Here is a 144,179-nt window from a genome sequence, read left to right as displayed (position 1 = left end):
GTTTCTTAGTTCCTGTTAGTACACGTGCTGCTGCTGCTGCTGTCTAATAAGGCACCATAATGCTTGACTGAATGCTGACTTTCTCACTGATTAAAGGTTGTTCAGGCCTCTGAGGTCGTCAAGCAGAGGTCTTTGTCCAACCCAGATTCTGGCTCTAGTAGGGGTGCCTTCAGTTACTGTGGTTCTGCTCTCTGGGACAAACTGCCTGCTGACTCGAGGCCCATTACAACCATGTCAAAATTCATTCAGACTGTGTTGATGTTTTTTCTGTTCTCTTTCGTTTCTCATATTTATATCTACATTTTTATATTTTCTTTCAATGTAAAGCGCTTTGAGTTTCCGTGTAATGAAATGTGCTATATAAATAAATTTGCCTTGCCTCGCCTTCTGTGCGAGAACAGCAGAGCAAATCCAGCATGGAAAATGAGTTCTCCGACAAGGACTTTAACAGCCGTGATATTTCCTTTGTCACTCTCTTTTTTTTTTTGTCTCAGAACAGTCGTTGCAAATTCCCGACAAGTGCCAAACTTCACGGTGACACCCTGATTGTCGCCTGCATTACACACAGCATGTGTTCAGCCAGGTACACTCAGTGACGTGCCAAGTGCGGGGCTCTTATATGGGCTTATGAGGTTTGACAGGAGTTCTGCCGGATTTAAATTGTATTTTACAGTTAATAAGTAAGCTGAGACAGCAGCTCCCAAACTGGGACTCCAAGTGGTCCTTGATGGTGTTTTAGGGGTTTATAGATCTAGTGAGGAATTGTTTATTTCTGTTTTCCACTCTCAGGTTATTATATCACCTCATTGGTGGAAAGGAACAAATGAAGTCACTTAGGTACAATTTAAAGTACCTGAACATGAGCATTTTATTGACGTTATACTTTTACTTGACTGCAGTTCAGACAAAAATCTTAAACCCTTTACTGCTCTAGATTTAATTCACAGCTGTAATTACATACTAGTGCAGTTCTAGGGATGGCAGTATTGGTAAGCTGGCTGTTCTCATGCACCACAATTCGTATTTAACCCCTGTAATCATGAGTCAGTAATTCCTGGATTACCCACGTAACTAGCAAGGCTGCGATCAGGTGACCAATGCGCTGACTGGAGTAAAGAGGGAAGTAGTATACAGAGTGAAAGTCCATGCAAGGCAAGGAAAGGTTGGGAAAAGACACAGGACCATTCCCTATCGGCAACTGGCAATCCAGGCTGTGTGAAAACAAGCAAATTTGAGTTATTTTAAGTTACGTCTTCACTGTTTCTTTACCTCAATCTAACCTATGTAACTTTATGACGCCCATCCAAGTTTCTTTTCCTAAACCTAACCTGTGTAACTTTATGTTGAGTACTTAACTTTACGTGAAGTACTGAACGTGGTGACGTCATTTACGGGGTGCTAATTTGTTAGATACCTTACGAAACATTGTATGTGCATTTTCAGAAGATATCACACAAATTGTTGGATGAGGATACATTGTAGTAACTCAGTCTTTGACCACTTTGGTCCAGACTGAGAATATCTCAGAAGCTACCAGACAGATTGAGATGATATTTCGTCCATGGTCCCAAGAGGATGAATCCTACTAAGTCTCTTGTTTTTTGAAATATCTCAACATGCGCTGAATGGATTGACGTATCATGTTGTACGGACATTCATGTTCCTGAAAGGATGAATCTTGCTGATTTTGGTGACCCCCTTCCGTTTATATATAAGTAAATATGCTGAACCATTGCGATGGATTCAGAGTTTGCAGTTACGCCAATTATGTTCCGCTTCATTAGTTCACCGCACGGAGCGTTTAACCTGGCAACAACTGCAGCAGGCTCAAACGTGTTTGGTCAATGTCACGCGGACTACAAACAGCCTACAACCGTAAACCAGGGCTCTTCTGCTCTTCTTCCGGAGGCAAGATCTCCGGGGTTTACCTACAGACTCTACATTCACTGAATGTAGAGTCTGTATATAGAGACTAGCATGTAGCTGAAAGCACCACTGTACACAAGTACAGCCTCACAGAGTCACTACCATGCTTGAAGACTATCATAGTCCTGTTATAAATTTAACTTCCCAACAATATATGAATGACCTAAAACTATGCATGTACATCTATTCTTAACTTTGGAAACAGTACATGCAAAAAATAGATAAACTTAAAGGGATAGTACACCCAAAAATAAAAATTCAGCCATTATCTACTCACCCATATGCCGATGGAAGCTCAGGTGAAGTATTAGAGTCCTCACAACACTTCCGGAGATCCAAGGGGAGAGGGGGTAGCAACAAAACTAACAATTGAAACTAATAATTGAAACCACAAAATATCTCCATACTGCTCGTCCGTAGTGATCCAAGTGTCCTGAAGCCCCGACATAAAAAGTTGTTTGGAAAAACGTCATTTGAACATTCAGTCATTGTAGCCTGTAGGTCTACCTGCCTCTCTGTGCACCGAGCTCACGTCGGCTAAAAACAGAGTTCAAATGACATTTTTCCAAACAACTTTTTATGTCGGGGCTTCAGGACACTTGGATCACTACAGATGCGCAGTATGGAGATATTTTGTGGTTTCAATTATGCGTTTTTGGATGTTTGAATCTGGGGCGCCGTCAGCCTCCATTAGGTGGAGTTGTGTTGCTACCCACTCTCCCCTGGAATCTCCGGCAGTGATGCGAGGACTGTAAGGCCCCGTTCAGATGTAGCGTCTAAAAGCGCGTGGAAAATGCCAGCTGTGCCGTTTCCAACCTTTTATCCAAGGCGCTTCGGAGGTTGCGCTACTGTCGCGCCTGCCATTACTACGCAACCAAAACTGCCTGTCACTGACCGGGGGGGGTGGGTAAAAAAGTTACAAAGATGAAAAAATAACGTATCATCATGCTCACCAGTTATTCCAGGCTCCAAGCTGATAATTCTCCAGGCATTGTTCCTTCTGTTGAAGTCAAAGTAGTACGACGAAGACAGGTGATATAACTCTGGGTATCCCTGGACAAGAATGATCAGTCGCTCCTCCATTGCTTGCTGCCTTTCACACCACCGAATGTTGTGAAGTCCGTTGGACGGAAAGGAAGAAGCAGGCCCGTGGAGCTGATTGGTTAATTCTTATGACATGACATGCAGTGCGCTTGCTGCATTCGAAAAAGTTGAGATTTTTCCATATCTGTGCGCAGCGGACGCGCACGTAAAAACAGGCGCGTTGCACCGAAGGCGCGCCACTACGACGTCGCTTTGGATTGTGAGTGTGTTTGACGCTCGTCTACATTGAAACTAATGGATTTGTGCGTGCTAAAGATGCTACATCTGAACGGCCCCTAAAACTTCACCTGAGCCTCTCTCAGCATATGTGTGAGTAGATAATGGCTAAATTTTCATTTTTGGGTGCACTATCCCTTTAAACTCCCCTTACTGGCATTTTTCTGGAATTTCAACTGCATTTTAAGGTCTTCCTCTGTATATTAAATTTGCCCAGTTGTGTTTGTGTTGTCTAAATACCTGCTACACAAAGTAAGGAACTAGTCACGTGTTGACAGATAAGCAGTTTCCGTGACAACTGAGAACAACTCCCCTGAAGAAAACTGTTAGACTCAGTTGAAAGGCCCAGAGAAAAACAACTAATTCTCCCACCACACTCAGCATGTTGTATAGACATACAGTTCAGTGCTTAATCAACAACTTCAGTTTTTCCATGTGGGTTAGTGGAAGCAGCCTGTATGCAGTGAGGTTATATGACCCTAATGTTTGAGAAACCCATAGTCAATTATTCATATAAAGTTTGTGGGTGATGCAACTGAATAGTACTGATTACAGTAAAGCAGGGTGCTTGGAAAAGTTCCTGGCACAATCTGCAAAAGTAGGTAAAAAAAAAAAAAAGAAAGAGATGGATTTAATCCAAGATTTTAAATGTAGGCATGTTTATTATGATGGATATTTGAAGAGAGGCAGAGAGAGGAAGCAAAGAACAACATTGCCCTCTACTGGTCACTTACACTAATTACTGGAAAACAACATCAGATTTCAGTTCCTGCAGTGAAAACGGATCTTTGAGGTGTGACATGAGCATAAAAAGCAGCCTTCCTCGATCTCACCTCACAGAATATGTTCATTCGGATGTTGTTGTAGTGTCTGTGTAGAAGTTGTGCCCATCCAAGCTACAAAAGTAGAAACCAAAGCACCAAAAAAATACACTGAATAAACTCAGCAGCAATGCCTCTTTCCACAAATCATGACCTGCTTATCAGGATAATCCGCAGACCTTGTTGTGAGCAGTTTCATGTGGGAACTATTTTCTTCACTTCAGTTCAATAAGCTTTATTGGCATGACATTTCTTATGTGTTGCCAATTATAATTGAAGACAGTGAATCCATTTTAGTCTGGTCAGAGTGAATCAAAATGTTGGAGTTTACATTTAATTTCTGTGAAGAACTTTGTTGTGATGTCTTCATATAAATGTTGCTCTGTCTCCACCTGTCTCTGAGGACACAGCTGACACAGCCTGCCTTCTCTGGGCAGTCAGGTCTGCCTGTGTCTGCCAGTCTCTATGTCCAGGCTGTGATCACTGAGACTGCACATAGTCAGTGTCTTTCTCAGTTTCTGATCTGTCACAGCAGTTTGCCATTGTGTGCTGTGTGTTTAGAGCCAAATAGCATTGAAGTTTGTTTTGGGTTTTTGTGGTAGATGTCCAATAGTTGATTTAGTTTTCTTTTTCTTTAGCTTCTTTCAATCAAATATACCAGCACCATACACCAACTGGTTACTATGCAGAAGGAGGAGTGCATCCACTAATGGATGAGAGGCTTGTACTCAACAGCACGAGATGTAAACATGAACAGCGCCCACCTCTACTTAGCTGAAATGTTAGCTAGCTCAGTGGTACTAGGTGAGCTACTAGTGGATCCACGCTTCCTTTTGAACAGCAACATGGCTGGTGGGTGTAGTGTGGTAGAAAGAAAATGAAAGAAAACCCTGAATAATTGAGTCATGATTTATGGAAATAGACTTTTTTTTTTTTTGCATGGCAGAAGGAAGAGTGCATCTACTCATGGACGAGAGGCTCGTTTATCTTGTAACCTGAAACGTTTAAGGTTTTTAATCCAAATTAAGGCTTTAAGAATAGAGGGTGCTATAAGGTGTACAGATTGTTAAATTCTTCTGACAGGGGGCTTTATAAAACAGACTCCACTTGACATGAAACCTTTCCTGAGGCTTTTACTTTGGTAAATCGAGTCTTGTATGTGTTTTAGTAACTTTTTTTTTTTTTTTTTTTGCTTTTTGCTTGTTTTTACTAAAAGACATGTTACATATATTCATGTATCTTGTCGTATATTGTAGGATAACTTTCCCTTCAATTGCTGCTGTCTCCAAATCCATACCAACTAAATTATGATTAACAAAAACACACATTTACAATACTTAATTTCTCAACATCTGTTGAACTGGACTTGTTTCTGTTTTTTTCAGGTTTGTCCATGTTCTCAAATCTGGTTATCAGGTGAGGCTGGAACATTTACAGAAATGACTCTTAATATTCAAAATTCCAGATTAACTTTATTGTCCCACAAATACAGTACAACATACAACATAGTAAATAAACAAATGTGCATTATACACCAAACATAGCGATTAAAGAAAAGTATGTATGCACTGTCCCTGTACATTTAAACTGTGTTAGTATTCAAATTTTTAAAATTATTTAATTTTTGATTAAAAAAAAAAAAAAAAAAGATTAATTCCATAGTCACCAAACACCTTTGCACACGATTCCCAAATATGGCGTCACGTTTAATATCCACCTTTTAGAGGACCTGTGTGACACCCAGGACTTTAACCCTTTTTATGCCCAAAGACTTGAAGTATGAAGTATGATAAAGAAAAACACCACATTTGTTCTGATTGGTGTAAAGTCTTCAGACAGTACAGACATACTTTTTAAGGGTTAATTGTTGTTAATTGTTGCACTTATGGGATCCAGTTTCAACACAATTCTGTAAATCTATTCATCTATTTGTAGTCAGAAGGTACATTTTTCCATTATGTATATTACATGTGTATCACACTGGGGGGGTCAGAAAGCAGCCAGTGTCTTGTGATCTTACCAGCGGATATCAAAACACTGAATAAGTATTCTTTAAAGTGTCAGGTTAAAAGTCAGCTTTCCCTAAAATAAAGGTATTTAATAGGAAAGTATTTTTATGTAAAAAATGCCTTCCCGTATTTCGTGCATCTCAGACCAGAAAATATATTTCAGTGATTTGCATCCTGGCTCCTGCACATCTCCAACACATGGGAGCCTCTCCTGTAGCGTGTGCTCTCTGCTTTGGGGTAATGAAGAATTTGATCAGACATGTCCGACGAAATTCTCTCCATGTATATTAATTAGTGCACTTCCATTGAAAGCTGCAATAACTATACCATTCCTCACTTCCCATTTATTTTTAAGGTGCTCTGTGGAAAGTGATTTCTTTGACATAAAACCCTTCTGTAGTCTGATTAACTTCGACGTGTAGTATCCTAGAACTACTTTCAGCTCTGGGTCATCCAGATCTGACAGGTGACTTTTAACATGGTGATTGAAATAGTGCCGCAGTTGTAGATACCTTATTAATAAAAATCTTGCTTTTCCAAAGTATATTTTCTTCTTAAAGTCTGAAAATCTTTTAACCGTCCCTTGTCTGTTCATGAGTGCGTTACAGACATACTTGTTGCACAAAATATTAGTTACTTTTACACACTTCTGTCAGTTGTTGAAATCAGGTCTTCCAAATTACATACAGTATGTGTGCATAACTTTGATGTTCATCTTCTTATGAGTTCATAAATTCAAAAAAAATACTCCAATGTTCTTCATAGTTTCTGAGAAGCAGCCTTTTTCTATCATACATGGGACTTAAGGTTTTTCCTGAGATATATTCTTATTTTTTTTATAAGATATAAGAATATATAGGAAAGGAAACAGTAGTCCCATATGCCCAAAGACTCGGTATAGTATGATTTTTCTTTTAAAGCTCAACAGTTTCACTGATTTTGAACATTAGAAGCTCAGGTCAGCCCAGAGAAATTAAAATTTCCATGCTCCCCCCAGCAGAGGGAGACAAAGACTGCAGTTTTGTAGGAAGCTGGACCACAGAATGGGCTGGTTGTGTTATTTTTTTGTGATGTCACTGATACACATCTAGTGTAGTTGTCTCTTTAAAAATGCTGGACTTTGTAGTTCAAATAAGCGTCATCATTAAGTATTAATTCTCTGCATCTGTGATGATCCACTATTTTACTTTTACATTGCAGTTATAGAACATGTGATTATTATTATTAGGAGGGCCAGTCTTTCCATCTTTCCTCCAGCAGAGAGCAATATACATCTGAACATCCTTACATAACTGTCTCTACTGCCGCTAAGTGACACTGTCATGTATAATAATCAATATAGAAGTCACTTTACAGGGCGACATCAGTATCCAGAGAATGGACTTTTTGGTTGTGTTATCAAAGCCCATCAATGATAGAGCTCATGTGCAAACTCATTGTATCTGCATGTTAAAAGACATGAAAATTTACATCTTAATAAATAATGATCTGCTCGTTGACTGCACGTGTTGTTACACAACCTGCCACAGTAGAACTCTCTCGTGGTATGAAACAGTTTCAACAAGCAAAACAGTGTGTTTACATTTTTTTTATTTGTTTTAGTACAACAGTTCAAGTCAACTAGCCACTGTATCTATCGAGATGCCAAAGTGTATTGCTCGTTTGCACTCCATGTGTAGACCCCCTGTTCACTCATGTTCAAGATGGCATCCACCTCCACGTCTGGCATGTTAATTCACAGCTATACAGCAAGAAGTTATGTGCTTTGAAGACAACCTCATATTTTTACAAAAGCGAAGAATCAGCAGTGGCACAAAAACATGATCTGCAGGAGCAAACTAGCAGAATCTAAAGCTGCACTAAACACCATGTATAACAGCCGACGCCTTGATCAAACCTTGTGCTACTTTTTTTTTTCTTTTTTTAATATACAGTAAGTGCAGAGAACAGGTGTGGTTCACAGGGACATTTTTTCAAAATGCACTATGAAATAGGCAGGGATAAAAGACCTATGCATAGAAACATGCGTCCTCAAAAAGGATAAGTACACACTGCTAATTTTCAAAAAGGGCAGAAGCTGCACTGACAAGCTACATATCAAATGGAACAGACTCAACAAGTGGGGGACATGATCCACATGTTATAACCAGCGCAAGTACACTTATAGCAGGAGAGTTGAAAAATTCACAAAGTGGAACTCGGATTCATTTCAAAAAGGTGGGTAGTGAACACAACAAAAATACTGGCCGAACAAAAAATAAATCAATCTTTGGATACGTAAAAAACCCTGTACAATCCCCCAATTGCAACTCTCAGTCTTCAGTGCCCTCTTTGGTTTCCTTGTTCTTTCGCACTTCTTCCAACTTCTTGTCCTGTTGAAGAGCAGTAAAACAAAGGGTTAAGCTCCAACATCCCAGCTGAAGAACATGAGCATGCTCACACATCTAACATGAAATCAAACACTGACCTTCTCCTTGAATTTCTCATTCATCGCTGCCATAAGTGCTGTGCGGTTCTCTTTGTTAGCCTCCATCTTCTGATTGAGCTTCTCCTCTGCCATCTTACTGAAGTTGTTGTTCTCCTCCATAGCTTTCTGTAGCACCTCCTTTTCATGCTCACGCTTCTCAGCTAAGTGCTTCAGAACCTCGGCTTCATGATTCTGAAAAACAATAAAAAAAGATGTTGGCATCACAACATCCAACATATGCACTTAAATGCGAGGAACTGAATGTGTAAGAGGCTTTCTGATTTCAACAGTTCAAGGTTTAAAAGTGAGTATACACAATGAACGTTTGTACCTTGCGTCTCTCCTCTGCAGCGTCCAGCTTCCTCTGAATTTCCTCCAGCGACACATCCTTCTTCTTGGGGGCGGACAGGGGGAAGTCGCCCTTGGCATCTGGGGCGGGAGCAGCCAAGATGACCTCAAACGCCTGGCCAGAGGCCCGCTTGTCGAGCTCCTTGACCTGGATATCTGAGCACACACACACGCAAAAAAAAAAGGAAAAAAAAAAAAAAGGTAAAAACAATGCACTGAGGCACAACGAAACATTATGGAGCAATAATGTACGTTAAAATCTTAAGATAATTCACCTTCAGAGGCTGCCATGTTAAGAGTGCGCTGCAGGTCAATTTACCTAAAGGGGAAATATAAGAGAAGGTCAGATTGATGTGATTGTGATTCACTGTCTCTGATCAATTCATGTCAGCAGATGGCTTTAAACTTAGTGACCTCTAGTGGATGTTTTACACCACTCCCAATGCAACCACCCAACATACAAACAAGGCACAGTGACACCACCCTGTGGCCGTCTTCAGCACTGCAAGCAACCACCGCCCATCAACCACACAAAACGGTAACATGTTACACACCATTGTTTATCTTGTAGCTTGTGGCAGCAGCAGCGACAATCCGATCAAATCTGTGCGCAGTCGACCCGCTCCATCACCCCACAGGAGACAGGAGGGCTTTTCAGACGTCTGCCCACCGCCGCGTTAATTCTTACTGAACGACACAAGTCACATTTTGTTGAAACAAAAGGCTGTGAGCAGGGTGGGTACGGCTGGCAGTGCCAGGTGCAGACAGGCCTGCAGTCGGCCTGCTCAGCAGCAATATGCACCATCTGAAATGAGATTATTGAGCCATGAGCATATCCGGGGGGGAAAATGATCATCAGGGAGCACCTGTTCCTTGCACCATGTGTTTGAGCCGCAGGAGGGGGGGGGGGGGTGCACAACAGCAGACTACACACGCAAGGCGAGCTCCAGTAGATGCATGCTGGTGATATCATTTGAAATATAAAATGTGAAGAATCGTCTGCAGCTGTCATGGCATTTGGTCAAATGGTTAGTGAGACACTGATCACCAAGATCAAATGGTGCTGAGTGGAAAGACCCCTCCCCTGTTTGTTCTACCAACTAGCTAGTGTAGCTTTTGTGTGAGGGTTGCTTTGTTGCATAGTAGAATTGCAGAAATCTCATTTTAGTTTGGATTACGGTGAGGTTTGGTGGGTGCACACTTAACACGGGTGGCGTTTTACATTTTAGTTGACTGCACACTGGCTGTAACAATGTCCTGGCTGACAATAACCCCATCTTCCTCATCTGGACTGCTTTCTGTGAGCTTTGTGCTGTCATTAGCTCAGGCATAACAAGCAGCATCAAACAAAGGCGCGTTTGACGAGCAGCTGCAAACAAAGACCATCTGACGGCAGGTTGTTTCCACACACACACACAAAAAAATGTCGAATAAAAAGCTTTACGCACACACTGGTGCAGCTCACGGGTAAGGTTTGATAAGAGATGACAATGTGACTGCTGCCCACAAATTGACAGACATGAAAGAAGTCCTCAAAGTCCACCCCCGTCTGTGTCTCCGTCGGTGCCAACTGTGCCAGCGTCTCCTGCCATACAATAGGCTAACAGCCCGCCAACCAGCCCACAGAAAGTGAACAAACAACCGCCGCTTCTGTCTCGTTTTTCCGCTGAAATGACCCCAAACTGATAAAAAAAAAAAATACCCCGCGAGGTCGAAAATATCTAAAACATCCACCAGCAGCGTGCCTGTCTGCCACCTTAGAGGCCTCACGTGCAAACAAAAGCGACACACACCATTCACAACAAAAAAATTAACACTGTCCAAAAACACGACCTCCATTAAAATATTAAACTCAGCTGTGTGTCGTTACAACGTTACAAAATGGACGACACCAAATTAATCCCTGTGTAGTTGTGTCGGTTGTAAAGATGCTGTCTGTCACACCCACCTTCAACAAGCTCTGGATGCTGTGCTCCTCTCTCAAGCGGTTACCGCGAGCCCTCTGCTCGAGCGCACCGAGCGCACACATAAATGGACCAAAGCGAGTGCCGTCACGGAGATGGCGGCCGGTGATTGGTTCTCTGCGCGCTCCCAGATGCGTATGGGAGTTGTAGTTTTTGGGTGTTTTTGCGTTTAAACAATAAAATCCCACTATTCCACGAGTCAAAATCGATTAATAGTGTTTATTAATACAACTGACAGCAAACTGGGTGAGGCTGCAATCCGTGGTTGTACACTGAAAAGCAGTTTATAGGGAAAACTCAAAGTACGGCAACATTTAGGGCCACTGTGCCCTCTTTCAGTGGTTTCAGTCACTGCTCCACCCATTGCCCCAAATAGTGGATTTTGGAGGTTTCACCATCATAAATTGTTTTATTTTTAGCATTTAGATAACTAAAAATGATCCTGCCTGACCAGATACTAAAAAAATAAAATGAGGCAACAGTTTGCATCAGATTTTGTAGTTCTTCTAGCTTATATTTGTGCAGATGAAGCAAGATCAGTATTTGGCAATGAACTTTAATGGTGTAGTTGCTTGAGAAGATGGCCTGCATGGAAATCTAATTACACCTCCAGTTTCTGTTTAATGCTTTTTAATAATTGAGCACGCTGTCTTAATACTTTGGAAATCTCATTCTGCATTCAATACAGCATGAACTGTAAGAGCCAGGGCTGATCTGGTTCAGTGTGACCAACATCACCAACAGGTCCCTGTCATATTTTTTGGGGGTGGAGATTTGATGATTTTGGAACATTTACAAGTGACAGCCATAACATAACCCCGTAGTGTTGTGTGTCTATTCAAGAGACTCCTGTGATTCTGTGTTGAGTAATCCTAAATGCTATATCATAGGCAACTGGACTTGCTTGAGTTTCTTGAAGATGCTTCACCTCTCATCAAAGAGGCTCCTTCAGAACCAAAGGATTACCATGACCAGAATTGTACTATGAAGCAGGATTTGGAGCTAGTGAGGTAACTTCAGGGTTAACTCTGGTTTTTCAGTGTTATGAAGCTTGTTCTCTTTTTACTGGGATAAATCACTGTGTAGTATCAGAAGAACACTGAAGAATAAAGTATCCATGAACAAAAGTCTGTAGTCTCAGGTAAAAAAGCGTAGCCAGTATATCATTATAGGTCAGTAGAATCACTCCATTGTTCCAGTGCTCTGTTTCCACTGAGTTTAAAACACAGCTTCTGACAAACAGGTCATTTACACACATTAAACACATGATTTTAGCAGGATTGTAACTCATGCATAGTTTATTTCAGCCCGCAGTGATAGTGCTGCTACTTTTACACTCTGATTCCATCACTGCAGCTCAAAATAAGAAGACACCTGTGTGATGAGACTAAGGATAAAACATTTAATATTTTATTAATAAAAAAAATCCCAATACTGTTAGTTGGCTCCTGTTATTGTAAAGCAACGTGTCAGTCAAATAGACCTCATCAGTCCTTAACTAGGCTACTTTTCCACCCTTTACTTTGATAGCAGAAACAGTCTGGCATCACTTCAGAGTATTTTATGTGACATATTCAGAATAGTTTCATTTTCCAGCTACATATCAGAAAATATTCTATAGTAATGCCAAATACAGCCTAGTGACTCCTACACGTGATCGACGCCTCAACGGGGGGTTATTTTTGGATAGTGTTATCAGTGTTTCTACATTTTCCGTTATAAGATTAGAGTATTTGTGATATGTCACGCCCCTGACATTTTACTGTCTTGCAGTCACACTTCTAGTATCATTTCATCTCATATGATATGAAGCAGCCTACTTCATTCATGGTTCTGATGATGTCACTCGTAATTAACACCCCCGCCTCTTTCACATAACTTTCAGTCTTTCAATAATTGATAACTGGGAACTTAAAACTTAAAATGTTGGAAATGTTGGGGGTGGAGATTTGGGGATTTTGGATATCATATATAATATAAATACATTTAAAGCCGCTCAGATTTTTTTCTCAGTGTAAAACTGATTTTAACAAACAATTTTTTAACCAAATGATTCAATTTTTTTGTGGGAAAAACATCAAATTATCTTCAAAGCTGAGGATTTCTTTGTCTAGAGGAGATCTTAGAAGAAACATGGCAGCAAGAAAAAGTTAATTTCGGGATACAGGAGAAATCATCACTTTGAGACAGACATATTTCACAATGAAATGAAATCAAGTCATAAAAAAATATCCCATGAGCTTTTGAGACCTGAGTAAAATATATAGGCATGGCTTTCCATCTCAAAAAGGTGCTTCAAAAAGATCCCAACTTCCAAATAGACTCATGAAATTTTGTCTCCACCACCCAGTCTTTTAAATCTATTTTCTGACTCTGTAGAATAATTCTGTAAACTGCAACCATAGTCGCTCTGACAACTCAAATATACATATTTTGATATCTGATATTTAACATCTTTCCCCTAGTAAATAATCCAGTGGTTTTAGACGTTCAAGCAGTCACTGACAACTGACAGCAAGTGGAGTTCAAGACTGGACGAGACCACTCTTGAAACAAGCATCCACCATAGTAATGTGTCTCTGATCCCAACCAGTTCAGACAGTGACCTCCGACACTTCTCAGGGGTGGGTAAAGAAGGACAGGGTGTCGATAGTAAAAATATAATCAGATAAATGTTATCTTACAAGGTAAGCGGCAATAAGTGGAGAAAGTAGGAAGGGGACCAGCAACGCTACCTGGGGTAATTACACCCCAGGAAGTACGTTTTCAAAATTAAAATGAAGAATAGGGCACACAGGCTCGTTACTGACCCAACGACAGAGACGTGAGGTCAAAATAAACCAAATTTTTTATTGAATTTATCAAAAATGAGCAAATAAGCAAGAATGAGAGCTACTGGGGAAAAAACATTCATTCAAACACAAAGACCAATCAGGGGGAATTAAAATACGGTTGCTGTTACTGTTAAAAATACTGTTACTATTACAGTTAGCGTAAAAGAGTCTTGATCCAAAATCTACACTGAGGAGTGCCCAGGGTGCCACTACCCATTCACCTCAGGTGCAACACTCACAGCAACATACTGCACCAACACCGGATCACATGTTGTGCGCAGATAATGGATCAGAGCCAAGCTAAAAACAAAAGGCAAGCAACTGAGTACACAGGGTTAAAAGCACTGACATGTCTAAAGGAAATCTACTACATACCTGTTAACAACCAGCCGCACCAGGGAAGAGGACAGGAGCCAACGGTATGTGCGCAGCCACCAAGGGCCTTATATAATCTAGCACTAATGAGGGGTGTGGTTGGGGGAGGAGGCAGGCCTAGCACTAAATGCCTGAAACACACTGCATGAAAGGAGCACCCCACCACGCTTACATTAAAATTCTTGTATGTAAACTGTGACATAATCGTAGGTGACAAATTCAAAACTGGACCATAATTAAGAGCTTTAACAAAATGATAACATGCTGCTGTGTGCCCACTGTTTGAGTCTCCATTCCTGGCTTAATGTCAGACGGAGACATGCAGACAGCAGAAAGCCCTTCTGTGCTGAGGAATCTATTGGGAGAAATCTGCAGCAGCCCACTGTTTCTATTCTGCTGATACATGCCAATGACATCAGCACACGCAGCCTTTACTGTGGAAGTTCACAAAGCTGATTTAGCAATAACAATTGGTGCATGATTTAAGGGCAGTGCTGCTGCATGTGGAGGACCGACACGCTGGACACATCTGTGTTAGAGACGCTGTGCAGCCCAACCTGTCACAGGCATTTCACCTTGAATGCTTAAAGTGAGAAGGTCAGAGTTACAAGACGTCAGGGGGTGAAGGGGCCACATGACAGTCAAAAATTGCATCCTTGGGGGAAAAGGCTGAATGTCATTTCCAAGTGAGATGACAGTCGCCCCTTCAAGGACTGGCAGGATGTGGGAGCAAAGCTAATATTGAATTTGTGACAGTGAGAGAGCAAATTCACCTTTGAATTTCTGCTTCTTCACCTCGACAATCTAAGCATTAACGCCTCAAAATACCAGATAACACAGTATCGGCTGAAAAAAATTGGCTACACCAGTGCTTCAGAGAAGGAGTCATATTTAGGTTAGCTTTTGTTATTCCTGCTATCATCCCTTCCTTTATTTGTCTTTAATCTGACAGATATTGTGTCAGTAGCAGGATCCAACCCTGTATTTGAAGTGTTTTGTTTACAGGAAACCAGATCTTTGTCCCTCTTAGTTAAAATCATAGACTGCATGAAATAATGGATGTAGCCAATGTGGCACTCCAGTTTTGAAGCCTTGAGTTTGTCGTGGTGGCTGTCACTATCTTGGATTTGGGAGCCAGAAGTGACCATATTTGGACAGAAGGGTTGAGCTAACCCTAATGCTAGCTGCTAGCTTGGTAAGCCTGGTGCATTTACAGCTATGGTTCACTGTGATAATCCTAATGGTAATATCCGCTTGCAAAAAAACAGAATTAAAACCATTCAAACAAAGTGTACTTACCGAAAAACTGAACATCTTGATGGTTCAGAGGGTCTTTTAGTACAGCCAAACTCTAAACAAGACTCCTTTTTTAACGTTACAATTAATTTTCATGAGCTGAAAACACCCTAAAGTAGCCACAGCTACAGCTATGAGATAGAGGAGGTAGAATTAGTTGTCCACTAATCGGACGATCTGCAGTTCGATCCCCATCTTCTCCAGTCTGCATGTCAAAGTATCCTTAGGCAAGATACTGAACCCCATATTGCTCTCGATGGCTGTTCCATCAGTGTGCGAGTGTGTTAAAGCTGTGTAGCAGGTGGTACTTTGTACGGTAGCCTTGGCCATCAGTGTGTGAATGTGTCTGTGAATGGGTGAATGTGACTCATAGTGTGAAAAGTGCTTTGAGTGGTCGGAAGACTAGAAAGGTGCTATACAAGCGCAAGTCCATTTACCATCTGTGCTCATAGGCTTCTCTGTGAATCTGGTGTTACGCCATGGTTACAATCCCTAACAAACACTTCTCAATGGACAGCATCCACCTGTCACTCAAAGCAGCCACGCCCTTAATTATGCATGACATTAAGACTTAATAACATTTAACAGGTGAGTTATAGCAAAATTCACCCCCCATACATTTGTCATGGACAGGGAAATGAGCTACAGAGATCAGAACAGTCTTTAAACATGTTTATTTCTACTGTAGAGTTGAGCATTTTAAGACAGAGGTCCATGGGGATTGACCATGAATGTATAAAGAGAAGTGGATACAGCATTGGAGGCATGGTTCCTTTTATCCCTATAAAAGTTGCTGAGGGGTGAGTGAAGCCAAAGAAGTCTGACTTCCCGGGTATAAAGTTACCCAGATTGTCCGCATTATTGGGTCCATAGAGCAAGAGACTTCACAGGCAAAGCAGCTAACTTCCAGTTTAGCCCTCCACTAACCTAGATGGAGATAAAATGAGATAAAACATGCAGCTGTTCCGACTTTTGAAATGTTAAGTTACTGAATGGATCAAATCCAGATTGTGGCAGGAGTCATTTTGCAGGGGCTGTGGTCGTTAAAGAAAAATCTATCAACTGATTAAGACTTGTCTCTTTCCCAGTGTAAGTCTATGAGAAATATCAACACGACGGACCTGTAAATTGTCATCGCATGGTTTGGCCACTATGTCAAACTGGCTTTCAAATCCAGTGCCCTTCCTGAAGGCCTGGAATCAACTCGTTCTTGGAGCTAGCATCAAGTGGCCATTCGAGGAACTGCAGTTTTTGGCACGTCCACTTTAGCTTCATTTTTCAGCCATGCAGGTTGCCACTTGGATAAAATGTTCTGTTTCTTTTAATCTATTTAAATTATCAAATTACCTCATGTACCGCTGCTGTTTTCTTAATGTATTTAGGGTCAGATCTAATCGAATATTAAACAGTGGTTTTAAGTGATATCTCAGCATCTCTTTGGCTCCTGGTCCATGATTTCATGTGGTTCTCCAATGGCCAGGCGTTATGTAAATGGAAATACTTGGACTGAATTCAACTTCAATCGACCCAGCTCAGACTATTTGATTTCAGACTATTTTTAGCTCATCATTATTCTGACAACAGGAGGAGCAGATCGGCGTTTGTTCAGTGACAGAGATGCTGAGCTGAAAATATTTGTAACCACAGGGCTGGTTAGATCTATTTTTACTGTTGCCATGTGGATGTCATTTCATCTTGTGATTTAGGCCACCGATTTATATTTTTGTTGAAGGCAGAGTTTCAGCGCAGAGAGTTAGAGAGAGATCAGTCCATGCTGCACACTGGAGGCATGTATAGCATCCTCTCTTCCATCAGGTCACTGAGGTTAGCTCTGGCTGGACTGATCAGATGGTTACAGACAGACTGATTCAGTCTCACTTTACAGTAGCAGAGTCACCAACAGGGTCGCATGGTTTCACAGTCTGAAAGGAAACATAATTACTCACATCAACACTCAGATGTGATACTTCATTCCCCAAAGGTCACTGGCACAAATCCCCAGGGTCTGGGCTAGAAAATTGAAAGAATAACACACTCTCACAGATAAGAGGCAAGGTGCCTTTGAGCACAGACACCACTGTTAATGCAGTGGCTACTGCTGCAGTGGTCAACGATATCAGAGTGCAGTTGTTTACCAGGCAAATTCTTGTGAGACTGTATTGACTTTATAAATGTAATGCACATATTTCTGAAAAGAAAGTAGAAAGAAATTAGTTCCTAGATGTCACTGCTCACAATAAGGTCAGTGGATTATTTTGAGTAATGATATCTGGAAAGCAGAAAAGCAGATATCTCCAGCACTCAGCAACTTACATCAAAAAAATCTTCAATAATAAATAGCACTTTAGTTAAGAGGGAAAATATATATTTTGATTTTTGGGGTAAACTGACTGATTTTAAGTATACAAATTTTCATGTAAGCTCCCATCGGATGATCTTCATCAGCATAATGTGAATGTTTTAACTAAGAGGGACTAAGACCATGATGCAAAAACCAGTTGCTCTTAAAGGGCCAGTGTGTAAAATGGGTTGAAAACAGTGACATCAGTGGTCAAATTCTAGATTGCAGGGCTTCACTCGCTCACCCCTCCCGTCGGGTAAATGACGGTGGCCTCGTAAGGACAAAAAGCCTTGCACAGACACGAGTTTTTCAGGAGTAGGTCTATGTAGCGACGAGGTGAATATTTATTTAGAAATCTAGACCATGTTACAATATTGTAATGAATCCCTCTCGAGCAGGAGACCAGAGGAGCGTTCGGGAAAAAGGCCAGTTTATTTGAGCACTTCAAAAACTCCAGTAACACTCCAGAGGGTAAAAGACTCCGTCCCAAACTCTGACTCTTCTGGCGTAACACACACACTTCATACACACATACTCGTTTACCATACCGACTGGGGACCCCCCCTCCCCCCTCTGCTCCACCAATCTCCAGCCCGCACACTGACTGACAGCGTAGCCGGTAAACAGAGCTCAGCTGTTTATTTAGCCTAGCGATATCTCCGGACTATAGTAGCTGCAATGGACGACTTTGAACGTGATTTTGAAGAGTTTCTTGTAGCGGAAACAGACCCAGAGCCATATCTGTTTGAGCCGGAGGACACAGATGAGGAATTCCATGTGTTTGATGCTGAGCGGGTGAGAGGAGAGGCTGAATCCTCCGCTCCCATTTTGCTGCACAGAATGGGATTCGGTGCTACCATCGTTGGGGAGATATATCATCAGGAGGAAAAGCGCCGCAGAGAGTGCATCACAAGGAGTGAAGTTGCGTCTTCTTTTCCTCGCAGATGACGGTTCGGGTTCATTCTCTCCTGTTGCGTGGTAAGTGAGGTCCATTCGCAAACTTTATAACTAAAAAAACTTTTCACTACTCTCTATCGACAAACTACTGACACTCTCTGCTGTTTCCTCCTCCTTCTTCCTTCCTTCCGCTGTCTTCGTTGGTTTATTTATACACACGAAACGCATTCTCTGACTGGCTGGATTGTCTGCTCGGTCTGCCTTACATACATGGCAGCGCAAGATGGCAACCTCTCTAAAGCAAGGCCCTTGCTATATATATATATATATATATATATATATATAAGCATAATTATAAGGCTACGAAAACCAAACGAATTTTATTTTATAGCGATTATACACTTGTATAAACATATTAATGGGTAGAATATTCAGATTCAGATTCAGATTTGACAATAAACCATGCCAAATATTACACACTGGCCCTTTAATATTTAGGAAATTGTAACCAGCTAATTTTTTGGTATCGTTGCTCAATAAATGCCCTGAATAACTGACAGGTACGTTTAATCAAATAACACTCTCACTCACCCCTGTGTTGCCATGCCAACCTGTCACTAGTTGACTATTTTAAGAAGTCAATTTGAGCTTGAACAATGAGTCAGTTAATCGATTAATTGCACAAAAGACAACAATTTTAAAAAAACGAGTTATAGTTTTAGGTCATGTTTTATGTCCTTATATGCCTTAATTAGACAGCCAGTATGAATGAATGCATTTTGGGTCTTTAAAGCAGCAGAAGATTCAGGTTTTAGGGTGACCCACATTTATTATCTCTTCTCTTTTTTAAATGGCATACTTGGATGTTGATATAATTATGATTTTACATGACAGCATGCAGGACATTGAGATATCATCATGATCTGTTGGTGTGATTATTGCCAGTGGCGTAGTTGTAGTTGATGAGGTGGTTGTACTAGATGTGTAGGATACCGACAAGGAAGTAGGTAAATCCTTCTATATATTCCAATGGTGTTTTGACTGATTAGGTGTACTGTCAACAAACAGAAAAAGAGGTGGGTATACCCTGTATACCTGCGTTTACCCTCCACTACACCACTGATTATTACAGTTTAATTTTCATAATGAAGAGTAACATACTTATACATAATAAGATACAACAAAATAAAAGTTTTGCACAAAAAAACTTAGCTAGCTTAGCTACCTCTGGGTTCTATAGCTAACTTCCCCGTTCAAGACAACTGTACGGGGTTGAATTTTTATATAACTCACCTGTTAACAAGACTTAAAGTTAGGCATAATTAAGGGTGTGGCCACTTTAAACGTGCTGTACGTAAGAATGTGGCCAAAACGGTTACTGCACTCAAATTCAAAATACTGCCGTGAGTCGTGTCCGCCTAACAGTGCTGCCGGGATACAGCTGAGGAGGTACTATGTACCAGGACACTGCTAACGCTGCTTGCCGTGCTGCTAACATTTGTTTCTCAAAAAAATCAGTCAGGTCAATGACCCACCTGCACATGGGCTACAATGTATGATCGAAAATGAATAACAGTTGAAAGAATTCCAAATGTCCATCCCCGTCTAGCCATGATGCTAGTTAGCCAACTTTGGCAAAAGCTTACCTGTTGAGGAGAAGAGTAGCCACTTCGACATCTGATTTCAAATACTTCTCCGCTTTCAACCGTCTCCACCTTTCACAATCATCTCCTATATAGACCCTCGCTTTACCTCGAGTTTTGTCTTGGCGTTTTTGGGAATCATAACGAGGTCGTTTGGGTTTAGTTGCACCGTCAGCCATTGTAGCTCAGTCGTAACTGTAACCGATGCTGAGACTCTACTGACTGCGTGACTGGTAAATGGCGGTGGGTGGCGCAACAGGCCAAAACACAAATTCAAAACATAAACATGATTTGTAGATCATATAAAAAAAATTTTAAATGCGAATATTCTGGCTGTACTGTTGTTGTCGGTGAGATCAGTATGTTATATTAACATTATTCCTTATTCTTTGTGACATATTAGGATGATTTTACGACTATTTGCTTTAGATTTCTTACATATAGCTCCTTTAAGTAACAAGTGGTACAGTCCGTTGACAAGTTGCTACCACAGTGACAACGTTGGTTAGGTTACGTAACTATAGCTCAACCCCAGATTCACAGAATCAAGGCTTTGCTGTCACTATTTTGGTGTGTTTTCATGTAATAAATCTCAACTGTAATGTTTTGGTTGTTTAAAGAATCTTGTTCAGTGTTTGTTTGTACTAAAAGACCCTCTAAGGAGTTTTTTTTTTTTTTTTTTTGTAATGGCAAGTACATTTTGTTTTAATGGTTTTTAGCCCGTTTTATTGTTTTAACATGGGCACTGTTAAAGTTAACCATAGCTGTAAATGCACCATGCTAACCATGCTAGCATATAGCGTTATGGTTAGCTTCACCCTCTCTTCCAAATATGGTCACTTCTTGCTCCAAAAATCCAAGATGGAAATTGGCAAAATGCCAGACTCAAGGCCAGCAGTTGACATCACAGTAGCTACGTTCATTATTTCATTCAGTCGAAATGTTTCCTCTTGTTTCAAATCTTTATGCTAAGCTACGCTAACTGTCTCCTGGCTGTAGCCTTATATTAACTGTACATGAGGCACTTTGCAAAAAAGCAAATAAGACTGATATGTGAAAACGTCATTCCTGTTCCATTCTTACAGTACCTTGCTCCACTCAGCCATGTCTGACACTGCTGTCATGCACAATTATTCACAACAGCGTGCTAGGTGTCGTGTAGCATTTTACACCTATCATTAGAAGTGTGCAGCATCCTGTGGGTTCAGTCCCAGTCGGCTCAGTGTGGCTGAGCTGCTCTGGCCTGGTGAAGAGGAGCAGATGGTGTTCACGGCCTGCCAGCATCAGTCCTCCCCACTAACTGGATCTGTGGTGCTTCACAGGACAAAGACGGGCGAATGAGAGCCCGAGACGGAGAGCCGGGGAGGACAGGGGGAGGCACCGGGGGGCTGTCTGTCAGCATGGTCCAGTGGCAGCACCAGCCAAAATTTGCAGATGTGCGTATTTGTGTGTGTGGAGGAGGATTTGGGTCTCAGTAAAGAATCATCTGTGTCTGGGGGAGTGAGGTTCGAGACGTTGTGTGTGTGTGTGTGTGTGTGTGTGTGTGTGTGTGTGTGTGTGTGTGTGTGTGTGTTTGTGCTGCTGATTATCTTTTCATACATTCAGCCTTGTGGCGAAGATTGAAGAAGTCACTTTTAGTATTCAGGTCATTGCTTTGATTTAGCAAATTTGTTTACCCATTAGCATTTTCAATGAGTTTCCAACAAAACATCTTCTGTCCCTCACTTTTACAAAAACAGCCTGTCAGAAATGATTCATGGTCCAGTGTGATCACTGGGGAGTAAAATCTGCTTGCTCATAGGTTGTGATTTTTCCTTCAAATATTTAGATCTAGTTTATTTGTTTGTAAGAAATTTGGGTTCGATTTATTCCTGCTGTCCCCTCTGGTAATTAGTCTCCTGCATTGTGAAAGTATTGGACAGCATTTCCACGCCAAAGATGGATGCAGTTCGATGAACAGTGCACGGGGTTAACCGCATGGTGATTTCAAAGCTTTGTGATGAAAGAGAGGACAAGTGGTTGCATGATGGGAAACACGGGGGGTTATTACTAATCTATGCATCTCCTACAGGGCTGCCACTGTGTCTCACACACACACCGGCAGCTGATCCGCAGGAAGCATTCCTCCTTAGACGGCAGAGGAGTGGGACCCTCCTTTCAGAGGCACTCAGCCATGCTGGTGTGTGCTGTGGCTGTGACTGGAAGCCTGACCCATTTTTAGTCCACACAAACACAGTACGGCCCACCTCCCTGCATCCCTGTCCACAGAGGCAATGGGATCTAATAGTGTGCAGATCAGGGATTGGTGGGGGGGGCGGGTGTCGGCCGTGTTTCCAGGCTGCGCCTCGTTCACTTTGTGCTGTAATTGTCCCGATCGAAAGCTTGGCAGGCGTAGTGTTTCATGCGCAAGTAGCCACAACACAACAACAACACGCATCCCATTGAGGTTTAAGCGTGGATCAAGAAAAACAGTGACATGAACCCTCTGAGTAATCGAACGCAGACTCACAAGAAACGCAGAAGCCCTTCTTGTAAATATTACATGCAAGACGACGCCATATGTCCCCTGTTACCATGACGCTAAATCTATGGGGCAGGCATGTTTAAGTGTAGTGATAACTTTTATGTAACTGCGGGTTACATAATCACCAACTCAGCTGCTCTCCTCTCTGGGAGGCTGCAGGCTGTCTAGAAGTGGTTTCAGCATCCCTGCCCCCACCCCCCATTTGTTCTGCGTGTTTGTGTGTGCATAAATGTGTGTGTATGTTGGAGTAATGTCTCCTCACGTACAGAATGTGCAGTAGATATGTGTTGTTGATTCTAAACAATTGTGAGCTTTGTCTGAAATAGGAATGCAAAACTCACTGAAAGCATAATACTGGGGAACATCTGGGATCTTTTTCTTAAATATAGCCAAACAAGGCTGCATGATAAGGACAGTGAACACATGGCAATGCTACTATACATTTAAGGAAGTAATTAGTGATAATATGAGTGGGATCAGGCGTGCAGTCGGGTTGTGGTCTTCCCTAATAACCATCGATTGGATATTAGACCGCAAGGCATCCCGTGGAACTCTTTTCCCTTTCAGAGGATCTGGACTATGCGTTGCTCTTGGCTAAACATGACCATCTCTGAGAAAAACAGACTGTAGTTGTGACAGGATAAAGATAAACGCCTCTCATGTGGCTTCTCATGCTGGGTATGTTGGATATCAGTCCAACAGATGAGCTGTCAACATCTGTATTGGTGAGGTCATGTTCTCACAGCGCACTGGAGTCATTAAGATGGACTCCACTTGGGAAATGTCAAACTGAGGCAGGAGGACAATAACAAGTGATGAATCTTTTCTGAGGTAAAGCCCAGTTGCCCAGAGCAGGAACACATGTGAGTCAAGTGATAATCATACTTATTACTGTTGACGTATGACGTCCGTAGATGTCTAGTGTTGTCTGTGTTGTGTTGATATGTAGAGGCCTAGATGGTGGATATCTTTGGAGGCCATCTCCCAATTTATTCCCAACAACTCTGACAGCAAGAGGTAAAAACAAAATCCTCTGTCAATTCTGACCTTATAACTTGAGCCCCTCTCCCATTGAGTACAACAGCAAATTTTGCAGAACCTTTAAAGCAGGACAGCCCTCATGCTGGTATAAGATGTATGTTGCTTGGCTGTAGTATCTTGAATGCATGCTGTGCTTTATCGCTGCGTCGCTCTAAGTCCTTATCTGCTCCTCCATTCCTGCTGATGTTGCTCCCTAAGAATGTGAAATGTTCTGTGTCCTCTTTGGCCTCTGTATATTCCTGCTTAATATCGGGGAAAGGCGAGCCAGGTTTTCCTGAATCCTGCCACCTGCCACATTCTGGCATCATCCAGCATATCAACAGCTGGCCACGAGTGTCAGTGGCATACAGCCTGACCCTCTCCTCTGCACTCTGGGGGTGGGGAATGTAATGGTAAGAACGTGCTGAAATATTGAGTGGAATTTGATTTGAGATTTGGATTATACATTTTTCATTTAAAATGTTCTTATAGAATAGTTATTGCTCACTAATATAGGCAAAAATATAGGTCCGAGTTTTGGTGCATGTGCGTACATTCTCCCATCAATTTAGTTTTTGTAGATTACAACTCTTGCGCACGGCTCTTTCAGGCCACATACAAATGAAGCCCCAGATCTCCAACCTCAGCTTCCACTCATTCTTCAGTGGCTGCAGTAAAGCTGCCCCATTAGCTAATACATTGGTCTCTGCATCACTCCTCTTGCAATGCCCGCCCAGCCCCGCCCACCCCTCCACCTCGGTGTCGACCCCCCGCTGTCCTATCGCCTTAGTCCGCACACAATAGCCCTGTTTTGGGTTTTCACCCTAATGAAGCCCAACAGATGGGACTCACACCCGCTTAAAGAGCCGACACGGACAGAATTTAGAGTGATAACCGCTTCTATTGCACCAGCCTACAGAGAAGTGCATGTCACTGTACAGTGGTGTGTGCAGCTATGGTGAGACACCAGGAACAAAACATCCAGCAGTGGTTGATATTAGCTTTAAATGACTGGATTAATAATGCATGTACGCAGCATGGAGTACAACGGCTTTGCTATATCAGCAGTTTTTGAAAGCTGGCATTCAAGTCTTAGTATAACAGCCCGGCCTTAAGACGGCTATCGATTGTTACTCCCATGAGTTATTAAGTCTAGTCAAAGTTTTAGTAAATATATACACTTAGTTTCCTGGTATACACCTAGCTAAAAGCAATGCAGTCTCATACAACAGCTCTGCAATAAATTCTACCTTCACACAGGTCATAAAGTTCAGTTTGTGCTCAAACTTTAAGGTTGATTCAACTTTATGATTGTTTTGGAGGCTGCAGTTTATATTGTTGCTGAACTGCACTGCACCCTCCTCTACTCAACTCTGAGAGCTGTTTCTGATATTTAATCTGACTGTCAGAAAACACAACTGACTGTATATCAAGAAAGCACAATATCATACTACGTATTATATTAAATATATTTCAGTCAGGAGAGACTAGATTAGACCCCTTAGAGATGGTATGATTTAAGGAGGGTAATGAATCCGTAGTCAAGTAGGAAACCCCGGTGTTTTAGACGCTGCTGGTGGTAGAGGTGATGAAGATGAGATGAGAGGAAGATGCAGATGATCTGGATAAGTAGGAGAGTGAGCCTTTGTTGAGCTTGTCCTGGACTCTGGATACGATGGCTGGAGGTGAACGTAGTGGAGGAGGGCACTAAGATTCTGCCTGAAATGATGGCTGACAGCAGCAGAAGAGAGAGCAGATTTAAAATTTTGCAGTGGCATCCTGATTGGCTGATAGAGATTGTGGCAAAGTTTGATTGGATAACTAGAAGAGTGAACACCCATAGTCAGCTGATTAGAGGAAGCAGTGGGAGTGGGATGGAGAGAGTTGTGAATGGATGAGCACAAAGAAAGTCTAACTGATTTAACTGCTGAGCTTCATTAAATTGTAAGCCCAACCCTTAACATGGCCGAATTTTATATTACTCAAATGTTTGTGTGTTATATACAGAGCTGGAGCTGGAAGGCGATTAGCCTAGCTTAGCATACAGCCTTGACGCAGGGGGAAACAGTGAGCCTGGCTCTCTCTCCAGAGTTAGGACAAACATGTTGCCTGACCTGCCTTACTGATTAACGATTTAACATTTAAAGCAACACTTACCTTTCTGGAAATTTTACGCTTTTCTTTGTTTAGGTTAAAATGCTATTAATGAGCTGATAGCACACTAAAATGTAAGTGAATTCCACCAGAGATAAAAACTCATAATTATACCATTTTCATATAATTCTAGAAAACTCCGACCAGTCATTGCATTCGGACGGAATACAATGATTGGCCAAGTGTCCTGTTTGTCTTCCCCACGTGGACGTGTCCGACTGACGCAACCGCTCGCGTTACGTTAACCGCTAACATTAACAGCTATAACGTTATATGTGACAACACAGCAGTTGTTAATGGTTAGCCTACTGTAGCCTAACGTAGCCTGAGCCTCTAAATTAACTTCCTTGTTTGTTGCCAGTCACCAGTACTATCTAACGTTAGCGTTTACGTTATATTATAAAACTCATAAGTCATCACTGACTCTGGATAAGTTTCAAAACTCTGGGGTTGCGTTTGACTGCACAGGACAGGTAACGTTATGTTTAGTTTGCTTCTAATGTAACATATAACATTATATGACAACACAGCATCCAGTTGCTAATGGCTAACGTTAGCCTACTGTGGCGTAGCCTCTGAAACATTAACGTTATCTTCCTTGTGCGTTTCCACTTACTAGAAACGTTAATGCTACTATCTAACATTAGCGTTTACGTAATATTATAAAACTCACCAGTCATCACTGACTCCAGATACATTTCAGAACACTGAGGTTGCGTTTGACTGTGCAAGACAGGTAACGTTATGTTTAGTTTGCTTCTAATATAACATAACATTATTTGACAACACAGCATCCAGTTGCTAATGGCTAACGTTAACGCTACTGTAGCGTAGCCTCTAAAATATTAACGTTATCTTCCTTGTGTGTTTCCACTTACTAGAAATGTTAATGCTACTATCTAACGTTAGCGTTTACGTAATATTATAAAATTCATCAGTCATCACTGACTCCGGATAAGTTTCAGAACTCCGAGGTTGCGTTTGACTGTGCAGGACAGGTAACGTTATGTTTAGTTTGCTTCTAATATAACATATAACGTTATATTACAACACAGCATCCGTTATCTTCCTTGTGCATTTCCACTTACTAGTAACGTTAACGCTACTATCTAACGTTACTACTGTAACCTTATTCTAAAACTCATCAGTCATCACTGACTCCGGTTGAGTTTTAAAACTCTGGGGTTGCGTTTGACTGTCTTGGTTGTAACATCACACTCGCTCTCCTCTTCCGTGTATCTAACGTTACCTTGCCAACGCCTACGTCTATCATAGACGTAATGAGGATGCAATGGAGGAGGGGATGGGACTTTGGAGGGAGGCGGGAGTTGTGGATGTTGAAATTTTCAAAGTGCTGTGTGAAATGCAAGAAAGGTAAGAGTAACTTTAATTTAACTTTATTATTTGATTAAAAATTACAGTAATAAAAAAACACAACGCAGTAGTCCGTTCTTCACTTCGTGGCTTACTGTTAATATCGTTATCCTTAATTGTTTTATATTTAAAAACTCACAACACAGAGATGATTAATAATTCATCAGAGCATTAAGATTATTTAGAAATAGTTTAGACTTTGTTTTCAAATATATTGAGTATTTTTACACCCCAATTTAACCACCCAGGTCACAATGAATGAGTACATTATTTAAATATATATATGTATATATTTAAACAATAGAAGTATTAAGGCAGTATTATAGGACATTAGATGATAATGATTGAAGGTTTGGGCTAAAGTGTTCCTCACTTTTCTTTCTTCTATCTTTATTTGTTGTTCTTATTGTTTGCATCGTGTCATGTTAAAGGAATATTTTCGTAGTGCCGCAAAAAGTCTTTCCTGGCCGGTGTGGAGGATCCTTCCTGATGGTGCTTTTAAGCAGCATTTTTAAAAATTCAACTCAAGTCGTCAGACATTTCTTTGCTGCGAGTGAGACCCAAATGCTCTGACTTGAAAATGGGAAGCAATGTAGTCTAAAAAGAAGGTGAAATGTAGAAGGTAATACTTTGATGTCCTCCTCCATATTTATGCTTTAGATAAATATTTCATTTTGGTGTTTCCCATTAATGTGCTGTAGCTGTCCCAGGCACAGCCTATGGTGAAATAAGAGCCCTGCCCACTTGGGAGAGCTTGTTTTCAGCATGGTAAAAGCAGTCTGAGCCCGGGAGCCTGCTTAAGGCTGGAGGGGTGGGGTGATGGGAGGGTTGTGCATGTGGTGGGGAGGAGGGTTAGGAGGACAAAAAGAATGATGGGGAGAGGGATGTAATCGCTGCCTGAGAAGTGATGCAGGGTGGGGGCATAGAGGGGACTACTTGGTGCTGAATCAGGGCTTGTTACCATCACAGGGCTCCTCTGGGACTGTGATGTCAGCCCCGGGACAGGGAGAGGAGAGGAGGCAAACAAAGGGATGAGAAGGACCAGAGGGAGGCGGAGGTAGAGAGGGCAAACCACAGAGGGATTGACAAAGAAGACCTACAGAGATGATCTACAGATGGCTGCTGAAAGCTGCAGGCAAACACTGGATGTCAGTGGAGATGTATTAGGGGCTGCAAATCTGATTTTGTCCCAATGATGAAATTAGTTTCATGGCTGTGATACGTGTTATTGATTTCTCCTGAATGACACTGATTGGCTTAATGACATTTATTGACATCTTACCGATTGGCCCAAACTGGAACTGCCTCAGCCTTGGAAACTTGTGTGTTTAGATTAGTCCTGAAGTTTGGAGGGAATTCTGTTTGTGTCCTGGCGAGTGATAATCATAATCCCAATATGGGCGATTAGTGTTATCCTGATATTATCATACCAACATCCACTCATACAAGCCAGATGTCTGCATGTGAGGCTCAGTATTATCTCAGACTGTCCGAGCCTTTTGGTCACCCGTAGCTCTCAGCTCTGAAACATGACACTGATCTCTTTAGCCATGTTGTGAGATTCCACACAGCCGTCTGTAACTGATGTAAGAAGTGAAATAAAGGTTTGGGAAGAGGAACCATGTTGTTATGTACCTGATCCATTGAAACTTAGGCACAAAAAACACTTGGTTATAGTCAGGAAAAGATCATGTTTTGACTTGAAATAGGCTACCTGCTTTTTGTGGCACTATCCTGGCAGGACACGCAGCAGTGTCTCGGTAAAAGACATCCACTTTTGTGGCAAAACATCAATGAATCGCTATAAAAGATGAACATTTAGGGACCAAACAGCCAACGGAAAAATGGCAGCAGGTCACTAAAACACAACTGGAGTTGTTTGTTGGTCTCTAACAGTGTTCTGCAGCTTGGCAGGTGTCTCTCAGACAACTTGAGAATGAGGTCGTGAGTCCTCGGACCCGAACACTTCAGTCTGCTAGCAGGCAGAACGAGGCCAGGCGAGGCAGTTTAACATGGTGGTCTACAAGGATTCACTCACTTTTGGAGCCAGCCTCAAGTGGCCATTCGAGAAACTTCCACGCTGGCTTGATTTTTCAGCCCTGCAGATTGTCACAGGTCCATACTGAAATATCTCAGCAGCTGTTTGATGTATTACCATGAAATTGACACAGGCATTCATGGTCCCCAGTGGATGAATCCTTTTAACATCTGTGATCCCCTTCATTTCGCACCACCATGAGGTTCACATTAGTGGTTTTGAGTGAATGTTGAGTGAGTATTAGATGAGATGCAAACTTAACAGTGAGCATGTTAGCATGGCTGTTGGAAGAATTGTATCTTTAGGGCTTTCTGCTGGAGAGGGATTTCTTCTCCCATGTGCGTTAAATGCTGATGTTAGCATTTAGCTCGAGCTGCGAGCATGGTTAAAGCCTTTTTACAGTGCCAGTATACTCTGCTAAAACTGCTTGTTGGATGGTTGATAGCATCGAAAACCCCACATCTTACTGACATGAGATTTGCAAGGACTGTGTCTGACCATTTCTGTAACTTCATGCCCACTTCATGTTGTTCTTCACATAAATATTTCTGCCTCTTTGCATGAGAATAACAGTGCAATGCTATGAATGTCCTCAAGGTTAGACTGTCTGAAAGTGTGTGCTGTCACCCCTGTATTTAGTGTGACGAAACACTTCTGCCTTACTGTATGGTTGAAAAACATGTCATACCAGCACAACCCCGCCCTCAGTCTCGTTCTTATTGTGGCAGATAACAAGTCAAAGTGTGGGCAAGACGTATTTCGAATGCTGTTACAATAAAGCTTGATTGCATATCTTCACTTCAGAGGTGGGAGCAGGACGCAGCGACTCATCCAAGTCCCATCTGACATGCTCAGACATGCTCCAGACAACTGTCTGGGCCTTGAAAAGCATTATGGGAAATGTGGGCACTTATTCACTTAAGAAGGTGTAGGGTAGGCAAGTCAAAGGAAAACTGAATTCGAACATCCCAGAATAGCTGCTGGAGTACGTTAGACATCACAGATTTTTGATGCCCTGTGCAGCGTTTGTTGTTGCGTTGAGAGGGCACTGCAGCCACATCTAGAACAGTTAGAGGACATAAAATGCAACAATAAGTGCTGGTGTTTCAAAGTGCCCTACCACTAAAGTCTATAAAAGGCATCTCACAGAGTATAGCTAACAGCGAATCCACTGACCTATTACTGTGCACAGAGAATATTGATGAGATGGAACAAGGACAGGGGCTGTCCTCCCTCAGACGCCGCTGTTGAAGATAACCAATTAAGAGCAGACTTCAGCAGAAAGATAAAGGAGAGGTCGGGATTCGGGGGTGGGGAAAGTCTGCCCCTTTCATCTGAGCGTATTTTTATCAAGAATACCCTGGAGAAGAGGAGGAAGATGGGATATTAGAGGGGACACACGTGCCAGATTGCAGAGATAGCGCCACATAATGTTTGTGCAAAGTGATTTGGTCTCTGTGAGAACGGGGTCAGGCTAATGCTCGTTTCATCTTATTGGGAGAGAGTGATGCCAAGCTGAGCTGTCTGACAGAGAGCTTATGGAGGGAGAGGAGTTGTGCTATCCCACTGTGAGTGTGTGTGTGTGTGTATGATGCCAGGCTTACGCTGCCAGTCTCCGCCCCGTCACTGCTTGGATGATGTCATATGTCTGTGTGTGAGCATGAGCCTTGTGATCCATCACTGGACAAAGAATGAAGCCAGTGCCAAGCTTGGATGCAGTGAAAGGAAGAAAGGAAGGAAGAGAGGAGGCAAATTTAGGAAAAGAGTCTGACGGATGGGGAAATCAACAAATTGACCTAATTTTTAGCATATTAGGTTTGATCAGTTTCAACCCCCCTCGTTTCTTGACTCGTCTTGGTATGCTCCATACAATGAGGCCAGAGGATTATAATGATGTTTTGGTTACACTTACTTAACTTGATTGATGCTTAACTGCTGTTCACAGATTACAAAGCAAGAAAGGTCTAATTAATAACTCTCAGTCTGCTTAATAGGCACCAAATCCTTTGAGTTGATTGTTTGCCACCTTACCGTTAATGTTTGTCATAGAGTCAGTCGGCTGTTATTACCTCCGCCAGGTGTAAATCTGGAGGGGAGCATGTGTTTGGTTGTAAGGGTGTGTGTAAGTTTGTCTGCAAACTACTGGACCAATCAGCCTAATATTTTGTGTGAACATGTAGGACTCTACGCTCAAGGATCTCTTTGGTTGCAGTGATTCATACTTGTTAAAAAACTTTTTTTACTGACTGTTTTAAACCATCACTGACCACTGGCTCCTCACTCCTCTTAACCAGCCGGTAGGGAATCGCAGCTTTAAACAACGATCCTACCGTCTGTTGCAGGACACATATAGGCCTTTGTCGTGGCTCTGACATCCATAGAATGGTTTGGTCTTATATTAAACTGGAGCATCCTCAGATTAATTCCAGACTTGATATGTTATGATCCATCAAAGTCAGGCATGATGATGATATGAGATGAAATAGTCCTTGTTTTTATTATCTGTACTGAAAATAATCCTGGTCTGTTGCAGGCTACGTTCTGCCCTTCGTCGTGGCTCGAAAATTGACAGCCATAGAAAAGTTGGGTCTCATTTTGAACTGTCACATCTGCAGATTAATTCCATGTCCAATATGTTATGATCCACGGAAGTCAGGCACAATAAGAACAGTCACCCATTTTTGTTATCCTTGCTGCCATCTTGACTGTCAGGGGGCCGGAAAAGGGACAATACCTCTAGTTCTGGCTGGGACACTGTTTTATTCAATCCTCAACATGGCGTCATACCAAACCGGGAGCATTTAAGAAGTGTTCATTGTTGTTATTTCCTTCTTTGTCGTGCTGTGGCCTACAGACAAAGTAAATACCATTTAAAGTCCAGTTATGAACAACATGGATCAAAGATTTCTGGCTATAAAAAGATGCATCCATCCTCATAATTATACTGTATCCATACTTCACATACAGTGCCTGTTAGCAGGAAAATTTGCTCTGTGCAACACATGGTAGCTCTGTCAAAAGTAGAAAAGGCGTGTATTTGTATTAGCTTGTGGGATGTTTCAGGAACATACTACGGCCTGTCTGCTGGAATTACAAGAGTTGTTGTTGCTTAGATGGGCTCAGGTTGTCTCGTCTTGTTGTTTTATTGTAGGCTGACCAAACGTCCTCTTTTGCCCGGACATGTTCACTTTTCACGTCCCGTCCGGGCGTCCGAGGAGTTTTTATAAACTGATGATAATGTCTGGTTGTCGTGTGTTTGTGTGTGTGTGTGTTAGAGTGCAGCACGGGCCGCATATTTCTGTCCGAACCTGAACCGAGCCCGACATTATTTAATGACCAAAGCACTGAGTTTGTGTCACACAGTTGTTATGGTTACAGGCTATTTAACAGGCTGGGCATGCGCCGTGGGTGCTCAGCTGCGGAGAGGGAGACCTCCGTGTTTGAGACGGGAGCGGGAGGTGGGAGGTCCAACGCTTCTAAAGATAGGAGAGGGAGAAATAAAACAAAATAAGATAAAATAGGAAAAACCTGTCTCCCTCTTTTATTTTATTTTCAGCGTTTAATCAAGGCGGAGGCGGGCGGCTGGAGGTCCGAGACTTCCAGAGAGGAGAGAGGTAGAAACAAACAGCCAATGTGTGTGTGTGTGTGTGTGTGTGTGTGTTATGTTCAGGTGTTGTCACGTAAATAACAGTGCCCAAGCAATAAACAGGACAGACAATAGGATTTTATTTATTTTTACACTACATTTTCACTGAAAGCTGACCGAATCCAACCCGAGCCAGAAAACAATTTATAGCTACATTTCTGACCAAACCCAGCCCGACCCGTCAGGTACCGTCAGGCTTGGATCACCACACTCTAGTGTGTGTATGTGTCCCCTATTGGGGCCTATCTGAATTTCTGTCTTTGAGAGATATTATTTTGTAATATAACTGAATTTTCTATCCATATATATAAATTTTAAATATATTAAAATTATAAGGCATCTTTGAGTAAACTGCGAGTATCATTTATGTAGGCTATGTCGTGGCCGGCCGAGTGTCCTCTTTTTTGGAAATCAAAATATGGTCACCCTATTTTATTGTCATGAAATCCAGTGAAAAGAAAAACTTCCTTACACTGTCAGTGGCATTCAGTCCAAAGATCATTTCATTTTTTTCAGAAAGGCTCAGTAACTTTTTTAAAACAGCTGGTCACTTTAGCTTTGGCAAACTTCGCACAAATACCGTTCTCACACTAAGAACAACACGGCAACAGGCTACAAGTTATTCCAATGAAAGACGGTGACATGAAGCTACACACGGATGCCTGACACTTGTCGCTGCAGATGAGTGTGACAGGCTACAGATCAAAGCTGAGCTAGCCTCAACTTATTTCAGTCCTCCAATGATGCGGTAAAACATAAGCCAATCATGTTTTTGTTTTGATCTGTTGTACTGGGTTATTTGGCTAAGTTAGTTGATGCAATGCTAGCTTTGTGTGCATTATGGTGGGATGCGATGGGGCAGCGAAATGTGATGTTAAAATGGGGCTCAGACATTGATCAAAAGGATAGATAATTTCATGATCAAATACCAACTTTAGATGACATTCAGTTGACATGCTTTAACACACACAAGCCCATGACAGTGTAACTACTTTGACGAGCACTAAAGCAACACTTCAGTGGCGACTCAGCGATAATGCAGCCGGTCATGCCGTCCCTCAGAGTGTGAACACAGCAACACAGGAGAAAATAGTGCATTTGTCTGGGACTATTTTCTGCAGTAGATCAATGCACAATTGTGAGAGCACAGTGTACTGGCTCCAAATGAACTACAGCGTGTTTGTGTTTATGGTGATGAAGTAACATGTCAGCCAGTGCATCAGCGTGGCTCACTGATGTGTTTTTAATAGCTTTTGGACAACAGTTGAGCTCTATGGCACAGAGGAGTCATATCAGGCTTTGAATAGACAGATAATACTTGCTCGTAGATACACACTCAATTAGTTGAGACACAGAATATCATCAGTCATTTGATCTGAGTATGAGAGGGTGTTCAGCTCCTTAGTCTCTGAGCTGTTCCCCGTGACTTTAACAGAAACAAACATTCACTCGTCATGATGAATCGAATACATCCACAGAAATCCATTTGTTTTGCATCACTTTATGCATATTGTACCTGTCTTTTGTTTCCCTCTGCATCATTTATGGGGCCGGTATACTTCATCAGAACTGCTTGTGAGGTTTGGAAGCTTTTGGCCTTTAGGGGGCAGCCTTACCAGTAGGTTAATGAAAATGTTATACAGTTTTTACGTACAAGTAAAAAAAAGCCACGTTTGCCTATGTACAGCTTGTAGAGCCATTTTATAGCCTTAAAGGGATAGTGCACCCAAAAATGAAAATGCAGCCATTATCTACTCACCCATATACCGATGGAGGCTCAGGTGAAGTTTTACAGTCCTCACAACACTTGCGGAGATCCAAGGGGAGAATTGAAACCACAAAATATCTCCATACTGCTCGTCCGTAGTGATCCAAGTGTCCTAAAGCCCCAACATAAAAAGTTGTTTGGAAAAATGTCAGTTGAACTCTGTTTTTAGCCTCATTGTAGCCTGCAGTTCTAACTGCTATTTTGTGGTTTCAATTATGTGTTTTTGGACGTTTGAATCTGGGGCGCCTTCAGCCTCCATTAGGTGGAGTTGTGTTGCTACCTCTTCTCCCCTTGGATCTCTGCAAGTGTTGAGAGGACTCTAAAACTTCACCTGAGCCATCGGCATATGGGTGAGTAGATAATGGCTGATTTTTTATTTTTTTTATTTTTATTTTTTTTTGGGTGCACTATCCCTTTAATAGCTACTGTCTGTGCAGCCAAAGCTTGAACAATGTCTCACTCCTCTGTGCCATAGACCTCAATTGTTGTTTAAACCAAGAGGCAACTTCCAGGACTGAAAAATGAAGTGAATACAGAGGTGCAGTTCCCTGAATGACCACTTGAGACTGGCTCTTAGAGCAAGCGGCCTTCATGTTAAAAAGTCCCACTTCCCAGCAGAAATAAACCAGTTTACAGCCTGGTACAAAAACAGTTTTGGTCTCTATAGCTAATTTCCTCATTCATGACAACTGGACAGGGGTGAATTTTTACACTACTCACCCATTTCTATTTTATCAAGGCTTAAATGATGCATATTTAAGGGCGGGGCCGTTTAGAGTGAGGGTAGTCTGTGTCATCACAGTCTATGAGTCAGATCCACCCCTGACTCCTCCACAGCTCCACCCTCTCATCCAGAGTTGGTGAATGCTGGCTTCAAAATTCCAAGATGGTGACGGCCAAAATGATGACTTTAAGGCTTCAAAACTGGAGGTGACATCATGGTAGTTTCATCCAATATTTTATATGTTACAAACCCATAAAACACATAAACCGACCATGATAAACACGTACACTTGTACACACAGAAAAACACACTAGTGCACCAAATGTGTATTAATCCACAGATGAAAGTAGTCCCTGACAAATGCACCATTTATTCCTACTTTAGAAACGTTTGCTAAAAACTACAGTGCCCAGCTGTTTTAAAGGTAATTAATGAGCCTTTTAAAAATAGAACTTATATGTTTTTGACCTGTGGGCTTTAGGCTCAGTGCACCAGACAGGATAAGTAAATCAAAACTTATTAAGCTTCTTATGTTTCCCTTTTTCCCTCTGTCTTTCTTTGTCTCTTGCTCTCGTGCATCTTTTTCTCTTCTCTCCATGTTTCCTCCTGAGGCTGCTGTGTGTCGGAAATGGCACGTTGACTTCCACGTGAAGGCTTTTCTCTTCGCTGGGCTGCCTGCCTGCCTGGCATCCTCTCTGTGACCCACGTCTGCACGGACTCAGTGGCAGTCTTATCATCCACCCTCCCTCCCGTCCTCTGTCTCTATCGCCTCTCTGCCACTGGTTGTCTCCTCCACAACAGCTGGATCACACACTCTCTGGCCCGGTCATGAGGGGTGAAAGACAGAAGAAGACTGAAAAGGAGCGGGTGGTGGAGTACCTAAAGGCTGCTGCTGCTGCTTATTCACTTAGCTTCGATTGATAACAGAGCGTTTGGCTATAACCTGTCTGTGAGAGGAACCACAGTGCATTTTCTGTGAGGCAATTACACGTCAATTTCCTTGAGGAGAGCCAATAGCTAACCGCTTGTACCATGCTATTCAATTATGTAAGAAGACAGAGAGCTTTCTTCTCCGCTGCTTGTCTTCTGTGGAATTAGAAACTCGCAGTCCTGTTATTTTAGATCTGTTAAAATGTGCACAGTCAGCTTCACAGTTTAAGACAGAGCTATTTGCTACACCCAAAGCTATTATTAGATACTGCTTCCATATTGACTTCTTCTCATTTTGGTTTCTTTTTCTATATTTTATGACAATAATTAAAAACTTGAGGCTAACAGGGCCGCACACCTTGCCATACCCAGCTGACATCATGCATATGCCCCCTGTCCTCATTGCAGCCAAAGCCATCAAATCAATTCTTCACCTTCGCTCGTGCTGTAAAAAAGCATGACTGCATACAATGCAACAAGGCCCATGCTTCTCCCAAGGATAGGTTACCCTAGCAACAAGTTACGTAGAAGCAGTCTGGGCGAAGGCGCTACCTCAGAGGACAAGAGGCTGCCTGAGAATGGAGGTGGAGACTACCAGGGATACTTTAGCTAAAACAATAATTCGTAAATGGATTACACATTTCTGTTTCACTTGAATAACAAGCACACAAATGCAGCACATGCAGCGGAGCCACTGTATTTAATAAATAATGTTTCTGTTACATAATGTACGGATGGCAGCATCAGCTAACGAACATAATGCCTCACACGCACAAGTGCTTTACTGTGGTTGTGTCTGCAGAGAGACAAAGAGCCGTTGGGTGCATGCATGGTCTCATCTCCTGTCAGCAGGGATGCTGGGATGCAGCCAGACAGCCAGCCTGCATGATCACAAAGGTTTGCTTCCAAACACACTCTGTACACACACGCTCGTCATTATCAACCTCCTCCTCCACAGGTAAGGCGCAGTATTTCAGGGGATTAAAACCAAACTCATTCAAAGACGATCCATTTTTTCAAATCACTCCCTCCTGCCACACGAGCATTGAGACACTGGGTGTGTCCAAGTCGATCTCCTTACTGGGTTTAAAACTGAAAGATGTGTGCAGGAATGTGAACCCAAAACCTCAAAACCACAATAACAACCTTTACATTTGTGTAAATTATGATATTTATATAAATATTGTAGGAAAAAATTGTGTTTCAGCCATTTTCTTTGTACCAGACATAACAAAGAAATTCCCCATCGGCTTGGGAGCGTGATGTGGGGTGAATGATAATTTAGTGAATGTCTCCATCTGCTGCACACCACCAGGAACTGCTGCGTTATGTAACAGGAGCGCACGGCTGTTCTGGAAGCAGCAAGCATGCATGTCTCTCTTCATGCTCCCTTCAAGTGCTGCTTATACACTCTCACTCTACACCTCAGAAGATGTGGAAAATGATTGCTGCCATATCAAGTGCCTTTCAAGAGAGATGGTGCAATCAAATGGAATAGATTATGTAGCACAGCACCTGGCAGAGGGAGGATATGTAGAAAAGTGTACATTTAGTTATTCAATTTGATGAAAGCTCTACACAGCACTGCACAACCACCACTATTGTATAGCTATATAAGCTACAACTTGAGAAAATCTCCTCTTGTATGCACTGATTTATTTGCCGGAGTTATTCCTGTGTCGTCAAACTGTAATTATGTTAACTGTTAACTAGCTCTGACTTGATACAGGTCTGAAACTCTTAACGCTTCACGCTGCTGCAGCTCTTTCAAAACTTAATTTTATGATTTATAGTTTTACAATTGACCTAGTCTGGGGCCGTTAGTGGCCGTTTTGGTAAGGAACTGGAACCAGGGCGAGTGAGACAGGATCCGGAATTAGATGGATGCGCCTTTTCATCAAAATAAAAGCACCAAGCTCATAAAAATGCGGTGAAACTTTTTAATTTAAAGAATATAATTTACGAGAAAAGCCCCAAGCCATTAAGTTAATCGATTTTCTTACACCCCTCATCACCCCAAATCGATGGTGCGCCAGAATTTAAAGTTTTACTTTGGTGAACACTTTTAGTTTGGTGAATTTGGTGAATTCCGGATCCGCTCTCTAGACCGGAACCAGAATCCAGACAAAATTCAGAGTGAATAGAAACCGAGGTGATGCGAGGTACAGTTGACCCTTCGCTAAGTCCCACCCCCGGATGCAGACTAGCCAATCATAACGTAGCATCGGCCGGCTCAGACCAGGGTCCAACACCAACAATTGACTCTAATGCAGTCGTTTCAGATTTCCTTCATTTTCAGGCTGGTTTTGTGGATTTGGAGCTAAATGTTGTGCCTGGGGCACGTCGTGTATTAATGATACTCGTTACCTGGAGAGGTTGGAAAAAGATATACGTTTCTTCCCTGTTCCAAAACCAAAGTCAAACCCTGAAAAGTGTAGGGTTAGCTAGCTAGCTACTGAAGATATAGCCTACTGAATGTATACACATGCTGCTTTTACAACGTTGTTTGACTTCCTCTGGAGATGCCTGTCCTGTTCAACACTGTTCATCTGCACACACTGTGATGCCACACAGCTGGTTCAATATCAGCAAAGTTTCCCTTTATATTCATTGTCTTGTGTGGCGATCAGCAGTGATGTGGTGGTTCACTTTTACACTGTGATCTGTAGCCTATAGTTCGGCTTTAGCTTCTAACTATCTTTGTCTTTTTAACCTGTTGTTGCTGCTGAGTCAGTTTGACATCCTGGATATATCCTTCAAACACAGACTGTAGACCCCTCTGTCTGCTTCTCTCTGGAATTATTATGAGACAGACCACTGATGAACTGAAAGCCCGCGTAGACCTGGTATTGCCATGCTTGCTGGAGATCCGAACACAAGTGGACAGCTGAAACACATCACTGTTCACACCTGTGTTTATCATGCGTCTCCAGCTGACCACGTCTTTTCAGATTCCATTACTGCCCACGTCACTTATCTTAGAAGGTCAGAGGGCCAAGCGCACAGTTATTACGTCCACACTCTCAACAGCAAGCTCACTAGTCACGTGAGCAGTTGTGTCGGCCAATACTCACACTGCAATTAACACACGCAGGCTTTTAGTTTTGAATGATGCGTCTAACGTAGAGAAGTGTGTTTGGTGCGTATAGTGTGGGCTGTTTTGATCCTTGTGTGTGGTGTGTGTGTGTTTCCTAACACAGTACACAGTAAATTTGTACAGAAAACATTAGCAACAGTTACAACAACAATATAACAATATAAAAGTGATAACTGATTTCTAGTTCTTGGCCTTCTTTAAGATTTTTTCCAGCCATCTTCTTTCGTTTTCTGGAACAATCTTAGTCTCGCCACAGTCTTTGTGGCGGGCCAGTTCCAAGAGGACTATTTGTCCATGGTGCCTGTGGAGGAATATGTTTCTCATTTAGTTCAGTGTTCAGAAAAATTGAATTACAACAAACACTCAACGAAGAAACAAGACTTGCAAGATCACAAGACTGTGCAAAATGTTACTCTAAATCTACAGCACCTGATTACCCACCTCACTTCTGGTGCACCGCCCACACACATCTTTGAGACAGCAAGTGGACGTCCTTCCTGCTGTCAAAATACGAGCCGCTGCCAGGCTGTCAGCCAGCTGGTGCAGATGTTGCTGCCTCTGACTGGAGGGACAAAGACAGGGGAGTATGAGACACCATGTTTCATTATCAACTCTTCAGTTGATAAAATGAATGCAACGTCTTCTCTTCTCCTACCTCAGCCCTGCGTTCAACACGGCGCTCGCAATGTGTCCATGGCTACAGTTTTCTACCAGGGCGTCCAGAGTGAGATTAGCCTGCTGGTGAATTAAGGCACTTGTTGTCTGAGCCAGTTTCAGCAACAAGGCTCAGCCCGTTCCTTCTCCCTCTGCGTCCACAGCCTTCTCAAGGTGGAGATAAAGCTCCTGTAAGGTGTTCATTGCTTCACAGGCAACTGCTGAGTGTAAGTTGTTCACCTGTATCGTGAGAATAAACATCGCCAGTTGAAACTGTAGTGTGCACGCTCAGAGACACAGCGTGAAAAAGAGGGAGATACAAAGAGGAAAGTGTGTACAATCCTTCCTCAGTGAGACCCAGAATTGATGTGCACTTCCGTACTGGTTTTTATTGTTTTAATGTTCAGAAGTAGCTTTGAAATAAGAAAACTGTCGCCATCATCAACCATAGCATCCTTTCACACTGTTCAGGACACCTATGTTGTAAAGTTTCAAGGACTCTTATGAAAAGCAAGGTCATGCATCCTTGGAATTGTTCCAGTAAACTTTAAACTATGCAAGGCAGATAAGAAAATGACTCTATTGCTTATTACAAGCAAAAGTGTTTCTAATGGAGAAGTGCTTTCTCCATTGGTCAAAGGATGACCCGATGTTTCCTCTGCTTTGAGCCCTCAATTTGTCGCATTTCCTCTTCGTTTCTGCCTTTTCAGAGGCAGACTTACGCCTACTGTGAATGTTCTGTTTTGTACCTTACTTGTTTTTTGTTGTTTGTTTTCGATGTTCCTTAACGTCTTTGATCATTCACAAATCGACCTCCTGAAGATGAAACAAAAGCAGCACTGTATGGATCCAGCGCCGGCCGGAGGTCAGGCTAACTCGCAGCAGATCAGAGTGATGTTGGTCACATCGGAGGAAACCATCATTGTATATGATTCTGGTTGTGAGGAGGCCATTGTGTAGACTGTGGCCTGTGTAACAAAGAAAGATAGATGAAGTAGCACAATGTTAACTTTTTATTCTCTCAAGACGGAGACATCACCGTGGCAACTGTACACTGAACACGAGGGGTCAAAGTCTGTAATTGCACCACGAGTACACACTGTAGAGTCTGTGAGCTTCAGGTTTGATGTTGAGTTCAATAAGCTGGTGGTTTCATTTACTATTAACCATAGAAGTCCTTTTTGTACTAATATTTCTGAACTGAGTGAAACAGGCGTCTTATGTGAAAATCAAATTCAACAGAAAGAGAAAGAGAAAAAAAACGCATACAAAACAAAACAAAAAAAAAAACACCTTGTGGTCTAATGAGCATCACTGTCAAGACGCAAGACGCTGATTTTAAAGATGTTGTTTACAGAGTTAATGCACAATAATATATTGTATATTGTTGCATCTTTAGCGCCTTCATTGGAAACATCTGCCTCCAGCTTCAACTGTTCTGCCCTCTGGCTTTAATTCGATCTTGAGTCTACTCGTCTTTACCTCAGACTGTGGTGCTATTTTGTTTTCTGTAGTTACCACTCGCCTGTTTAAACCTTTTAGTTTGGCAGTTTGAGAATCTGTGTTACCTGTACTATCAATAAAAAAGAGGAAATGCCCCAAATTTTTTTTGGTGTGTATCATCACTAGAATGTCCGAGAAAACAGTCTGAAGCTCCGGCCCCTGACTTACAAATAAGAGAATTAGAATAAAGACATGACAGCACGTATAAGAAGATGTTAAAGTACTTTTTAAAATGAAAATCATCAATATCTGAAAAGAAAAGTTGTTAACTCACCTTTCCAGATCAACAGTGCTCAGCTGCTCCATCCCATCCACCTCAACATAAACAGGTTTAGATTTTAGATGTGAATTAAGACTCTCCTCACAAAGTGTAAAGGCGGCATCATATTTAAGGGCAGCATGTCTATCACCTTATTTTGGAGTTCATCTGCCCCCTAGTGGCCAGAACATCAGAGATGATGAGGTTTGCCTCTTGACAAACAGACCTACCAAGTAAAGAGAATCTGTTAAAAGAAAGGATTCAGAACGGGACCTTGAGACCAGAGATGACATCTCCTCTCTTGTAGAAGTCTGTGCTTGCTGAAGCTTGCTCCACTAGTGTACCTGTAGCAAACCTGCTCTCACAGACAAAAAAGGCAGGCATCTTCCAAAGTGCTGCCACGTTAAATCTGACCCTGTAGATGCTGGCATAGTCCATTTTTTATTATTTATTTAAGATTAAACAGAAGCAGCTCTGTGTCTCTCTGAGTGTTGATGGAGAAACTGTGAGTGAGTGAGTGAGTGAGTGAGTGAGAGGAGAGATGAACACTGGGATGCATCATGTGGCGCAACTTGACCCTGTATTGATATAAACGGTATTGTTTAAATCTATATCTTGCTTGAAAATATATCGATATCTTGTAAAAAATCGATATAGTTTTCCATACATATTGGGCCCTATTGATCCCAAATAGCTAGGAGAAATTAAAAATGAAGGATATGTCCGTCTGTTGCTGCTTGTTGGGCTTGAGTTTGCCATGGGATGCTTCCAGCATTTTTTTAAATTTTTTTTTTGAGCATGCAATACCTTTGAGGTTATTCTCGAGAATCTCCTGGACAGTATTTGTCACTGTTTTGGATTGTTGCAATAATAATAAACATACATTTGCATAAAGCAAGCATATTTGTCCACTCCCATGTTGATAGGAACCTGAAAAATATCCCTACATGTACATTACAGGTACATTTAGAGCAGATAATGTTCTAAATGTTATGCAATTAGTTGCGATTGAATATTTTAATCAATGGACAGCCCTAATATCTGTACAAATATTCATGGAAATCCATTCAATAGCTGTTGAGCTTCCGCCTGGACCAAAGTGGTGCACTGACCAGCTGACCTTGCCCTCCACTGAGCTCTGCTGCTAAATACACTGAAATTATATCATAATCATTTAAATATTACCCATAGCCTATTTCATATAGCATAACTTATGCGTGACAAAATGTAAAGGTCAAGCACTGGGATAGAGGGCCTTGCATACTACATAGAAATGACACTATGCAACACACAGTTGTATATGTAAAGCTTGTGGGTTTAATATGGCAATTTTCACCACTAGATAGAATCAACACATGGGATTCAATCCAGCTAAGTCAAATATATGCACCACTTAGAGATCAGGACACTACAAAATACACCTCTGATTCATCAACCCCCATTAAAAGTGCTGATCGTACAGTTTGTGTAGACCACAAACACTTTCTCATCAGCATCAGTAGAAGTACAGCATCAGAGACAGAGGCTGGGCAGCGGCACACCAGGCTTTCCTTGTTGCATTGGTGAAACACATCCACATAAAGACACAGCCACCGGCAAAACATCTTCAAATAGAGACAATTACAAAACACCATTTCTTTGTGGGTACAGTATGTGAATAAAGTCTGGTAATCATACAGGCAGCATGTATGACACATGGGTTATACTACAATACAGTATATATACAGTCGCAGTGAGTGGAGAGATGACAAATGTGAACTCGCTTCTTCTCGCTCCCTCTCTTGCATCCTATTCACAGCTCTGCTTATGTGTTGATGAGTGTGAACAGACTTTTCTCCGTGCGGAGAGGCAGAAGGCGAGTGTGCAGCCGTTTTCGGCACTGGAAACACATTGTGGTGGTAGTGTTGCTTGATGCCTGCTCCCGTGCCCAGTCAGCGGGCATATGCTGCTGTCGCTGTAAGAAGCACATGCGAGGAGCCCGAGAAGCCCTGCTGAAGTTGACGCAAAACTCAACGCTCTTCCTGACAGAGTGTAGGATCTGCAGACGTGTTCCTGCAGAATGTTACAAAAGTGTTTTGTCTTTCGTTTTACAGTTCAAGCAGTAAAGATGTGTTAAGATACCTCCTATTAAAACTGAGGAAATATCAGTAGCCCAAAAGAGTGGATAACAGTACTTCACAGAGAAAGAACACAACACACAATTTGGGTTGTGAACTGCCACTAGGCACATTTTAAAGAGGTTTGGAAAGTGACTTTTAAAAGCAGCCTTGAGCAAAAACCAAAAAGAAATCTCCAACTTTTCTCAGTGTTATAATGAAGCAGTGTATACATTGCTGGCAGTGGGTCACTATTCTCTAAAGGAATGTCTCAAGATATGGACGGTTCTTCTATGTTATCATCTTGCACCATATGGACACCTTAAAAAAAAATTGGATCAAATCCCTGGTCGTTGTTGCTAGGATCAAAACAGTCTGCGATGAGGGGTAAAAACTGTACATTTACAATGTAGATATACTGTACAACAGCCTCACATCTGAAAACATACAGTACACATTTAGTGTAAAAGCAGAAGACGACACAAAAAGCTCCCAGTACTCTTAAATCTACTGTTTTCTTATGTCACGTACCATTTTGCATCCAGCTGGATTAAAAAGCTTCGATTGACTACAGGCTGCTATCAGAGTCCCTCCCACTATTGTTCATGTAAAATAACACACATCACTAAAAAACAAAAATCAGCAGGAAATGCAAGGGAATGGTTCATTTTACAGTTATGGGTTCCTGTTTTTCTTTAAATAAATCATACAAAAATAGTAGTGTACAGTATACAATCTGTCATGGTCCTTTTGATTCTCAGTGTCCGCGGTGAGTGTATAACTCACCTACACACACACACTCACTGGTTCATGACTAATAAGTGATGTCTGATGCTTCTCAGATAGTGCCAGTGCCTGGCTCCAGTCTTTGGGGAGTCGGTCCGTCACTCGTCCTCCGTGGCTCAGCTGCTTCACAAACAGACTGACTCTCCAGTCTGATAATCATTCCTCCCACAGGTCGCCCTCCAACTCGCTCCTCATCCCGTCTCTCAGGTTATCTTTGCAGGTCTCCAGGGAGGTAAATAAACGAGCCCCTATGATCCCTCTTTCCCCTCTGAGCTCTCCGGCGGCGCTGGAGGCCCCTCCGCCGTGGGGGACTGGGCTCCTCCAGGACCATCTGCACACAAACCCCAAAAAGACACAATAACAAATGTGTTGCCGGGCCCATTGCTGTGGGTAACAGTATGACGTCACATGTCAGCAAGTCAAAATATTGCTAGTTTCACAATATGAATTTTTCATATATTAAAAATTATACTGGTATTATTGTAAAGGAGATAAAATGGCACACCCTTAATACATTCCCACAGTTTCAAGGTGTATACCCAAGATTAGAGTCACCAATCTGACCAAATGTCTCTCCTTCTGTTCCTGAGTTATGACATTACCTAATAGCCAGAAAACTGATTTTGCAGAACATTATAATGTTACAATGTGAAACTGACCTTTGACCTTTGGGATCTAAAATGTAATCACTTCAACACCATTTATCCTGTTAGATATTTGTGTTAAATTTTATCGTAATTAGCGCACTGAATTCTCGAGATCACGAGTACAAGCGGCCGAAATGAGTTTCCTACGCAGAGTGGCTGGGCTCAGCCTTAGAGATAGGGTGAGGAGCTCAGACATCTGGGAGGGACTTGGAGTAGAGCCGCTGCTCCTCCACATCGAGAGGAGCTAGTTGAGGTCGTTCGGGCGTCTGGTAAGGATGCCTTCCGGGCGCCTCCCTTGGGAGGTGTTCCAGGCATGTCCAACCGGGAAGAGACACGCTGGAGGGCACGCTGGAGGGATTACATCGCCCGGCTGGCCTGGGAACGCCTCAGGGGTTCCCTCGGAAGTGCTGACGTTAGTGGCTGGGGAGAGGACTGTCTGGGCTTCTTTGCTGAGGCTGCTGTCCCCGTGACACGGACCCGGATAAGATTAGGACGACGACTACGAGTACGAGGACAAATTCTGAATTACAGCCAAAAACGTGTCTTGTGAGGTCACAGAGACCTTGACCTTTGAATTAGTTCATCGTTGAGTCCGAGTGGATGTTTCTGCCAAATTTGAGGAAATTCCCTCAAGGCGTTGATGGGGCTCGTTTATGCTCAACTTGAGAGACTGAGACGGAGATGGTTGGAGCCTTCTGTCTGTGCTCTGTGTTCATTTCATTAGTATTTGTGCATGTTTTCTGAAAGCTCATGAAACGGAGCAGATCAGGGGGGCGGTGTAGCCTAGTCCAAGTGAGAAACGACAATAGGAGACCACAAATAAAATTTAAATGATGGCGGATTGGAATAAATCGGCAATACAGTGAAAAGAATTCTCCGTCCACATCCGTCAGGATGTAGTTAACGGCCTCACACTGTGAATTTTTGGTGAATGCAAGACAAATTGAGTCATTATATGTGATTTAGCAGCATGCTCATGTCCTTGCTCCCCATGCAGTCAAAAATACTCTGCACAACAGTTATCTAAATTTGGCACGCCTGGTAGTCACACTCATGCCAGAGTCGTGATGAACGATTTAGGATGATTATGGCATGAAATTGGCCTCTTATCGCTAATTCCCAAGTTGCAATCTGCATCCAAAGATGGCCCGAATGCTTCTAACTGGAGCTGATCAATCCAAAGTCTTCAGCCACAAATCTTTGGCATGTCTGGCAGTCGTATATGGACGAGGGCCAGGCCGGAAGGACTGGGTGTCTCAGCAGAACACACTCAGCTACACAGGAAGCTAGCAGTGTCAGGCTTGGACTGAGTTAAATTTGAAGTGATGCGTCATCTGTTTACCAGTGATACCCATCATCTTTTCTTTATCTTAAAGACTTTAAATATAACCTATGCCAACAGTTAGATATGATCCATTAAAGTTAGATATAATTTCATGCCAGGCAACCTTTCAGACTAAATTACTCAGTGCACGATGTCACTACAAAGTCAACTTACAGTTTGACTTAGCCTTGCACTCAATATTATAATGATTATAAAGAAGACATTGTGTACTTTACCTTTGAGGGACAGCTCAGCCAGCTTTAGGGGCAGGTCGCCAGGGTTTACACCTGCTGGTGAGCCCAGGATGTCAGGCAGGGCATTTCTCCTCCCCGAGCGCCCCGAGGAGGCAAAGTCCAACACTGGCTCTACTTCCGTCATCTCAGGACCCCTCTATGATAAAAACAGGGACAGTGTGATGCTTAACTGTTGCGTACCCTTGATCACAACAAGAAAGAACGAGTACTCTGTGGTTATCTTAGTAGGTTTTGACAATGTTTCGATCCTTCTTGGATCTCCTTCGGGTCAAAATGTTTGGAAGGTTGAATCCACGCCTTTAGTTATACATAATGCACAGCGTGGTGTCGTCGTCAAACATCTAAACCACTCAAGATGGTAAAACATCCGACAATTGACAAGTCAATTAATTATATAGAAAATACATGAGGAATTTCTGTAAACTGACATTATCTTTTTAGTTACAGTGTAGAGAATTTGAATATAGGTCACATGGTGTGGGACGGCCATCTTGGACGCCATCTTGTGAGATACATGCTATGTTACCAAAATGTATGCACTCCAATCCCAAAACTAGATAGTGTCCAATGTCCGGGTGTCTGAACATCAGGGTCTGTCATCCAGCCTTGGACGTCCAAGTCGTGTGGATCTTTCGTCTGTTGTCCTACTATCTAACATCGAGTATCTTAGCATTATTTTAGGGCTGACACCTTCTGGTCGGTTGGTTGTTTGCTTAGTTGATATGCTCTTGTCTGACCGAAGTCATATTGGTCGGATAGCCGGTGGAGGAGGATGAGGTTTCCTTTTTTCAGACGAGAGGCTTTGGTAGCTATGATACGTAATATACAAATAAGTAAAAATGTCGGCATGAGGTAGAGTACTGGCTGTGGTTCTTGCTCTGGAGGAAGAGGAGGTTGAAGCACATAGGGAGAGAGGAAGGACCTGTTAGTTTTATCTGATCAGCAGTTTTAATGTCTCCTCCATTGTTGCCGTTGTTGTTCAGCGCCCAGCACCTTGTCACGCTGCTTGCGTTTGTAGTATAGTGTAAATATGTGGCAAAGAATTTGAAGAATGCACCGGCCTTAGGAATAAAAACTCTTGGTGGACACACAATGCTATTTAATTAATCTAGAAATACATGCAGATTATTTTCCCCCATCGATCAATGTGTTGCAGAGTAAAATTTCAGTTGGCTGAGATTTTCTTTGGTTGCTAAAGCTAGCTAACTAGCTAACGAATAGCAAAAGAAGCATTTGTAATGTTGTGTTGTGATGTGCATTTGGGCTGGATTTAAATCAAACCGACATACATGACATAAGGTACACGGTCTCATTTCTAATAAGCCACTGTTCTTTTGCCTTGTTAGCATGTACTGCATATGGAAACCATCTGTGCAGTATAGTAACTGAGTCCGACTCTAAGTACATTTCTTATGATCTAGTTAGCCTGGTATTTCCCCCAAAGCTGACGTTTACTGGTCGTTTTAATGACATTGCCTTTGACTGATATGTTACATTTTGAGTGATACAGAGCAAAGCAGTGACCACTTATCTTGACATATCTCGGGAAACGAAATGCACCCTCTCTGTTTAGTGATTTGAGCATCAAGAGAAAAGATTTATTATTGAAGCGGAGGATGTGTCTGTCTGGTCTCATGGCAACCAGCAGCTGGGGAGTCAGCTCTAGGCTACGCTGGTGACAGGCAGAATTACATCCCTCGTCACACACACACACACAAGCACAGCACTCAGTGAGCACACACACACACACACACACACAAATACAGCGGGCCGCTGTTGCCATGGCAACTATATAGAAAAAGCACCACTGGCAGGTAAACATATGACTCAAATCCATTCTCTCACTATCTCACTTTCTCTTCCCCGTCTCCCTCTTTTGTTGTGTTGCCTCGCTTTAAATAGCCATACCATTCTGTGGAGCAAAATCCCATTTCCCATTCCTCTCTCTCAACAAAGGAATGACATGTGAGTTAATGCGCACTTGCAGCTATAAACTCACACACATACAGACTCGCACACACACACACACACACACACACAAACACACACACACACAATCTAGATCTCCAGGAAAAGGGCCACAGGTTGGCCATCTGTTAGCCTTAAGCACTGTTGTAGCTCCGCCATTGAGCTCATTGGAGCCACAGGAATAAATTGTGGCCTATTTTTAAAATCATTCCATGAGCATAAACATTTTTCCTCCAACACTATCACATCATCACACATTGACCACCACACCTGTGACCCTACACGTCCAGGGAGGAATGTACAAGGTGAACACAATGACATCATAACCTTTGCCTGGCTTTGTTTGATTACAGGTGACACATAGCATTTTTGAACTTCAATATATAATCATCAAATTAACTGTGCTACCTACAATTAGCATACATGATCGATAGCCTTTATTTGACAGGAAAAATAATGTTTTGAAATATATGATTTCATGTCCGCCCTCCCACCATGGCGCCCTTGGTTTTACTGTACTGGATAAACATACAGTAAGATACTATAATTAATGCATTCATGATTCATAGATGTTAAATGCTGTTGCACATTTAATATTGTGCCCTGTCAAACACATTTATAGTAGTCGAATCAGGGCCGCAGCCAGTATTTAAAGGTCAGGTGTCCAGCGCATCCCCTCACCCCCACCACCTTTAGATTCAATGTATGCATTTGTAATAATTGTAATAATGTAAGTACTTTATTAACTGTTATTATACCTTATTCAATATACATATTTCCTGACATAAAGGTCTAATAGTGAATGGAAACCTTTATTAATTTATTATTTTGTTTGATTTTTTTTCATCTACAAGCACCCCCTGGCTAATGACTCAAAAAGCTAATAGGATACTTCAACAATTTTCAACCAGCTTTGTATCATAACAATGTGAGTAGTATGTGAAAATGAACTGTTCTCCATCTAACAAAAAGGTTTCGCCAGGTTTCGCTGGCTCTTGGGCTGTTGCTCGAACTACAGGCTGTACTTTCGCATTTTCATGTTGCCCGCCACCCATACCGCCACGGACACAAAGAGCATCGAAGCAGATCAAGAGACAGACCTGCACCTCGCTCTCCCTCCTTCAATCTCAAACTAAAATCCCATCAAACTGTAAAACTAGGCAGCACTGACTGAATATAAATCAATATTATTTCAAGGCAGTTGAATCGTACGCACCTGGACTTAGTTTTGTCTTAGAAGACGTTTCACCTCTTATCCAAGAGGCTTCATCAGTTCATGCTTGTTTCTGACTAGGCTGGAACTAGGCTTTTTTTCTGTTTTGGATCTTTGTTGTTTTTATCCTCTGTGAGGCACTTTGTGTTACTGTTGTATGAAAAGTGCCATATAAATAAAGTTGATTTGATTTGAACTAGTCTGACAAACTGGTGTGGAAATAACCCAGGTATTTTAACCTCTGAGGAGGTCTTCACAAGGCCAATGATGTCACTGGTCGTTAGAGTCACATGAGGCCATTTGTGAACGACCATTGTTTTTAGAGGTTAAGCTGTTAAATCTCCTGGACAGCATTATAGGTGGGGGATCGAGTTTGTGAACAGGAAGTGGGCATAGTGAAAATGGAAGCTAAGCTACACAGCGCTGCTCAAATATAAGCTACGATCCTGTTACTGTGTTGCTTATGTCTTGTCTCAAATGTTTTTAGAAACATATGTTAGCTTCCTGTTTAACTGTTACAAGAGACTGTTTCCTGCCAGCCAGCCGCCACTGTCTCAAACCATTGTGTTTGCATTATGGTGATGTGCAATCTGGTTGTCGTCCCTTTTCTCTGTTCTCTCTGGTTCTGTAGCACCAGTTTCAGAAGTATTTACGTTTTCTACTGCATAGACATCCTACTTTTAATAAAAGGCTATCTTTCCAGCAGTAAAATAGTCCTTTAATTAAGTATCATAAACTTTTATTTGCCAAGGAGCTTATTTTCTACACCTATCCAAGATCCAGTGGAAAAATCTCAACTTTTTAACGAGGAGAAAAAATAAGTTGTTGTCACATTAAAGCCCTGTTATATTTATCTTTACATTAAAAACTTAACTTGTAGGCGATGCGCTCAATATCAGTTCTTCCCTGTATTGAAAATAGTATTTAATATTGATATTTTTGATGGTATTGTATCAAAATCACAGTATCTTGAAAACACCATTAGCAAAGAGAACATTTGCCCAGCAACTCAGGAGTACAAAGCACAGTCTGTACTTTGAATTCAACAGATGATAACAGATAATATATATATATATATATATATATATATATATACAGTATGTGTATTTATATAATATAAAAGTGACAGCCATAATCCATCATGTTACTTAAGTCCACTCATGAACATAAAAACACTGAGTAAATGTACTCTAATTTCAGGTCTTTCAATTGAAGTGCTGTCTTCTGAGCCGTTCTGGGGCTGCAGCACTAAACTTGACCTTTCAGTTGGATCTTACTGTAGGCGTCCTGGAAGGCCAGAACATTGTTCCAGTTTTCCTTCTGTGGCCTCACGTGTCAAAGCTCGTCTTTGTCCAGGGGTTCAGAGGCCACAGTTAAACTCAAAGTCCAACAGTAGGAGTGTAATCGGGGCCAAGAAGCAGGAAGGACACTTCACACATCTCGTCTTTCCTTCCTGCTTCAGTCTATCTGACAGGCTCGTCAAGCTGAACGACTGATTGTCACTGAAAAGCTCGGATTCATCTGTTAATCTGGATAATTAAGGCTTGGGCTGAAATATTGACTTGCTGTAATGTCACATCTTTACTGACCTTCTGTTTAATACCAGATACTGGCCACAATCTCCCACAGCTAATGTGACAGCTTTTCAGTGCAGTGTGGGAGGATTTTCCTCAGCAGCTGGAGGGGTTTTAATCTTTAAAACCTGGATGCCTCCATCCACCTTCAGAAGCTGTTTGCTCAGCTAATACAGACTGTTGGCTTTGTTTTAGTACGCAGTAATGTAGGACTGGGCTATATATCAATTCTATATTGATATGGTGATATGAGACTAGATATCATCCTCGATTTTGGAGAGTGTAATTCAGTTCAATTCAATAGAGCATTATTTATCCTTGTGACAGAGAATGCTTCAAATTACACTAACACTAAGTACAGTAACCACAATTTAACGTTCACAACCAGTGGGTGTGCTGGGTCAGGTTCACTCACTAGGCCCAGTTTTAGAACAACAGTGTATCAAATATCTGGCAAAATATACAAATAAACAAGAGAGAAGTGTTTTCACGGAGCAGAAGCAAAAACCAGTGCCTAATAGAGTTACAATAGGAGTACGATACGTACAAGGGTTACTAAAAATGAACTAAAATGGTGGAAAAAAAATAAAATGGTGGACAAAAACAGACAGACAATGCTATACTGACTATGATATAACAATGAGAGGCAGTATTGCAAATGACTGACAAGGTGATATCGCATTGACAAGTGAACATGATATTCAAGAATAATTTTGCACATGATGGCACGGCAAGAGGGTTCCTGGTTTGAACCCAGGGTGGGAGAGCCCCTCTGTGTGGATGCATTTTCTCTCCGTGTAAGCACAGGTTTCCTCCAGGTACTCCAGCTTCCTCCCACAGTCCAAAGACATGCAGGTTAATTGGTGACTCTAAATTGTCCGTAGGTGTGAATGTGAGTGTGAATGGTTGTCTGTGTCTATGTGTCAGCCCTGTGATAGTCTGGTGACCTGTCCAGGGTGAACCCCGCCTCTCGTGCAAGATCAGATGTGATAGGCTCCAGCCCTACATGACCCCTAATGGGATAAGCGGTTACGGAAAATGAACGAATGAATGAATTTGGGGGATGGGGGGGGGTTTGTCCTTAAAAATTAAGCAGTTAGTTACACGTTAAGGGGTGATGGGTTTCTGAAAGTTTTCAGTCATGTCATACAGGATGTGTCACATTTGTTGGTACCAAGGGAATATTTACTTGGCAGGTTCTTGAATAGAAATTGGTTTTAACATTTTCTGAACACAGCAGAAGAGACAATATGTAATATATGTCGGTGCTGGTTGCCTGGATGCAGTCTATCAAGCTCTCAGCATCTCTTTCACTTTCTTGCTCTGTCCGTGGTGCTGAAAGCTTCCATTCACCATCTGAGAAAATGTCTGTTGAAACAGGTTTTTTTTTTTGTCAGGGTCCTTGGACTTATATTTCCATTTAAAAAAGCAGGCGCTCTCTCACAAAGCCAGCAAGGCTTCTTCTGAACAGAGCCACTCTCAGCGGCGTTGAGAGCACGGTGAGGTTTGATCGAGACAATAGCCTGTGCTCTTGTGGCCAGAATTACCTTTCAGCATTGAATGTAATGGGCGGTTCAAGTGCAGAGATGCAACAGACCTGCTCTGTTACACACACAGAGGAAGACATTGGGGCTTTTTTTTTTTTTTATTTGCACATGTCAAACTGACAAGATATGAAAGAATAAGTTTGGCAGCATGATTATTTACACACAGCGGCCCTGCGATATGGAGGATGTTTCAAGCAAACACTGTATAATTTGCCGCTAAATTATAGAGGTCAGTGTGTTTAGAAAAAGCCCAGGTAGCAATTTGCAGCATTAATGAGCTCTTATTTAATCGAATAGCTGTTTGCAGTTTTAAAGAAGAAAAGAAAGCCTTTGTGTCCTCTGCATCTTTGTTCCCCTCTGCGTAAACAGCCGTTAACCTCTGACAGTTCTTCAGTCAAAAGGCTTTCACCACTCCACCTTGTTGCATAACATACCTGTGGCTTGTTCCTGTGTCTGACTGTGCCCGGGCTGACATCTTAGTATCTAGGTCAACTTTCCTGACAAGATAATCCCATCTAAACTGTTGTTGGATTATCAGCTAAAATAAACCTGTTCAGTTGATGGGTCACTGCCTGTTCAATGTTTAATCCAACGGCTTAATGAAAGTTACCAAACAGATGTCATTATCAGGACTGGAGGCTGTTATCGACACTGATAGTTTAGCTACTGAAAGCCAATGCTTTGCACCCAAGTTGTTCATATTTATCCATACAATTGCAAAGAGGGAAAAACCTCTATATTTAAATCTTCATTGTAGGGCTGGGCAATATGGAGAAAAATTAAATATCATGATATTTTTGATCAAATATCTCGATATTATGATGATATCATAGATTTGACTATTGGTGCTTCAACAAAATATTCATGCAATTATATTTTTGGTGAACAATCCTCAGCAATATGGATATACGATGACTGACTAAGTGGGTAAAGGCAAATGACAGCTCGAACAGTCTGGTAGGTTCAGAAAATGACATCACTTTATTGTCGTCAGACCATCACAGGGCTGACACAGAAGCCCCTTTTACACTGCCAGATTTTCGACGAATGTTGGGTGTTGCGTTTTGCCGGCAAGCTGCGAGCGTTTAGACACACAGAGCTGGCTGGCGAGTTGATCCGAGGTGCCCAATTTTCCGGGTCCTAGGGGTAGACATATTGGCGGAACCTTTTTGGTTTAAAAAGAACGAGGCGGCCTTCCGCCACGGGAGGGGCTGTTGTTGACTTGTGGGAGGAGCTGCTGATGACGCCGCACGTGCGACCCACTGGCGGTAGATAAACAGGATACAGCTGATAGCAGGAATTAGCGAGCAGCTAGTAGCAAGAGGGAAACGCAAACCTGACAGACACTGTAAAGATTAAAGATGAGTAACTGGGGAGACAAGGAATTGTGCGCCCTCCTTGTCCTCGCAAATGAAGAGGCCATTAACCATCAGATAACAAGGACGGTGAAGAACAGGCCGACTTACGAGAGAATCGCCGAAGGACTGAGCAGCCGCGGCTTCCCTCGGAGTACGTCACTGGTTACGTGACACGCTGAGCTAGACGTTTTGTTACTTGCTCACGCCCCCCATTGCCCCGAAAAAGGCACATTCTGTATAAACAAAAGTAGGTAGGAGGCATTTTGCTGCACTCCCCGATTTTGTTTTTATACTGCCAATGCTGAAAAAAGACTGATTGGGCTTTCCTGCAAATTTGCACCCGGAGGAAACCCACGCTGACACGGGGAGAACATGCAAACTCTGCACAGAAGGGCTCTGTGCAGGGTTCAAACCCGTGACCCCGGGTTTGAATCAGGGACACTCTTGCTGTGAGGCGATAATGCTAACCACTCCACCACCATATCACCCCCAAAATGCTGTGAAATTTAAGGAGCCTTTCCTTTCGGTCCGGCACTCCATTGACTCAAGAAGCTTTAGTGCTGCCATGGTGAAATTTTAATGTTTGGTGATGTAAACGTCTTGCCTTTTATTTTCTGTTAGCTTTGCTGACAGACAGCTGGCTAGCTGTGTTAACATGCGCAAACATAGTGCTCACTGCCCACCGTCCAGTCTCCATTGGCTCAGCCGGGTCAGGTGGGAGCTAGCTGGCGCCGCTGCTCATTCAATTATCACTGGTCACGTCAACCTGGTGGCAGAATGCTACTGAAACATGGTGGCCAACCTCTGGTCTCCCCCAAGGTCACCACAGTGAGTAAGCCCGTTTATCATTGTTAACTACAGTATGTTAGCACCACTAGCTGTGCCGACACTGCTTATGGTGTCAATAGAGCTCACAGTGAACACATGTCTAACAATACTAAAGTGGTTTTACAGCTCAAAACTGAGCCACTTACTTAGCAGTGGGGGTGGAACAATGTTTCCACAACAATGCTGTTGGCTCGGGATGGCGTTAGTAGTTGTAGCAGCTAAATAAGTGGCGCTGCTAGCCTGGCTGGTGCGCAGTGCAGAGTGGCCAAGGCTAGCTAACCAGTGAAGACAAGGTGAGCAGTGGGCGCTATGTTCATGCATGTCAACACGGCTACCTGTCTCCCACCAAATCTGGGTGGTGCTCAGTGCAGTAAACTGAACAGTAATAAAATTAACAAAAAATATAAATCAGTGATTAAAGGTTAACTGTTGACAACCCTATTCAGGATTCCACTAATACCCCAAGATGCTTTTATAACCCTTAAGCCATTTGGTCATCATTCTATTAAACCTCTGCTGCTAAACACACTATGCAGAGCAGCAGCAATGCACTTAAATTTAACAGTCGCTTTCAGTAGTTTCTAAAACACCAAAGTGAGTGCAATTTGTAAAATGTCAAAGAAATTTTAATATGGTGGCCAAAATACAGACAACAATACAATACATGGTGTAAATGCTGTTAGATAAATGCTTTGTTCATGATAACTGATTGATTTCATGCAATAACTAAATAAATAATTATTGATGTAAGGTTAAAAGTAAAATCGGATGTGACACATAGAAAATTTACATCAGTTCATTGTTGATATTTTATGTTCGGGGCTGAGTCACTGCTGATGGTACCACCACGACAGCATTTTTGATGGGCTCGCTCATTCAATCCATTCTCAGCTTCAACATTTATTCGTGGTACAACTCACTCACCACCAAAACAAAAACATAACTCTCCCGTATAACTAATCAGGCAAACAAGATAATCAGCTCACCCCAAACTCCTTGCCATCTCACAGTCCCGGAAAAATATCTACATAAATCCATCATTCCCTCCGCAAGAACCACCTTGAACAATCTAAAATAGACACTTTACTTAATCTATCTATCTGTCTATCTATCTATCTATCTATACAACTTAATCAGACCTTAGTGGTCTCTGCTGTTGTGCATTCAGGATTGTAGTTGTTAAGGCAAGCCAGACAGTAAAGAGACTTTCAAGGACTCTACCTCTTTTCATGATGAGCAGGCAGCGAGGTATTTGTTTTATCTGTATGTCTTTTGTTTCCCATTCACCGTTCATGTATTTTGCCACTCTTGTATTTTCATTTGATTTGTGCTATGTTTATTCACAGTGTCTGTTTTGTTTATTCATATTATTCATACTTCTCACGGCATGGCATGAATGCATCAGAGAAGCAGCGTGGCCAAGCAATAAACACGCATTGAAAAAGGAGCCGACCTGTGTCTGCGCTGTCATGGAAAGGTTTAAGCACAAGTTTTAGTTCCAATACTTCTAATTTTCTTTGGACAAAAGTCACCATGGTTCTCACATGTTAATTAAGGCAGTAACTCTGCCTGATATAAAGCCCTTATTGTAATTATTTGTAACATGATGTTATCTATACTATAATACTTTAAATTCATAGTGAGTCAGTTTTAGGGGCATTTTGTTAAATCTGCATAATTAATTTTTTATTTAGTCACCTGAAGGCAGCACAACAAGCTCTTAGCAAACACTGTATCGTTTACAAATCCAGCTGACACAGAGTAACATAAGTTTTGATATTTATTTATATATATATATATATATATATATATAATTTATATATTTAGAGTGGTGTTTCTGTCCACCTAATCAATATTAGTCCAATATATAATATCTCCTTTTACCTCTGTTTTGGTCTCCACCAGCTAAAATCTCTAGTAGTCGCTAATCGCTAACTGTGTCTGTCTGCTGTTTAAATTCTGAGCAGGTGGTGTTAAGAGGGTTTATAAAGTTAAAGTCCCACTGATTGTCACACACCTGAGCGTGTGAAATTTGTTCTCCACATTTGACCCATCCCCTGAGTGAGTGGTGAGCAGTAGCGGTGCCGCACTCAGGAATCATGTGGTGATCTAACCCCCCAATTCCAACCCCTGATGCAGAGTGCCAAGCAGGGCCATGGGTCCCATTTTTACAGTCTTTGGTATGACCCGGCCGGGGATCGAACCCACGACCTCCCAGTCTCAGGGTGGACACTCTCTACCACTAGGCCACTGAGTTGGTAAAGCTTTCTCTTTAAGCTGTGGCTGAAAACGAAACCAAAGACAACAATAAAGCGAACTAAAAATGTGGAGTAGTTTAAGATGTAAAACAAAACAACGAGCTAAAAGAGGCTAAACTGCTCTGTAAAGCTGAGGGAAACTGCAGTGGGGTGATAATTCTCTGTGGGTTTGTCACTATGAGCAATCACTTTCACAGTGCTCCCAGTCATTTGATCAATTATTAACTGAACAATATTGATGAGAGCAGCTTTAACATTCTGTTATCAGGTGCAGCAGCTGGTTTCACCAGATTATAAAGCTGATTTTAGCCAAATCCATTTTGAGAATTCTGGTTCCGCTTATTGGTTTCAGGCTTGAAAAACACCATCAGCAGTCAGGTACAATATCAAAACCATAATTCAATATGTGGGTCATTTTTGACACGTGGATGGCTGAGTTACATAAAAGAAGCTTTTAAGGATCAGCGTGTTGTGCAACAGATGCATGAAGGTATTTGAAAATGTCACGTCCATTACAGTCAGTGGTTATGCCAGAATAAATGTGTCATATTTTCTGCATTCTCATCTCCTTGAGTGATTTCAGACACTTGGAAACGGTGTTGTTTAGCAATAAACCAGGACGAAGCGCTGAGAAAGCCTTTCTCTAAATGGGTCAGGAAAAATCTGTCTGATTCTCAGCTCTCAAAAATTATATCTTTTATAAGGCTGAATACTGCAATGACTTGAAAATGGCCTTCTTCGTCAAATAGGACTTGTTTAATTTCCCTTGTGAGAACACCTGCAGGCTGAAATTCTGTGCTTTGGTGACTTGATGACAGAAAGTAAAAAAGTAAACCTCTAATATCATTTCACATTTTTGTTCTTTTGGCTGATCTGCTGTGAACGACAGCCTGCCTGATACTGAGCTTTGGAGGCTGATGCAGATATATGGGTGTTAAAAACATTGGATAACAGCGTTTTTTTAACATCAACACATAACATAAAGAATCCTGATACAGATCTCTGAGACTTTTTCTATTTTGTATATGTAACCAAGATGAGGTGGACATTTAACAGTGTAAAAATCAAATTGTAATGTGGACAGTGTTTCTAAATGACCTCAAACATACTGTACATTGGTATTTCTGTGCTGCAATTTCTTCTTATCTTTCAACATAGCTATTATCTACCAATATGTCAGCCTGGCCAGTTTATCGTCGAACCTGACTGAGCGCTGAATAAAAGACTCTCCAGGCTACACTAACGTCATGTTCACACTGATATGTCAATCATCGTGTGAACAGTCGCCTGGTCGTTAACACCAGCAGGACATTTCTCCTGATCTGATCCTCTGCTCTTTTCTAGTCACTCATAGAGCTCTTTCTGTCTGCTTGTGTGTGTCTAGTCTTTTTGGAGAAATGAAAGAGTGATTCCAGAGAGAAGCAGACAGAGGGGTCTACAGTCTGTGTTTGAAGGATATATCCAGGATGTCAAACTGACTCAGCAGCAACAACAGGTTAAAAAGACAAAGATAGTTAGAAGCTAAAGCCAAACTATAGGCTACAGATCACAGTGTAAAAGTGAACCACCACATCACTGCTGATCGCCACACAAGACAATGAATATAAAGGGAAACTTTGCTGATATTGAACCAGCTGTGTGGCATCACAGTGTGTGCAGATGAGCAGTGTTTGGCTTGGCCCTCGTGCCACTGCCAGCACCTGGACCTCGGGGATCTCCGGGGGAAGTCAAACAACGTTCATCTGCGCACAATGTGATGACACACAGCTGGTTGAATATCAGCAAAGTTTCCCAGTTTTATCAAACTGTCTTGGATAAGGGAAAATCACTGCCTCAAACCAGACACCACACTACAAAACCTTAAATAGAAACAATAGAAACACCACAGTAAAGCCATTATTCACTTATCTTCCCCTGTGATTAGGGTCCACTCCATAATTTGATGGGTTCTTGCTTGGCCCATGCTACAACCTTCCACCATGTTTCATAAAAATCAGACCAGTGAATTTTCCAAAATCCTGACAAACAAACAAACTGAATAAAAACGTAACCTCATTGGCAGAAGTAATTAATTCAAAGTGTACCACATGAACATGTCTCTATTAAAAAATTATTCAGATATTACCAGGGCTGCCCCAAACAGTCGACTAAACGTATGTTGACGAGACATTTGTCAGCAAGATTTCATCAGTCACTTAGTCGCAAAAAAACCAACAACCCTACCCTAACCCTTTAATTTTAAAGGACAGACACAGGAAGTGTCCACACTCAGCAGTCAGACAGGAGTCAGGTTAATTTCCAGGGCTGGTACCTGCGGTTATTCCACAGGCTAGTTAACAACATGTCGGGCAGGAAATCCAAAGTGTGGGATCATTTTGAGAAGGTGAAGGACGAACCCAAGGTGATATGTAAACTCATCTTCATTGGTCGACTACAAACATGACGTATCATCTGAAACATGGAAGTAGCTACATGCCCATTAGCCCACAGCGTCATTAACAGGCAGCTCGCTCAGTGTGTGACGTGCACTTGGAGATAAAATATAGGCCTATATTAATGAAGGTTCATTAGTACGGTTTTGTATTTCTCTGTAATGTAGCACAGTGTTAACAATGTTACTGATACTGTTCTTTCTCACACTTTCAACTCAAACCATTGTGTTGCCACGCCCAAAATACATAATTTAATACTTAATAATATCGTAAACATGCAGACGACTAGTCGACTAATGGCTCTAAAAGACTGTCGACTAGGAGAATTCTTAGTCGAGGGCCCTAGAAATTACTGACCCATACATTTTAGTGTTTCAGAGGCTATAAAAATGAAACAGTGTTTTCACTTTTCCAAATTTATTTTAGGCATTAAACTGGTCATAAACTGTTAATACATGTAAAGTAGCAGCACAAAACGTAAGCTATCGGCAGCTTCGGGTGCCGGCCTTTGAAAAGCCATATCAGTCAAAGCTTTCTTCTCTCCAAACAAGAGACAATGATAGATATCAGCTCTGCGAGCCAAGCTGCCTGGCCCTGCCTGCTGCCTGAGGCTGACCTCTATTCTGCTTCTCATCAGTCTAACACACTCACAGTGTGACAGCCACAGTCACTGCACACACTGCAGCTCCACTGTCGCCTATACATTACAAATCAGTGCATGTCACACGTGAACTGGCAGTGATACCATTCACTATGACTGCATTATCATCTGGAGAGGTGTTTAATTACAAATGTCACTGTGGATGTTAGCTTTGTTCTCATGTCACTCTCTATGATGCAGTCTTGTTCTGACGCTTCATCTAATATTCAGGAAGTAGGAATAGTAATAGATAGCTTGCAATAATCCAGACAGCCTCATCACAGCAAATCCAGCTCCTGTATGTCCACCCAGGCTGTGTTGTCTTTGTGTTGCCATGTTTTCTCCTATAGCCATGGCATTAGTCAGTGAGTAAGACTGTGGGGGTTTAGGTCAGAAAACGGCTCGCCTGCCTGACGAGGAACTGCAGAAGAAATGATGTTTACACAGGCGGCGCAGACACGAGACGTTTTAGATGAATAAATAATGCCTGGGATTAAGTCCCTCGCTATTTTTAGTCCCTCATACCCTGTGATTATTCCCTGTCCTTCTCCCCACTTTTTTCACTGTTATCCTAAAGCTTAATATGCTCGAGCTGCCATGGAAACTGCACCATTACTATAAAGGCAGCTATACAGTGGAGGAGGAGAGCCAAGAAAGAAGCAGACTATCTTTATACTGCATTGTTTTTTTTCTGCTCACAGAGATGTCTTTTGTTATAACATCAGATTTTATGCTAACTGGGATTTTTTTCTACAGGTGTAAGCTTTGAAAATATTACATGCCGGAATGCATAAAAATGAACCCATGTGAAAACTGAATAGAAAACGAACAAAAAATGCACCATTCTTGTTGCGAAAATATAATGAGATGCAATACATGCAGTGCAAAAACTATCAGGTTATAAGCCAAATACAGCAACTGTGAAGGACTGTCGAGAAAAGCAATAGGCTTGCATTAACAGGTGCACAGAAGGTCATACATATGCACAAAAGCTAGAAGGTGAAGCGTGCCTCTGATATCTGCAGTTGATTTTCAGAAAAGCTGTGTTTTTCTTTTTCCTGAGCAGCAGTAGCAGCATTAGAGAGAGAGAGGAGCAGAGAGCTGAGACTGATCTAATGAGACAGCGTGATCACAGCCTCCCTTCAGATCTCGCAAACATCCCGGGCAGATCCTCCCGTCTTTTCCGCTGATCCGCGCAGCCCTTTTTCTCACTATGGCTGCCTGCTTTCATGTCTCAGAAGCCAGGGCTCACAGACAAAAAAACACATCCGCGCAGGCTTTTGCTTTGTAGATAATTTGCTTTTGAGAGAGAAAGCATCAAGGTCCTGCGTTACAGGTCTGTGCGTGTACAGTTTGGCGGGCGAAATGTCTCGAAATGAAAGACTTTTCCAGGTCTTTTATCAGAAAACAAACAGTCAATATTGCCCATTTCTGAAATAATCTGATGGATGGATAAATCCTGATCATTATTATTATCAATGATAATGCAGCAGTATTTTTCAGAGGATTTTCCTTAGGAGAAAAAATGGGGGGATCACTTAAAGGGACAGTTCACCCCAAAATCAAAAATACTGTGGCTAAAGAGGTAGAGCGAGTTGTTTACTTATTGGAAGATTAGCAATTTGTAATTTAACCCCAAATTACTCCCGACGGCTGTTCCATCGGTGTGTGAGTGTGTTAAAGCTGTTTAGCTGGTGGCATCTTGCACGGTAGCCTCGGCCACCAGGGTGAGTTGAATGTGTGTGAATGGATGAATGCAAGTCGAAGTGTAAAAATCGCTTTGAGTGGTCCATTTACCCTATCTTTCCTCTTACCTGTAGTGCTACTTATCGTCTAGATTGTTTGGTTTGAGTTGCCGAGTATTGGCGATATTGGCCACAGAGATGTCTGCCGTCTCTCCAGTATAATGGAACTAGATGACGGCTTGGCTTGTGGGGCTCAAAAAATACTTTTGAAAAACTCAACAGTAATGTCTCTTTCCTGAGATCATGACCCGGTTACTCAAGATAATCCACAGACCTTGTTGTGAGCAGTTTCATGTAGGAACTATTTTCTTTCTACCGAACTACATCCGCCAACTGTATCACTGTGCAGAAGGAAGTGTGCATCTTTTCACGGACTGGAGACTCGTGCTCATCCTCGAGCTGTAACATTAGCTAGCACAGTGGTGCTAGGTGAGCTAGCAGGAGATGCACGCTTCCCTCTGCACCGTGATACGGCTGTAGTTCAGAAGAAGAAAATAGTTCCTACATGAAACTGCTCACAGCAAGGTCTGTGGATTATCTTGAGTAACCGGGTCATGATTTCTGGAAAGAAACATTGAAACAGTGCCATCTAGTTCCATTATATTGGAGAGAAAGCAGACATCTCTGCAGCCAATGACACAGCAACCCACACCAAAACAATCCAGACTGATAAACAGCACTACAGGTCCGTTTTCTATGAGTGAGCTAATACAAACACTCAGAAGCTGAAATCAACTTAACCTTCTATAATTAGAACTCCTTCTTTTGCATGGCCAATTTATTGGTATCCCACAGTTGTGGTCTTGAACAGTCTTGAAAAACAATCCAGAGTCCTTTTCGCAAGGACAAGACCAAGTAAAAATAAAGTCGAGTCCGAGACGAGACCTTCAGACTTGAGACCTTGAGACCAAAACCGATCTTGAGCACCACAACATCAGCACACAGATCCAAAGAGGACCTCCTGTCGCAGTCCTTCAAAAAGCATCTAAAAGCAAACGGCTCTCTTTGTAATTAACTGAGTTTAATGTGCAATAACAACAAGCCATTATATGAAATGAGGCCGACAAAGTGCCTTCCACGTTGCCAAATATGAGACAGATTGAGCGGGTTTCATAAGGGTCAATCACAACAACAGAGCACCCGGCTATTTAGAGCAATTAGCACACTTGACAGAGAGCTGTAGAGAATGGAGTGCAGGCAGCGCTGGCAAAGGCCTCAGGGATGATCTGAAGAACAGAACAAGTTGAGCAAGAACAAACTGTTTCGAAGGTTGTACGACTTTTACACTAAATGTTCTGATTCGGCTGCGGTTATCAATTAATCCTGAGCATTCACAAATGGCCCTCTAATTTGCTCTATTATAAAGGTCAAACATGAGAACATCACATCGCTCTGACCCCACAGAGTGGCCTATTTGTGCCCGGTGGTGGCTGCACACGTGACAACACTGTTGCCATTAATGTATCTCTACTTTCATTATAATCTGACTGAGTGAAAGTAAGCGTAGATTGGTGAAGTTCTTGCCCGCATTACTACTCCAACCTCCTCCAACCCCCAGTTTCATGCATCTCTGAACATGCTTTTTCACTGCATGCTGGCACTGAATCTTTTAGGGCGACTGGCCTACTTTCACCACTATCTTTACCTGTTTGGTTCAATCGCAGGACTTTACACGGGAACTCCACTGATTTTACACATCAAAGCCAGGTTACTTGTCAGTAGGAGTATTACTCTGAACTCTGAAGGAGCTGTCTGAGAAAATAACCCTGATAACAGCTCAGCTGCCTACCAGGAAGAGTGGGTCTAACAAAATGACCCTATTGAGCTGCATTATGAGTCCAGTGCTGCTGAAGCTTGATGCACACCAGCAACTAAAAGTCAGGATAACTTTGCCTTCGCTGCTTTTTTTTGCTGCTCCTTTTTTAATCCGTCTTTTGTGGGCTCCCCATCTTAAAACTCTACAGCGCTCTTAATACCAGATTAATGCCAACTATCAGTCATTTAGACTGCAACTTTAATTTCACAATGGATGGTTTATTAGTGAGATGAGACATAGCTGTAAGACTCAAACTACAGGAATTAGTTACGCAATATGATAGTGTTTGTGCGTCACTACATAATCCCTCAGTTATCTATATGGACACACTTAACCTACATCGACTGCACCTTTCTACCACAGTTCACACAAGAATGCATAAAGACCCTGCAACAAAACTATTAGGCATCACAGTACTAAAAGTAGGTGGCATCCCAATTCATTCTCACTCCCAGCTTATGGAATACTGATGCTTTGTCACACCCTGCAGAGTCTTAAAGTGACGCATAGGGCACCCTTTAGTGTCTCTATGTGATGCACAGCTGTTTGCGTGGTTAATGTTGTGAACGATAGTTAGGTTTAGGCAACAAAAGGTGTTGGTTAGGTTTTAAAGAGATCATATTTTGAGTTAACAACCGCACATTAATTGCGTAACGTTACACTGAAACAACACTGACTTTTGTTTACACTCAAGACATGAACTGCCGTCTCCTAAATGAAAGTCCAGTTTTGTTTGATTCATCCAGCTCACCTCCCTCCCCACTCTAAGCAGACTTTTTCACTCTTTATACTGCATCAGCTACTCTTAGCGTCAACCATTGCTGTGGATGGGTTTACACTGACATTAGGTCAGGTCAGGTGGATCTCATAAAGCAGTGGTTCCCAACTGGTTCAGCCATGGGGGCCATCCAGAGTTCTCTTTAGTCCTTAGTTTAGGTCCACACAGTTTAATACATTCAGCGTCATACTTGCGTTTGACCGTGCCGTGCAGTTAGTTTGCTGTCTCTGTCAAGTAGCTGTCTGTTAGTTACTCACTCTATACCAGGAAACGGCACTTCAAAATAAAAGCTCTGCTGGAAATTCACTGTACTTCAAAATTAAGTGTGTTTTCTACAAACTTGACAAATTCATGAGTCAGTTGTGGTCCATTCAGAATGGACCTGCAACCCACTTTTAGGCCCTGACCCACCAGTTGGGAACCATTGTCATAAAGGGGGCCTTCAGCGTCAAGGACCGTGACAAAGCATCAGTATTTGACACCCTGGGTGTCGCATGATTTCTTGGGGAAAAACAGTACTTTTTTTTTTACATTGGTGCCAATTAGATACTGATTGAAATTGATACTTTTTTAAGTTATTATTTTTGGGGACAGCTGTTGAGCGTGACGGGAGAAGAGAGCGGGGCTGCCATTCAGCAAAGGGTAGCAGGTTGGAATTGACCTTGTAGCAGCTGCGGTAAGGATGTTGTCTTTGCACATGAGACGCCTGCTCTACCAAGTGAGCTACTGGGTGCCCAAAATTGGTACCTCTTTAAGATTATATATTTCTTCACTAGTAGCTATACTTAGTCTGAACCAGTACTTTTTTCTATACAACAATTTTTCCATTAAAAAAGGAGTCAAATGTTAACTGTTGTCAAAACACTAGCAGCCGTACAAATCTGACCAGACATTCAGTGCCAAGGTTCGATATTCATCCCTCATACTGAAAGTGCTTTTTAAAATTATGAAAGAGACATCTTCACAGTGTTAGCTGTCAGGCCAACAAAGATCTTCATTTTACCTCGATATAAAACAGAGAAAAGCAGAAATATTCTCGATCAAAAAGCTGCAAGCGGAGAATCTTTGGCATTTGGGAGATGACATTAAAAATGTATATTTCATCAAAGTTCTAACAAACAATCTCCTGTTCATAGACTACTTGTTTTTGCTCGTAGTCCATCCATCACTATAGTGTCAGCTTTCAGGATCCATACATCAGATGCACTCTAGTAGCTGCAGTAAGGCCAGGAGAATAAATCTACACATGTCCGATACGTGTGACACCGGGAGGACAGTGTGTGCTGCCGTCACATCAATATTTCAACACAAAGCCTGTTGTTCGGAGGAATGTAACCGAGGCCGTCCTCCACCCCGGGCGATCTCCGAACTAGACCATCGTGGCAAGAGCGATGCAGCCTGGGTGGCTGCGGCTGCACGTGCTGCTCCTGCACGCTGGCTACCACCCATGGGCCTCTAGCACTCTCTGACAACAACCCTGGCAAATGAGGCATCGGCTGAGAGACACACACACACAGAAAACACACACACACACACGCACGCAAACAAAAAATGCTACAGAGCCAACACACACACTGCCACCCTGCATCAACACAAGTGTCAACCTCTTGTGTTGTGTTAGTGTTTGTGATTAAAGCTGCACTCGTCAGTGGGGATAAAAGAGGAGCTGCAACAGAAGGGGATTTCATCTCCAGCAGGAGAAACCTTGGGATTTCCACTCATCTGTCCATATTCAAACATTGATGCAGGTCCAAAGTTAACAGAGAATGACGAACATCTTGTTCCCCACACACTTCCCACAGCTCCTCCTGGGAAATCCCAAAGTATTCCCACTTTGTCTTATAGCCCCACCTGCGTTCTCTGGGACTAAAAGATCGTCAGTATTTAAATTCATCATACCCCGTCATTTTCAATGTGGATTAAACCAACCATTAATTCTTATTTGATTTATAAATTGGCACAATTTCATGTTTAAGATGGTGGCGTGAGACTACTGGTTTTGTCCAACCAACAGACAAGACTTAAATGGATAGTTCGAATTTTTTTGAAGTGGTGTTGTATGAATTATTCCTCCATAGTCAATGTAACACCTACAGTAGATGGTAGTTAGTGCGCCCCATAATAGAAACTAAGCAATGTACTGCTGTTGATGGGGGGCAGCAGCAAAATGCATTTTAGCCAACTCACAAAACTCCCACTTAAAAAAAATCAATCAAGTGGACGCCGCTTTACCTCGCCATCAGACAGCCCTTTAGGGGCCGTATACATGCCGCATTTTTTGCACCCTCTAATTCGTTGTCATCAATGTGGACGCGCGTCAGACATGCTAAAAAGTCAGATTGACACCATCGCGGCACGCACACGTACCTAAACGCCTATTTTTCAGGGTGTGATGGCTGTGCCCTGAGATAAACAAAGTTCAACTTTTGACAAGCAGCAGCGCGCACTGCACGTCATGTGACGAAGAACAACCAAACACAGCTGGCAGATATCTGTCTCTTCAACCGTAAAGATGAGTCTGTGATTAATATGGAGGAGACGTTGATCATTTTAGTGCAGGGCTACTCAGAGCTTTACATCTGTCTCACAGACAATGTTTTTGGTCCAATATACACTTACAAAACAGCGTCAGAAAGAAAATCAGCTCTGCACTCTGGATTTCTGGTAAGTAGGCTGTGATAAGGTGCTGGTTATGGTCGCTTGGCAACCTCAGATGCAACCTGCCTCCACGTCCTTGACAGGTGGGCATGAGAGTAGTGCCCAGCGCCCGACCTTGCGTTTTCCAGGTAGTTAAAGACACGGCATGTGTACAGCCCCTTACTGTGATACTACATTTTCACAGTCATAGAAATTCTGTGTTCCTACGCATAAGTGCAACTCTGCCGTGCACTGTATTACGCTGCAGATCAACTGTTTGTGCAGACTTTTAGCGGTTTGTGAAGGAGACAACAAACACAAAAAATTTAAAAAATGAGTGATTATGACAGTGACAAGGAAATGCTGTTTAATGTGGAAACAAAAAGGATGCAGTTCTGAAATGCAGAGGCAAACTGAACAGGCCGAAAGAGAGGCGTAGAAATTTGGAAGCTCTATGTTTGAGAAAACGCCTCTGGGCTTGTCATTACGAGGGACCCCATTTACACTGCACACAGTAATTTAGCCATCAGTGCTGTTCTCAGACAACCCTACAGTCAATCTGACTTGGAAGGAGAATATTTTGTTTCTAGCTGATACTTAAAATGTTCAAACATCTCTCTCTTGTTGCCATTTGAAGATGCAAATGTTTCCGGGTGCAGCTGTAGAGAGGTATCTTCCATGAAAACCACATTTGAAGGTGCCCATTGAAACATTATTCAAAACAGCAGTTGCCCCTCTCACCCTCTTACGGCCCCTCCATTAGCCGATCAACAGAATGAGCTCTTCAGATGGTCATCTGACAAAACGTTTTGAGATGCCGTGCCTGTTTCTAGGGCAGACGGAATTCCGTGCGGTAATTACGGGGGAAAACGAAGCAGCTGATTCTATTGTGTGGTCTGATACACTGAAAAGGTCACTGATCTGTGGACTGAATGGATGCCTTGGGAATTACAATAACCCCTTTGTCTCCACAGAGGAACCATCCCATCTCACCTACTGTTCCCTTCCCATCTAATCAGTATGGAGAGGCTGGCAGCAGGAGAGATGACATTGACGAACCACAGTCCTTTCCCATAGAGTCAGGGGAAGGCATGCTGGGGGAAGTGTATTGAGTTATGCTGCCACCCCCTGCTTCTCGTTGGGCTGGGCTGCTGGGAAAATGGGCGCGGAGAGGTTGAGGTCAGAACAGTCTAACACAGCGTCAGAGGAAACAGGTCCCCTCTGTTCCTATTATCATCCTCCGTCCTCTATATCTCTGCAAAACATGTCTGGAGTTTTATATGTCCTCCGGACCCAGGAGGGGAAAGAATTGACTGACATGTTTTAATGAAAGAAAGATAAAAGTAGCCGTAGCCAAATGGCGGCCAGCCATAGGTCACAGTAAAGGGCAATGGGCTTTAAAGAAGCACCAGCTTTGACTAAAGTCTTATAGGTCACCGGTCAATACATAGGAATAATAAATGACTAGAATTCAGCCTGGCAAATTACTGTTTCTATCCTCAGAGTGGAGAGAGCCGCAATCAATGGGAATTAAATTTGGTGCCCGGTGGTAAATTTGTAAGTAACAGGCAACACTTGACTGTGGTTTATCTTGCTGCGAGGAGACACATTTGAAAAGAGAAGCACACGTTTCTGTACTTCAGCAGCCATTATATAGCGGACCGCAGATGTAAGAAGAACAGTATGTGTTCTTCCACTTTTAATTTTCAGTACAAGTCTGCAGCAGGAGTAAGGAGGGCTGGGTATCATTCTAATTTTTTTATGCTAGTGTCTCCACAATGCCTGAATTTTGGTGCTGATACAAAAATGCTGCATTTTTCGATACCTTACTTTGAGGGATGGTTTTCAACGAACCCTTTCTTCATCAAACAAAAGACAAACTTTGAGCTGCTGTACAAGAACTTCACTGAAACAAATCAGTCTTAAAGTTGCAAAATTGTGGCCTGATTATCAGACCGAACTGCTGTTTCTACAGCGCTGATTTTTAATGTTTTCCATGTTCATGGGTTGTTATTTGCCCAAACCACCTGCTGTCAGTCGCCCAGCAGTTTGATCAAAAGAAAAACTCCAATTTAAGATTGACTATCTCTGTTGAATTGATTTGCAACAACCTGTAGAGCAGCCCCTCAATCTCATTCACGCATGTACTCATTTATGTGTCTATTTTTCTGAAAAGGGTCCAGCTGCGGACACATCACACTTCATTGCCCTCCTCACTCCTCATGTGCATGTACTATAATAACAGTGCTGTTGTTGTTTGCTAATATCAGCTGAGATGCTAGTGCTACGTTGTTGTTGTTTTTTTCCAGGAAGGCTAAGGTATGACCTGCCCTACTCTGCTTTATTGTACTTACCCAGACATGCTTACCCTAACCCTAATCAATCTCACCTTCTGGCCTAAACTTATCCAATCCAACCTGAGCTATTGTGAACTGAGATGCTAGCAGACATACTATGTGTTAAACTGAAGTCCAGAGTGACTAGCTAACATTAGCTGTTTGCTAGCCACTAGCTGAGTGTGTCAAACTGAAGTCCATTGTTGGTTTATGATTATTTTATTCAGTTAAACAATTAATATCCCTATTATTACTAATGAATTGGTCATCAGTCACTTGAATGTGCTATCATCCATCACTGCGACTTCTGACAGTTGATGCAACGTATCGTCCGCTGTGCAGAGGATTGTGGGTTGGAATAGCCAGAAAAGCATGCTGGCTTGCATACTGCAAAATCAGACTGGACGTAGTGGAACATCCTGGTATTTTTAGCAAACTGCATTTGGCATACTACGTATTGGGACATACTAAATCTTTTTCTGGCATACTATGTAGTATGATAGTACGGGTATTGGAACGCACAGATCTGGTTGGGTTGGTTGCAGACCCCCAGGAAGTGTGCCAGGCTTTGAAGCCAATTTTTGTAGTGGCCGAACAGGGAACTTCTGAGTCATGTGATGCCACTGGGCCCGAAATACTTTTTTCCCATTGACTTATATTGTCAAAGAGACGCGGGTAAATCAGTGGATTAATTTTTTGGAGCGTCACAGCCCACACAAAACAACTCAGTTTACGATCTGGATTTAATCCATTCGATCCGATAACATTTTGAAAGTCTAGAACAGCCGCAACATTAAATAATTTTATTCCCATTGAAGTTAGCAGAGTGCTAAATCGTAGCCAGCTCGGCCGGCGGAAGTCTCAAGTGCGCTTGCTCTGTGGGCCCAATGATGCAGAAGCAGTGCTGATCATTTGGTAACTTTACGTGGCAGCTGAATGTTTTTGGCTTCATGTGCCACTGAGCAACTTTCATAGGAATGAACAAGACTCCACTGCCAACACTGTGTCCAGGTCTCTTTATACAACCATTGCTTGGTTGTCACTGATTTGCTCTGTTGCTCTGTCTGACTATTTGTGGTTCATAAACTGCTCAATAATTAATCTATAGTATCATTACTGTATATATACAAAGTTGTGATGTTTGTAGCTCCGTGGTATGCACATTGGTGTTATATAAACACAAAATAAAACCCTTTCACAGGTCCAGAAATATCTGTATCACACAAATGGCCAAGTCTATTTCTGTGTCTTGGCTCTTTAATGAAGTAAAGTTTTAGACAGGGGATGAAGATAAGCGGCTCAGTAATGCACAGGCCTCTGGAGATTAAAGAGATTTTATAGGTAAAGCAGTTACCTGTTTACTGATTGCAGAGGCAGCCTTTGTTCCCTGTAAAAGATAAAGGTACGGCTGCCTGTGGCTGTTTAGGAGGTTTGCGATAAAGGCTGGCACCTCTGGGACGCCACAGTCAGAGTTGGTGGGTGAGCACACCCGGAGTGATGTCATCATCTGTCTGCCATCATCTGTGTTAACGCACAGTGACATGAAACCTGATTTACAAGAAAGAGCAGGATGTGGAAGGAGAACAGATGATCACCCGGCGGTGACAGAATGGCGACAGCAGTGGGAGTAAAGTTCCTTCACTTCATATGAAAAATATTAACTTAGAGAGTTTGAATCTGACTACAACTGACTGTAGTCCAATGAATAACACACTGCTGCTCCCCCTGAACCAGGATTATATCTATACTGTAGTTTGCCAACCTCAGAGCGATTTGGGTCACTGTTTGTCTAAAATTCTTATAGCTATTTATTGCAGGTCACTTCTTTTGTCGATCATGGATCAAATTACTGTGCGCAGTGTAAACGGCAATGCTCAGAGTGACATTATCACTCAACCCAACAGTTCCCTCTTTAGCCTCTTTTAGCTTATTGTTTGGATTTACTCTCACTGCTCTCATTAGCCTCTCTTTCAGCTGCAGCAGGAAGGTGCTTTCAGCAACATGTCCAGCACCAAACAACAGGAAGTGTTATAATTTAGCTGCTCAAGAGCCAGCTATTTTTCTCAGGGCTTAATGGAAACCAAAACAGGACTAAAGAAAAGACTACTATTCTTCAGGTGGCCAGAAACACATCTTCAAATGAATGCGAATGTTGCTCCGTGTCTGATGGACGTGTGAATAAGCACCTGTTTGCTAATACATTTGCCATAAAAGCTATAGAAAGGGATATTACAGTATGTCACTGCTGTGTTGACAGTAAGCACCAAGTGTCAAGTTCAGCCTGTTACATGCATTTTCTTCTTTCATAATACCGTTTTCACAGAAAATGTATAGTTTGCATACACTCAAAATAAAAGCACTTCGTCAGTACAACACCGCAAATTGACGTGTTTTTCCTCCACAATAAAAGCACGTGGTTGGGTCTAGGAAAAAAGAACAGGGTTTGGCGTTACAATCTTACGGGAGGTGAACACCGGTCTCCTGGGTGAAAGCGACCACTCCCACCCACCCTACTCAGACCTTACGTCCCCTTAACTTACATTGTTGTCCCACCATGTTTCCCCTGGACGCTGCCGGGCACCATTACACAATAACGGCGACGGGTTGCATATCATACTGATGTGAAAGGACAGCTTTTTTAGTTGGTGTCTGACGCGGGAAGTCACTGCCCAAGTGCTGATATTCAACGACTTCGGAATGAGACCAGGTTGAACCATAGCGTTGCCCCAGATTCACAGAGTATAGGCAGAGCTGCAGCTGTTTTAGTGTGTTTTCAGTTCATCAAAGTCAATGGTTACGATTTGGTCAGCTAAAAAAAAGTCTCGTTCAGTGTTTGGTTGTACTAAAAGACCCTCCAAAGAGTCAGCTGTACATTTTGTTTTAATGGTTTAAGCCTTTTTTTAAGTACCAAAAATTGGCTAGCATTATTAAAGTTAACCAAAGCTGTAAATGCACTGTGCTAACCAAGCTAACACCTAGCATTAGGGTTAACTCCACCCTTTCTTCCAAATATGGTCACTTCTGGCTCCAAAAAAAACCAAGAAGGCGACGGCCAAAATGCCGAACTTGAGGCTTCTAAATTGGAGTCCATGAACCAGTTGGTAATTTCATGGTGGCTTCATCCATTAATTTATACAGGGTGGGGATAACAACTTGTTGTGGTGCCACCAAGTGACCAACAAAGAACAAACAAAAAACAAAACTGAATGCAGCTTTAAATACTTTTTATTACATTAAAAGTTGGTACTGTACAGCTAAGTGATTTTAACTGATAGCCAGTTGTAAAAGCTTTAACTCTCACCTGTCTAACAATTTTTCAAGTAGGAAAAATCACAGGAAGTGATGCCTTCTATGATCCCAGTTTTTTAGAGTGAACAAAAGAAGATCTCTATGGGTTTCCATGAGCAATGAAAACCAGCATGGCCGACCAGAAATGATAGGCTACTAAACCAGGACACAAATTTCGGCAACACACAAAAAAGTAAAAGTCCTAGCATTGCTCACACTGTTTGATTGACAGGTGATCACTGCATAGCAGAGCAAAAGCACCCTGGCAGCCAACCGCTGAGCCGAGCCCAAGAAATGAGACTGCTTTCCAAAAATGACCTCATGGAAATGTAATTAACACAGGGTGAAATCATAAAATTAAAGGAAGTGCCATGGAGCTAAAGTGAATATTAAAAACAGGGAGGAGCTGCTGGTATGCCAGCAGGCCCAGACTTCATTAAAATGTGGTAGATGAACTCCTAAGCATAGGACATGAGAGGCTAAAATCACAAACACACACTTATATAGTTAGATTTTTTTAAATTTCAGTGTCAGTTTCTTTAAGAGTGGATGTAAGGGTTGGCCAGTAATGACAGTATGTCATATATGAGCTGTTAAGGTTATAAAATATTAGTTTTCAGCATCTCACAGTGGTCTAAGTGGTGAATTATGTCCATTTTAAAGAAGGCAGAGAGGTCCCATTTAACATAGTGGCACAAAATACTGTCCACTGGGCTTTAGATTTGGCCTTCAAGGACTGAGAACCAACTTTAAACTCCTTAAATCATTAGTGAGAGTGAATTAATAACCAAAAGTATGATTTTCTGGTGTTTTTAATAGATTCTTCTTTGGTTATTTCATCATAATATTAAAAATGTTAGTTTTCGACTATGTTTTTTAACCTCTCATATTCTGATCATCATCTGAAGGTCACAGTTTAAGCACCTTGTCTCAACCCAAATCTGCCACAGAGGGTTGTGTGGGGTTTTTATGTGAACAGCTGATACACACAATGCTCAGAGCCCATATGGATGTGACAGGTAGGCTGCTGGAGCTGACTGCAGCCTGCTGTTTTTAACATCCACTGTTAGCTGTGGTTACATTTTAACAGATAGGCTATAATTAATGTTGGCAGATAAATTGGTCACGTGATGATTTGCTCTTTCAGTTCCTTTTATTTAGATTTTTTTCAGAGCACATAATGGCTCAAGCCTCACTGATTCCTCCCTGCACGCTTATAATCTACTGTAACAAGCAGCTTCTCCTCCAGCTGTCATTCCTCAGCCTGCAGGCAGCAGAGACCGGCCTGGTGTCCTACCTGTGGAGCAGAACAGGTGACAGTGTATGTGCGCAACGACGGACACTCACCAAGTGATTTCAGTGCGCTTCGCCGAGGAAAAAAACCACGGAGTCCGAAGTTGGAACTAGCCGCCAGCCACCATCTTCTGCAGGGACGAAGAAGAGTGCGTGCGGAGTGTCAGAGGGTCCGTGTGGTGCGACACATCACACTGCCTCATCACAGCTGACACCGCTGGACCCGCCGCGGAGTAGACCACACCGCGCTCACAGCACACGGACCGCCGCGCACTTCACTGTGCGCTCATTCCCAGCAGCAACAGGGAGGAGCGTCAGGTGCGCGCACTGAGGCCGGAGCGTACCGGAAGAGAAGGGATTTGGCCTTCAAAGTAAAAGCAGAGCAGCTGTCGAGATAGAGGAGAAGGGAAAAAACTGTTTTGATTATTTCCATGAGGAAAATGGAACAAATGGCGTCGGGATATGGACAGAAATAAAAAATTAATAATTTTAAGTATTATTCCACAAATGTAGCCTAATATTTACGGCAAAAAATTAAAAAAAAATACATGTACTTTTGTATTTTTTTTTCTAATATTATAAATATTTTGTGATAATAGTGAGTGATAATAATGTGTTGCTCAGACCTGTACAGAATATATTGATTTCAAAATAAATTAGCACTGTTTTATTTATTTCCATGAGGAAAATGGAACCTTCTAGACAAAAACAAATGGCGTCAGGATATGCACAGAAATAAAAAAATAAATAATTTAAGTATTAATCCACAGATGTAGCCTAACATTTATGGCAAAACAAAAAAAAAATACTTCTATCTATCTATCTATCTATCTATCTATCTATCTATCTATCTATATATATATATATAATATAATATAGTGCAGTATAGTATATTTTATAGTATTATGAATATTTAGTTAATGATAATAATATGTTGCTAAGACCTGTACATAATATATTTATTTCCAAATAAATTAGCACAATTTTGATTACTTCCACGAGGTAAATGGAACTTTCTAGATAAGAACAAATGGCATCAGGATATGCACAGAAATAAAATAATAATAATAATAATAATTTAAGTATTATTCCACAGATGTAGCCTAACATTTACGGCAAAACAAACAAACAAAAGCTATATGTACTTATATTTCTTTTCATGATATTATAAATATTTTGTGAGTGATAATATGTTGCTCAGACCGACGATAATTATTTCCATGAGGAAAATGCAACCTTCTAGACAAAAACATATGGCATCGGGATATGCACAGAAATAAAATGTAAATACATTTTTTAAGTATTATTCCAAAAATATAGCCTAACATTTATGCCTAAAAAACAAACATTTACAGCTATATTTATAAATATTTGTATTATATTGTAAATATTTTCTGAGTGATGATAATATGTTGCTCAGACCGACAGAGCTACACAGAATATATTGATTTCAAAATACATTTACTACAATATATGAATTCCTACTCTTTATGCCTAAATGTAGCTTCTCTGTCTGACCTGAACCTCTCATTGTCTAGTATTAATAAAATTAAGCTTCACAGCTAAACAGCACATCATGTTTCCTGCTTTTTTTCAGCTAAAAAATCACCATGATACAGTGTAAAGCTTCAAGAATAGTATTTTAATAATGTTTAAGGTTCACTTATTCAGCTCAGTATAGATTTTGACATTTATTTGTAGCCTATTGAATCGTACAAATATTATTTTTGTTATTAACATCACTGTTATGTACAAGTAGAGGGTGACAGTGTAGGAAATATACAGTTTTAAACAATAATCTAATAATGTAATAATAATGATTTTAAAATATGTTAGATGATAGATTTTAAAATGTTTTTTTAATGTTAATTTTTTAAAAATATTTTGTTTTATTTTGAAGTCACATTGGTACCGTTTCCTGTGTAACTCTGGCTTCTTTATCTTGCCGCTGCTGCTCAGAGGTTTGTACCATTGTTTTGTCTCAGTCAGGGGGGCACTGTTCACACTCCAGTATTAACAAATGGACTCGCCTCTTCACCTGTCGTTTGATAGAATTCGATCACAAGTTAATTTCTCCTCAGTTCTAAATTATACGGATAATTTACTTTATCTTTCATCTCCATTCTTTCATTCATTCTTATTGCAGAGACAATAAAACGCACTGGCACATGTGATGTGGATACTGCCACCTTAAATAGAAACAGAAAAACAGTGGTGCACTAAAAGCACAGGCTGTCATGGTTTCAGTCAACAGGCCTTTTACATTCTCATTTAGTAAATGATGACAACTACAGTGTAGCCCAGCATTAACTCACAGACACACCTGCACAATCACACAATAACCTCACAATCTGGCACAGAGAGCTCCAGGACATTAAAATGAAATACATCATACTGATAACTATTCAGCCTAAGCAGACACATTGGGTCCTTGGATTATTATTAAAATATCAAACATGTCAAAGATAAAGATGACAGCAGTGGTCACTTTAACCAATGTCAGTCCCTCGAGGAATGTTAGCATAACATTCTGGTTTCTTCTGAGGATGTTCAAAGCCTCTCTTTGCTCTCTGCTCTTAAGACAGCTGCAAAAAGAAGACGTGGAGAAGCTTTATCTTTGCTCCAGGTGAGCGCCTTCACAGTGTCTCTGAAGGTCAGACACAAACAGATGGAGGTTTACCCCCCCCCTGTTGCTTTAAACTCAGTGTCTGACCTTTGCTGCTGCGTCTGTTTACTCACTGGTTGCTACTTTCTTGGTGACATTTAATTAGTCATTTTTCTATTTGCTTCAATCTGGCTGTGTAATTGGGCCGTAGTGACTTTGCAGTGGTTGTGGTGTGCATGTGGGCGATTAATGCTTTCCCCTTATACTATTAAAGATATAAATATGCACTAATGCATCGTACATATTACTATTAGGGTCTTATTGTTGAGCTATTATATGTGTATGCTATTCCTCTGTGTATAACATTAATTGATTTAATTCTCTTCATATAGTGTACATTTAAATTTGCACACCTATGATACTGTCAGTCTCATTTCTAACTATATCAGTCAGTTTAAATGAAGCGTAGATCACATTATGTCATTTTAAATTATATTTTCTCCTCTTCTTTCTTACTCAGTGGTTATTAGAGATGTGCGTTGCTTCCACTGTGACTCTGCTCCTTTCTGATATGTTCCTCCTTAAGTATCCACAGAAAGGATCTAGTGACCCTTTAGAGGATGAGCAGTGTGTGTGGATCACTGAGTATGAATATTTATTGCAACACAAATGGAAACAACGTTATCGTAATATTCTTGTAATGATTTACTGGCTCAGAAACTACAGAATAATACACAGACCCCATTGTGTCAGTGTGGTTATTATAGAATATAAGTTATACCAAGTAATACCATTTTCTGAAACAGTCAGTCTGCACATACATCAATATATAGTTATAATAATATAACAGTAAAATACTTTTCAATTTGATTGCAATTAATGTTGATAACAGTGGATATGCCATACAGCGTACATACAATGTAAGAGAACATAAAACACTGACAATAAATAAAACCATCTGCTGACTGATTACATTTTAATTGATTTTGCTTCCTGTCAGCAGGTGACACACACCTGGCCAGTTTAGTGAGTGATGTGTGTGAGGTGATACAATTATTGGACTATAATGTATATATAAATAGGCTATTAAAAATAATATAATCTTTGGAATGACGACTATGTAAATCACAGTCTGTGATGTATCACAGCAGACTACTGCTCACAGCAACGCCTTAAAGTGAGGTCATAGATGTATTAGTATTATTATTTCCAAGTGTACCCAGACTATACCGGAAGTAGAGTAAATACGCTGTTAAAATAAAACTGAGAACGTCAATGTTGACAGTTTCTTCTGCAACGACAGCTTTCATAACCCCCCACGAATACGTTGCGATTCATGTCGACACAATCCCTCAAAATGTGCAAAGAAACAAACTGAAATAATGTCTTAATGTCCATACTATATAACATATCTACGTGTATGTATAAAACAAAGCTTTTATTTTGAAGGGAATGCACGGACATCCGCCTACTCATTTTAATACACTTGACGACGCCATCTTGAGTCGGACAGTTTCTTCGTGAAGTTTTAAAGCTTTAAACAACTTACATAGACATCGTGAAATAAACCAACATGGGAGCTTGTTTAGCCCTGGGTTCCCTGGCCAGTTGTGTAAGTAAACATTTACCGGTTGTTGTGTCGCTTTATAACAAATGTACACTTTGTAATTTTAACATTTTTGTGGCTAATTTGGCTGCGCGTTGTTTAGCTAAGAAAACACTGCGTTATGATATCGACGCAACGTCAAGTGAAACTAACGATACAAGCTGATATTTTACTGCAGACGTAACGTTATGTGTCATGTGACATTACATTTAATTTAAATAGTTTAACACTAGTTACTGTTTTAATGTGGTATACATATTAAAGCAAGATAAACTTTAATGTTAAATCAATTTGAAATGTGTCTTCCCTGTGAGGAAGTCGTTGAAATAAGCAACCCAAACATTTAAAGTTGACAAACTGCCGTTTTTTGAACATTATATTCAACTTAAACTGACTTTTAAACCGGCTAGATGTATTTAAATATATATAAGATGTTTAAATGTTAATTTTAATAATGCTAATACCAGATATGTGAATATTGTTTAGTGTGAGAGCAGCAGGGCCGTCTGTGCTGTCATATGACTTAATGTACAGTAACGTTAAACTTTCAGGCCAATTTCTACCGTCAGTATTTTCATATGACTGCAGTCAGATAGTAATATGAACGTAATATCACGCTGTTTGTTAGATATGCAAGGTGTTTTGTAGAGAGGCGCATTTCCGGGTTTTACCCAGGCTCTGAGGCCGCCCCATCTGGAGTAGGGCGTCACTGTTTGGTTTCTGTGTTCTTGTGCTCATCTTAATCTGTCTTGTCTTGGTTTAAATCTGATCCTTTTGTTGTTTATTTACCCACATTGGACTTTTCCCACGTTTTATACGTTATATATTTACATATACATTTAATTTCAGTTCATATATGTGATATCTCTGACACTGATGAAGGACAAGTGTGGGACAAGTGATTGTAGGTCAAATACACCCATATCCAGAAGATCCAACTACATACATACATCCACAAAAAAGTTATAACCATCTTCCACACAGGGGAAGGATACAATTTCCAGGACAATGTATACTTACACCAAAGGGCAAGCCAAAATCTCAAGGCACCCCTGTATGTAAGATAATGCAAGATAATGTGATGTGTCACACACTTATAATTCTCTGGCATGAACCGCAACAAATAGGTTCCCTGTGAAGGCTTTTAAATTACAATAAATCAATTTGCATTTTTAAGTAGAGTTTATCTCTTTATCAGGAAATGGGTGTGTACAACGTACTGATATAGTCAATTAAAAATCCATTCATAAGTTTTTGTATAGGTGCAGTTGAACATTGCAATAATAATGTCAGGTTATCACAGAATCCCAGGGCGCAGCTGGATTTGCATCATGGCACCATTTGAGAAGAACTGCAGTAGGTCACTAATAAAAGATGCAACTGTGGCACAGTTGTAAATTTTACCACAGGTAGACAGATCTCATTTGGATCAATATCTAGAGGGTGTTTTTTTTTTCATTTATATTACGATATTTTCAGTGTTTTCCCTTCACTTTTCCTGTGATTCAGTGTGGGCCTGGGCATCAGTAGCTATTTTTGATAGGAGTGCCATATATTTCAGTATTGAAAACAAGATAATTTAAAGATAAACTTCTCAGATGTTAAAGGTTCAGTGTGAGGATTAGCGGGAATATATTTGCAAAAATAGAATACAGTATAATAAGTGTGTTTTCTGTAGTGTATTATAACCTGAAAATAGGAGTTGTCACCTTATGATGAGCCGTTTATATCTGCATAGGAAGCTGCTCCTCGTCCACGGAGTCCGTCATGTTGCACTGCTATGTTTCTACAGTAGCCCAGAATGGACAGATGAAACATCGGCCCTAGATAGGGCCAATTCTGTTTTCATGTCAGCCATGATAGTAAGCATCCCCTCAGCGTCAGAAAAATACTGATTTTTTTTTAATATGTAACTGCTTAATTACGTGCTTTTAGCATCATCGGGTCTGTTTGTTTTGGAGTAGAGGAGACCTCTGCGGATAATTCAGTTCTCAGATGACGGCACTGAGCCATCGACCTGTCTGCAACCAACCAACAGCATCGCAGGAAACATAATCACCTGGTCTGTTTGTTTCAGAGTAGAGGAGTCCTCTGTGGATAATTTGGCTCTGGTAAAAACCTTCTGAACAATAACACTGAAGGAATCCTAACCAGGAGTTCACACCCAGCACATGGGAGAAGTTTCAGCTTGTTGCAAACTGCAGTCCTCACAGTGAGATGCTTCTAAATCCTACACATTGCTCTTTTAAATTGCCAAAGAGCAAGCAGCCATACCTAAAATCAAATCTTACAAAATAAGACATGTAAATGCCACCTTGTATTTGTGATGTGATTTTTAATATCCTTTGTTATCACCATGAGTTTTTTGTAATATTCCTAAGTAAATTTGAAGTTGTGATTTGTGTAGTTTTTGTCTTGGCTGTATTTATTAGTTATTTTTAAGAGGTGGTTGTTGCCAAGGCAGTAAGGCTTTGGCAAGTGTGAACCATGGCAACTGTATTCTTCTCGTCACGGTCACAGTATTTACACCAAGGGCCTGTGTACTCTGGTGCATATTTAGGGAAGGATGGCTGATCTCAGCTACAGTCTCCGCCTCAGTGCTTCAAACATCTCTCAGCAGTCTGTGTCTGAATCATGCAGGAATCCTCAGTGATCCTGTCCACGGCGCTGGATAAGAAACAGAGAGAGGGAGAGCTTTGTTACGATGGCAGCTCTAATCACAAGCCTGATTACTGCTGCTGTAAAGCATCATTTGTCTTTGCTTTTCTGGAAGTGTGTAAAAGAAGGAGAAAGATGGTTGCCCTGACAGCAGACACAGTGTTATTTGTTTTGTTTTTTCCACCCACCGCAGTTGTTGCAAGCCATGCATACATTACCCTGATTATCCCATCCTTGTCCTTGAGTTTAATAAAACATATGAATCTGTATGAATGCCCAAGCTAATCGTCTCCCTCGTCTGTTCTCCAGGCGTCCTGTTTGTGCGGCTCGGCCTCCTGCCTCCTGTCGTCATGCTGCCCATCAACGTACAGCTCCACCATCAGCCGGCTGGCCTTCTCCTTCCTGCTGCTGCTCGGGACCATGGTGTCTGTCATTATGATTCTCCCAGGCATGGAGGAACATCTTAAAAAGGTACATCAAATGAGACTAGATTAGATCAAATTTAATGGGCCACACTGGGCTGTTACATAAGACACCTTTAATCGTTTCATAAGACCCAAGTATCTTTGAATTTTCTCAGCCCACGTGTCATTTCCAATTCGAGACGAAATAGGAAAATAATTCAAATTAGTTTCATAAGGCTGTAACCCAGCAACAGTGACACTGTAGAGCGGCTGGACAGGATGTTCTGATTATGTGTTTATTCTTCTACCAGCAGTCTCTCTTTTTTTAAAGATCATCCAAATTCAAAAAGCCTTCCAGTTGACCCAGTTTAATCCTTAGTTCACTGACCCATTATCTCCTTTGTGTGCTTCACACTATCAGATTCCAGGTTTCTGTCTTGGTGGCTTGTCCATACCTGGCATAGAGAACAAGGTGAACTGTGACATCATTGTGGGCTACAAGTCAGTGTACCGCATGTGCTTTGCCATGGCCTGCTTCTTCTTCCTCTTCTCCATCATCATGATCCGAGTGCGCAGCAGCAAGGACCCCAGAGCCACCATCCAAAATGGGTACGTATTGTGCACCACAGCCTCAGCACCACAGTCGTATACGATGAAGGCATACTGAACTCTGCTGGCCAAACGTGGGGGCTGCACCTCTAAGATTGTAGCATACTTGTTCTGTACTTCTGTACTTACAACAACCTTTTCTCCTCTCAGATTCTGGTTCTTCAAGTTCCTGCTGCTGCTTGGCATAACTGTAGGTGCTTTCTTCATTCCAGAGGGCATGTTCACAACAGGTATGAAGCCCAGACCTGTTATCAGAGTCTTTATTTATCAGTTACTTTATTGCCAGGTTTCTGTTTTATCTAAGCTGAGCATACAAGTACGCTCTGATTAAGGTCAGACTGAAAGCTGCATAGATGTAGGTGTGAGTGTGTTGAAATCTTTTCTACCACCAAACTGTCAAGAACTGAAAGCTTCTCTTTTCTTAACTGTGATCAGAAAGTTTGTGATTTAAATGTCAACTTTCAATTTTTATTATTTTATTTAGGCAAACTTTTTGTATGACTGCTTCTGTTCATGTAGCTTCTAATTTTTAGAGATGGATTATCGTCATTTTGGGTTCATGGTAAATAACTACTTGTAATCATCAAATAAAACTGCATTTCATGTTGTAGAAGAAATGTTGAAGAACTCGCAGTTGTCTCTTCTGATCTTGATTGTTCATGTATGAGTTAATCAGTTCATATATAATAACCAGAACTGACCGTGTTGACCTACAATGACCTGCACTGATAGTTCTGCTTCATGGTTTGGTGTTGTAAATAAATGCCACTGTCATTGCACAGCCTAACAACCCTCTAAACCCAAATCCATTTCTGTCTGGTCTCAGTGTGGTATTACTTTGGCGCGGTGGGCTCTTTCATCTTCATCATCATCCAGCTCATCCTGCTGGTGGACTTCGCCCATTCCTGGAACCAGGTCTGGCTGGAGAAGGCAGAAAATGGAAACCCAAAGTGCTGGTTTGCAGGTACAACGGCAACACACTCCCTCATTTACCCCAATAAACCTTTAAGCGTAAAAGTTAGTGTTTGTCCGATTTGAAAGGCAGTGCCTGTATTCTAGGTTTCAGAGCGCAGCATTGCTGTACTTTGTAGTTCTGCTGTGGAGGATCTCAGGGATGTGGAGGAAATGTATTTGACCAACATATCAGATAAACAGTCAGGAGCCAGCCCATTAGAAGATTTAAAGACTAAAAGCAAATGAGTAACGACATTTGTTTTTCTCACAGGTCTGCTTTTCTTCACCATCACCTTCTACGCCCTGGCCTTCACTGCTCTTGTGCTTTTCTACGTGTTTTATACCCAACCTGACGACTGCACCGAGCACAAGGTCTTCATCAGCCTCAACTTCATATTCTGCATTGTTGTGTCCATCGTGGCCATTCTGCCCAAAGTTCAGGTAATAGAAGACGGACGTTGATGACTATTTTTGGACTGAAGCTCCTAAATGTTGATATTTTGTGCCCTAATCCTTCACGTATAATACGCGACCAATTATGTGTGTATATCAGCAAAAAATGAGCATAACTGCTGTTTGATGCTGAATTTCAAAGACAAGCTTATATGAAATTAACATTGGTCCTAGCTGTGACCTTTTGTTATCTCTGCACGCAAGGACAAAATCACTTGACTGCTGAAGAGAGTTTTGTTCTACAGGCACAATGATTTATTTTCTGACTCAACACCATACCATTATCTCTACAGGAGGTTCAGCCCAGCTCAGGCCTGCTCCAGGCCTCCATCATCACCCTCTACACCATGTATGTCACCTGGTCAGCCATGACCAACAACCCCAGTAAGTCCGATGAATCTGAGTCGCAACACAACTGACAAAAGAAACAAAAAACAAATCCCTGCAACTACTTTTCAACTTTTTTTAAACGTTGTTTTCTGTGTTTTCGAACTCAGACCGCAAGTGTAACCCCAGTCTGTTGAGTTTGGTCCAGCCCAGCAGTCCAACTCCAGCGCCAGGACCTGCACCTCCTACCCCAGCCCCTGGAAACACCCAGTGGTGGGATGCACAGGGCATCGTGGGACTGATCATTTTCTTGTTCTGTACTCTTTACGCCAGGTATATATTATATTGCTGGTGTTTTTAGGCTTCATGTTGTCATGATGATTTGCCTGTATAGAAATACATTTTTAGAAGTAGTCATGGAAGACTGAAACAAAAAGCTTATTTGGGAATAGTGTAGTTTACTTTTGCAACATATAATAGTATAATATAAGCAGAGGGAGGGCAGCAACAACCCAAAACAAGAGACAAAAGACGACAATAACGCGACAATCAGATAATTGAAAGAGTCAGAGAGGAAGTTACGAAATGAAAAGTGATTTTTTTAGAAATGTAACACTAGGTTCTCCAAATGTGACAAAGTGGTTGTGCCAAATAAAAAAAGCCAAGATAACAAAACCAGGCCTCAACTAACCTCTACCTCTAAAACAAAACACAAACTGAAAACCTAACTGTCTTATCTAAAAAAAAAAAAAAAAAGAGCTTCACCAAACAAATGCATGGGTGGCAGCAACCTAGTGTTTCTAACCACAAATAACTCTGTGAAGGAGATGTATAAGGTACACACTCACCTGTTGTCCTCAACCTCCTGCCACATACGTTTAATTACTAAGAAGATCTGCAGTTCGATCCCAGGCTCCTCCGGTCGATGTCAAAGTATCCTTGAGCAACACACTGAACCCCAAATTGCTCCTGATGGCTGTTCCATTGGTGTGTGAGTGTCAAAAAGCTGAGTAGGCAGGACACTATGCTGGCTCCATGCATGCTTGAATGACTTTTTATTTAAATGGAGTCTTGTGGCCGTGGCAATAGCAATTTCGAGGCTGTTTCTATTTACTCTTTAGCAAAAAAGGTCTATTTCTGTACGGATCCTTGTCATAATGTTGCAAGCAGAATTAGAAAGAGATGGTCGCTAACTTTGGTCCTCATTTGCTCTCGCTCGCCACAGCATCCGCTCCTCCAACAACACCCAGGTGAACAAGCTGATGCAAACTGAGGATGGCCAGGGTCTGACCACCGACATGGTGGTTGAGGAGGACGGAGTCCGACGGGCTGTGGACAACGAAGAGGACGGCGTCACCTACAGCTACTCCTTCTTCCACTTTAGCCTCCTCCTGGCCTCCCTCTACATCATGATGACCCTCACCAACTGGTACAAGTGAGTATCTGTTTTTTGTTGTCCTCGGCAAACCCTTTCAGACTTGCTGCAAAACTGACTTCTCTCTGGTTTTGCTTTGGCTCACCAGGCCGAACACCGACTACGACACCATGCAGAGCACCATGCCAGCCGTGTGGGTGAAGATCTGCTCCAGCTGGCTCGGCCTGGGGATCTACCTCTGGACCCTGGTGGCCCCGCTGGTTCTCCCCGACAGAGACTTCAGCTAAAAACGGTGAAGTCTGACAATATGTGGCCACTTGCCTCTTGCTATTTGCACCTTGGAGAATGATAGCTTTAGCCTCAAATTGATTGATTTGCTTCCAACTCCACATTTAAATCGGAGAATGTAAAAGTTGATAGCTTAAATGTTGATTGTTGTAGCTCAAGTTGAAACAAGCAGTTGTGCAGGAACATAAAAATGTTTGAGCTGAGCTTTAATCACACATTCCAGTTTTTCCACCTCAGGTTGTTTTTTATATTTTTTTTCTTCCACTGTTACAAATATTTTAACAGAGAGCACTAACTGCCTTTTACAGGACAAGACCAAATTAACCTTTCGGGGAACATTTTGATATTTTAGCTTTGGTTCACTACATGTAAGTTAGCTGGTCCTACTGGGCTTTCACTTTGATTTTATGGAAAGGTATTCAAATTTTCTAGATTAACTCTTTCCTAGTTATGAATTTTATATGACACAGCTTTGTTCTATTGCCTGATTTTATAACAAGAGTGCCTTATTATATTTTTTACACAAGCTATTCAGGAGGAACGTTTTTGATATCTTTAAAGGGACGTTCTGTCTTCACTGTTAAGTTACTTCCTCAATATAGTGTATGTTCACTTTTCATTATAATCAATAAAGTTGACATTGTTTAATATCTTTAATCGGATTGTATGCAACATTTCTGTCCTGTAGGTGGGGCTGTTGTCCATCAAGTTAGACTCCCCTATGTAGGATATGTTTCATTATGCAGAGTGCATTTGTACATGTGTGTTGTAACCTGTTCTTTTTATACATTTGACTTTGTGAGTCGGCCCGTGCTTTCTTTAGAGGAGGCAAACACAATGTCATCAAGTCTGCAGCAGGGATTTCCAAATGCTTCACTGCCCTCCCTCCATTAATCACATGATCCTGCTAAAGTGTGATTTATTGTGCTCCTTCGATGCAGGATCCCCATACGCGCACACACACACACACACACACACACACACACGCATTTGGCAAGTAATGCAGGGGGAATGTGTTTTCCCCTATCACAAGATCAGCATAAGCAGAGGGGCTGAACACAACACTTCATTTTACTTCACAATATTCATTCAAGACTTGTGTTGGGGAGGAACAACAAATGACCGGCCTCTGACGTCGTGCTTGGACATCCAGAAACATTACTGTGTACATTTCTACCCAGATAGTCAAAATGTATTTTCCTAAACATGGGATACTCTTTATGACGTCCCCTGCTTGTTTCGATTTTCTTATCTGTTCCTTTCATATTACACATAAAATCAGTTTACATGCATTATCAGCCATCACACTACAACCAGATTTTAGTCTCACTAAAAATCTGGAACAAAAGAAAATCACACAAGACAAAAATATAGGGCAAAAATATAACTAAATATACGATACAAATATAAACATGCAGAGCAAAGTTGAGGAGGAGCAGCCATCTTGGTTGTATGCTGCAGATGCTGTATGTGCAGCAGATGTGTTTTGCAGTTATGTTGTGGTTCAATGAATGAAATGCATTCACAACACTTTTAATGCACCACATAAATCACAGTGATGGAGTAAAGTTAGTTACTACTAACTTACACAAGAGACAGTGTGAAATAGAAAAAAATATATCCAAAGATTTAGATCTCATATCATGCTCCAAAAACACTACACACTACATTTCCCATAATGCAACCAGTAGTATCTTTTCATTAGACCGTCACTGGCTGATAAATTCAAATGTCTTTCAGGTTCTGCGTGTCCAGATGTGTTGCAAGCTGTCTTTAAAACAGTCCTCAAGTCTAAGCCAAAATAACCTTATGACATCATCAGGTTTTTCCCCAGATTTATCCTTTAGATTTGACAATCAAGTCTGTCATCATGTTCATATTAGCCATTTCCTGTTTGGAAGAGATTGTCATAGTCAGATCCACTTAACTTACCAAACTAATAAGGATTAAAGGAGCAGTATGTAAGATTTAGGCGAGGATTGTAGATTACAACCAGCTGAAACTTCTCCTGGTTAGAATTCTGTCAGTGTTCAATAATGGGTAACACTTTACTTACACTTTACTTGAAGGTATCTACATAAGGGTGACGTAACACTGTCACAACTATGACATGACACGGTCATGAACCTGTTATGAACATTGTGTACATGTCATAAATGTTTATGACTGCTGTCATTAAGTGTCATTCGGTTTTTGTAATGACAAGTTGACATTGTTTGGGTTGTCTTGATTATGACAACTTGACACTAATCAAAGTGACATTACCAGAAGTTGTCTTTGTCATAACAAGTTGACATTACATTTGTTTGGGATGTCCTTATAATGAGAGGTGCATTTCTTGTCAATGTCAGCTTGTCATGACAAAGACATCTTCTGGTAATGTCATCCTGGTTAATGTCAAGTTGTCATAATAAGGACATCCCAAACAAATGTAATGTCAACTTGTCATGACAAAGACAACTTCTGGTAATGTCACTTTGATTAGTGTCAAGTTGTCATAATCAAGACAACCCAAACAATGTCAACTTGTCATTACAAAAACCGAATGACACTTAATGAAAGCAGTCATAAACGTTTATGACATGTACATAATGTTTATGATGGGTTCATGACAGTGTCATGTCATACTTATGCCAGTGTCACGTCACCGTTATGTAGATACCTTCACGTAAAGTGTTACCCAATAAGGTTCAGGTGGTTTTTATAGGGAGTGTCAGATATCCACAGAGGTCTCCTCCTCTCTAAAACAGGTGATAAAAACCAGTAAAAACACTGAATAAAGCAGCTTCACATTACAAATCATTGGTTTTCCTACACTGTTTAGCATGTCAGAGATGGGTCATAAGCCTGGCACCCGCTGATGTGTGACCACCGTATTTCTCTGATTACTTAAGATCCAGATGTTCAGGAAGTGAGAGATCACTTCCTCTTCAAAACGCCAGACCTGCTGATTTAAACCAATAAAAACACTGAGTAAAGCAGTTTCACACCGAATGCTTTCATCACAGAGGAGCTGCCAACGTTGGTGATGGACATGAGAACACAAATGTCCCTATCCAGAGCCAGTGTTTGGTTTGTCTGTTCTGAGCTACTGTAGAAACATGGCAGTGCAGCATGGCGACCTCTGTGGACAAGGACCCGCTCCTTATGTCGGTATAAACGCCTCATTCTAAGATAATGAAAACACGATTCTTATTTTCAGGTGATACACTAAATTAAACCTTTTTATTTCTGCCAATTTAACCCCATAAATCCTACACTCTTGACCTGCAGGTTTTACCCCATAAAAGATGAACCACAGAGGTAACATCAGGAAGCAGTCAGTGGAAGTGTTCCCTCTGAGCTGACAGGGTTCTTGACATACTGAACACCAAGCAGGCTAATTTGGCACAGTGACTGGTTATATCAGTAATCTCTCTCTTGGCCCATTTCTTTCTCCAGAAACCCAGCCTGCTCACACAGGTAGCATTTAATGGTTAGTGATGTGCAGGTACACGCCTGCTACACCTTGGCACTGTCTTTACACAGCCAGACCATCCAGAAACAGTAGACGTGAGCCAAGTTGTGATCTGCTCCGCATTGTTATGGCTGACGGTGACAGTGGTAGTCCCCGGCCCAGCTGTGGGCAGCGAGCTGACCTAATGCTGTTATATAACACTGAATTAGGCTCTGATCAGTTGCATAAGCCAGTTATAGGATCACACTCTCATTGGGAGCTCATTATGCTCCTCTGCCTTGGGGGACCTTCACCATCACCATCATCAACAGCAACCGCACCCCTCCTCCTCGGAGGGCAGGAAACACCTGGCAACCAGGTAGAAAAACAAGCTAAATGGAGCCCTGACGCATGGAGGTTTTTATGGGCAGCCCCAGTAGTCTTCATTAGACAGCCGTATGATGTTTATGTCTCACTTGTTATCACAGGTTTAAATAATAGTGGACAAAATCACACTCATAATCACAGAATATGATGTGGGTGTGATTAGATATTAGAAAGGAATATTTATCAGTTTATTTTGTTTATTTTTGTGTGTTTAATTATACATTTTTGTCTCCTTGTATGTTAAATGCTGTTTAAGAGACTTTCCGACACTGACAGTCAAATATATTTATAAAAAATAAAAGTGAACTTAATAGTAGGACATTTAATAATATTAATAATGACAAAAAATATATGTAAACATCTTAATCAGACACTTTTACACCTGTTTTAATCTCAAATTAGCGCAGAAATGAAGCTTTTCTTAATATTTGTGATTCTAATGTTACTGTAAGGGGGCGGGGTCTCGCGGTAGTGCGCGTGGGTTTCAGGCAGCCGCGTGCAGCTGTGGCGGGATGTTGGTAGTGTCATGTCAAGCTAACCGGAATGAGACGCATACAAACCGGAAGTCAGGCGACTTTATCTTCAGAATAACTGCGGAGAAATTTGACAACGGACAGGTTTGGTCACTTTTTATGAACACACCAGCCTTGATTATTTTCCTATGACTCGTGGTGACGCATTACATGCGACGTTATTAATTATTAGCCAGCGTTTCGTAGCTGTATTTCCCTTGTGTATGTACGCTTAATGGCGTTGTATTATTTTCACATTTGAAGGTTAGCGTTGCGTTTATGTGTTCCCTGGCTTTTGTGGGAAAAGTTGTGCCCGGAAACGCTATGTTTCCCGTCAGCCACACATTGACAATGATGATGCTAGCGCGGTGGCAAATTGCAGCATCAACTTTCAAGAGGATTCATTCCGTCCCGCTACCACCACAGCGTCTGGACCAGACCCCTCACAGTGTTAGCCGGTATCAGCTAGCCAAGCTAATCTAAGCTAAAACACGATATGAACAACTACAGCAGACGTGTACTGAGAGATTAGAGAGACAGGTATCAGCAGCTGGAGGTGTTATGGTGAATTGGCATAATTACAGTTGACTGAGGTGTTGCTGAAGATGCCAGTAGCATTGTGTCAAGCTAGCTGAAGTGAAACAAGGCGTTTCCGGGTTAGAATGTAGCCGTTGGCTATCCAGACACGACGCTTTCAATGAACCTACGACCGAAAACAGCTGAATGTAGTCAGCAGTTAACGCTAGATATAAGTTAAATAGCCGATTCACACACAGAAAGAGCGCACTTTGCTTCAGTGTTAGAGCCCTGCTTACCGTCACGCCCCAAGCCTTGTATTTCCATGCTTTTATTCTGAAGGCCATATGTGGACACTTCCTGCCTCGCCTTGACGAACCTGCGCTGACTTGACGCAGCTGGTGGAGCCGTGGCCGCACCGCAGAGAAGTGAAGTTGAGCATCCTGCAGGTAATGTAAGCTCACACATGCTGTCAGTGAGGCGTTGATGGGAGTATCAGCATGTATTTTGCAGTTTTATTTTATTATGATATGTTACAATGCGTGGCAGGACGGGTGATATTATTCAGCATGGTTTTCTTGTCGCTATCTGCTCGGAATGGTGAGATAATGGTAGCTAGCGTTAGGATGGACAGCGTGACCGGAGCTCAGAGGGAGTGATGCCCAGTGTCTGTGATGTGTCTTCGGCTAACATGTTTGAAGGGTGTCCAGCTACCTGAGCTCATCCTGGGCTTGTCCATTCCCAAAACTGGCTTCATTCATTGTTTGAGAGGGAGGAGGAGGAGGAGGTGGAGAGCTGCGGCAAGTCAGCCATAATTTTACCCGGCGAGACAGGAAGTGGAGAGATTTCTTGTTCAAAATAAACGTCTTGATTTTGCTTCTTTGAATAAAATGGGCTCAGGGCGCAGTTGGGCGTTTAGGTCAGCTGAGATGATGTTGAAATACTCGCGTTAAAATACAGAGCAGATCCTTATATCAAACACTAGCATGGGTAGAGATGCTTGGTGTTGTGATGCAGCTTCATTTTGAAAACCGGTTATTTGGATGCTTTGATATTCCTGTGAGCTTGACGCTGATTGTAGTAGCAGAGCTGCATGGCTCTGTCTCTGGGACTATGTAAAAAACTGGAGTAGTCTGACTCCACGGCTGCTCAAATGTTGGCTTAATCAATATTGCCCAGTAGTGACGCTGCTGTTGCTTTATAACCCAGGGGTGCAGGTGTTATGTGTCTCGAATATGTGCAGCTGTCGCCTGTCACCCGGTTACACCATGTTAAAATCTTAAAAGAGACTGTTACACACAGGTGTGTATCATATATATGTATTAGTAATGGCTTTGGGCTACTCAGCAGTTGTGTTGCAGTGGGCTACATCACCGCTATGCGCCCCGTTTGTAGCAAACCAGCCTCCATTCAAAAAATTGGCACTTTAATATATTTTATTAATTCGCCTGTGAGCGCGCATGCCCGCTCTGAACATGACGTTTTATAAACTATTGGTGCTTTTTTAGCAAATATATCACCCACTATCTAGCACTTATTTCACCCATGGTTTAATGTCGTCCAACCATTTTTGTGCACTTATTTTGCACTGTGAGAACACGCACTAAAGATCCATATTTACTGTGTTTATGAATGCCGAATGAACAAATAGACCCTCGATGTATATAAAATACTAATATGTATGGGGTTTTTTTTATACATGCATCTTGTTGAGAAGCACATTTAGGCTAAAATGCGTGATTCGTTTAACGGACTTTGGCAACAGTAAACGAAACCTGTGGGCTCCAGCACTGCCTGCATAATGCCTTCCTGCTGCTGGGACATTTCTGCCTAACCTGCTTGCAAGGAATCCAACATGACATCATGCGTGAGAAACAGTAGGCTACCGTTCAGGGCGGATTTTGTGTGTGTGTGTGTGTGTGTGTGTGTGTGTGTGTGTGTGTGTGTGTGTGTGTGTGTGGCTGCAGGATCAAATCGCCGATAACATTACATAATCACAACTGAGCTTAAATTGGTGGGCTGATTTGGATGTCAGTGTTGTGGCCAAGTGGATAAGCTTTACCCATGTTTCTGTGGATTTTGGCAACTCTTGTGGTTTTACTATTTGTATTCCCGGTTGAACTCAAAACAAATATGCGTGATGATGATGATGGTGGTGGTGATGATGGTGTGCCTACAAAGAGCAAGAGAATGACCTCCTGTACGGATCAACGCTGCAGCCCCAAAACACTCCTCATTGCAATGATGTCTGCTGGATTAGAGGGCATCTGAGGACAGCTAGCTGTGGCTGGCAACATTGCTCTGTTACAAAAACACTTGATACAACAAGGCTTTTTTAATATTCATTTCCTCCATGTGAACTTGATTGGTTTATCATAAGATTTAGAGTAAGATCATTTTCCAAAGGCTCAGAACTATATCTGAATGGGTTTACTGTATTTGATCAATATGATGCATTGTTTGTATCATACTGCCAGCATGGGAGGGAGGGAGCATTGTCTGCAGATGATGATTATTTTCATTGATGAATCTATTAATCATTCTTTTGTATTATTCTGTTTTAGAAAAACATAATAAAACAGCAAATCCTGACATTTAAGGAAGTCGGAGCCTGCGAATATTTCACATTTTTTCCTCAATAAATGATTAAAAATCAGTTATCCAAATTGTTTTGATTAATTTTTCAGTTGATTAATTAACAGATTAATTGACTTATTATTAGTTTTGATTGATCATTTTAGATCTTGTAACACAAGAAAGGTTTCTTGTAAAAATAAAAAAGTAACAGAGCAAATATTTTGTTGTCACGATGGCAGCAATGCACCGCTGTACATCACAGATAGAGTCAGATGCATATGACTTAGAGTACAGTGATTTCTCTATCATTGCACAGTTACAATAAAGTCGTAGTGCTTGCAGTGCATGTGCTCTCATCCCTTAACTTGAACCTTAGGCTTCCTGTCAGTCCATCATGTCGTCCTGCTGTCTCACTCCATCGTGATGGGGTCAGATTTTTGCCATTCTTTTGTCAGACTGAGAATTTCTATCCTCAAACCAAGGCTCCATGGAAAAGCCAGTGGCTGTGACTGTGGTTGTTTATGATCATTTTTCTTCCCCTGGAGTTGTCCTTCACCTCAGGAAGGATGCACAGGGACACAACACTCCACAACTCTGTGTTCCAGCAGTCAGGTTTGATGCTGTGTCCCTGCATCAATCACTCACACAGATGATGAACAGGAGGCAGCTCCTGTCGTTTGTTGTTTGTAGACAGACTGGTCAGGGAAACACTGACCTCGTGCATCTTTTCAAAGCACAGAATATATTCTTCATGTCAGAGATCTGTCTGGAGTACGATGAATATACATATTTAAAGGAGCACACCGCTGATTTCAGACATTACGATCAGTTTACTCGCCATGAGATGTACCACTAAGCCTGAAAAAATGGTTGTATAATGTCTCGTGTGGCTCTGAAGGAAGATTTTCAAAGTCTGGAAAAATAAACCAGATGATGTCATCAGTGAGGGTCTGACAAAGGATGCTATTGAGTTGCAGTAAGGGAATTGTAGCATCCGATGCTTTCGAGTTTGACCCATACTCGGGACGAGAAGTCAGGGTAGTTTGACTCCTGCTTTCTTTCTCTGATACTATTTTGAGTAGAGTCGGGTATCGTTTGGATCTTATTGATTTTGGATCTTAGTGATTCTTGAGGGCTGTGGTCAAACAGGCCGCATGCTTGTGAGTAGAGCGTGTCGCGCAAAGACAGACGCAGGCAGGCTCGTATACTTCGTAGATGAAATGGCGGTCAATCCTAAAATAACACGAATTGAAACACAAAAGAACATCCATGCTTCTTGGAGAAAAGCATACAGCGGGGTTGAGAATAATTACTGGTGTTATAAGAGTAAAGCTCAGTGCGTTGTGTTTGTCGTAGCGAGCGTGTCGTTGGGCGACAGAGAGATGGCGGCGGCGCTGATAGCAAACAGGTGTTAGCAATCAGAGCAGAAAGAGCCTTACCCAGACTTGTGTGCTAGCAACTCTTATTAATCTTATCATAGTGCGGAGACAAAGGTTAATATATTGCTTAATGCAGTCTTGTCCAGTCTGGTAAGAGTGCCAATGTGTAGTTGTTTAGGCAGGCTTTTACAAGCACCTGGTACTTGGCATTTTGGATTCAACTTCCCAGTACAGTACCCAGCCCTACTTTTACGTGCTTCAGCTTTGTGGAAGTGCAGTACTGGAGTACACCTTTAAAATGGTGCCATGCAACTTGTGATTCAGCTTTGTATCCGTCTCTGCTAATCGCTCATTGTTTTATTGATGGTGCTGATCTGTCTCTGTAACAGCCATGTTGACTATTGCTGCTCGCATGAACTCCTCATTCTGACACCTATTTAATGGCCTCAAACGGAAAATATAAAATGCATAACTTCCTATATGCTAGAGTGGACTTCCATTTCCCATTAGTGTGAATCTCGTGATCAGGGTACGGGTTGGATCATTATTGTTTTATATAAATAAGTGATGAAAAGTGAATATTTACTTGCCAAAAAATATTGATGGTGCCGGTCGTAATGTGTTTTACCAGTACTTTTCTCCAGAACAACTTACCAAGCTCTTGATGTGTCATCCAGTGTGTCAAGCATAAACAAAACCATCATCACCGCCATTATCGACGTTCCTGTTTGTTTGTTATGGATCCCTGTAGGTTAGAGTTGCCTCTATCAATCGGGATGTTTCATGGGGGCTAAAGTGGAAGCATAATGGCCTTCTTGTGGCACTGATAGGCCCCGAGCCCAAATGGCTTTCACTGTGTTTTCCACTGGAGCCAGAATGGTGTGTGTGGGTTTTTTTTGACACTGGACATGAGCAGCATGGCTCAAAGGGCAACCAGTCTCGGAGTTAACCCTGCCCGGCTCATAACACATACAGTGGTGGTATGGTAAACATTTATGCGGTGTGCGGAGTCTCAGAGCGTGTCCTGAAGTCCCACGGCGTGCTTTTGCATTATGAAACGGCATACACTCTGGGTTTTTGCTACGGCCCTGTCAAAGGTCCTTCTGTTCGGCCAAGGGCAGCAGAGCCGGTGAGGACAACATTGATATTCATGCAGCTGGTTCTTATGGAGTCACCAGCGGGCGCCTCATCCCTCAAATGTCAGTCATTACAGTGTCCTTGGTAGCAGGTGAAATGTGAGGGTACTTGTATCTCTAGAGCTTCACTGATGTTGTCTGTATCACTCTTCCAGGCACTTAGCGCAGGGAGAACATGCCAAGCACACATACAATCTGAACCTTATTGAATCATAAACAATCTTCTCGGTGGGAGAGTAGAAATGTATTTACCCAGGAAAAAATGTGGAATCGTCCTTTATAATCATGCCTGTCTGAACCCTGTGAGGACAAAGTGAATGTATTTATGACAGGAAATACTATATTATTAACCACATAGGTATTATCTGGCTCTCCTTAATTCAAATATTTATGTTACTTGAGTTAATATGCAATTGAATTACACTGCAGTACCAAAAAATGTTCCTTTTTTGCAATTCCTTAAGGGGTCAGTGCGCTACGAAGGAAGTCACTCTGTCAGTTTTTGTAAATTGTGTGCAACAGCATGAGTGCCTACAAGAAAAGGCTATCAGAAAGTGTGCACGGTTATGCTTGTATTTAAACTCATAAATAACTCACTTATAATTGTACGATTATCACATGTGTGGCTGTGTGGCTGTTGAGAAGACTTTCCTTCAGACGTGGTCAGTCAATATGTCTTTACGAACTCGTTTGTTTTAAGCATATGATGACTAGGGCTGCAACTAACGATTATTTTCATTGTCGACTAATCTGTCGATTATTTCTTTGATTAGTCGACTAATCATTTTATCGAAAAATGTGTTAAAATGTTGTTAAATGTCTGTCTGACTGTCTCTCCCTACTCTGAGTGGGCGGAAGTTCACTGCATAGATAGTTAGCTGCTAAGTTTTGCGGTGTTTGATCTTGCGGGGATGTAGCCATTTTTCTGCCACGGTTCGCGTCCTGTAGGCGATATTTTTGTGGGCGTGTTACACCAAAACCTGTTTCCCCCTGGCAATATTTTTGCAAGCGCACCGTTGCTGGCACCGCCAAGAACGATTGTGATTGGTTGAAAGAATTTAAAAAAAGCCAGGGCGTTTTTTTTTTCTCCAATCTTAAAGTAAGAGTCGGCCCAGCCAGACCTTTCTTTTCTTGAGAAAGGTCTGGTGAGCGAGACTTGTCTCTCCCAAACCCCAAAATGATGTCATCTAATGTCTTGTTTCGTATTCACGCCAAAGGGTTTTAGTTCATCGTCACGGGAGAGTGTGTAAAGCTGCCAATATTTGAACTACTAAAACAGTCACCGATTATTTTAATAGTTGATTAGTCATCAATTAGTCAACTAATCGTTGCAGCCCTAATGATGACCTTTATTTTGGGCATGTTTTTCTACATTCAACAAAAGAAGCCAAAAGTCTCAAATGTTAAAAGTTGGAAAGCAAAGCCAGATAACTTTAACCTAATGCACTTTACAGTTTTAATGCTTCATTGAAGGGCTGCAGCTAACAAATATTTTCATTATCAATTAATCTGCCAGTAAATTTCTCAATTATCTGATTAATAGTTTTGAAGTTTTAAAATAAATCCAGTTTACTGTTGTAGATAACATCTGAAAATATTCATATTTGATAATCTGGAAACTTGTTTTAATAGAATTTGATGCAGATTATTTTAATGGATTAATCAGTTCAGCTCTTCTCTGTGGACACACATGGTCAGTTGGTACCATATAAGTATTGAGATCAATGTGCAGTCTAAACAGTTTAAACATTAAATCTGTAGGTTCTTATGAGTAAACAAATTAAATCTGTGTCCAAACATCCTCTGAGTCATAAGAAGCCAGCTCAGGACACCACAACATTAATTCTTACTATCTAGTACAGTTTAAACAGGAAGTAGGAAATAATCATTCACCGTTCCCTACAGTGGATACTGTACATAATGCTGAACTAGCATTGCTCTTATTGGAACAAATCTCTTCCCGATGTAATATATCATCAAACCCCAAGCTCTTGCCTTCCAACCTGGAAAATACAATTTTTTTTTAACTCTAAGCGACTACAGAAGTAATAAATCATAGATTCCTGCAGAACCTTGTGTTCATGATTTAAGATGTGTCATGTAACCAGCACTCACATGCAAGTTAAGATGTGTTAGAGCACACACACACGTACATCCATGCGTAGATAAGGGTGACAACATTCCAGCTAGTCATGCAGCAGGGGACCTTAGGGTGGCCCTGGTCATCAATCTTTAGGACTTCCCCCAGCAGCAGAGACACAAGCTTTAAATGTCAAAACTGCCGTCAGCGAACAGATTTCCTCGCCGCCGGCAACCGGCCTAAGACGACGGGAGCGGAAATTGACTCTCATCCTTGTTAATGAAAGGACACACTCGCTTGTGTGTGTTTGTGTGTGTGTGTGTTTACATCCTCGCCTACGCATTCGCTTGCCCATGTGCTTGTGCACAGGGAAACGTGTTGGCAGAAAGGCTTGCACGTGTGCTTTGTGGACGCCGTATGCTCGGGTGTTAAGTGTCGTGTTTACATGCAGTGTGTGTGTGTGTGTATGTAGAGGTGCATGGGAATCGAAGTATGTGTGCACTCGCAGCGAGTTGTTAGGCCGTTGGCTGAGCCGCAGCCCTCTGCTGGAAGGGGTTGGATGCCGTCAGTGACCCTGGAGGCGAGCGTATGGGCCCAGCTTGGGTTGCTCTGCGAGGTGGAAAGGCCTCTGGTTTCTGTGACCCCCGTAGAGAGAGCAGCCTGTTAGGCAGAAGGCCTGTCAGCTGCAGTTCTCATTCACAAATCACCTAGTGTACACACACACACACACACACACACACACACACACACACACTCATAAGCCACAAAGTGTACTCACATTCTTGTCCTACGCTGCCCCTGCTCTCTTGAAACATGTCACTCACACAATGTACACACAATAATTGTGTATGATAGTCATTATGGCATTACTATTATTATTAATGCTCTAACATGTTCTTCTTGTAGTTAGTTATATCATAGTTTAACTTAGCATTAATAATGACTGGATTCCATAGAGCTGAATGTGTATATAAAGATGGACGACATGACAGCCCCCAAAAAGTGAAGCCAAAACAATAAATTGAGTGACCTGAAATATGTGCTATATGGCATCTAATGATTATTTTCATTGTGGATTAATCTTTCAGTTGTTTCCCCAGTTAAGTGTTTAGTTGTTTGGTCTATAAAATGTCAGAAAGTGGTGAAAAGTTTTGGTCAGAGTTTCCCAAAGCCAAAGATGATGTCCACAACCCAAAGATATTCAGTTTACTGTTATAAAGGAGTAAATAAAACAGAAAAGATTCACATTTATCAACCTGGAATCAGAGAATTCATATGTTATTTTTCTCTCACAAAATAACTCAAACCAATTATTTTATCAAAATCAATCTCATATAGAGTTACAAGGTTTTTGACCAGCGAATGACAAGATATGTGTTTTGGAACAGCTGCATTTGAGGCATTAAGTGCATTGCATTACAGGTTACAAAGTTTATTGTTCAAATAAACACAAGAAATTTGTGTTCTAGAGAAAGGATCAGCACTCAGTGAATAACCTCCTAAGCCCTATGATAAGCTATTATGGCAAGGCTTAACTATACAGACCAGTGAGCAGTGATAACTAACACATAGTGTTCAGTTTTTTCTGTTGGCGAATACATCTGGCCAAAATCTCTCTTGAAAAATCTCTTGAATTCAGCCAGTGCAAACCCTAGCACCGGGGATCACAGTGTCTGGTGGCAATTAGTGATGTTAGCCTTCATAGAGTGTTTTTTGAGAAAAGGAAATGCTGTACAAACATCCCCTTCTTTATGTAAAATCAGATAAAATCGCCTTGTCATTGTTTGACTTCAACTTCACTGTGTGTGGCACCAAAGATGCTCAATTACAGCACTTCATTCAGCGTAGGTGGGGTGGAGCTATGAGGATCTGCCGACAGTTTGAGGATCCAATGGAGTTATGAAATTTAATCACAAGCTCTTTTTAATACTTTTCATTGGATGATATTTGTAAAAACAGACACATACAGACATAAAGGGAGACTAATAACATTGAAACAACAAGGTCAACAGCGATGATATACAGTCTATGGGAAAGATGCTGAAAAGCTCTTTGGAGCTGAGAGGAAGGGTAGAGTTAGGTGATAAATCAATGGTTTGTCACTAAGAGTGACACACACACAGATGACACAGTGTTTGTATAAAAATATTTATTATAGCAGCTTTATTGTAGCGTGGACACATGCAGCAGTTATAGTACTCTCTGAGGAGAGAGTATTTCAGAGCACAGGGAAACTGACCGGAGTGCATCACAATGACGTCCGCACCACTCTGCGTGTCCCCTACTATCCTCTGCTTACTACTGCTGACATTGTCATCGTCAATCAAGGTCGTATTTTCTGCGAGCACAGAGGACTGTGTGGCACTAGACCGCAGGCTTTTTTTGTTATGTAACAGCAGTTGTGTCTATTTTTCTGGATTTGTCTCACAGTAGGTCTTTTGTCCGTGATCCTCCCGTGATAGAGACTGCAGCGCTGGTAGATAGCCTGGCTTCACGCAGAGCTGCTGCTGACTCAGCTGGTACCTACAGGTAGACCTCGGTGTCATTGGCAGCCACGTCCCAATTATTGCTTTGCATCGTGAGTGTATGTCAAAATATTACGTCTGCCTACAGTAACACTAGCCGCTCCCTGTCTCTCTGTGTGGAAGATATAGATTCTTGGACAGGCAGCCTCTTTGGCAGATTGCCTCACCCCTGTCTGTTGATTCACTGTTGGTGAAATAAGAGAACATATGGCTGCTCTCTGCCTGCATTACATCACCTTGAGATCCAAGCAGATTGGTTTGCATTTACAGCCCGGCTCAAGGAAAAAAAAAAAAAAAAAGAGGCTCATTGTATTCGGATGGTTTTATCCGAGCTGTGTTTGCCACAAAAGTTGGCAGGCTTTTTTTGTTGCTTGAAATAAAAGCAGGTTGGGATGTACTGTTTTGTACTCTGTATCCTGCTTAACCCAGCGCACAGCCCAGCCAGATGCATCAGGCTCAACAGTGTTAGTATTGATCCATCTGAGTTATATCACATCATGCAGAGTTACTGCCCGCTGAACACGTTCAAGCTCCTGTGAAGACTTTGCATGTGGCTGTTATCAGCTGTTCACTGGTTTCCATTAGCTTCCTGATTTCACTTTTCTCCCTGGCTCTTTTCATGCACTGATGCACTCTCACTGCTCTGATATTGGTAGTGATTTGGTTTGAAGCCTCTTTATGGCACCCCGACCTAAACCACTGCCTCTTCTTCCCAAAGCCGTAACACTGTCATTATATGTTTAATCTGACATGTAGATTCAGTCTAACATGCTTTATCCTTCAACCAGATTGGTCCCAATTTAAATCATAGAAAGGTTTTTGTGTTTTGATAGCAGTTCATTTCTGACTTGTCGCCACTTATAAGCAACTTCCTGAGGTGTCATCCAGCACCTCACAGCCTTCATCAGCAGATGGAGTTTGCTCAGTTGTTGTGGAGATGGATGTGCTGACGTGGCAACTTGGCAGCATTCTCATCCATGTTGGCTAAAAGTTAAGCCCGGAAATTCATCCTTGACCTAGAAAATAGTTGGACAAAACACTTTCCAGAGCTTTCATCAGGGGCGAGGAATCCTAAAGATGCTCTGTATGAAATCACACCTGTACGTTTCAGTGTAGGAAATCACTGAAGATAGGAGTAAAATATGCATGTTTTTTAGGCACCAATTCCTCTTTGGCATTCGCACTTTTCGTCTGCTCTCATTTTGTCACACTTCACCCCTTCAACCATTAAGAGTAGCACGGCAGCACTGGTCGAATGAAATGACAAAGAAAAGCAGCCAATACCCACGTTAAAAAGCTGGAACTAATAAATGTGGTGATTAGCAAAATAGTTGCTGATGAATTTTTAATTAATTGACTCATTGATTAATCCACTAATTGCAGCAGCTTCGTCATATTTGCGATACACCCATGTTTGATTGTTGTTCCAGTCATTCCTAAAATAAAATCAATATCTCTTACATTTTAAAGTGGATTAACAAACAAAGTGTTTGCTATTATGATTGCCAAGTACACACCTAGGGAAATGTAATAGATACTTTGAGAAATTTTTGCTTTTGTAAGAATCACATGAAGGTTTATTTTTTTACTTTAGAAAATGTAGGCAGGTGCAATTCCTCATGCGACCAGGTCATGTGAATCTTGTTTTCCTTCTGTCTCCAGAGATATTGATTTACACAGTCGTACGTGATGCTGGCTATTCATTTGACTGCAGGTGTAACCTTTAGAAAAACATCTTTGTCATCATGATGGTGATGAGTGTATGCAAACAGTGTCACAGTTTCAGTCAGCGGCCTTACCGAAACCCACACTCACTCCCTGAAACCACAAACACTCGCCTAACTTAGATGTGGGGACAAATATAGTAAGTGGCCGGTCATTTGTCCTATATTTAGCATTTCCTCCAAATATTTTTAACTTGCTTACTCTTTGCTCACACAATGCCTCCCATTCTATGGCTCTTTGTGCCTCTTTCCTTGTTCCTGATTTGGCTGCTGCTGCTCTAAATATACGTGTTCCCTACATTTCTGTAAATGAACCTGCTGTCAGTGAGTCTGTAAATATCAATTTAACTCTATTTTTACTGTTTCCACTATTTTGGATTTTTTGAAGAGGGGTTGTATAGGGCAATTATCCATAGTTAGGGTATTACATACAGTCGATGTCAGTCGGCACGCCCATAATTTGGAGAAGCAGGCTGAAGTATGATACAGAAGCTAATCCATCTATTGCTGTGCAGCAACAAATCTAATTTTAGCCCCCTTTAAAACAGTTCTCACCCTAAAAGATCTATATCAGTTAAAAGCCCTTTTTAAATAGGAATTGTGCAAATTTGCAGGAAAGCCCAATCAGTCTTCTTTCAGCATTGGCAGTATAAAAACAAAATCGGGGAGTGCAGCAAAATGCCTCCTACCTACTTTTGTTTATACAGAATGTGCCTTTTTCGTGGCAAAGGGGGGCGTGAGCAAGTAACAAAACGTGTAGCTCAGTGACGTACTCCGAGGGAAGCCGCGGCTGGTCAGTCCTTCGGCGATTCTCTCGTAAGTCGACCCGTTCTTCACTGTCCCCGTTATCTGATGGTTAATGGCCTCTTCGTTTGCGAGGGCAAGGAGGGCGCGCAGTTCTTTGTCTCCCCAGTTGCTCATCTTTACAGTGTCTGTCAGGTTTGCATTTCCCTCTTGCTACTAGCTGCTCACTAATTCCTGCTATCAGCTGTTTCCTGTTTATCCACCACCAGTGGCTCGCATGTGCAGTGTCATCAACAGCTCCTCCCACAAGTCATCAACAGCCCCTCCCGTGGCGGAAGGGCGCCTTGTTCTCTTTGAACCAAAAAGGTTCCACCAATATGTCTACCCCTACGCGGCGGAAAATTGGGCACCTCGGATCAACTCACCAATCCAGCTCTGTGTGTCTAAACGCTCGCAGCTTGCCGGCAAAACGGCCCAACATTCGCCAAAAATCTAGCAGTGTAAAAGGAGCTTAAGTGTACGATATATTAAGAGTATTTTTACTGCTTTGCATCTTCGTCAGACAGCCTGTTCTGATGGGGAAGCTGTTGACGACTTCAGTTCCCCATCTATGCTCTCGTCAAAGCAACCAGACTCCATTGACAAAAACAGTAATTTTAGCTCACTGAACAAGGGAGCTGCTGGTCTACCACTGCTTTGACCAGTTAGTTAGTCAGTGTAATTGTGTGACTCTTGTGAATCCAGACTAACCCGTTTAAATGCCGAAGTAAAACAATAGCAGAAACAGAATAACTGCTCAAGGCAGAGGTAGACCAGCAGCTCCTGTGTTCAGCAATGTTAAATCACTGTTTTTCTCAATGGAGTCTGGCTTAGAGTCTGGCTGTTTGAGTGATATAACTGCTTCATTTTAATGTTGGATCACTGTCTGACAGCACTGGAAGCACTGGAAATGGTCTAAATATAGCGTACACTTAACAGACATCGATTTTTTTTTTTACGTGGCTATAATATGTTTTGTTGCTGACCCCTTCATAGCAGTAGATTGCGTAGCTTCCATCTTTGACTTCAGACTGCTTCTCCAAACTCCAATACTGTCTATGGATAAGAAGTACAACCCCACTTCAAAAAATCTGAACTATTCTTTAAATAGCAGAAAAGGAGTTTCCAGTATTTAGATACACTGGCTTTAATAGCAATTTTACAATGATCATCGTAAACTGTGTCCCTATTTGGAAGTCACAGGTACAGTATGTGTTTCGTGATTCAAATCCTTTCCCCTGCTGTATAATTTAAGGCCATGAAGTATCGACTTTTATCGGCCTGCGATGCTGACCAAGGGACTGCAGGAACATCAGCCAGTGTCTGGCACAGCTTCCCGCGGCCTGTAAGCAGGGTTTTTCCTGGCTCAAAATAGGGCTTTGGTGGTGGACCACCCGTGCAGATCAGTATGCGGAGCATGATTGACTGAAACTGTAAAGAGATTGCTCAGCGCTTTGGTGGTCCATGCTGCACATCTGTCCGTGCACATGAGCTTCCTGTAAATGTTGACAAGGATAATGGAGCATTTATCAGTGCTTATTACTGACACTAAGGCATGTGGTTTAAAATAAAATACATCCAGTAACATTAATGCTCCTAAAGGCATCAGTAAAAATGAAATGCACATTATTGTTAGAACTCTGAGTCACATCAGACAACTGGTCACAGATTCACTGGCAGACGATTAGTTTGCAGTTCTCAGACTTTGCTTTGTTTACAAACTATGATGCAATGGCAGTGCTGCTTATGTGTCACCAACACTCAGATGATCTAATATAAACAAAGGTCAAACTTGATGAAATAACTGCCACATATGCTGAAACAGCAATTAAGAGGTGGTAATTACTACACGTTTATGCTTTAACACTTGGCAAAAAGTTCCTGCACAAGTGAGCAGAAAACAAACGTCTTGACATTCACATTGGAATATATGAGCTATTCTTAGTTGATTGTGTTGACAGCTCTCAGTGTCCACTTTGGCTGTTAATGTTTCACAGTTTGACAGGACAAACTGCTGCTCAGCCCTGAAACAAAATCAAACAGCATAATGAAGATACTGAACAAAATTTTAAATGCAACACTTTTGTTTTTGCTCCCATATTTCACAAATGGCTAAAGATTGATGACTTTTTTATGCACTCTAAAGACTAATTTCTCTTAAATTTTGGTTGCAAACTTGTTAAAATCCAATCCAATCATTTCTCCAAAAAATTTTTTTCTTGATTTTAACACTGGAGTGGTCCCGTAATACATTCAGATGCATAGATGAGGTACATCAGCAGTAACAAAGTACTGAAGAAAGGTTCCAGCTTAATTTCCACCCACCAGAACACCCTAAATTCACCCACCCAGAACAGAAAAACAACCCGTAAGAGGACACACACTCTCACCCATGCACACAGAGGACACGCAAACAATGACAAGCAGTGCTCAGTTAGTCATTTTCAACGTCAATAGTTAGGGAGTCTATGTGGCTTAGAAAAGGTTGCCACGTCTCATAGAATGTACATAAGGAACCCTTGAGGGAAAACCTTATCTTCTCCAAAGTGATACATTGCAGTATTTCATGGATCCATTTATTGTGAGTGGGGGGGTATGAGTCCACTTAAGGAGGATGAGCCTTCGAGCGAGTAAGGAGGAAAATGCAATAATGTGCTGTGAGGATTTAGACAGGCCATGTGTGGGGGAGATGCCGAAGAGGACCACAAGGGGCTCTGGATTTATGGTTCGGCCTATAACGCTAATTGTTTTGAATATTGCAGACCAGTATTCCGATAGTCTTGGACAGGTCAGAAACATATGAACGTAGTCAGCAGGGGAGCCTTTGCACCTATTACACTCATCTGTTCTGTCGGGGCAGATTTTGGCCAGTCTAGCGTTAGTGAGATGGACTCTGTGCAAAATTTTGCATTGCAGCAGACCATGTCTTGCACATATGGAGGAAGCGTGTACGCGGTTTAATATTCGTTCCCAAAATTCATCAGATAGTGAGGTCCCGAGGTCCCGGTCCCATGCAGCCCTTAAGGAGGTCAGTCAGTTCTGTGACAGAGTATGAACGCGGTTATAGACACTTGTTATTAGGCCTTTTCGTTTGGTGTTGAGAGATAGGAGTTGGTCCATCATTGTTTCTGGGGGGCGATTTGGAAAGTGAGGGTAGAGGGATTTCACAAAGTGTCTAATTTGAAAGAAGCGAAACAAATGTGCTTTTGGAAGGTCGAACTTGGCTGATAGGTCAGCAAAGGAGGGAAAAATATCCTCAAGAAAGAGGTCCTTGATAAAGCGGAGGCCTTTCCCAGACCAAGACCTAAAGGCCGTATCAGAGTAGGAAGGAGAGAATAAGTGATTGTGGTAGAGTGGGGAGAGAATAGAGGGAGAGTGTAGGCCAAAGGTCTTCCTGAATTGGGTCCAAATCATCAATGTGTTCGTAACAACAGGGTTAGAGCTAATTCGCCTAGCGGTGGTGGGCAATTGAGAGCAGACTACTGACCAGAGCGAGGAGCGTGAGGAGGAAGTCTCAAGCCAGGCCCACTGTGGGTATTCATCTTGTGTGCTGGAAGGTGACCAGTAGTGGAGCTTACTGATATTGCTAGCCCAGTAGTAGTATTGAAAATTAGGAAGCCCCTCCCCGCCCTTAGATTTTGGAAGGCAAAGTGTTGATCGACTGATTCGCACCCTTTTGTTTCGCCACAGGAAGGAGCTAACTAATTGGTCAAGCTTAGAGAAGAAAGATCTGCGTATCAGAATTGGGATGTGTTGAAACAAGTAGAGAAATTGAGGGAGTACTGTCATTTTTATCAGGTTTGTGCGCCCCATTAAGGAGAGAGGAAGGGTGGACCATCTGGCGAGATCAGATTTGCACTGTTCATACAACGGACTGAAATTTTTTGAAAACAATTCAGAAAATGAATTTGTCACTCGTATGCCAAGGTAACTGAGGCCATCCGCAGCTTCTCTGAAAGGAAAAGAACCCTGAGAGAGCGTATCAGTGGTGGAGTTTATGAGAATATAATTACTCTTGTTATAATTGATTTTATAGCCAGAGTATTTTCCAAATTCCTCTAGTATGTTAATGATCACTGGCACGCTGTGAACTGGGTTGGAGATGTATAGCAGCAGATCATCAGCATAAAAGGAGGTTTTATGTGTTGTGCCGTAACGTGTTATACCTTCAAATCTGTCTTCACTACGGAGCCATATGGCCAGGAGTCAGCGGCCAGTGCAAATAGTAGGGGTGACAGGGGGCAGCCCTGCCGGGTGCCTCTATGCAGAGGAAATAGGTCAGATTTCAGGCCATTGGTATTGATGGAAGCTGTGGGGCACTTATACAGGAGCTTAATCCAATCTATAAAACTAGAGCTAAATCCAAATTTACTAAGCGCAAAGAACAAGTATCTCCATTCGACACGGTCAAATGCTTTTTGCGCATCTAGGGACAGTAGCATTTCAGGGCAGTCAGAGGGGGGTGAGAAGAGGATATTAAAAAGCCTTCTGGTGTTTGAGGAAGAGTTCCTGCCTGACATAAAGCCAGTCTGGTCAGGATTGATCAGCTTTGGCATGACTTTCTGCAAGCGATTAGCCAGGATTTTAGCGAGGACCTTGAAATCAACATTCAAAAGGGAAATTGGTCTATAGTTATCACACAAAAGCAGATTTTTATCTTTTTTAAGTAGCAAGGTGATTGAGACTTCCGAGAGAGTAGGTGGAAGGTGACCTTTGGTATAGGCATCGTTGAATACCCTTGTGAGGATTGGGGCAAGATTAGTTGAGTATGCTTTATAAAATTCTACAGTATAGCCATCAGGCCCTGGTGATTTGTTGTTCTGTAGTGATTTTATCGCTTCTTGGACTTCGCTAGGTGTTATTGGCGCGCCTAAGCCGGGGGAGAGTGTTCCATCAACCTGTGGGTATGTTAGCAAATCAAGGGGGTTAGGGCCTTCCCAGGCGAGTGACTCGGTCTCAGATTTGTATAGGTTAGAGTAGTAATTAAGGAAACAATTATTAATTTCGGTGGGGTCAGTCATGATGCTACCGGAGGGCTTTGTGATTTTAGGTATGAGCCTAGAAGCTGCGGCTGCCCGTGCTTGGTAAGCAAGCAGTTTACCCGCCTTGTCTCCCTGTTCAAAGAATGTTTGTTTAGTATGTAGTAGTTGTTTCTCAATTTTGCCTGTTAGTAGTAAGTTGTATTGCAACTTAAGCTGTAATATTTTCTTATATAAGCCAGCGGAAGGACTGAGGGAATACTGAGTGTCCAGTTCTAAGATCTCGTCTGCTAATGATTTTAATTCAAGACGTTCTGTCTTCTTGCAGTTAGAGACAAAGGAGATAATTTGGCCGCATAGGTAAGCTTTAAATGCTTCCCAGAGGATCTCACTGTGAATGTCAGGCGTATCGTTAATTTCGAAGAAGAGCTGGATTTGCATAGAAAGAAAGTCTTTAAATTTTGGTTCTGATAGCAGGTGTGAATTAAATCTCCAGCATTTTGAGGGTGGCGTTCTATGGGGGAAATTTATGTTTAAGGAAGCAGGCACATGATCAGAGATTACGATGCTATGATATTCACATGAACGTGTGTTATGTATTAGTCTGTTATCAATTAGGAAGAAATCAATTCGTGTGTAGGTGTGGTGCACGTGAGAAAAGAATGAGAACGCTTTGTCAGCGGGAAATTTGGTCCTCCAAGGGTCTGATAAACCAAGCGCCTCTGTGTGAAATTTTAGAGCTGTGGCCGACATAGATAAGGTTAGTTGTTTAGTAGATGATCGATCAAGGGTTAAATCTTGGACTAGGTTGAAGTCCCCTCCTATAATTGTGAGGTAGTTGGTGAGGTTGGGAATTTCTGAAAAGAATTTAGAAAAAAATTTGTCATCATCCCAATTCGGAGCATACACTGAGGCCAGGACCACAGGAGTGTTTTGTAGATTGCCAATTGCAATAACATATTGTCCGTTAGGATCTGAGATTACAGTGGAGGCTTCAAACGCTATGTCTCAGTGTATAATGATAGCAGCCCCCCCCGGCCCTCCCCGAGAACCTCGAGTGAAAGACATGGCCCATCCAAGGTTTCTTAATGTGTGAGGACTCTGAGGTACAGAGATGAGTTTCCTGTAGGAAGCACAGGTCTCCTCCGAGCTCCTGTAGATGTGAAATTACCTTATATGCTTTAGTGACATTGTTCATCCCCTTCACATTCCAGGAAATGAATCTGATGTTTCTACCACTCATTAGTAACACCCAGGGTGGTTAAAGCCTGTTGAGCACCATGGGGAGGGAGGGGGAGAGAGAAATAACCACAACAAAAAGAGAGAGAAGGAAAAAAAAAAAAAGGAGACACACACACACACACACACACACATATACACACCATTCTCTCTCTCTCACACACACACACACACACACACACACACACACAACTACAGAACAGACTATTAACATCAATCCACGTAGGAACAACAAACTTCTGTAACATTCTAGATACAAATCAATTATCCTAATCCAATCACATCCATGTTCCCATGTTCCCAATGTAAAGAAAATATCCCATCTTCCATTAGACGCAATTAGTGTAACAGTCATATAAAGTAGGAAACACATTGTTGGTTGTGTTGAGGCATTGGTTTACCTGACCATGGTGTAAACATAAAAAAAAAGAGTTTTTACTAATATTATCGTACCTCTGAAGACTTATAGGAGTTTTAACAATCCTTGTAACAGGCAGGAGAAATAGGTAAAACTGAGGTTAGACAAATATCAGTGAATTGCAGCAGCTGGGGTCATATCCCGTTTACAGTATACTTAAAAGGCACTCATTAACATAGTATAAGCATCGAAAATGATGAAAAATAAACAAACTTTCATGACGCATCAAGAAGAAAACGTGACATAAAATTAACATATTGCAAAAGTTCGTAACTTGAAACATCTCCTAGTTAGGAGCAATTACCAAGACGCTAACCTTGCAGCATAAACACTGGGCTGAGTGGTTGGTATGATGTTAGCCGCTATGCGGGTCCTGTTGGTTCGTCGTTAGCATCGCTGCTAGCAGGCCTCGGCACTTAGCCTTCACAAGTCACTCATACAGCTAAATTAACAGTCAGTGTCTTACTGCAGTGTCTTGTAAATCAACAGTGTCGCCAATAAAAAACAGCAGCGTGGTAAATAGTCTGTTGCAAGGGCTAGTTGATGTTGTTGTGGGCCTGTATGTCCATGTTAGGTCTCGTTAGCAGCTAGGTACCTTTTAGCCTCCTCGACCGATGGTAGCGGCACTTTAACACCGCCGTCCGTCATGATGTACAGTCTCGATGGGTAGCGAAGAGTGGGCCTCAGTCCGCGCTTGCAAAGCAGTGACATGACTTCCCTGTAGGCCGCTTGTTGTTCTGCAACCTCCGGGGTGACGTCCTCAAGGATGGCCACTGGCTTGCCCTCGTAACGTAGCTCAGACCTCTTTTTGCGAGCTTCACGGAGAACTTTTTCCTTGGTCTGGTAGTTGTGGAACCAGATGATGACCGGCCTGGGCCTCTCACCAGGTTAGGGTTTGGGGGCCAAAGATCGGTGGGCCCGCTCTAGTTCAGGAGGTGACGGCAAGATTTGTTCACCCAGGAGTTGAGTCAGCAAGGTGGCGAAGAAGTTGGTAGGACATGGACCTTCTGTAGACTCCGGGAGCCCCACAATGCGTAAGTTATTGCGGCGGCTTTGAGCTTCTAGGTCCGCAGTTTTAGCCTTTAGCTTTTCGATGCTAGTAGTTAGCTTTGCACATGTAGTTTCGAGGCTAAGCACGGATTCACACGTAGAGTCCGCATGGGATTCCAAGGATGAAATCCTTTTGCCGTGGTCGCTCACCGTGGCTTGCACTTGATCCATTTTAACTTCGAGGGATGAGAAGGTAGCCTTAAACTCTGTAATAAGGTTCGACTTGTACTTTTCAAGTAGCTCAGTTATGGCGGCCATGGTGACATCCGCAGTAACGGGGTTGTCAGCCGGCGTCAGGTCCTTTTTGTTCTGTTTGGTTTGCTTACTTGCCATTCCGCTTACACCGCGCCACATTCAAAGTCTTCACCTATTGACACCACAAGGATATTCCTGGAAGATTATCGGGCTAGATAGATAATTTAAAAAGTGGTGGGAGCACGGGAGGGACGCGTCTACTCCTCATCCGCCATAACCGGAAGTGCAATCCAATCATTTCTACACAGGTGTGTCTTGGGATGGTCACAATAAAAGGCCACTTTCAAATTTTCAGTTTTATCTTGACTGATGCTACAGAAATGCATTTTTGATCACAGATACCCCAAAGAATCTGTCAGTATCTGGTGTAACCACTATTGGCCTCATGCAGTGCGTCACATCTCCTCCTCATAGAGTTGATCAGGTTGTCGATTGAGACCTGGATCTTCCACCTCGTGGATCCCTAGAACAAGCACTAGAGACTTACTGCAACTGAGCAAACTTCCGTCGGCTGGGTGGCTAACTTGCGTTTTAGCCTCCTGCTCTTTTGAATTGGGATGAAAAGATTTATTTGTGTATTTGCTCATGTAGACTTTAGAAATGTGATCGGACTGAGTGGATTAAATTGGAAGTGAAGTCATTTCCCAGGACTTGTGATGCCTAAAAAAATGTATCCACTGAATTATGGACTTCTCTTTTACCATTTGAGTCTATGTGAAAATGTTTTTTGGGTCTCACGGCATCATGTGAAAGACACAGACATTGAAATTCCACGTTGGGCCACTATGTAAAAGTTCAAGGGGCTTGCTTAGAACCCAGCTATTGGTCTGGCAGAAACATGTTTTGGGGGCAAGGACCAAGATTTTGTGAGCTCCTCTGTAGCAAGTGGATTTTGTGGCCACGAGTTTGTCTTCTCTGTGCTGGTTATTTCGGCTAATCTCTATAAACAGATATTTGCATATAAATGCACATACCTTTAATAAAAGCTAATCTAAAGCTAAATCGTCATCATGACAATAGTCGATTGGTTCAAAGACTACATTTCGGCCAATGCATTTCGTCTCTCCACACATGCTGTTTACCTTTTGCTGAAACTTGACTGGTCAAACCACTCCGACTACAAACGGAAACCAAAATGCTTTCAGTGACTAAGTGTTGTCCAGTTGTCTACAGATTGGGCATAAATATGCAGATATTTGTTAAGAGAGATTAGCCTGGCTCTGTCTAAAGGTGTACCAGCACTCAGTAGACTTGCCAATAAACAAGATACCAGACTATTTCTTCAATGGGAACAGTGATACCTAGTATCACCAATCCAGCTTTCATCACCAATCCAGGTCTAGGAAAAAAAAAAAAGATGCAGGGAGGCAGCAGGTGCAACGCTCTCTATGTCTCCTCGAACAGGTCACACATCGCGGACAGCGCAGTGGGTGGCGTTGGCGCAGCGGGCTCCTCCGTTGATGCCTCTCCCTCCATCTCTGCGTCCCACTCTGGCCTGGCTTGTGCGCGAGCCATCTCCACCCGAACATTACTGTAGACAATCTGCTCCTCGTCATCACACAGATGCACTAGTTTGTGAAAGCGAGGGTGCTTTGTGAAGCTTGCATTTAACATGGCTTTTATCCGCTTTGCCATTGACAGACACGAATCCAAAGAAATCCCACACAGAACTTCTGCTGCTCGCTAATGGGATCAACTCCTCCTCCCCCTCAACTGTCGCTATTTTCATTGTTCCTACTAATATATAATAATGAATATTTTTGGTTTGATCCCCCAAAGTTGGCACACTTGATTGATGTAGGCCTATCGGGGCCGGAAATCAAGGTTTTGTGTATGAGCATGATTTGCCGTGATATACAACATTATTAATAGTATTAATTAATTATTAATGATATTTGAATTATCAAATTTAGGTTCGAATTTATAAAAAAAATATATATTTGAATATATTTTGAACTTCAAATTTTTTTTGACAGTCCTACTGTCACGTTAGCATATACTTAAGGGTTTCATTTTCTGTTTCATTAGGACCACAAATGAAATCCTGGCTGTGACGAGAAAAAAATCAAGAAAACAGAAAGCTAATAAATGACTTGACAAATGAAAATGTATTTTGAAGCATGGTATGTAGAATTGGGAGTGTGTTAAAAGGCAGCGGGCCTGTTACAGTGCTGTGGTGCACAGTAAAAATCTTAATTATCGTGCCTTGTGCACACACAGGCCTCTTTGGTCCATAAAGGTACATTTGTACATACATGGAATTAGTATGTTATTGGAACATTTCGTAGTAGGGTTTGAACCAGCACCGCCCCACCACAGCGGAGCTCTGCACAACATCTGTCAACATGGTCTACTGTTGGATAGTCAGCTCGTCCAGCAAGCAGAGCCTCTTTTTTTCCAGATACTTTTTAGAGCTCAGATGGCTATTTCTCTCTGTGGACTCTTTAAATTGCGGCAGCACAGCCTACCATGTGTTGGTCACACTGCTGTTTTCTGTGGCTATCAGGCCAGCTTGAGGTTGAGACAGGTATCTATTCCGTTCTGGCTGTATGGTGGAGGGGGGGTCTCTGGTCTGTCTGTGGCTGGGCGTCTGGAGGGAGGCAAGGGGACCTGTGGTTCTGGTTATTTGTTGGGAGTTATTGGCTGGGTTTTCACACATATTATGCACACACACATACTCAACCTTCTAGATCCAGACACTGTTATTTTTATAGCCAGGTACACACACGGTACATAAAAAGGCTCCCTTCTGCTTTGCTGTCTATACCCTGAACCTACAGTCTGCACTCCTATGGATGTATTCGACATCACACATGCAGCTCCAACTTTTCAACAGACAGTGATAATGCATTTCAGAGGTCATTACGCACTACAGGCTGAGTTGGTAAAGACCACCCTGTACTGTGGGAGGCAGTGGCGGTGACAGATTTGGCTGTCTCTGTGGTGTTTAAGGGCCATACTTGAAGCCCTGGACAGCTGGGAAGCTGAGGAGGACACTGCCTGTGTTTTCTCTCCTCTGACAGGTGGCTCAGTGCCCAGAAACTCCCTCTGTGACACAGCAGGATGGAGCCAGCACTGTGCCCTTCCACCATACAACCAGAACGGAAGCTTGGATGCTGCTGCTGAGACTCCACCACAAACCAACCAGGGTCGGAGAGGTATATGTGTTTGCCAATATTGGCGTTTTAGGTCAAACCAGATAATGACCAGTCACCGCTGTCCTCCTGCAGTTTGATGGAGGTTATCCCTGGCTACAAGTTAGTCAGGAGTTAATTGAAGATCAGTCAGCACAAAGGAAGTGCGGTCAAAATAGGAAGAGGATAACGCTTTTGCTTTCTACGGTAGCTAAACTTGTTGTTGTGACCACCACAGAAGGCACAGCTCTCAAATCATCCGTTTGGACTATGGAAAAATAGCGGAGATGATGTGGGGCGCTCTTCTGAAGTTTTTCAACTTGAGTTCAGAACGCTCCGGCAATAATAGAAGGTATCTAAAGGGCCAAAACATGGACGTGTGGCAGTGCAAAAACCAAGAGCAAAAAGCTTCATTCTAATTTAAAACAATTACAAAAAGCCACCTCCACCTTTCTGTATGATCTGGGCCTTAAGCACCAGTAAATCTCTGTAAAAAGACATGCCGGATGTTTTCCATGTTGTCTAGATGAAGTATGCAAATTCTCAGAATTTTGTCTTGATAACTGAGTCTTTGACACTCCTGCCTGTTAATACATGTGCAGCTCTCACCTTTATATTCCACACTGGTGAGGTAGCTCAACTTGACAACAACTTGCTATTGATGCCCGAAGTCTGAGTTCAAGTCCTGGGAGGTGCAGATTAAACATCCTTTTGCCTCCTCAGACATTCACTACAAACCGGGCCCTTCTTGCGCATATCACAGCCATGCATGAGTAGTACAACAAACAGCACATGAGCATGTATTTAGTGTTTCTCCATCCAGCCAGAGGCATTAACAGCCTGATTTGCCTCCAGGCTTTTACTTGAATCCTGCGCTCTGTTAGTCTGAAGGTTATCTGTCGCTGCGTTGTCCTGCTTAAGTCTGGTGTAAAGTAGATCACTATTAGAGATTATGTGATTGATGAGATGGACAATGCAAAATGAAAACACAAGGCTTTACTTTAAAGCATTGTGTTGAGAGAGGTAGGGTGCTTGACCTGCTTTAAGTGTATTTTTATTTCTTTTTTTTATACATAAACGCATGCTTTTCTCATGTTGCAATTTCACAGTATACAAAAACCTTTTCAATTTCAGCAAAGCATTAGTGTGTACTTTTTCCCTTGAAAGACCCTTTCTTCTCCACCACAGGTTTATGTCTGCCTTAGAAGCAGAATAAATGCTATTCTGTAAATAAAATGGTGGCTAAAGTGAAATTACGCAGATTTACCATCTGCATCTTGAAAAATAGCCCATCATTTTTATTCAGCCACTGCTAAATGTTAATGTATTGTATAGCTTGAGGTTCAAAATGAATTCACAGTGTGCGGTTTGGGAAAGAGTAGACATTATTGTGAGACCTTATCTTTTTGTTTCCATCCCTTCACCGCCCTACATTCCAAACAAAAAGAGATATTCCTGTTGAGAAAACGTGTTTGGTAGCATGATGTTCACACTGTGACAAGGCCATCCAGACGAGCCCCAGCTGCACCGAGGCAAACCTACCCTGTGAAAGAGCTCAACACTGGCAGCTCTGTCACCTCCAGAAAGGCTGACAAGTGGAGTAAGGCAGATTTACTGAGCCAATATTAGTCTTCATGTCATAGTCAAATAATATGACAACAAACTAAAATATGTTGAAAGCAAAAACCACTTTTATTTTCAGAAGATTTAGGCCTCAATAAACAGTAATCTATCATAACAGCAAGGTGTGTATGATGTTATTTATAAAACAAAAAAATCCCTTAAAATAACAATTCCAGGTGGTAATATAGTACATGTGTGTTGATGTGTTCACAAGGACATACATAGACAGACATGCAGACAGCCCAAAATTCAACAGTTAAGAGTGAGTCTCAGAATTCTCAGAATATGTTTTATATATTAAAGGGATAACCAGCTTTGTTTCACAACAAACAAACTGTCGTGAAGTCCCCTACTTCTTTCCAGAGGATTATTTGGCAGCTTGAGTTCGCAAATGCACCATCCAAATGATTTTTGCTGGCTCTAAATGTACTTCCTCATTTTGAAACATCTGCCACCACGGACACAAAGTTTAGAAGTATAACTGTAATTAACTGTAATACAAGATAATTTGTTACCAGCCCTCCTCCATATTGTTTTTGGACTAGCTGGTCAAAACCAACTCACATTACCACCCACCAGCAGGAGCATTTAATGCTCCGGTGTGGTGAAGTGCCTTCTGGTAGTTATGGGTTTTCTACCTGTTGAGCAAAGCGAATGCCAGTGTCCTTTTCCTCTAGTTTTGTAGCACCCATTTCAAAAGTATTTGCATCTTCTTCTGCATAGACAGCCCAGTTTTATGAAAAGACCATCTTCCTAGCAGTGAAATACTTCTTACAGAAGTTCAAATTCAGTTTTCAGTACCTAACCCTGCCTCTGATATGATGGGTATTTCTCTCTAGTCCCAGCTCTTAACCATGTTTATTTTTGTTCTTATATCAAATGTAAGAACAGACAGTAAAATCCAATGTGGGATGATTTTACCACCCACGGTGGGAAGTAGAGTTGCCAGGTGTTGCCAAATACCAAATAATTCAACATTCCAGTATAATCTTATTTTTTGGGGGGACAAATTATTGTACACTAATGCAAATTTTGACCACCCAGAACTGAGTCTGTAATGTATGTGAATTTCTACCACAGCACTGTCAACTGTTCTTCAATTATTTCAAGCAAAAATGAAAATAACTGTCAGGTTTCCAGCTTCTCGTTTATGAGGATTTGCTGGGCAAATCCTAAACTGGTCAGGCAGTCTTAACCTGACAGAATCTGTCACTGGAAACTATTTGGAAAAGGGCAGGCACTTAAAAAGTACTTGGCAGGTGACTGGATGACCCAGCTCTCTATTGCTGTCATCATCACTGAAGAGCGTCAACACCTTTTCCAATAAAGAATACTTCACTTATCTTTCAGTTAGAGCCGGACTAATATGGGCCTATCAAAGATATATTCATATTGGCATATATAGTTGTCTGCAATACGTGCAAAGCAAAGATAAGCCAGGTCTCTAGCAAATTCAGCCATTTGTTCATTTGCTCTCTAATAAAGTTAGTATGAACGTAGCCTTCTGAGAACTTTTGCATAGTCATATTGGTGAACAATCCACAATCCTCCAGCTCCAAAATTTAATATATATTACTACCATATCAACTATTGGTGAATTTTTCCCCTCTAAATTTGGTCTAGTGTCTATGCTAAAGAGCAATCATTGTTGTTTTGAACGAACAGTCACTTTTCTGTGTCATCACACACACCTTAACCGTGCTGTAGCTGCCAGTTGCTCCTCACAGGATGTTAATAAGTGGTCAGACACAAAGACATTACTCGAAGCCTGTCAAGACGGATTTTCATGTGATCTCGATATCCTGTGATTCTCGAGTAATATCGCGAGAATCCAGCTGCCATGCAAGGTGAGCTATCTTTTGGTTTTGGGCTATTGGTTGGACAAAACAGCATTTGAAGATGTCACTGTTGGCTTCAGGAAATATTTATGGAGATTTTTCTTTTCTGGTATTCAAATGATTGATTAATTGCGACAATACGAGACAATTAATCAATAATTAAAAACCACCAGTTGCAGCCCCAGACCAAACCAAACAAAACTGCCCCAGTGAGTAAGCAGCTTAATTTTGGGCCACAAAACGCCTTCAGCATTGTTAGCTTGTATTAGTCCTGTTAGTGTTGTTAGTGGTGTCAACACAGCTAGTGATGCTAACAGAGTCAACCACACTAAAGGGGTTTTGCAGCTCAAAGAGAAGCCACTTATTCACCAAGGCTATATGGGAGGAGTCTGGTGGGTGGGCACAGCATTTCCATAACACAGCGTTATTAGCGGAAATGGCAGAATGAGCGGCACCACTAGCTTGCTCCCATCAGACCATTTCCCCACCTCTAAATGGATAGTGCTTTAAAATGTGGCACTACAGCTAGTTGAGTCATTGTAGCACTGGACTAAAAGGAAAGGCCTTTTGTATTTCACGATTTTTTGTTTTTTGTTTTTCTTAAAAATCAACCGATTAGCTACTGGCTAATGGTGTCGGGCTACTGAGCGCAAACATTAACCAAAACTGACATCCCCACTATAGGAATATGACAGCAACGACCACTGTGTACAGGGCTGTAGTTGTTGCTGGAACATTTCCATGCTTTCATCAGCGGTATGCAGTCTCCACCCTCGCAGACTTTATGTGATGACAGTGAACACGTCACAGTGCGTCCAACTGAAGTCCATGGGGGCTAAGTATGCCATCTCTCCACAAGTCTGAAGGGTGGACAATTGAATTCAGCCTCTACGTGTCCACCACTTTTTTCTGACTTTTCTGCCTGTCTTAGTCACTTGACTCTCACGTCCAGCCTTTCCCGCCATTCCCGTTATCTGACCTTTCCCCACCCACCCGCTCACCTGTTCCTACTTTCCCTCATCAGTTCTGTAGAACATAAAAAACCCCTGTTTTCCCCAGTCACTGTCCAGATTGTCTGGGTTGTGTGTAAGATGGTTGGCAGCACATTTAGTTTTGGGTGTGTTTGAAAGAAAAAGTCAAATCAAATTGTCCGTCAGCAGCCTTAATCCAGACATGTCAGTATGGGAGCTAGCCGTCATGTACCATTTTCAAATTTGGAGCCCTTCTCACAAGGACTCTCTGTTGCCTGGTGCAGGATGGACACCCTGGGCTCTCTTCCATTCCCCTCTTAGCTTCCCCTTTTCCAGATGAGCGGCTGACCGCCTGCCTTTATCCCACCGGCTGGTATTCCCTCAATGCTCCACATGTCTGCAAGCTTTCAGCCTGCTGAAAAAAGTCAGTTGGCGGAGGGGGGGGAAACCCATGGCATAAAAGAGCGGAGAGTGATGTAAGAACTGCCTGGACACGTTTCAGCCGGACCCCTGGCAGGAGCATGTGGTGTGTGGACATTCTCCAGAGCTGCTCTTAAAAACTGTATCCCTGTGCAGCGTTTTTTTTTTTTCCTCCCCCCATTCAGGTCCTTATATGTTTTCAAATTTTCCAGGGTTTTCTCAAATTGCAGCAGCAATAGCTGTCCACCTATGCTGGAAAGTGAGACCTGAATGGGGAAACTGTGTTTTAAAAATATGAAGTAACCCCCTCCACCCCCTTTTCCCGGTCAAATTAAAACACCAACCACTCACCCTGCCCCTCTACCTCTCACCGCTCTGCCAGCTGTGCAGCCCGAGACCACTGCCAAAAGAAACACAAGCTTACGTCAACTTCCAAATAAGGAGCTGCTACTTCACTTTGACCTGAAAGAGAGACACTCGGGGGGGTGTATGAAAGAGGTGGAGATAGACAAGGAGAAAGTGTCCCCTCCTCCTCATTCATACGCATAATATACTCAGCTACCTGTTTGTCAGCCCAGTGCACGTAGAGCGGAGACTCGATTACCCCTCTCTCTTCACCGTCACTCTCATTCATCCTTTCTCTCTCTCTCTCTCCTTCCCTTCACCTCCCTCTGGCTCTCTCCGCTCTCCTCGTTTCCAGTCATTCACAATCGGAGGACAACACCACCTGCTACCAGGTAAAAAAGCCATTCATATGCTTTCTGTCATCTGCAGTGATTTTGATGCGTGTGTGGTGGTGTGAGTGACATGACGTGAAGGCTGGGGGATTTTCTCCATTCAGGTCTTTGTTATTGCAAAAGGCTGTTCTATCAATGAGCCGGTGAGAGGTGTGGAAAAGCAAGAATCATTTGTGGAATCAGAGCAAACGGAGACATTTGAGATGAGATGAATATTTTTGCCGTTTTAAACATATGCAGACAGTGCAGCTTCTGCAGTGAGGGTGTTTGCGTGTGTGTATGTGTGTGTGTGTGTGTGTGTGTGTGTGTGTGTGTGTGTCTGTGTGTGAATGAAGGAGAGGGAGAGTGCATATAGTGAGTGGTCCGTGGGCTGTGCATGTATTAAAGCTCACAGCTCAGACTGGGAGTGAATGAGCTCCCTGTGTTGTGCATCCAACCTCCTATGCTTGGCATGTCCCCCTGTGGACTGGGGAGCACTCTCGAGGTGCACGTACACACACGCACACAGAGAAACGGCTGTGTGTGCACTGGATCCCTGAGGGCTCTCCTCCGTCCCTGGAGAGCGCCGCTATCAGGCTGCTGATGAAGCTGCGCCTTCTGACTCGACGGCATTGCTAAAGCTCAGCTGACATTGTGTTGGAAACAACAACAGATGAGGGCATGTGTTGCTTGAGTCTGCAAGATGAAGTTCATGTTGGCTTACGTTTGCGTTGCGTTTCATCATAATATTGTCAATGAAATTCCTAATTTTTGCCTCAACATGCGGATGCTTTGAGGGTGATTTTTTTTTTTTTTTTTTTAATTGGAAACTAATTTTAGAAACCACTTATTAAAGGTCCAGTTTGTAGGATTTTAGACCATCTTTTGGCAGAAATTGTATATGATATTCATAACTATGTTTTCCTTAGTCTGTAATCATGAAAATAAGAATTGTTGGGTTTTCATTACCTTAGTATGAGCTGTTTATATCTACATATGGAGTGGCTCCTCTTCCACGGAGTACACCATGCTGTTTTAGAGTAGCCCACATGGTGAAACCAAACACTGGCTTTAGATAGTCCTGTTAGCATTTTTACGTTTGCACATCGCCAACACTTTGCACACAGAAGTTTTAGTTCTACAATCTCACTTCTAATTCCTATGAAATCATACACACCAGACCTTTGAGTGACCTATAATTAAGTCAGTATCCATATCCAGTATTTGCCACTGTCGCAAAAACAATCAGATCGCTTTTTGTTTTCCTTAGAGCCTAGCAATTTTCCACAGTTACTTAAGTTGTTTCACCATCTGCCATTTTCGTGACTCGAGAAAGTAACTGCAAAGAACTTACTTTCATACTGTGTGGTAAATGAGAATAGCCACTGATAGCCAATGCGGAAAACAAAAGTGCTGTCCTCATCCTGTTTTAGTTTCACAGTGGTTTCTTTGTGCCAGGGCTGCACCGGTTATCAAAATCGCAATACCGAAATATGTCACAACATACCATTATGTTGATTTTCTGACTGACAAATCATATTCCATGCATAAGGGATCGAGCTTGTTTGGTACAGACCTCAGCAAAAATCACATCGTCATCACTTTTACATTTTTTTTTTTTTCTCAGTGACCATTACATTCCGGTATAATTCCCACTAAAATTGCAATACATATCAATATCACATATCAATTTTTTGCATATTGTGCAGCCCTACTTTGTGCCGCAAATCAAATCTTCATCGTACGTGGTGGCAGACAGAAGTGCATATTAAAAGCAAGGCTAATAGGAAACCAGTCTTAACAAAGATGGTGTCATTATTCTGTAGCCATTGCATTATGCAATCAACATGTACTTCATAATAATAAGTTAAAGCACAAAACTAGTCTATTTCCACTTTAAGATGTTGCCTTTTTAGGTCAAGCTTAACAATAGAAAGGTTTAAAATTGTATTTGGTTCAGTTGTTTGAAATAATGTAGCTTATTTTTTCATGGATACCGGTCCAATGGTCTTTGTCATCCCCCGTGTGTGCATTTCCCTTTCTGGTTCCTCCTGACAGAATGGAGGAGTAGCAGTGTAGTACGAATTTAAGACTCCCAAAGTATTGATTTTTTTTCCTCCAAAAAGACCGTAGCTTCGAGGAGGGAGGCACCTTCGCCTGCCTTGCTCTCTCCCTCTCTCTGTAGTCAGTGAGGATGCTGGAAGATAAATTTAGCCCTCCAGCTCTCCTTCCATCTGCTACCACATGGTTTAGGGCCGTTACCATAGGAACCACCGCTGGGTGCCCATTAGTGTGAGAGGAGGAAATTGACAAGATTTTTAAAAAGCCATTTATACAATATTTTCTTTCTGTGTGGTGTGTGAATGGATGCAACATTTCACAAATTTATATAAGAGTTTTTTTTTTAACTCAGCTTGAGGTGTTGTGTTTCACCTGCAGATTTTTAGCTCACTCTGCAGATTGTAACTGTAACTGCATCCCAACACTGTAAACACATCAGAAAATTATACAGATTTTCATACAGATTTTTGGGATATGCATTAATTTATATTGCACAAATCACTTATATCACTGCCTAATGCCTTATGGAGAACCAATCAACTTTCCCCTCACTGTACGCCCTATAGGCTGTGATGGGCTGTTGTTCATGGCAGACATTTGCAGGAAAAGCCCAGGCATGATTAGTAGCAATAATGATGGCTGCATTACATTGAGGGGTGCCAGTTTCATGAACCTGGTATTGTTCACACTGACTCACTGGTGTGACTTACAGAACACATAAACAACACAAAGCCATTAATTGTATAAGTTGAGTCAGAATGTCTGCTGAGAAAAGACCTATTGTTTTTTTGGAAAGGATGTCGTGCTCCACCCACTTGGCTTTGCACTCTTAGATAGATATTGTCTTTTTATTTCATGCATTTTTCATTCTTGCCCAAACCTGGTGCCTACATAATCCACAATGCAGCTTGACTGCTGACAGTGTGGGCAAAGATTTGTGTGTGTTATGCTAGTTGCAGCTAATGTAATGTAGCTCTGGGCTGCTAGTCTCAAGTACAAATGAGCGGACTGTGGAGGTTTGGTAAGCTCACTTCTTTCTAACACCACACCCCAATTTTTGAATTTTCGATCTTTTAATCCTCAGACCCTACTGACGTTTACTCGAGTGACTCATTTTACAGCTTGAGAGGCAAGTTATCACATTTTGTGGAACTCCTTCGAGAGCCACAAAAGACTTGACACGACTTTTTTTCCATGTGCGATACCACTCATTCAGTGATTACCACTGTTAACAGCGTGTCCCGGTGGCAGGATGCCGTTGTTGCAGAAATGTGTTGGCCACCCTTTGGTTTTTCCCCCATATAATACTGTTGAGTAAGCAATGTCATTTTGAGCCATTTAAACCCCTTTAGCATTGTTAACTATGTTAGCACCACTAGCCACACTGACACTGCCAACTGTAATAACACAGCTAACAATAGCTATGTTTCCATCCAAAAGTGATTCGAATCATTGGGAAATGCGCATTAAAAGAAATACGAATCCTGTGTGTTTCCATTAAATGTACGGACTTTGGACGGACGGACATACAGATTACGAACTCGTGCGAGTTTTCCGCAGAACCGGAAACAAAACAAGTCTCGCATTCTTCTTCTTCTACGTTTTCTGGCCGTTGGCAAACAGCTTGTAAATGCATTACTGCCTTCCCGACCCGGAGTGTGGATATCACCATGGAGAGAGGTGCGCTATGTCAGACTTAATTCGAGCATAGCTGTTTTGAATTTTGGCGTTTCCATCACAATTTTCCGATGCGATACTTCTAGATGCGCATCTAAACAGGCTGATGGCAAACATGGCTACCTTCTTACTAGGCTGACCTGGGGGAGATTGAAGGGGGCATGATGCTTACATAGCCACACTGTTGGATCCAGACGACATTATCAGCGCCGAATGAGCAATGTCGCTAGCTTGCTCCCCCAAGACCAGGTTGATGTGCTGTGCACTGAACTAAACAATAGCAAAATTAACCTTTAGACAAATATATGTAACCACTCAAAAATACTGGTGGTGGGGCGTCGGTGGCTTAGTGGTAGAGCAGGCGCCCCATGTACAAGGCTGTTGCCGCAGCGGCCCAGGTTCAAGTCCAGCCTGTGGCCCTTTGCTGCATGTCATCCCCTCTCTCTCTCTCTCTTTCCCTTTCACACTTAACTGTCCTATCCATTAAAGGCAAAAAATGCCCAAAAAAATATCTTAAAAAAAAAAAAAAAAATACTGGTGGTTAAACGACATCCCTAGTGCAGCTCGAATTTCTATTTTAAGGGGTGTGAAGTTAAGGGTGAATGAGTTGTCTGGACACAGTTCTCAACATGGAGGTGGTTGAGCTGGCGGCTAGCAGCTAATGGAGGGGTAACGCTGTTAATCAGGAGCAAACTGCAGAGAGTACTACTCTTCTGCGACAATGATGTCCCAATATCAACGGTAACTGCCATATGAACGCAATATAAAGTGGTGGCAATTACCCAGCCAGAGGGATCCACATGTGCGCTAAAATTAACAACTGGCCCGGCTTACCACAACAAACCACAGAGAAGATAGGATTACAACACACACAGGGATAGCATGACTTCATTTTCTGCTTAGGATGGCATTACTTCACTATATCTCTCCAGAGCAAATAGTGGTTTGCTGCTATATTAATGCGCTACATGTGGCATACGGAAGCTTTAAGAAGAGACATATTGGTTTTTGATGGACTGTTGTGATAGAAGGATGTTGGTTTTCAGTTCTTAGTAAATATATAGCATTTTGCCCTAACAAACATCTGTCTGACTTCGGCTCTGAAAACATTACATCCAGATGTGTGTTTTCTAGCAGAGCCTTGCAACAGTTCACCTAGAGAGAATCACTGAGGCTGACAGCCAAAGAGAGGGGGAAATCAGAATCTGTGTGGAGAGAAGGGTTGAAGAGAAAAAACTGCCCGCTAGGTTCATTAACACCATGAGAGGTGCAAATGAACAGTCTTAAATTGACTGAAGAACAAGTACAACACCTGCAAGTGTAAATGAGCAGATGCATTGCGTGATTTTAAAAAATGTCCGTCGGTTTAAGGTGCTAGTTCTGTACTGCAAGTGCTCCATCTGAAATTTATTTCACTCTAGTCATTGTCACCCTCATGCAGAGTGTGCGGGGGCTCTGAACGTCTCACAGTCTGAACTCTGAGGCGTTATTTTCAGTGAGACGACTGAGTCTCTGACTCTCCTCCAAAAGCTCTTAGTCCAGTTACACTACCTGTCTGACCTACATTTAGTGCTTCCTAGTCTAAATTCAAGACCTTTAGGCGTCTGAATGGTCCTCAGCAAAGTACAGAGATAATATACCTTTATAATAAACCTGTTTTTTGATGTGCAGAAAAGTAATGTTGGTTTTATAGTCATCCAAGACTGGCATGTATATTCTTCCCACAAGTTAAACCAAAGATGGTTATCAACCTGTTATCAGTAATTTGGACGGAATCCAGCAGCTTTGCCGTCTTCCACCAGAACGTGGGTGTAGAAACCAGCTGGTCAGTGCGTGGGATGCCTTGTTTACTGTTTCAGTATGCTGGCACAAAAAAACATTGGGAGTTCTCTTCAGTACCTCCACTGAGTCACCTTGTGTATGTACTCACAGCTAACAGCCATCATTCCTTCATTTGGCTTGGCTTTTTTTTTTTTTTTAAGTATTTAAAATCACAGCTAAAACGACCCATGCGCTGTAAAGTAATGAAGCAACCATCCACTTAATAATTTAATGTGGCAGCACTGTGCTGCAGCACTGTCTGATGATCATCATTTTGAAGGAAGTGTGGTCTGATATGTGAGGACACAACATGTCAAACATGCGGCATTAATTAGAGCATTCTGTGACACATTGCCAGGTTCACATGCCACAGTCTTTCACTTGATTCCAGTATAATTAATTATGGAAAGAAAATTTAATGCAAAGCAATTTCATTAAGACCAAAAAAGAAAAAGGTGCATTTATGACAATAAATTTTAATGTGAGTACTTCCCCCCTACCTTGTTTCTCCTTCTGAAAATGACAAACTCTTCATGGGGCATGTTTTTTTTTTCTTGCTTTGACTCATTTTACTAGAGTGGGTGGGATATCTGAGGCAGCCCAACAGAAAAATATTGTGGTCCACGGCTCTGAAATAACAATGCACGGTTGATTAAAAATCATTGAACACCTCGACAGTTTCAGATTATGCTGTCATTGAAATGTTCCTGTCACAGTCATTGGACATAGTGCCGCTCTCTGGGAATGTTAGCAGAATCATCATTTCTGTGTGCTGCATGCTGATATATTTTTATACAAAAATATTACATAAACCATTCTAATTCAACAGCATTCAGCAGCCGCGGGAAAGTGAAAGCTGAATGTTATGACACATACAGCGATTATGTAACACATGAAACATAAATATCTATATTTGGCAAGTGGAGGGTAGGAGGGTCATCTGTGTTGAATTGTATGCACTATTTTATATAATGAGTTGTTTGTCTTCACAGATCTTCATGTTGAGAAGACAGAAGAATCATATACTGAGCTGAGTCAACTGAGCATCAGACTGTGTGGCAGCAAGGCTGGCTGAGTGCTTCATGATGGGATACTTTAGGTCAGCGTGGCACAGGACTTCCTCCACAGCACATGATATATCACAGCTGAATTCTTTGATGCCGCCATTTGACATTTGATGGCATCATTTTGCTTTCAAGCAATAAAGTTTAAGCAAAACAAGTGAAAATGATGAAGTCAACTAAAGTGGATATAATTTGATAGAATTCACTTACATTAAACCCTTTATTCAGTTAATGATTTGGCTTGAACTCTGTAGCCTGGCACAGGCAGACGCATCCCACGTGTCTACCTGAGGCTGTCCTTCCATTTTATGGAGGCCTTGCATAGTCGCCTGACGACTGGGGAGCAGTCTGGAGGTCAAGAACATTGTCAACCAGAGTCGCCTCACCGAGGCCCGCAGCCTAAGTCTCCCTCCCAGCCCCGTCGGCAACAGCAAACTGGCTCACCGAAGCCCCATGGCACACAACAGCAACCCAAACAGTCCAGAAGACAGCATCCTGAACGTAAACGTCTCAGGCACCAGCGGCAGAGCATTGACTCAGATACAGCGCTCGAACAGAAACATGAAACCGCAACCACAGTTTCGAGTTTGTCACCAGGAGCCCCACCTTCCTCAGCAGGTGGCCCCACCCAGTCTAAACCAGAAGCCCAGGAGGGCACCCCAAAACAGAAACGGGAGCGTAAGCCTCAGAGACCAGGCAAATATCTCTGCACTTACTGTGGCCGCGCCTGTGCAAAGCCCAGTGTCCTGCAGAAACATATTCGCTCCCACACAGGTGAAAGACCTTATCCCTGCGCCCCATGTGGCTTCTCTTTTAAGACCAAGAGTAACTTGTACAAACACCGCAAATCGCACACCCACAGGGTGAAGGCAGGTCTGGCTTTAGGAGAGCCGAGGTCTTTAGAGGAGCAAGTCACTGAGTCAGAAGATGAAACCAGACAGCTATCATCAGCATCTTCCCTTACAGAAAGACAAGGCAGTGTAGCCTTAATCAAAAGTCACGAAACAGACAGGGCCAAAGACTGCACTGGAGGAAACGATGACTCCTACGCAGTTAAAAAGAGACTGGCCTTGCGTCTGAGTCGAGGAAAACATGGTCCTCGAGACTTGTCTGATGAAAAGACCTCATCTCTAATTTTAGGGAGTAAAGGCAGTACAGAATCAGGCTATTTCTCTCGCTCTGAAAGTACAGAACAGTCACAGGACAGCCCCCCGAACACAAGTGCCAAAAGCTATGCAGAGATCATCCTCGGCAAGTATGGGCGTCTCGGACACCTACAGAGGATGTCTCGGCACCATAACCAGCAGCCCTCTGGTCAGGAGGACAAAAGCATCCCATTCACAGTCCCCAAGAAGCAGGTCATCGACCATATCACCAAACTTATCACTATCAATGAAGCAGTGGTGGACACCAGTAAAATTGACAGTGTAAAGCCAAGGAGATTCTCACTCTCCAGGAAAAATAGTTCAGAGTCTCAAAAGAGTTCATCTATGAAAGAAACACTTATTCACAGCCCCAAAGCCGGAGATCTGGGCTACAAAAACAGTGGCTCCATCACCATGGGAGTTCCATGTGAAAAATTTCACCATCCATCCTTAAATGTGGAGCAGCCAGCTGGCCAAACATCCACTGCCCCTTTGGTGAGAAGTCACTCAATGCCGTCTGCAGCTAGTTCATTTGACACTTCCAGTGGCGGCCTCAGTAAATTTCGCTTAACTCAGTCCTTTGATGAACGAAAGCCTTCTGAAACGCAGGCCCGTCGTTTTGGGATGCTAAGACGGCAGCCAGCTATTGAAATCCCACTTGGTGCCGAACTCACAGAAGAGGAACATGAGGGTTCCCATTCACTTTACCCTGACAGCGTTACCACCGTGCCTGACCCCAAACAAAGCCAACCGCAGCCATATGAGTGTGAGGCATGTGGTACTGGATGCAAAGATTGGGAAGGTTATAAGAAACACAAGCAAAGCCTGTGCCTAGCACATCATCCCAGAAATGAGGTGGTAATTAGTCAAACAGGGTGCTCACAGCTAATTAACCACGCAGTCCGAGCAGGAGCTTCAGCAATGCGCAAAAGAAGGAAAGAAGAGAGTTTTGAATTTGATGACCCCTCTTCTCCTTCATTACCCTCTCCTGCTCTCTTATCAGGACAGTGTAAAGATGAAAGCAATGTCGTTTATGAGGGCCCCAGAAGACCGACACTACAGACCTGTTCAGTAATTCAACATACTAGTTCATTTGAAAAACAAGAATCTTTATGCAATGAGAGTCAAGGCACTGAGACGACAAAAACCTCTCCACCTCATGAAGAATATCAACTAGTGCCTCAGAAACAACCCCAACAGTCGACAAAACTAACAACTCGAAAGCTGGTCCGTCAACACAGTGTGCAGGTTCCAGAAATACTGGTCACAGAGGACTCCAACATGAGCACGACGACCTCAATAGAGTCAATATCCACCGCCAAACATTCAGAGAAACCTGATGAGTTTCAGTGGCCACAGAGAAGCCCTTCTCTGGCCCAACTCCCCATTGAAAAGCTTCCTCCAAAGAAGAAGCGCTTGCGTCTAGCCGAGGTAGCCCAGTCCTCTGGGGAATCCAGTTTTGATTCTGTATCCCTGCCCCGCAGCCCTAGTCAGGACAGTAGCGCATCTTACGCATCCAGTCGCTCCACATCCTTTGAAGAGTCCAACAGACCAGACATGGAGATAGCAGGATCAACACCACTGAGGAGATCAAGAGCTCCTCACATGTTGACGGTGCCTGGGGTGCATCAGCACAGAGAGATGAGGCGCTCAGCATCTGAACAGGCGCCTCATGACCCACAACCAAGTGTCCTATTGGCTGAGACCCGCAGTAAGTCTTTTGACTACAGTTGCCTGTCCCCAGAGCGCACTGCAGTTGGCTGGAGGGAAAGAAGAAAATGTCTCCTTATGAGACACACTGCTATAAAAGATCCAGATGAAGAGGAAGAGGAGCGACAGTGTACCATACCGAGACGTAGTCCCGAACATGTCAGCTCCACCACATCTTCTCAAGCAAGCCCGACTTCTGTGTACTGCAGCAGGTCCCCTGCTTCTCCTTCATCAGGTGACATAGTCTTGCGTAATCCAGTGAGATTACAGTGCAAAGAGATCTTTTCTCAGTGGAAACTCAGTCAAAATATTCAGTTAACAGGCAGCACAGAAGCCACATCCATAGATCCTGCAAAAGAGGAGGCCTCACATACAGAGCAGCCGCCTTCTCAGGCATCACAGCCCTATCCTACACACGGACCATCAGGGGCAGCCAGAGCTCACTACCTCCCCATGTCTACAGGGCTGAAGCTAGAGATTCCCTTACTGCATGATGAATATCCAGAGGTTCGAGTGAGTCACTCCCACATCCAGCACTCTGTCCCTCACATCACTTCCAGTCTGGAATTACTGAGGCCAGCCACATCTCCAGCAGTAGCAGTGCGCCTCCAAACAGACACCCTCACCCTAGCATGTGCCATATACACCACATTCTCCCAGTCCACCTCCCCCAGGCCCCAGGAGGCAGTCGATGCTGTGTCACACAATATAAGTATCCCAACAGCTGATTACAGAACCCATAGGAACATGGGTCCAGACTATCAGTCGTGGTCAGACGATGGCCTGAGGATATCAGGCTCAGGGGGCAACAAGCGCATGCTCTCCCCTTCAAACAGCATAGAGCTCCCGCCTGAGTCACAGCAGCAGCAGAAACGAGTCAAAGAGGAGGGGGAGAGGGAGGTGGGATGTGTTGACAAGGCATCAGTGGACCCATGCAATCAGGAACTCAAAAGGGAGACTCAGTCATGTCTACCCAGTGTTTGTTCTCCCATCACACATGTTGGACCATCATACCCCAGTCTGCTGCCCAGCACCTGTAATAGCTGGTGCTATTTGAACTACATTAAACCAAACCCTTCTACTCTGGACGAACAGAAGCCCTCAGTGTATTCATCGTGGTCCACGAGCGGCTATGACCCCAACCCACCTGGCCTCTCAAGCAAGACAGCTCTCTCTCTGCTGCACTGCAAGCAGAGGCTCAGTCCCTCCATCTACACTATATCCCCCATGTCAGTCAGGACAACTGAGTCGATGGAGCACGAGGACGACAAAAGACCATGCTCCACTGAGGTAATTACAGCACTAACCATTAATTACAATTCAATCTATATAAAACTGTACCAACACGAGAATTTCCAGGAATTTCACAATTATTATACCAATCAAAATGTAGACGGATGTGGACATCTGAAAGAGGGTAGATGATGTGCAGTAAAGGATGACAGGCATATTTGAAACCAAGATACAGCATTTAGATGATTGGTGCCCAAGGTTAAGTTATTCTGTAGACCCTGAGGCTGGGTTCCACCAAAAAGGATTGTTTAATTTAAGATTAATTGTAATCAGAGTTTAACAAAACTAGATTTGAAATTGAGTAAATCCAGGTTTCCAGTCCAGATCACAATGTTTGTTTACAATAACTTTCGAGTAGAAAATCCCTGAGTAATGAGTGTTGGAGAGTAACATTAAATGAAATGAGGTAATTAAATTACAAAATAAATTTAATTGTAATCAGTTACAGTTACTTCATCGAGCAGGAATCTCTTCTTTTGGCATGTTTAGGACAGCGCAGATCAGCAAAGCCATTTGAACAAATTTGAGTGCTTTTGCACTGATGTTGCTAGAACTTTTCACATTCATTGCCCAATTTAAAACATTTGTTATAAAAGTATTCAAAAACTAATCACGTTACATTACTTTGAAGCAATTAAAATAGTATATTACTTATTCCATTTTTAACAGAGTAACTACTAATCTGTAACCAATTGTATTTCAAAAGTAACCTTCCTTACACTGCGCGTCATGTACACAAAATTAAAAGGTGCTGGGCAAAAGCCATCTCAACTGGTTTGTCTTTAGCTACCTAAAAAGGCCCACTTTAAAATCACTATCTATATAAGTGCAAGCTATATTTAAAGTATATTAAAGTATAGACGGTAAGGTAAAGTACCCCTTTACCTTGCCAACAAACAGCCCTTCCTGATGGGGAACTAAAGCCGTTATCTCGAAGACACCAGACTTCATTAAGGTTTAAGGTGCGAGGTAATGTGGAGAAAATATTCTAAGTATAGCATACACTTAAACAGATATTGATTTGTTCTTAGGTGGGGGTTTTTAGGTGGCCTCTGTCCACAGCAGTACGTTGCTTAGATTTCATCAATGCTAGCAAAGCAACATAGCACCTAAAATAAGCACAGCAGAAACATCAGCAGGTCGGACGACCGTGTTTAACTATATATCTGTAAATGCTACAGTTACAGTGAAAATGACAGATGAAATGAACAAGTTCGCCAATGTCACATAACTCTGAAATTAAATTGCCAGTTGTCTACCCGGAAGTGATGTTAGCATCACAGTGATTCGGTCTGTTCAAAAATAGTTAACATTAAGCTGTATTCCTTAACAGAATGTTACGTTGTTTGCCAGCTAGCTAAAAAGTCAGTTAGCTTGCCTAACATTACTCATGATGGCTCAACAGAGAGGCTCTAATTTCTTCTACTGTGTGAAAAATTTAATGGCCAAATGATAGAAGATTTTTTAAAAATGGATAACAGCACAGCAAGGAAAAAGAGTCTGCCTGGCAGCAACTGGCAGACAGTTTTAACATTTCTGTCCTTCACTGCCATGTTGAACAGTTGGTCCACTCTTACTGTTTAGCTCCGCAACAGTTTCCTTGCTGAACTGGAATCTTGTGAGGAATTCAGCAGCATTATAAAACTCAGTTGGGTTGAGTCGATTTCTTAGCTTCCCTTATGGAACTAGATTATTTTGCTTAATTGGTGTCCAAAAGGCAGCCATTTTAGAGGTAAACCTCCTCAAGTGTAGGTTTAAAGTTCATACTTGATCACATTTTAAATTGGAAGTTAAAGTTTTGGTGCAACAGAATTAAATTTGATCTAGGTTTCGAGTAAAAACTTATCTCATCTATAAGGAGAGGTTTAAATTGGATCCGTCTTAATTGTAAGATAGCTCCCAAGTTTGATGCAACATTATTTAAGTTAAACTACTATTTAATTCGGTTTAAAAATGAATCCTCATTGGTGCCACCCAGCCTAAATTCAAGTTACACAGTTTCAGTGGTATCCTTGGCATAGTTTACATAGTTGGTAGGTTAGCATAGTAAGCCTCTTTGCTTTTTCCTCTGGTGAGTATAGACAGTGCAGCAAACTGGGGGTTAGCATTGCAAGACTGTATCTCGTAGCCTCAGTCCCCAAAAAGGCAGGGAAGATACTTTGCTGACTTTTCTCAGCACTAAATTCATGTTGATGACACGATTATAACAATCTTTACAGTGATGACACCAAAAGGCAAACAGTATATGTGCTTTAACAAATGCTATCAAACACAACGTTCAATGAGACTTCCCAACTTTTGTCTCCCTGGGCATGCTGGAGCAGAGTTGGTGAATTTGCCCATGTCTCTTTCGGGTGTAGGTCTACAACAGCCAGTCGTACTGCAGAGACCACGAGGGAACGAGGAAGGGACAGCAGTCAGCAGACGACAACGGGTCAGACAGAAAAGAGGAGAGGGAGGAAGAGAAGAAGAATGAGGAGGAAGCGCAGTCGTGCTCCAGGAATAAGCACCCTCCTGAAGTTTGGATCTCTGAGAGAGGGTGAGTATGGACTAGTGACAGCTCAGCACTACGCAAGATGCAAAATTAAATGACATCAGGGTTACTGATGACATGCTGTCTATATTTACAATGTTAAGTCAGTCATAACTAACAGTGTTGAGGGCTTGCGTCACATATTGTGGTATGTTGTGGAAACCGTTGGTCTGTCCACCATGTTGGAGGGGCCAAGGGTTGGCCGTCTGCACCAACAGAGCCCGTCTGTTGAGGGGCTGAAGCCAGGAAACTACCTAGCTTCCTTTGCGCCTGCGGAGATTCATTTACACAGACCATCACAGCCACTCACATGGAGCGACAGCAAGTTCATACTCTTACACTGACACTAATGGAATGAGCGGAAGATATACTGAACATACGTGTACATACATAACATCGGTCATTTAAAGGGAGCCATACTGAATGGGACTGGGTAGATGCTGACAAGCTGTGTAAAAGAAAGATGATGATGTAACTGAACACTGTCCGTCACTGTAAATGGGCAAAAGTCTTACTTTTTCTTTCACTGGTGTAGAAAATACTTGCCTCTGATTGGCTGGCTGTGTCTTTTAAATCTGTATAACATAACACCTCTAATAAACACCCAACCTACAGTTTAACCACCGCTCTAAATCAGTTTGCAGTACAGCACATTTAATGGTATCTTAAAACGCAAGTAACCATAGCAACCATAGCAACCATACTTCTGCTTAATGCTGTATTGCCAGATAATAACTCTCACTGAAATGGACCTAACAATGCGTTCAAACTATTTATGGCCAACGCAGCCTGCTCTACTTTGTGCTTTTTGCCCCAGACTCACAGTTCAGGACCCCTCGCTGTATATCTCTCGCCTTTTTTGTTATTCGAGCAAATGTAATTCAATGGCCGACCCTCAAGTTAAGTAAAAGGCAGTATGCAAACATGTATGGTGTGAATTCATGTGGACACAGTTCTGTTATTGCTTTGTCTGCACATGCACACGTCTTCTCAAATTAATTTGCACCAAGGTTAAACCAGACACGCTCAGTACTTTTGATACCCATCAGAAATAAACACTGCTGCGATGCAGGCGAGTGCAGAGAGGTGCCATCTGTGTGTCTCTTTTTGGTTTGGGAGTGTGTCTGTGAACAAATCCCTGTTGTGACTCATGTTGACGCTCCTCACAGCCTTCCTAAAAGAGTGAGTCATCCTCACGCCTGCTCGCTTTCTCCCTCGCTGTCTGTTCAGTCTGTCTGTGGGACAAAAAGACCAAACTGAGGCTGCAAACTAGTCGAACATTGCCTTTTTTTTTGTTGTTGTTGCAGAGGGGGAAGGCAAGGGCACCTAGCCTTAAATCTTGGGTGTGAATAGGTGTTGCATGAAAAGCCTGTGAATATAGCTGATTTATAGTGTAGTATATGAGGTATAGTGTCGTAGCATGCCGGAAAAACCGTTTCTCTTTCATTAACTTGAAAGTTTTCAAGACTAAAAACCACCGTTTATGATACCTGCCGAGTTTATCCAGCCGTGAAGCCTGTAGTGAAAATAGAAAAAAGAGACGATTATAATCAGAATGATTGTTTGTTGTAGGAATGTGTTTTCACTTTCTGTGTTTTTTCATGCTTATTTGGAGCAGCAGCTGGTCTGGGCCAGGGTTTCCCTCCCTCTCCAGCCTGTTTTTATTGGCCCGACTGCAGCAGGCCCTGGACCTTGGGCCACATCGTAGGCTCCCCCTTGTTTGGACTCGGTGGTGGTGTGAGCTGTGATGGGGTTACGAGGCAGTGGGAGGGTGGGGGTCTGGTTTTGGCTTATGAAAGCTGCTTTCATGAAGCTGAAGTGGGTGCCTCGCTGAGGGACCCTCAGTGTACATGGAGGGGTGGACCCCGGGCCCAGCTGCCACAGTGTGAGTTCACTGTGTAGTTAAGGCCAAACAGATAGCGCACTTACCCTGGATAAATACAGGCACTAAAAAGCTGCTTACAGGTGCTAAAGGGCCTGCAGCCTGTCTGTCAGCTCCAGTTACACTCATATTGATTGTGACTATCATCCCGAGAGGAGCAGCATTAATAGACAACTGACAGGGGAAAGCTCTGAGGACGAAACTGAAACCTCTTGCTTTCTTCACACCTACAGATCAAACGGGAAGCATGCTATCACGCATGGTGGAGGTGGAGGCAAGTGCCAATGTGAGGACTGTGGATTCCACCCAAAGAATACCAGTACACTGCAGAAATGCACCCGTCACATCATAGAACCCCCACCATATAACTGCAAACAGTGTAACCTTTCTCTTAAAGCCAAAGGTAAGGAGAGGATTTTGTTTGTTTGTGAGTTTATGCGTCTGTCTTAACTCTGCGTCCATTATGAGCTCAGCCTTTGTTTCATATTTTATAGGAAGCCTCATCGAACACCTGAGATCTGAGGCACATGGAAAAGACACCTGTTGTTACCCAGATGGCACAGAGGAGGGTATGTTATGTTATTTATTTTTATGAGGTTGTTTTTTATGCAGCTAAAAGTGCCATGGTATGGTATGGTGGTATGGTACATTTCTGCAAAGCAAGGATATGTTACATTTGTACGTTATGTAGATAATAGATTGAAACTTTACTTTTCAATAACACGTTAGGTTTAGGCACAAAAACAACTTGGCTAGGGTTTGGACAGGATCATGTTATGGCTTAAAATGCCCACCTTTGGTAGCACAGTCCCAGCAGAAAACACAGCTATGTCTGTAAAAACGTGGCACTATCCCCCCTGGTAGCACAGTGAAAATACACCCATGTTTGGTGGATAAAAACTGCTGGAAACGCAGCAATGACTCTCTAAGAAACAACCAGTTGTGTCGGCTGTTGGCCTCAAACAGTGGTCCGCAGCTTGGCAGGCATTTCGCCGAGGTGGCACACCATCCTCCATTCCCTCCTCCTCCTCCAGGTGACAAAGTCAGCCCATATACTACGTCACTTGAGAGACGTTAATATGACGTACAGTACAGGCCAAAAGTTTGGACACACCTTCTCATTCAATGCGTTTTCTTTATTTTCATGACTATTTACATTGTAGATTCTCACTGAAGGCATCAAAACTATGAATGAACACATGTGGAGTTATGTACTTAACAAAAAAGGTGAAATAACTGAAAACATGTTTTATATTCTAGTTTCTTCAAAATAGCCACCCTTTGCTCTGATTACTGCTTTGCACACTCTTGGCATTCTCTCCATGAGCTTCAAGAGGTAGTCACCTGAAATGGTTTCCACTTCACAGGTGTGCCTTATCAGGGTTAATTAGTGGAATTTCTTGCTTTATCAATGGGGTTGGGACCATCAGTTGTGTTGTGCAGAAGTCAGGTTAATACACAGCCGACAGCCCTATTGGACAACTGTTAAAATTCATATTATGGCAAGAACCAATCAGCTAACTAACTAGCTACTGTATATGAAAAATGTAGAGTGTCCGTGGTTTGCAGAAATCTACAAAGCCAACATTTTCTCCTTGTGACTGGGCTGTGTTTTTGGATTGGATGTACTATTATTCTTTTTTTCTCTGCCGCTGCTCGTTTTGATAACTAAAAACCTTACAAAATTATTATTAAAACATGGTCACTGAATATTTAAGTCCAACTGAAATCAAACTACCTTTTGTTTTTGTTTCTAATACCAAGCTACCTTGTAAATTACATGTCTTATGCTCTCTTTGTTGTGCTAGTTTTGGCTTATTAGCTCATCATTAGCATCCACGTTAGCTTCATGGCATGTTAGCTTTCTGGCTAATAAGTCCTTATCTTTGATTGTGGACATTTCAGAAAAGGTTGTGTCATACCTTGGTTCGTTGATAGATTGATTTCAGTTGGACTTCGGGGGTTTTATGCGAAATTTAGAGCGTACGAGCTGCCTGAGCACGGTTCTTAACATGCTAACAGCTAACAGTGCTAACTGTTACTGGGGGGAAACCAGGTGCAGTGTCCGAATATACGGAGCTGCGAGCAGACCTCCACAGACTGATGATGCAATGGTGACCTCCTCCCAGGCTACCTTTGCATCATCAGTCTGTGGAGGTCTGCTCGCAGTCAGCCAAACTTCGCCTGCGCTGACAGTAGACCTGGTTTCAGCTGGCGAGCTTTTAGCGCACCTTCGGCGAAGCCTTTTGGCATGAAACTGTCACTGCACCAAGCTGGATCTGTCGACACCTCCCCCTGCTGCGCCGCCACACCCATCTCAGCGCACCTCGGTCTGCCGAACTACCAAACTAAGCACGCCTCGGGTTGCGCTGCTCAAAACTAGCTCTAGGTTCACCACCCTGCGCCACCCTGCGCTGCGCCGAGAAACTAGAGAACCATAGTCTGCTTAGGACGTCATTACTCCACTGTATCTTTATCTGTATCTATACCTATACCTCTGAATGTCACATACAGAACATTTAATTATCCTTTTTCTAGAGCTGGGACTGTGTTTACTTATTCATTGGTTACAAGATCACAAGCAGTCCTTTTACTGGTGCCCACTCACAGTGATATTCACTGCTGTAACTTGAGCCACGTGAATTTTCTTGCTCAAAGACTTTGAGTTGATTAATAGCCTCAAACAGTGCAGTAATTCTGTTGGCTTACATACTTTGTCACTTTGAATGAGCTTAAACATTTCACACTTGTTTGAATAGAAATGTAAATATTGGTCAGCAGCATATCAAGATCTTAGGCGTCCAAGATTGAAGATATGTGGGAGAAGGGTTGCCATGAGAAACATGGGAGAGGCTCTTATACGTTACACCCAGAATAAAAATGTACTCGGCTGGTAATAACTGGACACAACCCAGCACACTTAGACCTATATAGTTTCATGTCTACACATTGGTGCAGTGAGGAAAGTCAAGACTTAAATTCATCAGTGTGCCTAATGCTAAATATTGACATAGTTTTCAACTAGCCTTTATACTTGTAGAGCACAATACAATTTCTGAAATCCAACCATGGCTTTTGGTTTTTGTTTGTCACCTCAAGACACCTCAGATTTCTGGGGGCGCCACTGACACGACAAAGCAAAATAAAACAAAAGGCAGAGGAGTAGGAAAAGAAGACGGAGATAATGGGTCCAGAATAAATTGAAATTTCTCTGCCTTGTTTTGTCGTGTATACCTAATCTTTTCAAGATGCAAGCAACTCATTAAATTCCTCATCCAGTTTATACGAAAGGCAGTAAAGTGGATCTCCAGCCTATGAGAATCATCTATTTGGCGATCAGGATGGAGAAGACCAAGGCATCTTTGTGGGAGTTAGAGAGTGGAATACGTTTTGGGTGAGAGGCCAAGGAGAGCAATGAGTGGGGAGGGGTCAGTGTTTAAAAACTGACTTCCAGGAGGTAATTAATGTGGCACAAACCCAAAACGTGTTTCAGTGAAACTGGATCCTGCTTGCATCTATCTCATAGGAGGCCGACGTCAGGTTTGATTTCAGACAGCCCAACCTTGGTCCAGTATATTCAGTGAATGGGCTTAGCTGAATAAGTCTGTTACGGGTGCAGATGGAGGAGGAGTGGATTCTGTCGAAAACTTCATCCCACTCATCATCCTGTCTAAATCAGTCTCCCACTGCTGTCTTACTCATAGATCTTGAGAATATGTGGGGTTTGATATTGACGTTTTTTTAACTAAAGAATGGAGTTGGTTAGAAAATGTGTTGAAAGGTGATTTTTTTTCTGTCCTAGGAGTCTGTGAAGAACGTCCAGTTCCCCCAGATAAACAAAAAGATCTTCAGTACTCAGATCTCAGACAAGACGAAGATGACAATGCAGGGGACAAAGATGGCAAACGCGTTGACGACAACAGGTCCGAGGTGGCTAAAAGCTCTTGCACTACCACTTCTGATAGTGAGGAGCCTCGTCCAGGAGGCCTGCCGATGGAACCTGAACCCAGCCGATCCGTCCAGCTTCCCCCCAAGGACTCTACCCAGAGGAGCTCAGCCAGCGCCAGGAGGGCTCTGTTTGCCCGCAGACGCTTCGACGCTTCATCATCGGCGTCCTCCCGAGTCTGCCATTCTCCAAGTACTCAACCCCTGATTCCACAGAGGGAGCCGTCCCCAGCTCACAGCCCGTCACCCAGGCCTCGCCAGGCCCCTGCTCCCCCGTCCTCCCCCTCCCCATCTAGTTGTCACGTCTCCACCTCTGCTCTGAGACCAGTCTCCCCTGTTAGAGGTCTTTCTCCTGTAATAGTCCAGTCCCATGGATCAGAGTCCTCTGGGCCTCCAGGATCCCTGGCAGACACCTCTGCTCATTGTCAAGCCTGTTTTCACCCAAGAGACCGACCATCTGCTGCTAGACGGGTGAGTCACTTCAGCTTTTCTCTCAAAAAAACATTGTGACATAACATCTTCATTAGTTTTCTACACAGAGCGTAACCCAACCATTGTTGTTTTTCCATATTCTGAACCTGTCATGATGCTCTCTTTTTGTCGCATGTATAATTATCGCTGGTCAAACCATGGCTTTTGTTCAAACCGCAGTCTTCACTCACCTGTGACTTGATCCATCTCTGTTAGTTTAGCCAGCAGTTTTAAATAAATCAGCTTTTGGCTCACAAAGCTAATCTTGTGTGGCTCAGTTAAATCCCAGTAAGTCAACATCTAGAACAAATATAGATAGGCTGGTACATATGAGGTTATTTTAAAGTCGCACATTTATTGGAAAAGGAAGGAAAGGCATCTCTCTTGTTTTATATCACTCAAACCGATGCCTGCAGCTCCGGACCTTAAAATAATGCAGGAGAGCTCCCAAATAGACACAACATGTTTTCCCTGGGCAGCCGCTGATAAAACGAGAAGCTGGTCAATCATTAAATACCAGAGATTGGAACCACATGTCGACGACGAAAACACCTCGGGCGAATATCTCAGTTCACCCTCATCAAATAAAAAAAACATGTCGACTCCAAACCTGTGGTTATGTTATGGTGTAACCTCACCACTTCCTCCTCACACTTATAGGGCTCATAGGAGTAGATTCTCCACAGGGTTGTTTTTCACATCTGCACACATAGACATTTCTGTTTACATGTCAGCTACACCTGCAAACTGGCTGTATTTGGTAAGAGGAGCCATTTTTATATACCTAAATATTTGATTGGTACATATACTATATGAATGTGTATTTTTAGTAATTTGATTGCTTCAGTATTATTTTGCACCACTATAAACCCCCGTTTCCACCAAGCAGTATGTTTCAGTCCAGTTCAGTTCAGTGCGCATTTTTTCTGTTTCCACTGTGAAAAGTTGTGCATGGTACCAACAGAACCGTCCCCATGTTTGGTCCCCCCTCTGTTGGGGTACCTAGCACACAGATCTGGTACTAAAAGGTGGAGCTGTGAACACTGCAGTCTGATTGGTCAGTAGAGGACGGTCACTCTGCTCAGGGCTGAGTTGTCGCTGGTTTTGAGGCTCATGTAACTGTTCACACCACAGCACGTTTAACATATATGAATGAACTATAACTTTAAAAGTAAATGATGTTTTGCTGTCTCTCACAGCAGCTGTAGTTTGAGAAAAATAATTTACTTTAGTTTTTATTGTTTCGCTTGGATGACAAACACTTTTAGTAATGAGTGGAGGAAAAAAAACGTCATGGAACTTTGTTCCTGTGGGCTACAGCAACACTAAACCCCTGATCTTGCCTGAGAAGGACGAAATGCATAAAACAGCTATTTTTAAATATCCCATCTCACTGCAGCCTGTTTTATGTCGGCGTGCAGCCTCGTTCTGTGGACGATAAACGAGGTGCAGACTTGCATCTGTGTCACCGCTGATGAGGAAATACAGTGAGTGCTGGACGGAGCAGTGAGTGACAACAACCCCACCCACATTTAAGAGGACTGTTTGTGGTGGAAACACTAGGGTCTAGGTACCATGTCTGAAGGGTTACTGTTGGTTCCAAAGGTACCATACTGAAAGTGTTTGGTGGAAACAGGGCTTAGTACTTTAACGTAGGCATGTCGCAATACGATACCAATACCAGTGAAATTCCACAGTTCTTGATACCCGATTTAATACCACGATAAAGAACCAAAACAAAACAAAAAATCCCAGGTACTGAAAGGGATACTTTGTCATTGTTTAACTAGGTGTGTGTCACCACAGTGTGACACACACCTAGTTAAATATCGACGCAGAACGTGTCATGCATCATCAATGATACTGCAGATTTTGGCTGACAGACAGGCGGGGAGCTCCAGGAGATGGCGGCACGGGGCGTCTAAATTCAGTTGATAGACCGCAGTCTAGTCAGATCTTTGAATCCACCCATTCCACTGAGTTCAAGTTGACTGATTCATCACACATTGTGACATGAAACAGTTTCTTGGTTGAAATTAAAAAACACCAATGAGAGCTGTGGTGGGAATCAGGTAGCCAATCAGCATCACGGGCAGGACTAAGGCTATTTTCAAACTGTTGAGTTGAGCAGTGAGGAGTAAGAAAAAGTTGCTATCGAGGCTTTTTTAAATCGACATATCCTCTCAATATTGCCTGACATCATAGTTTGTTTTTACTTTGGAGACTTTGGAGAAGTCTCGTTCAAACACCTTGCAGACTTTTTTTCTTTGTTGAAATCAGCTAAATATTCTGCCATGACACTAAAAATCTTTTAGGTAAGACTAAGATATGCTATCTGTGCTCCAACACAACAGACTATTACCAGCACTTCTCTCTCCAACTCTCACTAACAATTCCACTGTCATCTTCCTGCAGCAAGTCACCTCTCGTGAGATTTCAGAACATCTTGTTAGCAAGACTGAGATACAAAACAGACCGGAACAAGTGAAAAGAACAGAAATGCATTTAATTTCTCTGTAGGGTCCTTTCTGTAATGTTGTAAGACACTTCTATCAACAATGTGAGCCTGTCAGTGGCAAAAACGCTTTTAATGGACGTAAATCGACGGTGCAGGGATGACATTACAGCCTGTTTCGTCCCTGCTAGCTGCGGCCTTCTCTCTCAATGTTGGACCAGTTTCAAAACACATGGGAGCATAGGGTCCAGGCTGAAAGATAATAAAGATGCTAGCTCTTCGCTAATTACTCCCAAAAGAAATATCAAGTCACAATTTAACACATTGGCTAAACTTCTTGAGATGTGCATGTATTGCTTAGGAACAAGGCTCTTTAATCCTCCAGAGACAAAATGTCTGGTCGCTAACTCGCAGCATCTCGCCAGAACTCTGCTTTTAAAAGTTGTTTTCTCAGCACCAAGGCCAAGTAACCGTTGAGTCATTGCTATTGATCGACACCATCAACAGTTATGGTCGTTGTTTGCTACAGCACTTTAAATCTGCCTCATTGACCTTCTGTCTTGTCTTTACTGTATTCTATTCATTTTGCTGCTGTAGTGACCTAATTTCTCCATTCAACTTTAATTTCATCTGTTTTGTTGTAGTCTGTGGATGAGGTTGGTCTGACCCACATCAGCCCACATCCCACCCGCCCTCGGGGAGCCCACAACCTCCTAAGTCACCTCCCTCTGCACTCCCAGCAGCCAGGCAGGTCCCCGAATCTCCTGATTCCCATCGGGGGGATTCACATGATTCAGCCCAGGTCCACCCTCCCTGTGTACAGCCTGGTGAGCAGCCCCATCGCAGCCACATCCAGCCCCGCAGGGACATCCTGGAGACTGAGTGACGCTCCAAAGGGGAGGTTTCCTCTGCTGCAGCGCCAGGATACTCTCAAAGAGACGTCGCCCGGCAGTCGAGCCAGCCCACAGGAGCCCGAGGCATCAGAGGGAGCGTCCGGGAGCAGCCGATCGGACGCTTTATCACACAGAAACACTCGAGGGTGCTTCCAGTCGAGTCCCGGGACAGAGACGAGGCATCCGGAGGTCGACACAGACGCACATGTTACAGAGAGGGGTGTTTACCCCGAGACCACCCAAGGCCAAAAAAAGGCTCCTTCCTCCCAGACACAACTCTGATAGAAGGGAGAGCCTGAAGGGACAGTGCAAAAGACTGAGACCAGAGTGCTGTTAAAACAGCGCTGGTTCGTAGATGGAGGACGAAAGGCAAGAGCACTTGAGCACCGCTTCTGAATGACGCTATTATGTAATTATATGAACAATATATATATAGACACTATGTTAGATATGCAGTATGTTTTGTAAATCTTTTTTTACCCTCTTGTTTGATGTCATCGGTGTTAATTTATTTATGTGCTATTATGCAAATTCTGTACTATATGCAAAAGCAGCTGGAATGAAAATAGACAAAGTTTTAATCAGTTTCCCTATTAACCCTTCAACAGCTCTAATATACTATTGCTGTGTTAATGTACTGTATTACCAAAATGGATATAGAAAGGTACTACAAATATTTATTCATCCCGACCAGTATTTTGAAGTGCAATTTTATGTCAAGATTGTGGTTTGAAATGTCATTCTTCTTAAAGGCTGTGATTATTATTATTATTATTATTATTGTTATTATTATTGTTATTATTATGATTTGTCAGGTTGTTTTTGTTGTTGTTGTTGTCGTCTTTGTTTGTGTTCAAAGAAGCAGGGTTACGATCACCTCCTTTTCTAATGTCTTCAGGAAAAGAAGTTTCAGATCAAGACATTTGGAGTGCACTGACAAATAATTTGATATCCAGAGGAAACCTGTTTCACGTACATGGTAGCTACGGTAGTTTTTTTTCATAAACAGATACATGTATTTTTGTGTTGTTGCTTTTATAAATGATACAATCACTCTGTCATTTTCATGTTTACCATTAAACTTCTCATTTTTACAGATTTATATTAAAACTGTGTTCTGTGTGTGGTTTGTGAGTTAATCACTGTTCTTCTTTGCCAGTAGAAGTGGAGGCTGAAAGTACAAGGATCACAGTCCGCACAGATACAGGTACTTTGTCCTTCATCGTTCTTGTCCATAAAAAACATCAACATAATTGAAGTATTGTCAAGAGCGTGCTAAACCAACAGGCGGCGATATAACCATAACTGTTAAGTTCTGTGAAAGAATAAGATGACATGGACCAATCAGTGTACCTGGAGCAGTGACCTCTGTAGCTCATTGACACCTCTGCTCTTCAAAGTAGTGGATGAAAAACTGTAAGTGTAGGTGTTCACTAGTTTCATTGTAATACTGGAGTTCCTAAATACGAGACAATACCTTGAAAAATATTGATATTTAAACC

At 42.2% G+C, this 144,179-nt stretch overlaps 4 protein-coding genes across 6 annotated transcripts; 2 read left to right on the top strand and 2 right to left on the bottom strand.

The window, feature by feature from the left end:
• Positions 1 to 7,648: 7,648 nt before the first annotated feature.
• Positions 7,649 to 10,963, bottom strand: LOC125905010 (stathmin-like). The gene is made up of 5 exons (XM_049602762.1): positions 10,840 to 10,963; positions 9,167 to 9,210; positions 8,875 to 9,047; positions 8,544 to 8,735; positions 7,649 to 8,448 (listed from the first exon to the last, which is right to left on the bottom strand). The coding sequence occupies exons 2-5, from the start codon at positions 9,180 to 9,182 to the stop codon at positions 8,389 to 8,391; spliced, it is 441 nt and encodes a 146-aa protein (XP_049458719.1). The 5' UTR covers positions 9,183 to 9,210; positions 10,840 to 10,963; the 3' UTR covers positions 7,649 to 8,388.
• Positions 10,964 to 43,226: 32,263 nt separating this feature from the next.
• On the bottom strand, positions 43,227 to 75,090 carry pkib (protein kinase (cAMP-dependent, catalytic) inhibitor beta). Its single transcript, XM_049602763.1, has 3 exons — positions 74,805 to 75,090; positions 47,022 to 47,175; positions 43,227 to 45,145 (listed from the first exon to the last, which is right to left on the bottom strand). The coding sequence occupies exons 2-3, from the start codon at positions 47,161 to 47,163 to the stop codon at positions 45,063 to 45,065; spliced, it is 225 nt and encodes a 74-aa protein (XP_049458720.1). The 5' UTR covers positions 47,164 to 47,175; positions 74,805 to 75,090; the 3' UTR covers positions 43,227 to 45,062.
• A 3,737-nt stretch (positions 75,091 to 78,827) lies between these two features.
• Positions 78,828 to 86,686, top strand: serinc2 (serine incorporator 2). Its single transcript, XM_049602758.1, has 10 exons — positions 78,828 to 78,967; positions 81,929 to 82,090; positions 82,445 to 82,632; positions 82,783 to 82,862; positions 83,459 to 83,596; positions 83,858 to 84,027; positions 84,333 to 84,423; positions 84,537 to 84,699; positions 85,592 to 85,801; positions 85,890 to 86,686. The coding sequence occupies exons 1-10, from the start codon at positions 78,929 to 78,931 to the stop codon at positions 86,026 to 86,028; spliced, it is 1,380 nt and encodes a 459-aa protein (XP_049458715.1). The 5' UTR covers positions 78,828 to 78,928; the 3' UTR covers positions 86,029 to 86,686.
• Positions 86,687 to 90,496: 3,810 nt separating this feature from the next.
• On the top strand, positions 90,497 to 143,848 carry hivep3a (HIVEP zinc finger 3a). Of its 3 annotated transcripts, none has more exons than XM_049602745.1 (8): positions 91,287 to 91,329; positions 119,712 to 119,748; positions 126,279 to 130,495; positions 132,859 to 133,037; positions 135,147 to 135,316; positions 135,408 to 135,482; positions 138,716 to 139,329; positions 142,429 to 143,848. In XM_049602745.1, exons 3-8 carry the CDS (start codon positions 126,659 to 126,661, stop codon positions 142,957 to 142,959), a joined length of 5,406 nt encoding a protein of 1,801 aa, XP_049458702.1. In that variant the 5' UTR covers positions 91,287 to 91,329; positions 119,712 to 119,748; positions 126,279 to 126,658; the 3' UTR covers positions 142,960 to 143,848. The 3 variants fall into 3 exon arrangements, with proteins under 3 accessions (XP_049458701.1, XP_049458702.1, XP_049458703.1); XM_049602746.1 differs by lacking the exon at positions 91,287 to 91,329 and adding an exon at positions 114,165 to 114,183; XM_049602744.1 differs by lacking the exon at positions 119,712 to 119,748 and having other exon boundaries at positions 90,497 to 91,329.
• Positions 143,849 to 144,179: the final 331 nt, after the last annotated feature.

This window comes from Epinephelus fuscoguttatus, linkage group LG17 (assembly GCF_011397635.1).
Source record: "Epinephelus fuscoguttatus linkage group LG17, E.fuscoguttatus.final_Chr_v1".
Classification (NCBI taxonomy): Eukaryota; Metazoa; Chordata; class Actinopteri; order Perciformes; family Serranidae; genus Epinephelus; species Epinephelus fuscoguttatus.
Note: the sequence above shows the minus strand (reverse complement) of the source record. Positions and strands in the feature narration are given on the sequence as shown.

Coding starts and splice junctions, on each gene's coding strand:
- LOC125905010 (XM_049602762.1), bottom strand. Junction 8,736..8,874: donor CTGCAGAGGAGAGACGCAAG/GTACAAACGTTC, acceptor ATTGTTTTTCAG/AATCATGAAGCCGAGGTTCT. Junction 8,449..8,543: donor ATGAGAAATTCAAGGAGAAG/GTCAGTGTTTGA, acceptor GCTCTTCAACAG/GACAAGAAGTTGGAAGAAGT.
- pkib (XM_049602763.1), bottom strand. CDS start 47,163: ATGACGGAAGTAGAGCCAGTGTTGGACTTTGCCTCCTCGGGGCGCTCG. Junction 45,146..47,021: donor GGCTGAGCTGTCCCTCAAAG/GTAAAGTACACA, acceptor GTTTGTGTGCAG/ATGGTCCTGGAGGAGCCCAG.
- serinc2 (XM_049602758.1), top strand. CDS start 78,929: ATGGGAGCTTGTTTAGCCCTGGGTTCCCTGGCCAGTTGT. Junction 82,633..82,782: donor AGAGCCACCATCCAAAATGG/GTACGTATTGTG, acceptor TTCTCCTCTCAG/ATTCTGGTTCTTCAAGTTCC. Junction 85,802..85,889: donor ACCCTCACCAACTGGTACAA/GTGAGTATCTGT, acceptor TTGGCTCACCAG/GCCGAACACCGACTACGACA.
- hivep3a (XM_049602744.1), top strand. CDS start 126,659: ATGGAGGCCTTGCATAGTCGCCTGACGACTGGGGAGCAGTCTGGAGGT. Junction 135,483..138,715: donor CCCAGATGGCACAGAGGAGG/GTATGTTATGTT, acceptor TTTCTGTCCTAG/GAGTCTGTGAAGAACGTCCA. Junction 139,330..142,428: donor GACCATCTGCTGCTAGACGG/GTGAGTCACTTC, acceptor GTTTTGTTGTAG/TCTGTGGATGAGGTTGGTCT.